The following is a 138744-nucleotide window of genomic DNA, read 5'->3' on the forward strand; positions in this document are numbered from 1 at the left end:
AATTTTGGGTGAATTTTAAATAAGTGGACTTTTTCTAAGTAAAAAAATGAAATAAAAGTTATAAACTATAAGCAAGTTCTTTTGAAAATAAGTAGAAATCATACAACAAAAGTTAATATTTTTAACTTTTTATAAATATTTGTCGATTTATTAAACAATAAATACATAAGTGATGGTAACTTATAAACCCAAAGCCGGGCTTACAAGCCCTTCCCAAACACCACTCTGTATCTACACACAAACAATACATAAGTGATGGTAATTTATAAACCCAAAGCCGGGCTTACAAGCCCTTCCCAAACACCCCTCTGTATCTACACGGTTTGTACCATATTCCTGTCATTTTTTAAGTTGTACAAACTCATCATTTCATCCAACTTGCCTTACCGTGACTTAGTTGGTGGGAGTCTAAGACGGCAGTCCAAGTCTTATACACAACGTCAGAAAACAAAACAAGAGCAACGAGAGTATAGAAAAACAAGAAAGCTCAGAATTTGGTGCTAAAGCTATTGTCTCAGGTACTTGCTTAGTTGCTCTAATATTGCAGCTTTAATTTTACTCTCGTACATAAGCATAATTCTTTAGTTGCAAACAGAGCATATACAGGGTGTTAATTGCAAAGCTTTTCGAGTATGCATTTGGAAATATGTTATGAGCTGTTGTGCAGTTTTTGTATCTTCATTACAGGATTATTCAGACCATTTGAGAAACATGAAATTTGTTTTGGGTTATGCAATAAGATATTTTAAGTTGTACATATAAATCTTGAATTTTTGGTCAGGATTTAGGTAAGTAATTATAATCTGATGGTATTAAAAGTATCTTGTGACATCTAGTAGTACTCGAAGCATTATTGATCTTGAAGTATTTTATGAATGGGTGGAATTTGTTACTGTCAACACTCAACACTCTGTATTTGAAATCAGCCATGAATCGGAGATTTTTTTTTTAAATGTAAGGCAACAATCGTCACCCCAACTCTATGTAAAATCCCAATCGGTTACATTTTACTGGAAATTCATAAATTGCTAATGGTCTATGTAAAGCTTTAGAAATCTTGATTGATTAGGAGATGTTATTGGGCTGAATTCATTTTGAAAGAGTTGTTCTTGGTACTGGCATGAACTTCTAAATTTAAGTTCTGCCTTTGATGGTTATAAATATATTATTCAGACTTGTGAGTGTGAGAACGATATGAATCAAGTAGATTAGCTCGTTGTCTCAATAATATGTCCATGGAATCCAATGAACTATAATACTATATGTTAAGATATGAGCAATTGACTGGGATATGTGTCAGTATTACTGTCCTGTGCTGAATAGAGGGGTAACTTTAAATAGACACCATAATTCTGCAGGCCTAATTTTGAGGTAAATTTTTTATACTATATTATAACCGTCAACCATAAATGTCTAGATAACTCAAGGAAAGAAAATTACTTGAACTGGAAAAATATATAAGAAGTTACACAAAATAAGGTATAAGAAAAGCAGGGCATACATACATTCACTGAATTAGTTATTTGTCTTTTATAATATTAAACTAATAGAACTTGAAACTGCACCATAAGTGTAAAGTTAAAGGATTAAATTAGTGTACCGTCATACTGAAACGACATTGTAGCATCGAACATTTTCCTGCGACTGCAGAATTTGTCACTGCATTTTATTTTCTTGGAACTTTAATATTGCTGTGAAAAGATGCCAAAGTTTCTTCCAGATCTCCCATTTTCTGAGACTCTTACTGCTGTGCAGTAATTTGGACGCAACAATATGGCAATCAAGTCTGAGATCGCAGAGGATGTGACTCAAGTAACTTCTAAATCCAAACCTTATCACAATTAATTTGAGTTATTAAAGTTAATGTTACTTCTTCGCATTGTACAGCTAATAGGAAACACTCCTATGGTATATCTTAACAAAGTCGTAGATGGCTGTGTAGCCCGTGTTGCTGCTAAGTTAGAGATGATGGAACCATGTTCTAGTGTAAAAGACAGGTCTGTATTTTGTTTCTTTTGTGAAAAATATTGTTTCGCATTGTGTGATATGGATTTAGAGGTTCCTTTCTGTGTTATATGGTGTTCTTTGAGAAAGTAATGTCACTTTTCATATATTGAACTTGCAGGATTGGGTATAGCATGATTAAGGATGCAGAGGACAAAGGCCTGATCATCCCTGGAAAGGTGTGTTAAGAAATAAGAAACATATGGCTAACATCAGTTATCACAACTTGGAGTTTGTTATCGCAAATAATGCTTTACCTATACTGAAGCAGTACCGTGATTGGGTCAAGTATTGGGACCATTCCACGTGATAAAAAAAAAGTTGTTAATGTTAAACGATAGTATATATTTTGCAGTAATATAAAGTTTTCTCTTTTTTTTTATTGTTGATTTATTGTCTTAATTTTCTCCGATTATTTGCTGCTAAAGACGGTGCTCATCGAGGTCACCAGCGGTAACACTGGTATAGGATTAGCATTCATTGCGGCCTCAAAGGGTTACAAACTTATTCTGGTTATGCCAGAAAGTTATAGCCTTGAGAGAAGAATTATTTTATTAGCTTTAGGAGCAGAGCTGTACCTGACTGATAAAACCAAGGGTGTTGCTGGGGTTTTAGAAAAAGCCGAAGAGATACTTGAAAGGACGCCAAATGGTCACTTTCTAAAGCAATTTGCGAATCCTGCAAACCCAAAGGTTCGCTCTAGACCAATATATTGTGAAGTGACATTACCAGGCCACTAGGGTTAAATTTTTCTATATACAGATTCACTATGAGACTACTGGTCCAGAGATATGGACTGGATCTGAAGGTAAAGTTGATGCTTTTCTTGCCGGAATAGGCACCGGAGGAACTGTAACTGGTGTTGGGAAATTCTTAAAGGAGAAGAATCCAAACATAAAGGTGAGCTTTCCGAAGTATTTTACAGATAAGCAAATGAATAGAAGAAAGGTCTTTTTTGTGCATGTTATATATCTTTCATCCATTTTTGTAGGTGTATGGTATTGAACCAACTGAAAGTGCTATCCTCAATGGAGGACAGCCTGGTATGTTCAGTGTCTTCCATAAGTCTATGTAATTCTTATACGCTTGAAGAAATCTGGGCTAAACTTCTATCGCTCATTCAATTGAGTAAATTGCTATTTTATCAAATATCTTGATTGTCATTCTAGTTATCTTACTCCTCTTCTCATCTGGCAATTTTTTTTGTGTTTGGTTTGATGCACTTGGAAAAATTAGGCAATAATGGGTGAACTCCTTCATGACAGAAGGATGCATTCAGATTAACATGTGATTTCCCTTGCTATAATGATTCACAGATGCCCATATTAATGACTTAATGTCTCCACTTACTTCTATGCAGATTTAAAAAATTGGAAAATATCATTATTTTACATTCATGTGGGATGATTTCAGGTCTTATGAAGCTTGTCTGAGGCTCATGAAGTTTACATCCACAAAAGCTCCTCTTGTGATTTTAAATGGCCGATTCACATGGCTCAGTCACATATTAAATATTCTGTTCAATTTTCTTGTTTATCATGTAAACAAACTGTGTTTTGGCAGTAATATGTGGAGTAAACTACCAAAATATATTTTTACATCTGGAAAGCGCTAACTAATTATGGTAAAGTAAGAAGTTAAATCACTTATACATTATTTTCTTAAGCTTAAACTGAGTATGTTTCTGTGTGTGATTCATGATGGTTTTCTGTTTGATTTTAACCCACTTGTGCTAGTTCCTGGTAACGTTTCTGTTGTGTATTACTACTGCGTTCATCCCATACCATAAAGGCATAAACTTGTTTCTGTTGGTGGTGGTTACTGGAGGTTATACACACACTAGCACAACAGTTCATTGTCTTACATTCACTTGTCAGACAAAGTGTTTACTGTATTTATTCATGCATGCATGATGAAGGGCCACATGGAATTCAAGGTATTGGTGCTGGTTTCATCCCTGATGTTTTGGACAGGAACATTCTTGATGAAGTGATTCAAGTAAGCCTCTTCTTGGCAATATTCATTTTTCAAGACTTGCAGTTATAATTTATGCTGCTGATAACTTTTTTTTGAAATTTAGACCCAAAAAGATGTGTGTAACATAGGTATTGCCGTATTCCTATATCTTTTCTTGTTTTCTCATATGCCAAGGCATGTACTTGTTTTCATTGCAAATTTAAAAGTTAATCCTTACTTTGAATTGTTGATTATGACTAGCTAGTTTAGAGGACAAGGAATTAGTTACATTATGGGCCTTCTTGCCTTGCTACCATGTAAATGAAAGGCCATAAAGTTCAAGATATTGCTACTGTGTTTAATTTAGCTTAATTTCTTAGTGTGATAATGTTTTTAAAATTGATATATTGATAACATTTCATTTGGTTTATTCTTAAATCCACTTTAAATATCTGCAAACACATATTCTCAACATTTTATCATTGAGCTACATATGAATAAAGAATTATTGTTGTTGTTAGGTTCTCTTGTAATACAGTTTAACAGAATGTAATCCAGTGAAGTATACAATTATATATGGCTCTTTTTGTTGTTGATATAGTGACTACTGACTGTCTGCATTGTATGAGTGTTCAGATATCGACTGAAGAAGCAATTGAAACTGCTAGACTTCTTGCACTGAAAGAAGGTTTACTGGTATGTTCCAAATCAGTGTTTGCTTATGCTGTCCATCTGACACTTCAGGAACAATATAGGCTTCTAGTACTAATATATGACCTGTATGTACATTATATTCCTAGGTGGGCATTTCATCTGGGGCCGCAGCAGCTGCTGCAATAAAATTAGCAAAGCTGCCAGAATATGCTGGAAAACTCATTGTTGTAAGATTTAATTTTTATGTCCTGTTAGAGATTTTATACCCGTGAAGTCATATTTTCTTTTTTCATGTGTTTTTCACAATTCAGCCAACCTAAACTTCTACATATTTGACATGAAGTGACTAGATATGGCCACTTTATGTTTTCAGATATTATCTATATAAAGTGACCTAGTCAATACACTTGAAGAATTTAATCGGTAGAGAAAATTCTGAGAGCTTAAGCTTCAATTGTTCCTTGCAAATTAGAATATGTAAGGGATTTATATATACAGTAATATAGAGACTTCCTTAAACATACAAGAAAGGCAATCTATAGTGAAGATTTACAAACAATTAGTGCGAGTAATGCTTCGTAAACAAAGGTTGTTGCTTTCTTATCAGTTTCTTTTACTAGTCTACTCTAATTTGTCTTGCAACTTTTGTATGATGATGTCAAATAATTGTCTTTCTCAGGTTATTTTCCCCAGTTTTGGAGAACGTTATCTATCTACTGCAATGTTTGATTCTGTGAGGCAAGAAGTAGAAAACATGACAGTTGAATGATTAAGGGTATCTAGATATTGATTCGTACCTGCATTTTATTTTCATTATGTGTAATCTGTGATATCTCTTCCAACACTTGACAGTGGGATCTCATAGAAAACAATGCAGGTATCGAAAAAACTTATTAGAAGTGTAGACTATATATAAACCTTTAGTTATGTCGTCATATTTTAAACACCTGTCCGGAAATAGGTGTGATTGTTGACTAGAAATGTCTGTTGTTTTCCGTAATGCATTCCAGTATTGACCTTTAAGCTATTTTGTAAACTAGAAAAAGGGTTCAAATGTTCTCTCAGTTGTGTAAACAAACAAAAGCTGTGTCTTGGTTGTCTGCAGATTTGTGCTGTGTGTTTCTGCTCTAGAATTAAGAAAGCCAAGTCCGGTACTTCTGTAACATCCTTGATGGCTCGTTTTAGGTATGGCTCGTTTTAGGTCTGCCAATACGGATTAACAATCTTGTACTCAGATGACTGATAAAAAGGCATTAAAAGAAAAATGATTGAATTAATGAACACATAACGAAAATTGACTTGTAGCAACTCCAAGGACTCGGTTAACCAGATATTGTTGCTTGGTTGATTTCAGATATCTAGAAATTTGGTTTAAATTAGCAAAAACCTTTTATTAATAATATAGAGAATAACTACTCCCTTTGTCCGTGAATTGTTTACAACTATACATTGACGGACGGGACGAGACAAACACTTTAATTCTGTAGTTTTATAACTTTTTTTCAAGATTTTTTTTGAACAACAATTTTCTTTTGATCAAAAAAAGACAATTTTAAAAATAAATTATAAACTATATTTAATATAAGTATTTAAGTAAGTGCCGAGTAAAGTAGATATCCAAAAAATATTTATATATTGACATGGTATTTCTATTTCTACATTGACACATCATATTTGTGAGAATATTTTGGGAAATAACTTGAGGCTCTCTTATATAATATAGTAGGGTACGATTTTTTGTTTTTTTTTTTGTTGAATAAGGGTACAATTTTTTGTCAAGTGCTCCAATAGATAAACATATACTATGTTGTTTATGTTTTTGAAAAAAAAATCGTTAGTATAAACTTCGGTAGCCCATATTTAATCATGACTTGAAGATGATGTGGGGGAGTTGTCACTGTCAGGACAAGTCGTTTTCTTTTTTCCTTATCCAGTCTCTGGCCATATCATCTCCGCTCTCCTATCCTTATCGCGGTCGCGCCCATTTCTTTGGAATTGAATTTGCATGGATGGACCTCCTGGTTTTACTTGTCATGTCAATAGAAAATTTATCTGGGTGAAATAATCTTTGGTTGGGGTGGTGGTTTGGAAATTGGAAATGATAGGTTGATCTATCGAAAATAGAAATATTTTTTGATACATTGATATTTTGCAAGTCAAAAGTCGATAATTTGGTGAAATCATTTAATAAAAAGTAATCGAAGATTATTTGAAAAATTTTCAATAAATGAAAATTTTCATAACATTGGCCGAAGTTGTTAACTTTCCTTTTAACCGTATCAATTTTTCTTAACAACTTTCAACTATATTTATTAGTGGGATGACAATTCAATAAAATACAAAAATTATGAATCAATCTTAAATTTTCATGAAAAATAAATATATTTAAATAAAATATATACATATATGTATTATAATTATTTATGTTCAAATATATTTCACTGAATTAGTGTTTAGTTTCATATTTATATGATTTCATATTTTGAATTAAATATAAATATTAAAATTGTGTGTCATATATTTATATTTTCATATATAAATTGACAGATGCGAGATGTACTGATATCTTATAGTTTTTGAAGTTGATGAGATTGTTCAATAACAAACCTGTATTTCAAAGATGATGAATTGTTGAACTATGTGTGCTTTTTTTTTTTTGTTAACAATAGAAAAGAATTTAATTATTCTGTCAAAATAACTAGTATTAGCAATATTATCTTTCTAATAAGTCTTTAAAAGGAGGCATTTCCATCAAATAAAAAATTAAATAATATAAAAACAGAATTGCTTGCTCTAGTATAAGAACGAGATATGTACGATGTATCACAGCATCTCCGATGAAATCTTCAAACAAATTCCAACTTTATATTTAAAAAACATGTGAAGAAATAGTGTTTCAATGGACCCTCTTTTTTGAAAAAAAAATAAATATTTTTAATTTAATATTATTAAATATAATATACACTTTCTTTCCATTTTATTCACTCTCCCCGCCAAACTTTCTTTCAAACAATAATAAAATATAATCAGAAAGGAAATTTTAAAAATAAAATTAGTATTATCGTGATATTTTCAATATATTAAATTATTGAAAATTAAATTTATATTATTTTTTAAAAAATGATTTAGGAACATCTCACCATGCTCTCTTGGATCCTTACCACGGTGGTCGCAACTCGCAGCACCTTCCGCAGTGGTCCGAACAATTACAAACGACTTAAAGCAGCCAATGAAAGTAAATAGATTTGCCAAGTAAGATAAGATAATATGACAAGTGGCAAGTCGTATGTAAAATCGGCCACATATGTAACATGTACTGCCAAAAATGCAACACACTTGCGTGTCTAATTTTACATTAATCATCATCAGTATATTAAATACCTCTCAGATCTCAGGTATCTTTCCCAATTGCCGTTGGATGAGGATGGCTGATAGTGCACTATGATTTTTTTTTATTTAAATGACATCTTTAATTAAGACTTATAATCTACAGCCACGTGATTTTATAACCACATTTCAAGTTACAACAACCAACGTGGTTTTATTTTGAAATAATTTCAGTCATACAACTAAATGTTTCAAGATACATAATCATATAAGTAGGAAAACTTTTAGCAAAATATAGTCTACATATTCACATGAAAAATTCAAGAAACACCCGCAAGAATTAGTTCAACCGGTTAAAAAAGGGACTTGTATCCTCTTGGTCATAGATTTGACTTCCGAAGGTGCGGATGTATATCAATTTGCTAATAGATATAAAATATTTTTCTATAAAACAAATTTAATATAAATATATTCTATCCGAATTTGAAATTCAATTTCACTTCTAAAAGCATAAGCAATAAAATCTTAATTCCAGTTAAGTTCCTTTCTCTTTTTTTTGAATGGAAAATTACATTAAAATACTGAAATTCAGCCGGAACAAAACCCCAAACTATCAACTACAACCTGATTATGAAATAAAAAATAAATCTTTGTTTTCACAAGTTTGGTAAGTTAAAAGGCAACTTTAACAAAAACATGTCATCATTGTTCACCGGTTTTGATAAAACATCATCCATCAATAATATGTACCCTACCACCTTTTCCTAAATATAGAAACCCAAAAATATTAAATTAGTAATCCCACTTTATTATCCTCATATACTATAGTATCACAAATTCAAAATTTCAAAGTAACAAAACATTTTACATCTAATTTTCTGGTAAGATCCAAACTGCTCCACGTGGCGACATTGGATCTAACCGGTAAGAGTGTTGGGTCAGTGTGTGGCGTAGAACCGGTCTCTTAGGCAGTTTATATCACCGCCTCTAGCCAGTCACCTAGTGGGCCTTACCGATACAGCCGGTTGCAAAAGGGTCAAAAAGTGAAAAATATAAGAACTGGGGTTTAAGCATTCTTTTTATTCCATGGTTTTTCACAGGGTTTTTCTACCATTCTAACAACTATTATATATATATTGGTGGTTTAGCGTGTGATATAATTTTGGAATCTGTTTAAAGATTAAGAAAAGGGTATCATGGGTTGAGTTTTTTTAAGAATTTGAGACGTTTACTTTGAAATTCTCCGATCTTGCATTTGATTTTGCCGCTGAATTTTGCATAATTTTGCTCAAATTTGGTTAAAGATTGCATCTTTGGAGGAGGCTTGTGAAAAGTTTGTTCTTATAAGGTGAGATGCATCTGATTTCTCGTTTCTCGTTTCTTGTTTGTAAATCTTTTCGTGGGTGCGAAACAAATATAATTTTATATGATGGGTTGTCATGATTTTGTAATTGTTCTTTAAATTTTCAATCTTTTTGGTGAACAATATAGTGATGTTTGGCAACCCTTCTGCCTTCGATCTGTGGTTTGGGTGGAAATTGTGTTAAGTTGGTTTAAATTTTGTTATTTAGAAACCGGATAGATCCGCTTTGATGGCCCTATTTCTCTATATATGTGATTTTTCTTTCTTGATTTGGTTTGTTTATGAGTTTAAGATCATTTGATATGTATGCAATGTTTAACTATTAATTATATTATATTTGAGTGTCTTTTGTTTCTTTGGAAAATGTTGTCGTTAATTCTTAAGGTAAGGATTTTGTGAGGGTTTTTCTGTTTTTTACTGTCTAACACTTTCATTTGGGTGCTTGCAATTTGTTTTATATACAAAAAATTGTGTGCGTTGGTGTTTTTTTTTTTTTTTTGGCAATTACATATATAAGCATTTGTTTGTTTGACTACATTTCTCGAATCATTGCTGTATGTGAATTTATTTGGTTGTATTTCTTCTAGACATGCACTCTATAGATTTCAATGATTTTTTTTTCCATCTCTTGTTGAAATTTATTGTTCAGATCATACTGATCTTTAAGGATCAGGAAACTTCTCTGACTGAATCTTGCGAATGATGTGTTCAGTGTTACTTTTTAGTTTGGTGATGAGAATCTTTGGAAGTTCAGTGTCCTCTTCATTTGAATTTTTGGAAGTTCGCTGTTAGATTCGCCCTCATATAAATACAAGTTAACACTTGATCCAGAACAAAAAATAGCTTTATTATTGACAGTTGTAAGCTTTGTTATGTTACTTTTTTTATTTAACAACTTAAGCTGGGTTGTCCGTCACAAGAATTTACATTTTAGTACTATTAAAATCTATAAGTGGGCTAATAGATAGTATTGGGTAGTCATTGAAGCAAAAGGTGTTTGGTTAATCTCAAGGTGAAATTTGTTTGTCAAAAGTATCCTACAGAATAAACTCTTTTTAAACTGTGCAGTAATTTCTTGATGTAGTTCGGTTTGTGTTGTGCTGCAATTATACTCTCTAATGAGCAGCATCACAGAAGCTCTTTATTAGCATTTTGGTAACAAAATATGATGAAATTAGTTAATTTGATTTTGATGCCTGTGTTGGTTATATCATAGTCTGCTGAACTATGATTTGCTCGGACTTTTTGCTTCTTTTTTTTTTTGTTCTGTTATAACTATGCTTCATCAGGCCTCAACTAAACCCCCTTTAGTAGCATTTCCTCATTACTGTTTCATTCTTGCAGACGGGATTGCTCGGGTTATTCTCATTGATGGTCTAGGATTTTTTTGCTTTTAAAAGTATGAAGGGTTGCTAATAACTTTGTTAGATAAGTACTGATATGAAAACGAAGATATGTTGCAGAAGAGGTTAAACATTGTATTTAATGGTCATGAGGTGCCTCCAGTTCCCCGAGCTGCCAGATCACCCAGGGTAAGTGTCTCTAGCTTTTTGGGATGGCTCATCTTATTTAACTTTTCCTTTCAAATCTTAAAATTTTTTATTTTCTAACTTGTCCCTTGTTTTAGAGGAGGTTACCTTGTAGGAAGAAAATTGGTGACCATCAAATGTGTGCATTCGACTTGTTGGCAACAGTTGCTGGCAAATTGCTAGAGGGAGAAAGTACTCCTAGCGCGACTGAGTTATTAATTGGAGAAGATGAAAGTTCCCTCGGAAAAGATTTTCTCAAGACGGAAAAAGTGGCTGAAGAGAACCCTGAGCAAGTAAACCCGTCTCATAAAGAAGACCGTGGCAGAATATTGTTTGTTTCTGATACTAATCCACAAGCACCTGAGGAAAGACATGATATTAAGGGAGTGCCAAATGTGCAGAATGATGCTTGTTCAGCATTTGCATCTGCCGTAACTACTCGTGATGGCCCAGAGATGTTTGGATCTGCTTCCAAGTTGGTCAATGATGAAAGCAGGATTAAATATGGGAACCTTTCTAAAGTAGACGTTGGTCAATATCATAGTGCTACCTCTCTTTATAGTTTAGATGTTAAAAGTAAGAACTGTATGAAAATAGAACCACAAATGATTGGGAAAGATCCCAGTAGTGCCGGGGATGTTATATGTTTAGAAGATTTGATTGTCCAGAACGTGAAACCTCCTGTACAAGATAAATCTGACAATATTGACCAGCCAGCAGTCAAGCCTTCTGTTCTGCATAGAAGTTCACAGAAAGCTCTGTTCAGGGATCAAACTTCATGTGGTTTCTTCCCTGGGTGTAGAAATAATGTAAATTTAGTAGTTAGAGATGATGACGAAAACTCTTCTTGGTGCACTCCACCTAGAAAAATAAACAAGGTCTTCTGGCCTCCAGCTCGAAATGGTGACAGAAGAATAAAAAGGTTACTAGCTTCCAGATATTGGAAAGCAACTTTAAAATCGAGCAAACGCGATTGCTATATTACTGGTTAGTGATTAGTTCTTGTTTGAATCTTCATGTTTATATTATATATTTGGTATTCTGTGGGTGATGTCACAAAGAACTTTAATGACTATGATCCAGGGCTGGATACAAGATATGCCTATCACAACAGGGTTAAGGATTATAAACGCCAAAGGTCTTTGAGGGACCATCCTATCAAAAAGAGGAAACTCTATGATCATACCTTCACAACAAATGCCTATGAAAGGGTCAATAAAAATAATGCATCTTTTTCATCTGGAAAGAGTTATGGTGGTAATGCTAGTTCTGTTGCAACCATGCATGAAGGTTAATTCCAAGTTAATAGTCTCCAATTCTTTTCTCTTCCTTCATCACCTTCTAGACTGATAATATACTAAAACCCTCTTGCAGCAACTGGAACTTCAAGTTTTGCTGCAAGCCCACAGAAGTGTGCACAGACAAATGATTCTCACGGTATGTGGGTCTTTGGTGGAGTTATTCATTTTTATTTGTTTTACTTTGACCAGGGAAGGAAATATAAAAAGGTTCTTATATGAATATGTTTACTATTTCATTCAGTGAAGCTAAAGATCAAGTCTTTCAGGGTTCCCGAACTATTTTTTGAGATTCCGGAGACCGCGACAGTTGGCTCTCTGAAGGTGAGTTCATTTAGTATGATACTTCATTTTAATTGTAATCCTTACAGTCAAGTGAAGATCTAACCGTTATGATCAGTATATAAGATTTATCTAAACAGTTTAGAGTTATGTATTCCTAGTGTCCTAATATCACTTCTATTGTGGGATTCTCAGACCTTTAAACTGGCCCCATGTGGGAGTTAATTGCTTTCCTTTCAGCTCATTCATGTACTCATATTATCTTTGTTTAGCCAGTTAATATTTTCAATTTCAATTATTTGCCGGTGTGGTGAAAATTCTGCAGAGAACAGTCATGGAAACAGTGACCTCTATACTTGGTGGTGGACTTTGTGTTGGTGTTCTTGTAAAAGGGAAGAAGATTAGAGATGATAACAAAACCCTAGTGCAGACTGGAATATATAACGATGACAGAGCTGATGCTCTAGGTTTTACTCTGGAGCCCTTGTCTTCACAAGTACCTTCAGCTCAGTGTCTTGAAGATCACACATTTATACCACCCGAAGAGTTAACTAGGCAAGCCTGATAAAGTGTTTACTATTCAATTTACTTATCCTTGTTTTTTGGCCTAGTTGACCTTTCATCTTTCCGCATTACTTATGTTGGTTTCATGTACTAGCCAGAACATATGATAACTGGTGAAACCGGAAAGTCAGTAGCGTCTCTCTCTGTTTTTTTTCTTTTAGTTAGTAGCACCAGTAGTAACCTAATGTAATGGGCTTCTCATTAGGTGTCCTCATGCATCAACTATAGTCAAACAGGGGGATTCTGATGTTTTACCTGAAGTTTGCGCAACAAAAATTTTCAATTGTCTTGAGAGTGATCATGATTCAGCACCCTCTCCTCCAGACATGTCAAGAGACAAATGCCAGATAGATTCAAGAGATTTAATTGCGAGTCCACAAATTAGTGCGGAGGTACTATCTGCTGTCCCCATACAGAGTTCCAAGAAGTTAGACATTGGTCAACGCAGAACTCGCAGACCATTCTCTGTTTCTGAAGTGGAAGCATTGGTACATGCTGTTGAGAGGCTAGGAACCGGAAGGTATGTTGCCGACATCATTATGCATGTCTCATTGTCAACTTGCACTTTTATAACAAACAACCAAATCGCAATCATGGTATTAGATATCTTGTGTTTCGGCTCCAGACTGACCACATAAATATATCATCTGAATGATATTAACTTCCCAAAGAAAAAATGGGGAGAGATAGTGTGAAATGTTTATGTCTTAATTGTTGGTGCACTTGGTAGAAGTTATGGTCCATCTTGTTGTATGATATTGTATGCTTTTATGTGGTGTTGGTTGCATCGTTTTTTATATCAGTTTTGTTTTTATTAACGTATATTGAGTTAAGGTTGCGCTTGTGTTCATGTTTAGCTTTTCGCTTGTCTCCTATATTCACTCTAATGATACTATCTTGTAGATGGCGTGATGTCAAAATGAGAGCTTTTGACAATGCCAAGCACAGAACATATGTGGATTTGAAGGTAAGGCAGTCTAGTTTTGTGTGCATACATATATTACCGTATAATCTTAGATAAGAAATTTATGTTGCTCCAGCCAATTACATGATATTTACTTCTGCCTCCACATTTGGTAGATTCAGTTAGTTTGTTGAGTTAGTTATTTCGTTACTCTCCGGCCTATAGGCAAGCCCTCTGCTTAACATTTTATATCCTAAAAAGTTTACTAGAGTGAGGCCTCCTGTTACTTTTATGTTCTGGAATTTTTATTATTTATTTTTACTAAATTAACTGCAACCAACTTAAAGCTCTCGCTCGAGTTACAGGCTCACGCTACTAAGCCCAGCTGAATTAAGGTATTATTAGTTGATTCTTTGTGGATAAATCATTTAAGTAGCTATATTCTAGAAAGCAGTCATATCTAGTAATCACTTAATTAGTCTTGCTTAGATTTTGGCCGTCATATTTTATCCCCCTTTGAAGTTTAGAGTCTAAATTATCATGCCCATCTCAAAACAACAAATCATTCACTTGTTATATTGTCTTTAGAAATTTTTTTTTCCTGGGAAATGAGTTGTTTGAGGAACGGTGACTGCTGTGTATCTGAGTGTGGAATCAAATTAACTGCCTCTGAAGTTTGTTACCCCTGATTAATTAGTTTGATATATTGTCCTTGGAAAGAATTTTTTCTGTCAAATGAGTTGTTTGAGGAACATTGACTTTTGACTCTTGTATCTGTTAGTGACTTAGCGTGGAAGAATACAGTGTATCTTAAGCTTGTTACCCTGATTAATCAGTTGACGGCCAGTTTTGTTGGGCTTATGCAGGACAAGTGGAAAACATTGGTACACACAGCAAGAATATCTCCTCAGCAGAGGAGAGGAGAGCCTGTGCCTCAGGAACTCCTTGACAGAGTCATGGCAGCTCATGCCTTCTGGTCACAGCAGCAAACCAAGCAGCACTCTGAGGCCTCTCTCCTCTTTTGACATCCTTTGCATACTCAGCAACCTAACCAGGATTCTAATCTTAAAGACGAGTTGACAATGTTCTTATTCATTTTATGTAAAATTCTTGACAAGGTATCGGTACATTATTCAGTCTCTCTCGTGGGTAGAGGTCACTGCTTATGAATTCTTTTGTATGACAAAGTTTGTCTTGCTTAACTTTGGGTTTCCCAATTGTGGATATAATTCCGAGGAGCTTTTGTTTATTTTCTTGTACCTATCTTTGATAGTGTTTGCAATCAGATGTACAATGTGATTTTATATCAAGTGTTTTGGAGCTCGGAAAATTAGATTCAGTTAAGCAACTAAGAATGAGAGCAGGAGCCAAAAAGATTTTAAGCAACTTACAATGAGCAGGAGCCAAAAAGATTTTGGGGGTCTGTCAGACAACTGCTAGACCACCCCAGCCAGGAAACCAGGCTGAGAACGATCCTCTACGGCTCATGATGGTGCAGAGATCAAGAAGAGCTGTTAATCACGCTCTGGTCTAGCAGTCTTTTGTCATCCACCAGACTTGGTGACCTGCCTCCTTAGAAATCAAGGATACAGAGGTACGATCCTATAGAACAGATCCTGTTCAAGTAAGGTCGTGAGAAATGAACCAATACAACTTATTTAAAAACAAAGCGAGTTTCTCATTGTATCTCGAGGTGGGTGTGACTTTGATTCAACTTCAACTCACCATTCGCGCACCGTATCTAAATATGCACTCGACAAATGTACATTTTAAGGTGCCTGCACCAATTCATATACATCTAAAAGCAAGGTTGGGGTTTTTATTTATCACAAGCTGTAATACAGCACATAATAATTATATAGGACCATGGGTTACAAGAGTCTATCTACAAAATCAATCACTTCTCTTTGTTACAACTAAATACAATAGCATAAATTGTATGGAATTGAATAAAGAGATTCGTCCAAAGTAAATACAATATCATGTAATTAAGATTGTGTTCACTTTATATGGATTAGAATAAGAGGAGAATGTAATGAAAATAATTTTTTTATATAATGAGGGATGGTAGGAAAAATAAAGCATTTTTTTGCAGTAACGCCGGATCAGATTTCTATTCATACAGTTTGAAATGCAAGGATTAAAGGAATGATATTATTATAACTCGTTAACCCATAATTAGAATACAAATTTTATTTTATTCTCTCATGTTTCATTCTATATAATTAAACACAACATAAATTCAATAAAATGTTGTTTCGCGTTAGATTGGGACCAATAAATTTCATTCACACTTGAAAAAAAGAAAATTTCTTGAAACCAATCAAATGTTATAGAAATAACATGTTTGACATCAGATTCGGGGAAACGAATTTCACTTTAAATTTCTTGAACCGGAACCAAGTATTCAAGATACAGATATGTTATCACAAAATATTGTAATTCTCAAAATAATGCCAGCCATGCAGCAAGGCAAAACGTCAAAGATCCTAAGGGGCGAAATTTAAAGACTAGATTTGTAAGGCTTTACCCTGGGTTAGAGGGAGCCCCAAAAAAGTGTGAGATCATTCTCAAATGAAGAATCAAAAAAAAAGATTAAGGTCTGTCAACTGCATGACCACCCCAGCCAGGAAACCAAGCTGAGAACGATCCTCTACGGCCCTTAATGGTGCACAGACCAGGAAGGGCTGTTAATTACGCTCTGAGGCCTGTCTCCTCTTTTGACATCCTTTGCATACTGAGCAACGTAATCAAGATTCTAATCTTAAAGGATGAGTTGACAATGTTCTTATTTATTGTATAAAAAATTCTCTACAAGGAATCGGTCCATTATTCAGTCTCTGTGGGTAGATTTCGGTGCCTCTTGAACAGGTTTTTGATAGAATAAGAGGCCCTGCTAATGAATTCTTTTTGTATGACACTGTTTATTTGTCTTGCTTAACAATGGGTTTTCTTGTTGTGCCTATTAATTTCAAGGAGCTGTTGTTTATTTGTTGTTCCCATCTTTGATGGTGTTTGTAATCAGATGTACAATGTGATTTTATATTTCCCATTCAAGTGATTTGGAGGTCAGAAAATTTGATTTAGTTTTGTGGTTTGTGAATGAGGAAGCAGCAGCTCAAGTTTTGTGAATGAGGAAGCAGCAGCTCAAATTTTCATAATTTGAATCTATTAGATGTTTAGCTCAGCTCCAGGTTTCTAACAAGATGTAGGACAGGAGCAAAAAAGGTTTTAAGCAACGAGCAAAAAAAATTATGAGGTCTGTCAGACAACTGCTTGACCACCCCAGCCAGGAGGAACCCAGGCTGAGAACGATCATCTACTGCTCTTGATGGTGCACAGAGACCAGAAAGAGCTGTTAATCACGCTCTGGTCAAGCAGTCCTTTTGTCATCCACCAGACTTGGTGACCTGCCTCCTTATTTTGTCATCCACCAGACTTGGTGACCTGCCTCCTTAGGAATCAAGGATGCATAGCAGGTAGATTTTCCAACTTATTAAGAATTTGGCAGAATAAACATAATGAAGAGGAATAACTTGAACTAGAATTGTCGGGGTGTATCCAAAAGGACAAACCCTCCAAAAATAGGCGTTGTGCTCATCACATGGCTGCGTGGTCTAAACACAAGACATACAGTTGGTTTTTATGAAAATTTCGTAGTCATGCTCTCTTTGTGTACTCGGTGTGGGATAAGAAACCTGTCTAGTGGCAACCTATGTGAAGGTATTAACAGTTCGCAGTTGTCTGTGTTCCCTTTAATATGTTAAACAATGGCAAGCAGTCCTATTCTCCTCACTATAACAAATTCTTAAATTTGTTCCGGCTTATATTATGAGTTGTTTTCAGGTACAGTAGAATGTATTATCAGTTTCAGATAGAGTAGAATTTATTTTTACATTCTTAGCCTTTCTTTTCATAGCCAAATTTATGGGTAAAAACATCTGGTGGTGGTGCCTGGGCACATGTGCTTAGTCTAAGTTCTTATTTTTATTTTGAAACAAAGGAACTAGACCGCTTTAAATTAAGTGTGAAAAAAATTTAAAGGAACAAAAATTCGACCATTTCCTCTGTGGCCCTAGATGGTGCACGTACCAGGGATTGCTTCAAGCAGTGTTTTTTTTCATCCACAAAACAAAGTGTCCTGCCTCCTTTGAGATCAAGAATGCAGAAATAGTTAACGCTGTATAATTCTCTCTGTTCTCCCGACCAAGATTTGAGATGCTAAATCACAGGTCAGGGAGGACATACATTTACCAATTATTCGACATTCAAGGCTTAATACCCGCAAGAAAAAAATACCAATAATTTCCCATTAGATTTTTCAAGTGAATGCATGCAGAATCCAGTTTGAAGCATACATGACACATTGACACCGTGCCCTAGAACTATGCTTTTTTATTTCAAACTACAACAATTAACACCATTGCTTTCTTAAACCTTGTAGAACACCCCCAATTCTTCACTATAGACAGGTTAAAGTTTGAACTAGAACTGTTCGGGACGGTCCAGAAGGACAAAAGTCCAAAAAGACCGACCCTCCAAAAATTTGCCATAAGTGACGATGCACAAATTTTTCTTAAGCAAAAGGAAAGGTGAACGAATAGTTCACATGGCACAAATTATTCTTTAAGCAAAAGAGAGAGGCGAACGATTGTTCGCTTTGTGCTGTGTATTCCTTAAGCAAAAGTAAGAGTCTATGCTCATCACAAGGCTGAATGAGTTTAAAAGGCAGGGGCAGTTAAGATATATGGTCTTTCTAGATAATGTTCTTCTCGTTTTTCTCGGTGTGGGAAATTGTGATATGTTCATATGATTTTTGGGACGTATGATACAGAATCTTACTTTGAATAGTTAGCTCTGTTCTAACGAACCTAGATGGCCGCTTCTCCATTTTTCCCACAAGACTAAAAAACCGTGCGTCCGGATCTAGATTTTTTCCAACTTTGACTCTCAAAAACTATTATAGGGTTCTCGTTTAAATATTTCATGACTAAATTTTGTAGGGCTTTACCCTGGGTTAGAGGGAGCCCTTCCAGAAATTCTCGATGGCACAAGGCAGAACCAAGGCCAAGGAGGGGGTTTGGAAATAGTTTTCAACCAGCAATTGACGCGCCTCGGTTAGTACCTCACTAGCTGCGTCATTGCCCCAAGCGCAAAGATACGTTCTTCAAAGGCCTTGTTCCTCTTTTAAACTGATGTCTTTCACACGTTCCGGACAACAACCCGATGTGGTACATATGACTGTCTCATTTAAATTCAGAAGACTTCAGGTATTTTCTTGAGTGATAGATGCGAAATGGATATTGCTCTCAAGAGTCCAACAGGAAAGAATACTGTGATAATTTTTTGATTGTTTTCGTCATGTCAAAGTGGTTTAAAATAAACTTCAAAAAAAATCGATATCGCAAATCAAGCAAAACATGAATTTTTCAACAATTTCAAATATTAAAAACACTTGGCAAGACAAAAACTTTATTATTATCCTTCCAAATATAATTCATAAAAATAAAAAGTAAAATTATTATCATTAACATATATTAATATTAAAAGAGTACTTAAAATAAAATTTTAAACTTATAAAGATATATCGAAATTTGAAAGTCTAATAAAAAATTTATATAAATAAGCATGGTTCTTCTTAACAATAATGTCTTTTAGTCCAAAATAGATATGATATTATCATGCAACTGATAAAAAACAAATAAATTCTTTTTCTTGTAAACTTATTCTTCTACGATGCGACACTTGCTCTTCGCAGCATTCTATTGTTTGCCTATGCGTACATTCTAAGGTTCATCTGTGTTGATGATATTCTATTGGCAATCAGTATAAACTTAAAAGCAAATAAATATCATGCTTCTCCAGGAATAATATAAAACACATTTTTATGATGAAAAATTCTATAAACCAATACTTCATTTGTTTTAGTTGTAAATGAACCCTTTGAGACAGTAGTTGATATTACACTCAGGCCTTAGTCAGTTGAAACACAGCTATTTTAGTTTCACGAATAAATCTAATGATTGAAACACACTTCAAAAACGAAAACTATAAAATTTATATTCATATTGTACATTTGATATTGTCACGACAAAATTCCACAGAACTTTTTTTTTTTTCTGCTTTTGCCACGTCTCGAAATTATCTTGGGATGAAATTGCTACAAAGATAAGCAGAATAAAAGAACAATTCCTCGTAGAAGAATTCATCTGCAATGCTTTTGTCGTTAAATTATTTTTCCTTTTCAGAGGTGTCCAGTTCCTGGCCTAATTCCTTATAATTGTTTTCTGTTTGCTATGCTTTTTGGTATCATATATTGATACAAGTTACCAAGATATCTCATGAGAAACCATTAGTTTGATTCATATTTCATGTTCGATTTAGAGCATCTCCAAGAGACTTTTCATTTAGGCTCCTAACTTGAGATTTGAGGAGGGAGAAGAAAAATGTCTCTCCAAAAGACTCTTAAGTGGCTCTTAAATCACTAAGGTTGTGTTCACTTCGCATGAATGGAATGGTGCCGGAATGGAATGAGAAGAGGAATGGAATGGGAAAGGAATGGTCATTCCATTCCCTTGTTCACTTGTCCAATTATGTAGGATGGAATGGAATGAAATTAGCCAAATTTTTTAATTTAATTATAATGGAAGTCATATTTAATTTAATCATTATAAAACCCGATTGTCAGTTTTAATTTGAAAAAAAATATTTCGATCGACAAAATAAATATAATTAACTAGAGGTAATATAATACAAATTTTAAAATGAACTTCATCAAAATAAGTATAAAATAAAAGCCGACAAGTCTCGTACAAGCACCCATCAAGTTTACGATACTAATACACGACACCTATTTTAACAACTGTACACCGAAGTTTCGCTACATGACCATGTAAAAACTTCATGTCTTTGGTTCTGGAGGACCATGCTCGTCGTGGAACCATGCTCATTACTCCAAATATAATAACAAAATGAGAGAGCGCATACTTCCATTTGGGCGAGCCATCAAATATATATACTGAAATAAATGTAGATACAAGTTCACAAGTCAAAAAAATATAAAGAGCTTAATAAAATATCTTGTAAGCTAGTGATTTACAGTGTGTTGTACTTATGTTTTACCTCCAGGAGTTGTTCACTTTCTGATTAAACCTACAAACACCATAAATTGAAGTAAAGCATGGTTAGAAACTTCAGCAAAGTGATTTAAACATAAAGATGGCAGCACAAAAAAAGACAAATAACCACCGATAGCATAGTTTTATACACTAATTAGGAAGATTATAGAAAAATCTAATGATTCCAACATTTTAGCACTTTTTATGACGAACTAGTGCAATGAAATTTTAACACTATAGAAAATCATCAAGCATTATCAGTGATAAGTGATTAATTACCAGGAACATCGTGATTTTGGTTCTTCCTAAGAAGGTTCTTCTTGGGACGACAATGTCGGTGAGCAAAAAAGCCTTTCAATTTCCACTCGCAGCCCACCTGAACCATCTCTGTTACCACCACATGTTCCCTTCTCTTCTGCATGACAATAATGCTCAATAGCCTTCTCGGCACAAGAATTAGTCCATAATTCAGGGGTTCTGTAAATGCCTTTTCGATACGTCTATGCATCAAGCTGAAGACCCGGTTTATAAACCAATCAATCTTTTAAATTCTAAAAATAAAAAACTAATGTGTTCCTTGATTTTTAAAGATCCTTGCAGTAAAATCTACTGCAGTGTTACTAGACCATCAGATATATTAAGCAACCTGATATAAGATTCATATATGATATCTAAAATAGACTAAAGCAATTAAACCCTGATCATACGTGACAGTAATGTTACAATTCTTTTTTATGAAATTCGCTAAACGCCATGATTAGTTGCTTGAATTCGTTCTCTCTTACTATGAAGATACTGAAACTGGGGAAAAGAGAAAGAAATCTTAAAATACCGAAAGAGACAGAGTCATACATAGGACAATTAGTATCGCTATAAAACCTTTTCTTAACACCTTGATATTTTAGAAGACCTAATAACGTAACATAATAACAGAGTTCCTATGGAGTGAGGTATCACGTTCATTAGATTTTTCTACCTCTCAATACATATGAGGTTTTAGGAGTGGAAGGCATTTCTCCAAACACCTCTCTGTTACAAACTTGAAAAAGCAAATAGAAAAGTAATTGCTATAATACAGAAAGGGTACATTGGTGCATGTCAAGAGCATATAGTTAATGATAAAACAATTCAGACCTTCATTAAAATAACTCAGCAAGTATGAAGTAACCTGACCTGCCCTTTTGTGCTTGGTTTTAGTTAGGCTTTAGTCTAGGATTGACAAAGATCTTTAGCCAATCATTACCCTCGCTCTCTTGCTCTTTCTAAATATCCCTTGCAGACTCTGTTGCAGCATCACTACATCCAATTAACTCAATCCACTCAAGTGTGCATATATTACCAAAGTCATCCGGAATTTCCAGCAGATATGGGCATCGGTACACCTGTAAGCGCTTCTGGACTTGTTTCTTCAGATACAGACAATACTCCAAAAATACTCAGATAATAAAATATGATTAAGCTGTTAATAAAGTAAGTTTTTGACTATGTTTCAGAAGATAAAGGATGCAACAAAAAGAACTAAAGCATACATAATTTGAGTAGTTAATATGATACTAGCAGACTGGATTGTCAAGGACTAAAGCAGAACTAGCAACCATGTGATCAGATAGAATATTAACAAAAATTATTTCAAAATTAATCATAAAGGTACCTTTCAAAATTATAGAAAAATCTAATGATTCCAACTATTAAACATCGAGTCAGCTAGGTTGTTTCTAAATGTCGTCCATGCATCTGAAGTGCCAATAGTTGTGATGTGATCTTCGTCCGCCTCATGCTCATTTTGCTCATGATGGTCTTCTGGCCCATGCTGATCAAACTCAATTTCAGCTTGATCAAATTCTGATTCAGTCCGAATGTAATTGTGAAGAATACAAGAAGCTAAGACGATCCTATTTTGTGTCTTCACGGGATAAAATGATGGGCTTCTAAGGATCGCCCATCTCTTCTTTAGGATGCCAAAACATCTCTCAATTACATTCCTAGCTGACGAGTGCATCATATTGTAATATTCACGAGCAGATGTGGGCTGATTATCGTCATCCCAATCATTCAAATGATATCTTTCTCCTCTAAATGGTGCCAAAAAACCTTCCCCATTAGTATAACCAGCATCAACTAGATAATAAGTACCTTCATTACAAAATAAAGTATGTCATATATGGTTGTATTCTATTTCACCGAATATTTAACAATGGAAATATAGTAAATTACCGGTTGTGACAATCAATCTATGTCTATATATAGCATCTCTTAAGACTCTTCCATCTGCGGCTGATCCTTCCCAACCCGTCAATACGTACTGAAATTGCAAATTAGGTGAACAAGCTCCAAGAACATTTGTCGTAATTTCACCTCTCCTATTTCTGTACTTTGGCCTATCTTCTACGGGTATGGTCATCTTAATGTGTGTCCCATCCAAAGCTCCCAAACAGTTCTATAAGAAAATATACATTATTATCTTAATGGCATACAAGTTATGTAAATAATGTAGAATATAGTGTATTTGGTATACCTTAAAATGCTTCCACGTTTTATCTGTTGAGTTGCTTTAAATTGGTTCGGGTTTTTTAAAATAATCTCCTTGTAACCTCAAAACCCCATTTAGTACCGCATGAAAATACCTAGTAATTGATTGCTTTGATCTTTGAAAATCTGTGTGAACAATTCGCATTTTTGTGTGGTGTCCTAGGATATAAAGAAACATAGCAACTTTTTCTACCACGTTAACATGCCTACTTTGTTGCACATAACCCCTCGACTCCAACAAGAAACACAACTTATAAAACGATCTTTTATCCATTCGAAGATTTTCAACACAGCTAGCAGGGCCTTCATGAATCAGCCTATGTATATATTGATTTCGCTCTATCTTAAAAATCGTGTATCGCTCTCTCAAAGTTTTTCTCGTCAATTGAGAGAGAAACATTAGATGAAAAACAGCATTGAATGATAAAATCATTCGCATCCATAGTGTATATACTAAGATAGCTTTCTTCTTCCGAATATGTTGAATCATAGTCAACGGAAGTCGGGCCATGGCTACATTAAAATATAACAGCAGAAACAATTATAAATAGATTGCTCAATACAAACAACTAGCCTATATAATGGACCAGAATAACTATACCATTTAGCCTAAAGAACAGGGAGCAAGTACAGAACCAAGGTAGCATATTCTTGAGCCTAAAGATAAGAATTTATCTGTGTGTACCAAGATTAGCAGTGCCATTGTTGTGCTGAAAAACAGCAGAACTCATTCAACCTTATATTCTTGAGCTTATGCAGACACAGACCAACCTAAACACATAATACTAATTCCCAGTACTCACACGTAAATAGACTGCACCTCAATACATACAAATGGTCTATAAAATCAACTCGGGAAAATATTCTCAAACATATAAATCAAACATTTCATAATATCGACAATGCATACATAATCAAAATCAACAATTCAAGCTATAAACATGATCAAATGTTAACTTTAATTAAAAATCAATCATTTTGAACAAATTATAACTTCCACATGAAAAAAAATGAGGTTCAATATCTGGTCCAGTATGAATTATACACCAAAGCAGGGTGATACATAGAATTCCAACATCAAACACATCGACACAACCAATCTAACGCTATAATCAGCAACATATATAGGGAGAGAGGGAGGGGAGAGAGAGAGCTAACCGAGAGAGGGGGGAGGGAGAGAGAGAGCTAACAGAGAGAGAGAGAGAGAGGGAGAGAGAACGCGAGCTAACCGAGAGAGAGAGGGGGGGGAGAGAGAGAGCTAACCGAGAGAGAGACTGCTGGAGCTCTAATTGGGAGAGAGAGCGCTATTCGGAGAGAGAGAAGCACACGGAGAGAACAATCGTAAGCTAGGTCAGAGAGTATCCATGGCCCGACATTTTAATTTGAAATGGGAATGAATCTGTCCTGCGTGTTTGAAAAGGAATGGGTTTGTTATTATTTTAGCCCAGACGGAATGGACTTGGAAAAGCCATTCCATTCTGTTGGCCCAACCAAACAACATAATTATTCATTCAGCCCAGAATGGTCATTCCATTCAGCCCAAAAGCATTCCATTCAGGTGAAGTGAACAGAGCCTAAAGCCTCTTGTTTCTCTCTCCTCTCTCCTCAAAGTTAAGAGCCACCACATTGCTCCTAACTTATTTTTTCACAATAAAAAAATCATTCCCTCCAATTCATCTCTATCTTTCCAACTCTTTTGTTATAGTGGAGCTCAATATATGAATAAAATATGAAATAGAGAAGAGATGTAGAGAGTATTGTTGGAGTTTACACTCTTAACTTTGTCCTAAATTGCTAAGAGCCACATTTTTTATATTATATTTAGGAGCCAACAAGGAGGCTCTAGTAGATGCTCTTATATACATAGGCAATTATCAAAATTGTACAGTCATCATGATGTAATCTTCTAAAAGTTTTGCGGAGAAACAAACACAACCACAAGGCACAAACAAATAACGTAAGATTGCTTTACACAACCACAAGGCACAAACAAATAACTTAAAATTGCTCGTTTTGGTGGGGTGGGCCAGGCCAAACTATAGTGCAAATGTGCTTTGTTGACCCTCAGCCTTTTTAACTACACATGGTTTAACATCAAGTATCACTTCACAACATAAAAGCTTATTATACAAGCACAGAGACGAGATCTTTCTAAAAGTTTTGGGAATTTTGAAACAATTTAGCGTATAATGTAAAAAAAATTGCTCGTTCTGGTGGAGGGAGGCTCGCTGTCTTGAATTAGATCAAAAGGCCTTCAATATTTCAAACATTTGTCTGGGCTAAATTCATATAAAAATATGCAACCCAGGAGAACATAATATTAAGAACTAGATTTGGTGGGGTGAGCCACTCAGGCCAAAGCTGTCGTGCAACGCATAGGCGACTCGCGAAGCCCCCAATAGCAAGCTATTGTGACGGGACTTCCCTCTCAAAACATAAATTTAATATCGTGTGAACCAATGGCCCACATATCAGATATTAAACTGATAAGAACAGATACTACACTTGATCTTAGCCAAAAGGCCGAGAAAGGTATGCTTCTATCCAAAGACCAGCGTCGTTTATATATACGACTCAAGTCAGGAATGTTTCTATGGTTTCGGTGTGGGACAAAAACAACTTAGAAAACAAATCACACATCTTCCATACGTTTTGCTGTTGCAGGGTCAAGTGGGTCAAGTGCATCATAAAACTAACCTAATAGCATAATTAATATGCTGTACGACCTTCATTTGCTCTTCTAATACTCCTTGCTATTTTCTCCTCCTCCTTTTGTGTGTGTGAATATTGCCTGTATTATTCTCAAGAGTCCAAAATAATGGAGTCATCTTGAATTTGTGATGGTCGTTCTTCATTGTACTATATGGTTGATCAAATTATTTAAAACTACTCATGCTTTGAGCGTTTTAAGCTTTTTTATGTTTAAATTTTAATGTTTATATATAAATAAAAAAATTAAAAATATATCCATCTACTATAATATCTCGTAAATTAACTCCAAAAATAGATAATAGCTAAAGAAAGGAAATATATTAGGAATAGTTACACTCAAATTCATTGTAAATACAAGAAACTAATTAATATTCAATGTATAAAGTACACTAGAGTCTGTCAGACTCCTGCAAAACCATCTACAGTCCAAAAATCAGGCTGGCCCGGTCTTCGGCCGGCACGAAACATTGCTAAAACAATTTGGCCCGGTCTTCGGCCGGCCGATAGTCGTGCGCTGTTCTTCGTATCATTTCATGACAATTTGGCCGATCAACATGCTGCTCTTCTTTATGTAGTATCAATTCTATCAGATGTCCCATAGAGACGACCAAACAGAAAGGAGCTCAAGTATTTATTACACTATATGTCATTTAATTTACGCCATGTGGGATTTTGAACAAGTCCTCAAAGAAGAATTCTCAATGCATCCTGTTCTATAAAATATCCTTTCACGAGGCACACCCTCTCCGCCCACGGAAAAAAAAACTTTGATGACCTGGAAAATGAGATCAGAACCTTGGTGACCAGTGAGTATGCATATGCCCTCAGCAGTTTTGCTTGGCTTTTTGCTGGGGTGACATTTGGGTAACACAAACTATGGCCTATCGTCCTCGGGATGGCACAAATGTCATTTAAATGTCTTTCCCCTGTAATTAAACATCATGTTACTCTAATAAATACATCTACGATGGTCGTTTGACTGAATGGGTCATGTGTTTGTTATGTTGGAAGCTGATACTAGTAATAAAGTTGCTGCTAGTTAAATATCCAACAGAATTTTTCAGCAAATGTAAGTCTCCTCATTTTAAATACTCATAGCTTTAGACATAGCAAGCTATTGTGACTGGGACCTCCCCCTCAAAAAATAAATTTAATATCGTGTGAGCCAATGGCCCACATATCAGATATTAAACTGATAAGAACAGATACTACACTTGATCTTAGCCAAAAGGCCGAGAAAGGTATGCTTTTACCCAAGGGCCACAATTGCCTTATATATACAATTGACATCTGGAAGTTCGCTATGCCTTCGATGTGGGATTAAAACAGATTACAAAACACACACCTTCCCAGTTCCCATTGGCTTTGCTGCTGCTGTCCATTTGATATCCATAAACAAGTGTCTACGACAAAGTTGATCCGTCGCTAGGAATCTATCAAACAAGCTTCATTGTTATGTTTCTTCCTTGCCATTTTCTTTGACATATTTTTAATCTAACCGTTGTCTAATCCTCTATGCCTCTTCAACTTTTTCTGGTAACTGAGTTGTGGCGGATTTGGTATATTTTGATTTTTTTTTTTTTGAATTGTTGTGGTCATATTAGTTGTTTACTGATGAGCTAAATCTTTGTGCGGAACGATTATATATATTGTACTCCCTCTATTTTGAAACATGGGTCGTTCGACTTTCGCACACACTTTTAAATCTTTTTATTGTATAGTCAAACTATTATTTTTAAAATATTTTTTTCCTGATTAAAAGTATATGATTGATATTATAATTTATAAAAAAAAACAACTTAAAAATAACAATTTTAACTAAACGGTCAATGACGTAGAAGAAATGTGTGACAAAAAGTCAAACAAACTAGTGCTTGTTTGGTTACAATAGGAAGTTAAATCTTATGTAATTTGAGATTACTATGAAATTATAATAAATGGGAAGTTAAAATTTGTGTTTGGTTGAAAAATATGTTTTAACTTCTTATAGGAAGGGCAAGTTATCAAGGGGGTCTAAGTCAATAACTTCCTATGTTTTGTAGGCATTTAAAATTCCAAGGAACTTACACTTCCTGATTAATGTCAACCAAACAGTTTCATCAAATACTACTTCCTAATCTACTTCCCACATATCTAGATGTCAACCAAACAAGCACCTAGTACTTGTTTGATTACATCCGGGAATTATTATGAGAAGTAGTAATTTCTTGGTAATTAAGATTTCTAGGAATCGGAAAAAATTGTTTGATTGTTATATAAAAATTTAAAATTATAGGGATTTTCAATAAGTAAGAGTGGAATGGGTTAATAACTTTTTTCAAATCATATGTATTCATATGTAAAAGTTGCTTTTCTCTTATTTTCGTTGTATGAATTTCTAATACTATTAATTTGTGTGTATTGCTTATAAAATGTTGATTGCCTTGAATAAATTTATAGTTTAGGTACAGGCATTCCAAGTCCTTAGGATGACTCCTCAAAACGGGTTTCTTGCGCTCTCTTCCCGTATATCTTTTCAATTTATCTTTATTTTTTTTAATCGGGCTCGTTTTTCTAACTTTAGAATTTTGATTTATGATATAACCTAATTTAATATAATAAAATGAAAGTTTAAGTATCTATTTAGATAATTTTGATTTATGAATTATTTTTTGAAGAAAATGATTTATGGGTTAATTAAAAGATATAATAATAATAATAATAAAAGAATTTATTGATAACTTATGAGTTATAATTACATTTATTTGAAAAAAGGCCTGAAAAATCGAGTCACTGAAAAAATTATCTCAAACTAATTTTGATCTTAATTCAGTTTTAAATTTATTTTTAATTTTAGACTGATTCCTAATTTATTATGCAAACAGTTATATTTTTAGTTTTATACTAAAATTAAATTTAAATTCGAATTTTAGACTCAGACTGACAAACAAGTTCATAATACCATAATGACGGAACTAAATCAATTTAGGAGTCGTTTGGTTCAGGGAAATAAAATGAAATCTAGAAATGGAAATGCGAAGAAAGGAAGGAATAATGTTGAATTCTTTTATCTGTTTGGTTTTGATTCGAAAACGGAATGAAAATTCATGTGATTAATATTATATTTTTTTAATATTATATAATATATTAAGTTAGTTAATATAATTCAATTAAATTTCAATTTATTAATTTTATAATAATTTCGTAAAATTAATTAATAAAATGATGTTAAAAAGTAATTTATAGATAATAAATTTGGAAATAGTATATATTTAAAGAAAGGAGGGAGTATAATTATAAAAGAAAATGATGAATGTGGACGAAAATTCTAAATTTGTGTTGATAAAAGTAGTATCTGTGTTAATTAATCGCGTATACAAGAAGCTGCAACTAACAGGCAACAGCAAAGGAGTATACAAGCAATGAACTACATATCCAGCTCCACCCTCTTCCTCCTCGTAATCTCCCAGAATATATTATTTTATCAGATTGCAGATGCGGGAAAGCGGCGTGTTCACATCACAAACGATCTAGACGACGTCGTCGACAATGAAGAAGACGAAGCCTGGAAAGAATGGGGCAAAAAGAAATCGTCCCCCGACGCCGATTTGCCGGACATTGATTTCTCCCAACAAACTGATTTTACAAAGATGCAAACGGAAATGATGAAGTACCAAACCGGCCCGGCTTTTGGCTTTGTTAAGCTCCGGTTAGGTCAGCGGAGAAAACCGGTACGTATGTATGTGGCCCCTCTTTAGTCATTGTTTGCATATTTATGTTGTGTACGATTACTGATAGTTGTTTAGAACTGTGTTGATGCCTATTTAGAATTTTCTTGGGGAAAAGGGTGTTAACTCTGAGTTTCGAGTTCGTATTCGTAAACATGTCAATTTCGGTATGATCATTAAAATTTCATAGTGACGAAGATAAATATAAAACCTAAATTTTAGGCATTGCAACCCCTAGGTAAACCTGTGATTGTGCTTCATAAACAAGAGATCTATGCGGCAATGCAAGTATTAATTATGCTAAACTCCCAAAGAGTGTAGAATTTATAGCGCTATGTCAGTAGTTATGCCTAACTCGTTAGATGATAAATTTATCGTTTATTTGAACCCAAATTTCTACATATTTAGTGGTAAAATGGTAATCATATTTTTTGACAATCACAGAATCCGTACAGACTTCACAGGGGTTTCTAAATGTATTGAGATCTGGATAATATAGGATCAAAATATTTTACAATAACTGTGTTAAAGATTTGTACAATTACAAGCGGAAACCTAATATATTGTATCTCTATTGGGGCTTTTCTCTTTGGGGAGCCGTTATAAGTTGAAGATGTCAATAATTTGTTGCAGACCGTACTTGACACACATATATTAGATGAATCGATGCTTGCACACTAGTAGCTGATCTAACCTTGTATTGTGTCTGAAGGATATGGTATCAGAGATTGCATTGAAGTGGACCAAACTTTCAAAAACTGGGACTCTTGATGTAAAGTTCATGGGAGTTGATTTGAGCACAATTATGTTCACATTGGAGAAAGGTCAAGACTCTTTTGAGGTAAGGTTTACTTATCCGAGTACACATTTTTGCATGAAGCTAGTGCTCTCATGCATAACTGGTACAGCTGAACAAGTGCTGTATTGACACAATTTTTTTTACTTACCCAGTTGAAAGATTTCATACTGAACCAACCAGATGCATATGAGGTTAAGATAGGAGACCAGATTTTTCGAAGACCTGGTGATGCTCCGTTTGATGTTGAATTTCAAAAACATCACGGGGATGAAGACAAGGTAGACTATACCAGATCGGCCGAGACTGACGAATAGCAGACAGATGAGTTATAGTAGCCTAATAATAGTTATACCCCTGAGCAGACCATCTTATATCAGGAAAAGCAAGGGATGTTGTTTTGGCAATGTGCAGACTAGTTTAGTGGTTTCCTCAGCCGCAACAGCGTCTTTGCTGTCTGATTGATAGTATTTTCCGTTATCTTTAAATAATGACTAACGAGCACCTATTTATATTAATAGATGATTTTCTATCTCACATAAACGCATCTGTGGCAACTTTTTGAGTACCGTGGAAAATGTTGGATTACTCCATATATGCGCTTAGCATGTCTATATACACCAGCATACTCTTTTTAGTCATATGTTGGAAATGTCAGTGAGAAGCTGCTTACTTTAACTTCTCTTTGAAGTTGGACCAACTGAACAGACAGTGGTGTTTGAACTGCTTGCAGCTTCATCTTTCTCCGAGGGTGTTGCAAGTTGTAGGTTGTACCCTACCCCCGGTGTAAAAAACAAAACCATAAATCAAAACCCAGAAATTTATCTGCTTGTTGGACAGGGATCATCGAGGGGAAAGCAAATTGAATCATTTTGATCACAAAATATATTGTAAATACCTAGTGCCGACTGGGGCTCCTTTATAAGCAAACTAAAATTGAAACAAGATGAAGAATTTTTGTTGTGGAGGTACTGAACTACTGATAGCTAAAGAATTATGTCGAACCCGATATAAAGTAGTGGCAGCATCCTAGCTGGAACCAATATTGCTTTCAGCATAAATGTATTTGCTTGGTTGATGCCATCGTTTCTGGAACATTTTCTCATTGCTGTGGCATCGGAAGGTTTCAACACTGTTTCGGTAAGCATTTTTTTAGTTGACTATGTTTCTAGTTCTGATGGTTGCTCTTAAGCACGTGGTAGCAATTCAATCCCCGATTTTAGATACACACCTACGAAATTATAGCACGGATATAAGAAAAGGTTGTTATAATTTATTCACTTCAACATTTTACAAGTTTTGTTAAATTTTAAAACCTAAATGGATATTAGGAACAAATTTCATGAACAATACTACTGAACTCCCTCTGAGAGCGTTCTGACTTGTACTATTAGTCATGATATGAAGTTCTAGAGTACTTGATTAGATTCAGCAAAAAGCTTTTCTATTGCCTCAATAGTCAAGGTATCACTTAGGTCTATCTTATAGAAGCACGCGTAATGTCGATATTGGTTTTCGAATTGCAATTGCTCTAATGAAACTGGACATATAGTTTGATGCAGGGTTAAATTATATTGGAGCGTTATTGTTGATTGTAATGAATGTGAAGAGGATGCTTTATGGATGCTAGCTGTCCTCTTGGAGAATGTTTGAGCTAGTGATTGTTACACGACAAGCTTACCAGGATGCCTTGATGAACAAAGGGTGTTTAAGGATATACGGTTTAAAATGTCCAAGGTAATACAATATCTCTAAGTTCTTTGACTAGTCTTCTAATATGTTGGATTCTGGTGGGGTTTAAAGCTTCGAGAAGGAATGCAGAATAGCCACTCATCTGGAAGCTCTGGGATTTGATGTTCTCCTAGTTGCTAACGAGTGGTTTTTGGGCGCCTTTTCAAAGAGCTTGCCCTTAGAGGTTGATCAGAGGGTAAGAGCTAAATTTGATTTGGGTGCTTATGCTTTCAATTATAGTTGTAATCAATAATTCAATATCAATATCCTTCCATGTCATGTGTGTCTGGGTACATGCACAGTAAGTTGTCACACGACACGCGTTACTGCAGTCTCCTTCTCAAACTGTAAGCTCTCCAGCATTATCCAGAGTGGAATCTCTGACTTCACGCTCAGGCACTGAACAGAAAGCGGGATTAAGTTGTAAACATCCCAAGGTAGGAGTTTATCTCTTGGTTGAAGAACATTATTCTACTACAGGCATCTGCTGTATATGATTCAATTTATTTGCTTTTTTTTTATATTGACATTATTCTCACTTGCATGGACTGGTTGACACTTGTTATCTCTTCCTGCATAAAGTTTTAATAATGATTAATTGTATATTTCTAGTTAAAGAAAAAAATACAGGAAGGTGCCTTAACAAGACATAGACACAGTTACTTTTTCCCATCTCTTTGATTAAAATTGATTACTTCTGAGTTTTTCTAGTATCTCTAGACCTGTAATGGTTCCTAGACCTCCACGATTGGAGAGGGATTATTAGATCCCGTTAAACTTTCTTTCAGATGATAGTCTAACAAATCTCGGCACAATGACTGGCATATCTGCACAAGGAAATTATTTGATTGCCATAGCAGCTAGGTTTTTATATAATTACAATCCACTTGTTACATTTATTTCGTTTTCAGGATAGAAAGATGATTGCTTTCCAAGTTTCTGTGCATTGGAATGGATGGGAGCTGAAGCAATATAATATATATGAAGCCATTTCCAGGTTCCATAAATTATAATGGACTCCAGTGACATATTTTTGTGTCCCTAAATAACTCCAGTAAAATGTCTCTATTATATAGTTACTAAGTTATGTAAACTTCATATAGATCATTCAGTGTGTAAAAACAAAGAGAAGGGTCATCAAAATATTCTTTCGGAAGTGTTGGACATGGCTCAAGTAATTTATTTCGTAAGCTCAGTCGAGTGTTTTAGTTGTATCTGTTTAAGAACTGCTTTATAAGCAACTTTATACAACAGGCTTTAAAAATAGGAATTTATATGTGTAGATGCTGCCAGTGTTTTTGCTTGTGATCGAGTTAGTATACTATGCAACCTTTCCTTTGGCCTACAACTACTCAGTTCGCTGTGAGATTTCTTGAGGTTAATTATAAATAGGAAGTGACTTTGCCCTGAAAGTTTAAGTACCCAAACAAGTTGGAGTATTGATTGGCTGGCTCACAGAATAAGTAACTCATACTAGCATGCGTTCAAATACAATGAGCAGCTGCAAATTACTCATATTAGCAACTAACATTGTGGTTTTGTCAGCGTACATCATGTAATGTTCAAAAACTGTTCATCTTTGCTGCTTCATCTTTCAGGTATTTCTTAGAGGCAAACGAGAGGAAAGTACTTGCTTAATTCTGCAACAAATTCTTGATTTAAAAAGGCTTCAGTGCAGTGATGGAAGCAACTGTTCATCTTTCATGCGTTGCCAAGAAAAGCCTGACGCGTCCTTACCTGAAGATAATGAAAACTGGAAGCTTCATAACAAGCTTAATCAACAATTCCAGGTTTTCCCCCGGTCTTGCCTCCGAACTGCAGCAGATAGGCAGTCCTGACGACGACCTTCATATATGTTCCGCTTTACACACTATTGTGGTCTTTGCTGCTATGTCTTCTCTGCAACTCTCTAACGAAATAAATTGATCCTGATACTGGTTGAAATTTGAGGACTTCTCATCCAGTTCAACAATCTTTTACTGAGCATTTTATATTCATTTTCTTAGTTCAAAATATGAATAGCCACTCGTCTGGAAGCTCTGGGATTTGATGTCCTCTATTTGCTCTTGAGTGGTTTTTGTGTGTCTTTTCAAAGAGCTTGCCCTTTGATCAGATGGTGAGAGCTAAATTCGATGACCGTATCAGACTGTAAGAAATCTTGTAGCAGATCAAACTGTGATCATATGAGGGAGTTGCTGCAACTTTGCCTTTAGATTACTGTAGTATGCTACGATGTAAATTTAAAATGGGGTTAAATGGCGTTTTGGTCACTGAACTGATCTATAACTTTCACTTGGGTCATCGTACTCAAAAAACTGTCAGTCAGGCCATTTAACTAGTAAAAATTTTCAAATGAATCATCAATCACAATAAAATTTTCACAGCCGTTAAATACCTTTGACTTTAAACGATATTCCGTTAAAATGTTACACATGGGCTGCCACATCAGCTCGTTAACCCGCCCACTAATAAAACCACCCAACTTTTGACCCGACCCAAGCAATAAAACCCCCGATCTATCTACTCAGTTCATATCATTTCACTCTAACCTAAATTAACCCCAAATTAACTCATCTAAACTCTAATTGCAACCATGGTGCGGACTCGATCGGGTATTGAAGTTCGTGTTACTCGACCAAACGATGTTGAAGACGAAGTCAATAAAGAAGGTGCAACTAATGATGCTGTGGATGGTGAATCGGAGAGTTGTGGTGAAGAATCGAATGGCGAAGATGGGAATCGGGCAACTGGAGATGAAACAACGTAAGTATACATTCCTCTTATCATCTTGTGTTTGAATGTACCTGCTTTTAACTAGGATGAAGATGGAGAGGAGATAAGAAGATGAAGATACAGGAAGAGTAGAGAAAAGATATGGGTGTTTGGGTTTTAAATGGGTGGGTGCAAGTGTGCAACGGTTATATGACCCGATTGCCACGTTTCAAACTGCCACGTTGGTGAAAAACAAGCCACATCAGCTGCTGATTCATCTTTCCGTCCATGTTTTAACGTTGCTAACGGGTAGTGACCTGTTTGAAATTTTTTATCAGTGTAATCAGTTGACTGACAGCTTTTTGAGTACGATGATCCAAGTGAAAGTTATAGGTCAGTTCAATGACCAAAACGTCATTTAACCCATTTAAAATGTTAGAACTTTGGGATCCCACGGCAAATGAATTAAAACAGGGTCCTCTTATATTATTATCTGACTTGGTTGGTACGGAATCTATATTTTTACTGTAAATTATTATTTTAAGGTAATAAGATATTTGGCTTACAAGAATGACATGTTTAAGAAATTCATTTTATTTGAAAACATTACATTCAACCACCTTCTATTGTGATAATCTTTGTTTAAATTAGCAATCATTGAAAATTGAGGAGGTTGGTTCTTAACTAATTAAGTGTGTGTTTTTATTTTTTATTTTTTTATTAATTTTTTTTACAGGGTCTACATACTCGTAGATGAGTTGTATCTCGAGATACCATGATCGCTTCAAAAGATTTCATTCATTCAAAAAAGATTATCATCTAACCGAAAGACGTGCAAGATATTTCCGGACGTTTAGATAATAATACTTCAATGTCTGAGAAGAAAAATCCATATAAATTTCTACCAACGATCCTGCAAAAAACACACGAAATAAGAAGAATATGAGTACATATAAAAATTATATACATTACATTAATATAAAGGATAATATATCCAAAAATAAATTATTTCTAAAAGTGTGTTTATATATATTTTTTAAAGTAAAAAAATAAAATAAAGCGTCAACCAAATAAAGATCTTTGGGTAGACACTAAAGTAACTAAAATTAGTAAATTGCTTCTTACAAGCAGAAATATATGCATGGCCACCCACGAATGGTACAAATCCGCCTCAACAAGGCACAATTAACATTTAAATCATTTATAAAAACATTCATGACATCAATCAATCAATTCAATTTAAAAGAGTCAATCACTGTTAAATATAATATATCATCATAATATAAATTTATTATGACCAAACAAACTTAATGAATTTAAATGTAGCAATTAAAATCGAAACAAAGCCGTTTCAATCTAAAAAAAGTTTGATGAAATCTAATTAGAAATTTCAAGATCAAAAACGATTTTCATATTAAGAAATGAAACTTCTGATTAACTCCAAATGAATAACAATACAAGTTAGATTTTAAAAACAGACATGTACTATCCCAATGAATATATTTATATATAATAAATATATTTGATTGATATTTTTAATATAAAAAGAATCTTCTTTTAAAAATAAAAAATTATTAATTAATAAATCAATGCTAAACATTCTCATGTGATCACAAATATAATAACTAAGATTACGATAATTTATGCTACTGAAGGTATTTATGTATCTAATTAAATGGAATTTTTTGGTTAGATAGCGGTATCAAGACCTCAAATAGAAATCGAAGTTTTAGGATATATCATCATCGTGCCGTATTTTTTTCTTATTCATTAAACTTTTAATGTCTAGATACTGAAGAACATATTTACATGATTTTCATTTAGATGACAATTTTTTATATATCTCATAGTCCATTATTTTTAAATTACAAAATATTACTAAGAATCATATTTTATTCCACAAGATGGTGCAAAACTGTATTCTACTCCCTCTGTTTTGAAATATAAGTCGTTTGATTTTTCGGTACTCATTTCTAAGAGCTTTGACTGTGTTTTACTCCCTCTGTTTTGAAATATAAGTCGTTTGATTTTTCGGTACTCATTTCTAAGAGCTTTGACTGCACAGTTAAAATCATTATTTCTAAAAAAAATTTGAATAAATGTACATGATTAATATTATAATTAAAAAAAGTAAATTTAAATAAAAAACAATTTTAACTAAGCGGTCAAAATATTTAAAAATGTGTGCCAAAAAATCAAACGACGCATATTTTAAAATGGAGGTTGTATTTGCAAAATTACACCACTTTCTTTGAAGTCGTTGGTTAATGATAGTTGTGTGCATAATAATTGTATAAAAAATGACAAGATTCACATCCTTGATTGCACGCAACATAGATTACCGGGAATTACCAAAGCCAACTCCACTAAACGACGTAATTAACCTCTAATAGCAGGTCAAATACAGCGGTTAACACTAAAAACATTACCTGCATTCCCGGTCTCCTATATCCCCTCTACTTCAAAATCTACATGTAAATACACACTACTTGAATATAATACTCCTTTTTCTTCTCTACACTTCCCGAGGCACTTTCGTTTCTCCTCAATCATTTATCCACACCTCCTATTTCTCTGTAAGTAATCTACCTCTAATCACGTTTATTCGTTGAATTAATTGCTCAGTTTTGTTCTGTATGTAGATCCGATCGCGTGATTTCTTGTATTAATTGATTTATTTTCGATTTTGTTGGATTTATCATGTGTTTTTATAATATTTGGTTGAGTTCATGTTTTGATTGGCTGTTTGTTGGTTGTTTATCGTGACTCCTGGTAAGGAGTTCAATTCGTGTGATTAGAGTTGTGAATTTAGTTGAATTGAAGTATTAATTGTTTAAATTGATCATTTATCGTTGTATGAAATCACGGTGATGTAAACTAGTTTGCGTGATTCGCGTAGTTACTAGTATATGTTAATGATAGATCATGAGAGGTGAAGCTGTCGGTTTAAAGATTGAGATAAACAGTGATCAATTTTTGGATAGAGGAGTTATATGTATATGTGTAGATTGGTTTGGTTTTATTTGACTTGGATAATTTAGTTAAATCGTTTCTTCAATTATTTTTCTGTGTAAAATTACGTTTATACTTTTGGATTAGGTAGATGATAGTTTGTCTGTTTGTGTATAATAGTGATAGATTTAAGTAGGTGGAGTTGTAAGTGTAAGAATGTTATTAATGAATGGAAGATGAACATGCTAGTTCCTGAAAATACGGTGCTGTAAGACAGTTTTGAATAATTTGAAAGGCATTAATTATATTAATGATTGTTTTGGAGAGGTCAAACTTTCAGTGAAACTGTGTAACAATAGACTACGTGTTGGATAATTTGAAGGCTATTTTGGATATATTAAGGATTTGATTGGGACAAGACGAGAGGTGTAGTTGTCAATAACGAAATTGTGTAAAAAGCGATGGACGATGTTAATTTGTAAAGTTGTGCTTGTCAATCCAGTTCTAGATAATTTTATTGCTAAATAGTTGTAGATATTCTTACTGTAGATACTTGAATTTTACAAATATATATAGTTCCTTTTGCGAGATTGGTTAACTTCATAAGAACTTTGTAACTTTATTTTCATCTTGGATTGGTACTCAAATAAGGCCCTTTGACTTCATTTGAATTATCAGTTATAAGCTGCCAACTGTTGGCCGTCTAATTAAATTTTGATTAAATACTAAAAATGATGTATGCGTCAAGTTTTAATGCGTAAGGCTAATCTTGTCCCCTAAGATGAGTCTCCATGCTCATTCATGTTCACTGCACACTGACAGCTATCAGTGTTATTTTCTACTCTGTCCTGATTATAATCATCATTGGCTGATGATTAATTGGTAAACAAAGTGTACATGTCCTTGTTGGTTAATAGCTCTGTTGTATATTTGGATTTTGTCGAAATCAATTCTTATGTTGTTTTAGATAGTAATTCATTATCTTTAATAATATGACCATAATTACTTCCAGGAGTTATTGATATCAATAGATTGTTCTTACTTCTTTTTACTGTTATTTTCGTATCAGCCTTTTATAATTAAAGGTCTCTGGTTCTTTTGAGTTCTAAATTCTTAAGCCATGGCCGACATTGGAGTTACGTGAGGTACAAAGTCCAAGGTTTTGAGAAATTGTCAAAATTATCATATAGGAGTAAAAAATTTACAGATATTTAGAGTTATCATCACATGGTTCAAATTTAGACGACATCATATTTTGATAGGCAGTTTGATGCTTAAGTTTTAAGCTCAAGATCAGTTTTCTTGAGGTTGTTTGTTCCTCTATTGCTCTGATATTGACTTTGTATGTCGTAGTAATTTATTTTACAAGTACGTGTAGACCTAATATATTACTGTTCTTGCTGTGTTCATAAGAATCTAACCATATTCTTTGTCTACATTTGTTGCTCATGCAAAGTGTGAATACTATACCCTTTGTTGGATGGCAAAAAACGAGGAAAATCGAGAAGTTCCTACACATGGGAATGAGTGGGAAGTTGTATCTCTCAGTGCTTCAGCATATGCTGCTTCTCCTGGTGCAGAGCAAGATAAATTGAATGATGATGACCAAGGACACCCAGTTGGCGAGGAAAAAGAGGGTACTTCTGAAGCAATGTTTATGTCTCGTCACTTCGTCTTCCCACCAAGTGAACATGAGAACTTGCCTTTGGTCCCAGAAAAGATTGAAATCCCTGATGGACATGCCGATCAGGTTAATGATGATGCCCCTGATCTTGTGGCAGAGGAAGGGGGTATATCTAGTACTAAAGATGGAGAAAATTGGGATGTCAAAACTTTGCATATGACAGATGAAATTCCTGGGATGCAGTTTGTTGATGAGAAGGGTAAAAGTTTGTCCATGAGTGGTACAGAATTTGAAGAAGGCATGGCACACCACAGCTTAACTTCGGTGGATAAAGAACAGAGTATATACAGTGCTACTAAACTTACATGTGTCCATGGTGAAGCAACTATTGGTGGATCTGCCCTAGTTGGGGAGAGCAAAATATTAGCTGAACCAATTGATGCATCTGAAGAAGGATTAGATATAAACATTTCTCGATCACCAAAGCATATGGATGGAGATAAAGACGATGGTTCTGACCTTCCCTGTGAAGCTTGGTGGAAGAGGGGAGCTATTTCTCTATATGCTCATGCAAAAGAAGCAAATGCTGTCTGGTCTATTTTCATTGCTGCAGCAGTCATGGGCCTTGTAGTGATTGGTCAGAGATGGCAGGTGCTGCAACACAAGTGGCCCTATGGTGATGAGGTATGGTTTTAAAGTTGCTGCTTAATAAAAACCGAAAACAACTAAACTCCAATAGCTGGGTAATATGGCTCTTGGGTTATAACATGTTAATCAAATGATAGAGTTTTATATGTTGCAATGCAAGCTAATAAGTAAAGCATGAGTCGTATAGGATTAAGATAGAGGTTATAGACGAGATTGGAGCGAGATACAGATAGATATAGGAGAGAAACAGTAGAGATGTTTTCAAATTCCTTATCCTAAAGTTTAAATGTTCCTTTCCAGACCTTGATTAATTAGATTTATCATAAAGAATGCCAGTGTAAATTTTTTTGAGTGTCCAAAAACTTTATTAGTTAACCTTCTTAAAGTTGTAAATTTGTAGGAGCATTTGTTCATAGTGCACCCCATGTGTTCTACAAGCAGTTCTCTCATTGTCTGTGTCCTTCATTCTCACCTAATAAAAACTTCCTTGAGGTCCAAGTGTCAAACTTTTGGGGAAGAGAAAGCATGACATAGTTCAGTTTCTTATGTACATCAGTTGTTTTGATTTGTATTGAAATGCTCCATTACTTTGCCTCCATATATGTCCATGAACTGCACTTACTTTTTCAGTAAATACCATGGTTACTCACTGGCCTTTGAATGCCATGAATTAGAGCTTATGAGGTCTATATATTACAGTATGTAGTTATTGAATTGTACCCGCATTATTAAAAAGTATTCCGTGATGTTTTTTAGTGTCTAATATGATTGATGTTTTAAATTATATAGTAATACAGCATGAGCTTGGTGATGCAGTTTATTTGGATTTTAGTACACAAGTACAATTATCACCTGCATTATGTCGATCAATTTTTTCTATAGTTATTATCTCAAATATATACTGATATGCTTCTAAAGTAGATGTATCAGTGTTGCTAATTTAAATAATATGTTTACTTTCTACTCCCTCCGTCCCCCTCAATTGTTTACATTGGAGGGGGACACGGAGACCAAGACAATGTATGAAAAATGAGTAAAGTTAGATGAAAAGTGGGTAAAGTGGTGGGACCTATCAATATTTAATAATAGATTTGAGATAGTGGAGGAAAGTAGTGGGTGTAATAGTAGTTTTTATTGTTAAATATGAGATAGTGGGGGAAGATAGTGGGTGTAATGATGAGAAAAACTTACTATTTATGGTAATGTAAAGAAATGAGAGGGACATCCCAAAATAGTAACTGTAAACAAATGAGAGGGACAGAGGGAGTAATTGATTGCATTGTAATATAATAACACGTGTTAAGTGTTGAGGCAAGAGTTTCCTTGCTGTAAAATTGAAGTTATATTTTAAATGTATCTGGGTTTAAGTATGAGAAATAATGTAAATGTACACACATTAATGGTTAATTGAACAGTTCAACACTTTTTCAATTAAATTAATTTATAATAATAATACGCATTAAGTTTTAAGGCAAGAGTTTTCTTGCTGTAAAATTGAGGTTATATTTAAATGAATCTGGGAACAAGTGTGATAGAGAAATTTTGTACTCGGATTAAATATTATTAGAACAAATCATCAATTTTTATATGATTAAATTAAATTATAGCAACATGTGTTGAGTTGTAAGGCAAGAGTATTTTTGCTTTAAAATTAAGGTTATGTTTTAATGAATCTGGTATAAGGTGATAGAAAATTATGTATAAAAATTAACAAATATTATAAAAGCCCTAATTATTGCTTAAGAGTCTTAATTACTACTCCCTCCGTCCCATTTTAACTGCTTTTGACTTTTTTACACGTATTTTAAGGTGTTAAAAAAATCACATCTAAACATAATTATTTTTTGTAAAATTCATATCAAATAAAAGTTTAGAATCTAAATTTTTATTTGAGATAAGAATTGAAATTTTTTATTGAGTGCAGATGTTATTTTTTTACACCTCAATATACGTGTTAAAAAGTCAAACATCAGTTAAAATGGGACAGAGGGAGTATATTTTTGTGTTAAACACTCGATAAATATGTGTCATATCTGCATAATATTATTACTGCCAATTTTTTCAACAACGTACTCTACATTACCTTGTGCCTAGTGGGTTTCTTAAGTATGATTTATTTGTAAATTCAGAGCACTTAAAAGGTCATATAACTTGATTTTTGTATGTTTATATAGTTTATGTAGTTGTTGGTGTTGTGTAGAAGGTTATCGAATTAGTTATTAGCTTACGTGTGAATTAACAGTGTTATCCGAAATTTATACAAATGTTGCACGAGGATCAACTTTAAACGAGCAAAGTCATTGCAGTCACAAAATAGTACGTTACATTCAGTTGTTACATCCATCCAACAGCAAATTGGAAAACCGTTCATATATGCTCACAGCTGTCTTTCTTATTTGGTTTGTCTAGATCCTTCCCTTTCTCTTTATGCTGTATGCACATGAGATTAGGACATGTTTGCAAGTCCTTCACATTTACTAGAGTTGTGGAGTATAATATACTTTGAATTGTATTCCAGTACAATTAAAATGGAATGAGGGTGTTACTTGATTCTTTATTGTACATGGTCTTTTTGTTATTTTGGTTGCAACCCTGGTTTTATTAGCAATTAAGTCATTATTTAGTAATTCAATTTCTCTTTGCAATGTTCCAGAAGATGAGCAAGATGTTGGGCCCCTTGTCCCGATTAAAAGATGTTATAGTGGGTGGGCACCGGAGTGGTTCAGTTATTAGAGGCAGCACCACATCCCAGCGTTAAGATGATGACGAAAAAGATTATAACAAACACAAAGAGCCGAGGATATGAGATGTTTTAGGTTGTGGTTTCTAGAATTTGTGGAGTAAACCTAACATCTATCCTTTGAAGACGGAAAAGAGCTACTTGTTTATATTTTGCTTTAATCGACAATTACCTTCGTTTGGGTTTGGCGCCCTTTACAGAAGTTGTTAATACCAGCGATGTATATTGGATCAAAACTTTTACGTATCAATACTGTATATTGCTTGGTAACTAAATGCTTTGTACTGGGCCTGGGGATGAATTGTGATACTAATATTTGTAGTCTTTTTTGTTGTTCTCAAACTATCTATGGCTTGTGTGTGTTTTCTCTCTAATGCACAGAGGTGACAGAACACTGAATGTGGCAAATAAGCTTGTTTACTTTGAAAGGCATTGTATATTTGTACGTGGCAAATAAGCATTGAATGGTGACTATAGGGTCGGCTTAGACTCTAAGTATGGGTTTAAGCCATGTCTGATTTGAAATTAAAAATGTTTGTTTGCCAGAAAATGAAATTTGAACTATATTAAAAATAATTGTTCAAAAATTTCATTTTTTTCCCCATTCCACTCTTTATATCCTAAACTAGAGTTCACATCCCAATTTTGAAAAGGAATGGTCCATTCTCATCTATAATAATTTTGCTTTTTTTTTTCTTCAAAACTTCCTCTTACCTCTTATATTTTCTTTTGTGTTTGCTCATTTCATTCTATTTACATCAATCAACCAAAAACGACATTAGAATTTAAAAAAAACGGTTTAAAAATAGAAGTTAAATCACAACATTAAAATAAAAAAACAGTTTAAAAACAGAAGTCACGTTACTTTTTTCAACAATTTATAGATTTTGATAATTTTTATAATATCATTATCTGAATAGATAATTTATAAAAGTTAGTTTTGTTATAATAATAGGAGTAACTCATAAATTATTCACTATACTTGATTATTATCAAATTCTAGTTTTACAAAAATTATAGTTGCTGATTCGTCAAATAATATAAGTGCCAGATATTCCTTTCACCACTCCAACTGGAACAGCTAGCACTTTCCAACACACTCTTCTTATATAAAATCCGAAGCCTAGATAAATCAAGTATTTTTAAACAGTTTCATTTTTTGAATTAGCAAAAAAAAAAAGATATTATTTTATATAGAGTTGTGTTTATTTTTACTTTTTATGTAAACTAGTGTAACGGAGCACTACCTTTGTCTCCTCGTCAGGAATAATAATATTTTGTTAATCATGATGATTAATATATAAGATAAAAAATTGTTATAAATTTAATTGATTCTTATATGTGAAATAGTGTAAAGAATTGTTAATAAGAAAGCGGGGACAATTTTCTTGTTGTTGTAAAAACTGTAAAATCCGTAGTGGTTTGGCGGGAAATAAATTGTATTCTCCCTCGCTCCTCCGTCTCTCTCTAAAATTCTATTACCTCTCTCTAGTTTCTAATACTAATACCATCCAATCTAACACCCTCTCACACTGCAAAACTAGGGTTTACAATTCAAGATCCTCTTACCTGATATATATCCCTCACCAATTGAACTTTTCAACCAGGTTAATTGAACTTCTCAACCAGGTTAGCTCTCTCTCTCTCTCTCCCCCCCCCCCCCCCCTCTCTCCCTCCCTCCCCCCTCTCTCTGCCTCTCCCGTGAGAGTTTTGTCTACTCATTTTTAGACCTTTATTGCTGTGTATCTTCATGCGTATCTGTAAACATACTAGTTGAACATCTTTTAGTAGCATTTTGTTTGATTATGATTTATGCCATTTTGACTGGTTATGCTTATAATTCTCGTCAATAAGTGCTTTTGATGATTTAATTATGAGTTAATTGATTATTATTGACCAGGAATTGTGCATTTTCAATTCTAATTTGCGAAGAAATGAGTAAAGACAAAACTCCGCAAACTACTAGAAGAACTACTAGATTATCCGCTTCGTCTCCTAGTTTGACCAATGCTGTTAGTACTACTTCTCATTCTCTTACTCTTCGGGACCTGGTGTTCGGGGGTGAAATCTTAAATGCGGATGATCTGTTTTCTAGTCTTCCCGGGAGGCGTGGAGTGATTCTTGAATTGATACGCCTTTTAGGTCCTTTGAATAGTAAAATGATTCCATTATTCTTGTATGGAGGTATTTCAACTGGAAAGACAACTACAGTTTTGCAGATATTTCGACACCTCAAACGCCCTTTTGTTTATGTGAGTTGTCGTACTTGTTACAGTCCTCGGATATTGTTTGAAACTATTCTTAATCAGCTTCTTCTGCATAGAAAGAATGAAGGCAACGGTTATTCGAGTGCAAAGCGCTGTGAGAAACCAGCTGATTTTGTTAATCATTTGAGAGATGCTCTTGTTAATGTTATAAATGGTTTGAAGGAAAAGACTGAGAGATCAAGCTCCAAGAAGTCTGTAAAATGGGTAAAGGGGAACATGATTTACTTGATAATTGATAATTTAGAGTTTGTTCGAGACTGGGACAAGAGCTTAAGCATATTGCCTTTTCTGTACAAGCTTTATGATCTCCTGAAGATGCCTGAATTGGGTCTTATTTTTATCAGTAGTGCCTCGCCTGATACTTACTACTCGGATACTGGTTACGAAGAGCCTATTCCTTTGTATTTTTCTGATTATACAGAGGAAGATCTTCGTCAGATCTTCTTGAGAAATCAGTTGAATCCAAAGCTCTATGCATCGTTTCTTGAGTAAGCACATGCGAGTGTTCTGATTATCAATTTGTTTTGTATGAGTATGATATCACATTTTTTTTGTTTCCTGCAGTGTGGTGCTAAAGCCTTTTTCTCGTGTTACAAGGCGGGTTGATGAGATATCTACGGCTTTTTCTCAGTTGTTTAAGATATATTGTGAACCTTTACAAGATCAGACAGTTGTGCCTAATGAAGAAATGAAAAGACGATTATTCAGTCATCTTCAGCCACATATAGCGCCTTCTCTGAATGAGACATTCAGGGTGCCTTCTCTGTGCAGTGAAAACACAGCCAACAAGGACACGTTTAAGCGGAAAGTGAGTGGAAATAAATTGGGAGTTCCTGACATTTCTGAAGAGATAGACTTTCATATGTCTGTCTGTGCAAAGTACCTGCTTATTTCTGCTTTCCTAGCTTCTAGAAATCCAGCTACCCTTGATGCTTCGCTGTTTGATTCAACTGGAGGCGCTGCTACCAGGAAACGAAAGAGGAAGTTAGTAAATATTGTTGAATTATTAATGCACCTACCCCATTGTTTAACTTTTCAATCTGAAATTTTGTTATTGCAATGCATTGCAAATATGCCTATTTCATGTTCTGTTTGATATTTTTAACTTGTTCTTGAATTTCCATGCTCTACAATTTTCAAGGATAAGTTATTTATTTCATCTTTCATCTGTTTCTAACATGTAGTCTTGGTAACTTGAAATAGAATAAACTGATAACTTCTCTTACAAATTATATTACTACCTCTGACTAGTGTGCAATAAACCTTCTCAGGGCCTCCGAAAAATCTATGGAGCAGAAAGATATTGCAGATCAGGAGTTGCTCATGAAAGGGCCTGGAACTTTTCCTTTAGAAAGGCTGTTGGCTATATTTCAGTGCATCACCTCGGTTGCAGAATATTCCCTCGAGGAAGAAGAACTAGGTAATGGAGGATCAGGAGGTGGAGCTGGGGATGTAGGATTGATGTCTGATGTACTTCTGCAACTATCCAGTCTTTGCAGTGCAAACTTCATAAGCAAAGGCAGCAGCTGTCCCTTGGAAGGTTCAACTCGGTACAGATGTACAGTGGATGAAAATATGGTTTTAAAGGTAATCTTTCAACTTCTCAATTTTTGCTAATGATTTCTTGTTTATTAGTAAATCAATCAATCGGTTTTCTTTAATCAGTGATCGTTCTTACAGTCTTTTTTAAAATGAATGCTAATAGGTTGCAAGGAGCATGAAGTTTCCTCTTTCCAAGTACTTGTACAGAAACTAATTTACAACGTGCAAAGCTTCTTGATATATTACACATGTAATCCAGTGTTACAATGCGATATTTATCTGCAGAGGAAAGGGGACATTCCACAACTGTCTATTATGGTTGTTATAACTTTGAACATTTTGAATAGCTATGACGAAGTTGCCAGAGTCAAGTGTAACTGGAGTTGTAATAGAAAAGTTAAGTTAATGATGAAGTTGCCAGAGTCAATTGTAACTGGAGTTGTAAATTGTAACATAATATTTAAGTTTATGATGAAGTTGCAGAGTCAATTTCATGATTTGCTGAAAATGGAGGTGAATTGCAAAATATGGTTAAATGTTCCTCTTTTTTTTTTTCAGGATTGTTAAATGTTCTTTAATTATCTGGCTGATGTTTAAAAATCTACACTAGTAGCAATTCCTGTTTTAATTCGCATCATATATTGTTTTTGCTATTAAATCATGTATTTGATCACAACTCCCACATATGACATAACTGAGCCAAACTTGGGAACATTCTGAGGTTGAATTTGAAGTATCTTGAAAATGCAAATGGTGACTGGTTGACTAATGAATAAGATTATACCTTCTTTTCCCGTAAAGTCATGGCCAAAACTTCCCCTTTTCTTTTGAACATCTATAAATTTTGAACAAACACATTATCTGACCACCTTTCTAGATACTGTGTCACTATGATTTATATTTTACAAAAATAAAAATAATCAAATGAAGGTATTAATATTTTTATTCATCTCCGAATAAAATCGACTATTATTTTAGGACGGGAGCGTCACACATTTCAAACATGCGCATTCATTATTTGAAATTGCATTGTATAATATCGATATATAAATTCGTGCTCTCCGTGATGCTTGTGCTGTTAGTATATGTTAAAAAGAATCTCGATCTGCAGATTACTCGTCCCTTAAATTAATAAAACTGAAAAAACATATCGACATGATCTTATTTATTTAAAAGAAAAAAGAGAGCGCCATAAAATTCATAAATATGAATCCATATAACTTTAAAATACACAATTGAGAGCACAGTAAATTCCATTTCTCTGATACAGTAAAAAAACAAAACATGTCAATTACACCTGACAAAAAAAAAAACATGTCAATTACACCTGACAAAAAAAAAACATGTCAATTACAATTCCATTCAAAAAATGCAGCAGAAAGACGCCTGAGCCGACGAAGTGACCGAAGTTCCTGTTAGAAACGACAGCGTTGACAGCCATACTTTCCGGCGAGTGTTCAACAGAAACGAACATAAGCCTCGTTTGTATCACTACTTCCCCACTTCGACTTACATGTGTGTTATTACGCACAAACCTTTTGAATTTTCTGCAAGTTAAACTTATTTGTTTATGTATTAAAAATTGTTACATCCATATAAAAAGAGGATTAATATTTCTGTGGAGCGAATTAAAAGCAACAGGTGCGCTATGATGTTTAAAAAGAAAACAGGTGCGCTATGAAATTGACACCTGGAATATTTCTAATGTTGTCTTACGTGGACCTCAATAATATGAATTAATTTTTTATGACCAATTTAAAGTTTAATATTGGACTAATTAAAAAAAAGTTTTTGTCAAAAAAAAAAGAAAAAAAAAGAGAGAGTTCAGTAGTTAAGAGCAAAGATCAAAGTAAAATCATGAAGTATTTCAATACATATAAACTGGACTGACTAAAACAATGGCCAGCCTGGTTAATGAACTATATGAGTACACAGTAGATTATGAAATCATAAATTTCTTATACCAGAACAATATTATCAATGTCACATAAACGCTGGAACAATAGATATCAGATCATCCATTAACAGTACACAATTAATAAAGTTGGAAGCTGTTGTTGCATCACAAAATTATCTATCTCACTTCTTGGAGTACATTGATTCCACCTTACCATCATTTCCACCAAGCAGCAAATATTTATCCTTCCTTGTCAACTGAGTGCACTCAAACCCGAGTACGCCGGCCAAAACCTTCTGGACATGATTAGCTACCTCGATCGAAGATTTCCCACCAGCCTTGCATGTCATTTCCTCAGGCAATCGCTCCAGGAATGTTAGTTCATAGGTTGGCCTTGGGTTCATGAAGTAAAAGTAAGGGTCCCAGAATTTCACACCGCGGACACATGTACCGTGGAACATATTTTGCTTGAGGTTCATTGCGACTGGCACGATCCTGTCACTTAATTCTGCAAACAAGGCACTGAAACGTAGCAGGTAAGGCTCACGACATGTAGTTCCCTCTGGGCAGACCACTAGATCACCCTTCTCAAGTAGTGCCTTGATCATGGCTGCATCAGCTTCACGGTCACGAGTCAAAGCAACAGCTGGGATCGGCGATAGCAGCCTTGAAAGGCGACTGACACTATATGTAACGCACGAGACTTTGCGTCGCAGTGCAATTGCAATGATGATGGGATCAAGGGCTGTGCGGTGGTTACACACATAGAGGTTCCCTTTAGAACCAGGTCCAGGGGCAGGAGGCGGAGTGCCGCGAATTACTAGCTTGATTCCCAGCATTGCATACGTGTAACGTACAATTCGTTCCGGAAGGGGGAGATTAATGTAGACACGGAGGAGGGACAGGATGAATCCAAATGGCAGCCAAATGAAGGTGATCAGGGCATTAAATGGGGTCGGGGCTTGAACTAATCGGCCATCATGGAAGATCAAACGACTCTTAAGTCGATCAAGGGGAAGAGGTGTAGAAGATTTGCTACGGGGCACCATGTAGCCCTCCTGCAATCATTCAATATCATTAAGCACAGTAAAATCAACAAGTACATCGACAACCACTCAGTGTAACACGGAGTAATAGATACCAACAACTCCATAAACGGGCCTACCAGCACAAAACAGTTAAAAAGTTATAAACACAAATGACTCCAAAAATGGGGGATTATTCATTGCCATTTGCCCATATGAGAAACCACACCCACTTGTTACTACAACAGGGAGGTAGTTGTGATGAAACAAATGCAAAGCAGGGGACCCTTGATCCAATGGATGTGCCATGTACCTAATAATTCTTAACATTTATACAGCAGATAAAAAAAAGTCTGCCAGTTGTAAGCATTAAAAGCTTTTGCCTTCTCACACATCTAGTACAAAAATGAGAAACTCTCTCAGGCTTTCAGCATCTTCCACTAACATTTATTTCTGTCCTGGTTTATGGAAATGGGAAGGAAATAAAAGAAACATAATGCTCTGCTCCTTTCCTGATAAAGAAAGGCAATCTAACAACCTACACAGTTGCTTCCTTCAAGTAATTTACTCTTGTGTAATTATGTATAAACCCGTGTTAACAAAGGGATTAAACAGAAAATAACTTCGATTAAGAAATTTTTTGTACAAAATAACACAATTTAGAAATTGCGTCCAATAAACCACACGCATCAAGACTGGTTACCTAGCTGACTCTCTTGGTGTATCACCGCCTCACCCATGCTAGGTCCTGGTAGATAGTGATATTTTGCTCTATACTTCCATGTATTGGCCTTACGAAAAGCCTTTTTCTATTAACGAAACAATTCAGTATCAACAACACTACAACTTTTTAGGCAGCTAATGTTGGACCTCAACACACACACACCATTTAGTACAGGACTCCAATAAGATCGATTATTGGAAACTATCCTTAACTATATCTTCCACGTTTCTCCAAGAACATCTATGAATTGAATTAAATCAGCTCTAACAAATTCAACCTGTAGATCAGATACGTTGAAGATAAGAGCATCATTTACAATTCTAATTACACAGTATGAAGTTAAGATATTAGCAGACGCGGGGAAGATAAGATGCACGCAGACGTATGTCATAATAACAATTCTAGTTCTAATTAATACATGAAGAAGCATAATTAACGACTCTAATTCTGATTAACTAAACAAATAAAAAATAGGAAGTAATAGCGAGCGATGAATACCTTGCAAACAGACATGAAATCATGATCAGACTCACGATCACCAATTCCGATATCCGGAACCTCATCGCCGAACTCCTTAACAACCGCAATCTTCTTCCACTTGCCAACCAGCACTCCCGGCTTCTTCACAAACCCTGTCGCCTTCTTCGTCTTCAAATTCACCTCAATCTCCGTCCCCAGCACCTTCTCCGCTCCCAAATAATCCTTACAGAACGTCTCCACCATCACCGTCGGGTTCGCCGTCACCACCACTCTCCTCCCGCACTTCTCGAACACCTCATAGCTCTCGCGCCTCACATCGTTCGCGTAGAACCTCGGCAGCACCGCGCGTGCAGCCAGCTCGATATCGCGCACCTTGAGGCCGGCGAAAGAGATGTAGATGAGCATCTGAATGGCGAGAGCTTCGGAGACGAAGATGTAAGCGACGGCGATGATCGGGAAGGAGAGGAGGAGAACGAGGCCGCGGAGGAAGCTGCCGGCTTCAATGGCGACGAGCATGTAGTAAGGGAAGGCGGAGGAGGAGATGAGAAGCGTGCCGTCCAAGTCAGCGGCGATGGAGTTGTGAGAGATGGCGGAGACGTCGCAGGAGGTGACGGAGGGGAATGATTTTCCGGCGGAGGTTAACGGCGGGGGCTTTGGGAGTGACATTGTGAAGATAACTGAAATTTGGTTGTGTGTATAGGTGTATGTATAGGGGAGGGAAGGAGGTGGGTTTTAAATGGGGTAGTTTGGGTGGTGAATTACTGGTTTGACCTTCTTGCTGGATTGTTGAATTTGGTTGGGAATTTTGGACGGTATGTTAAAATCACGATTCTGCCCTTATTTTGACTTTTTGGGACCTGCCTGCTGGTGCTGGCTCAGTGTGTGTGACTAGGTATGCAAGAGTGGGGTGAAAATGCTCAAAATACTAGTTTCAAAATAATTTTATTTTGATAAAAAATACAGTAATCTTTACTGTATTTTTCAAACTTAAAAAATAATCTACGTGATCTTTCAAACTTTGACTTACAAATACTATTTGCTTAAGCAATAAAAACTGGATTATAAATTTGTAACATTAATTTTTAACGTAAAAGTAGAAGAAGAATAATGCAAGGTTTCATCCGACGGTTGTTGTATTTACTCTTTACCAAATAAAAACACTGTTCTAACATTTATAAGGGGTTATCCTAATTAGTTATCCAGATATTTGTATGACTAAATTGACTATTAGACACCCAAATATTGATATGTTTAATTGAGAAAATAAAGAGATTATATTAGTAACAAATATATGATGAGCAGCCAACAAGATGTTGATGTGGTGGTTGAGCTCTTGTACTCGTTTCAGGAGGTCAGATATATGATGAGGAGCAGTTTTGTAATTTCAACATTATATATATATTTAAGTATTTAAATAAGATAACTTATGATCATACAAGTTATTAATCATTAAAATAAACTCTCACCGCTTTTGAAATTTATATTTAATTAAAATATTTTTTTCATGACTACACTATTCATTAACTTCTCGGCGTTGTTTCTGAGCCAGAAATTCTAAATAAATCACAAGTTGTTGCTCGTTAAAAAACAAGGTGCCCAAGGAGCCTTCACGTATCATCAAAAAAAAAAAAAAGAGTAGAAATCGTAAACCAAATACTATGATATTAATATGAGTGAACGAATGATTCAGATGAAAAATTGGCTATACAGAGAGTAACAGCACAGAGACTCGATACTGTATTGTTTTATTTAATTTTGACTGCAGCACAAATAGGAGTATCGTCCAGCATTAGCCAAAAACGAAAGCAACATGTGCAAGCAATTTATAACGGTGAATAATCCTTCACCTAACTGTAGAAAAGATGGTCCGTTCATTCAATATACCTACAGCCTCGCAAACTATCTGAAGGCGCTAATTAAACACCCACGTGTTGGTTAGGACTATTATTACCCTCTCTTTATTTTGATTATTATTACCCTCTCTTTATTTCTATTAAAGCGCCGTGCTGAAATTGTTTTGTTTTCCAACAGCATTATTTTTTTCCGGTATTTTATGAGGTTTCTTTTATTCTTCTTTTTATATATATAATATAAAAAGAAGAACAAATGCTATAAAATTGCTGAGAGAGATATAAATATTTATGTTGTTTGTAGCATACGGATGTTCTAAATTCGAACAACCAAGGGTGATTAATGTTGGTGAAGGTTGGTGATCCTTAATAAGTAGCACATGTCATGTAGTTGTATACTTCATGTGCATCATCTTCTTCTTGTCCATCTGTAAGCCAACAGTAGTAACATATTCCCCCTATTTATTTCTTTTCATTTTATAGAAAATTATAACAACCTGAATACCTGTACAGCGACGAGTACTACTCCATAAGTTAGTTGACTTCGAGTATCGTAACTTAAAGTTCATTAACCGTCGAGTTTTGAAATTTTTTTTAAACTTTTTTATAAATAAAAATTTTATATTTTAATTTTTATTTAAAAAAATAGAATTTTAACAATGAACCTTAAATTGGGAGACTCATCATCGGTAAGCAAAGGCAAAGTTGGAGTTCTTGGATTGCTCCTTGGATTGCTCACATTACAGATAGTCAACTGTTTATCCCCCGTATCCCGTAATTTTTTTTCTTTTCACTTCTGTATATAATTTAAAGTATAGTATAAAAGATTTTTGTTTAATATTTATGCAATTTTTTTTGTATAAAGAGTTCATGATTCATATTTTTATTTGGAAAAATAAATTAAAATGAAAAATTGAAAATATTTTTTTTATATATATCTTAAATTATAAAAAATGGTTAAAAAAAATTAGTGGCAGAAGGAATAGTTTATTAACGGTGTGATGAACATGTCAGTAAAGCTCTGCGCAAAACAACAATCTTAATACTCTCTATGTCCCATTTGACAATTAACACGTAAATTAAGAATATATAAAATAAATATTATATTTTTTGAATAAAAATATAATCATAGTTTTTTATTCATAAAAAGAAAATTGAATGCGTAAAATATTAAATGAAAACTTGCAATGGGACTAAAGGCAGTACTTTCACCGTCATGGTCAAAGATAGATTCAGACTTGATCTAAATATATCTTCACTGATTAACCAAAATTATATGGTCTAAAGGCAACAATCATCATCAATACGTACTTCTTTGGTTCCCTCTTCGAATTCTGCAAATCTTTGCCACGGTGTAGAAGGATGGAAGAAGAATTCTGGAACATATGAAAATCGAAGGTGGTTGAAAATGGTTGCATCTTCCCACCAAAATACTCTCAACTGTTTATGCAGCTTCATTTAATTTTAAATCTATTTTAGCACGACGTATACGTTGACTAATTTTAAGTATTAGTTTCATCGTCTTCACACACTAGACTCCCACAGATTGCCATTTCGGTCGAGAGCATAAAATCAACTTTAATAAATTATGGGGTCTAAATGTCTGATAATTCAATCTCATACGGCACCTGCCCACATTCATTACTTCAGACCTGAAGCTGCCACCACATGCATTGCTATCAAAAGCCCTTGTATTTTCACTTGTTTTATGAACAGACAAAGAAGGGGGGAATTGGAACATGGAAATTAGAATGACCATATTGGTTACCGTCTACTGTTTGATCCTGCTCTTCCATTTGATTGTTCCCCTACTTTAACCAAATACTCAAAGAATGTTGGGCTCAAATTCCCCACAAGTTCCGAGAAACTGAACAAGAACAAAATCCCAACTACTTTCAAGAAACTGACAAACACGGTGGATTGAACGTTGTATCACATAATTGCGGTACTTGTCAAATGTAGAGAAGAGAAGAAATGAATTAAAGAAACTACATGACTAGTTTACAACACCGCCAACAACTCTTTACAGTTGGAAGCATTCGTCCAGAAGCCATTCCAAAGCAGCTGCGACGTATACAGATTACTCAATTTCATCTGCAAGTGCAAACATCAGAGTGTGAACAAAAGCAGAGTTACGAGACTTGGTTTGAATTATTAAAAGTACTCAAGTCCATAATGACCCGTAGAACAAAGATCAAAAACTGTATTGCAGCAAATGAGCAAATGAGATGCAGTCAGCTAAAATAACGAAATGTAATTGTCGAAAAGAAAAAAGAAAAAGGAAAACTAATATAGTAAATACATTACAATAAAGTTATGTCATTGCAAGCATCAAAGGATAGAAAGGGTCTTAAAATCGCAAGACCGGATTGAAAGAAAATAGTTACAAATAGAAAAGTTTTTGCTGGAAATCGTAAGTAATATATTGAGCAATCACAAAAATAAAATAAAAGGTATGGGATGATAATTTGAGGTTCTTAGATATTATCTAAACATTTGTAGCACCAAGTTAAAAAAAAAAAAAAAAAAGAATATATATTATATCACCTTTCGTTCTAGATCCATTTCCTTCTATGGGAACTGTAGCTAGCCTACTTTCGAGACTCGAATATATCTCCTGCTTTCTGTCGGGCAAACTTAAATTTATTACTCGAGCAAAATCCTCTACTTCCCTGTGCAAAGAGAAAACAACAATGGAATGCCAAGTTAAAAGAAAAAGAAAAAAAACATATATCACACCAATACAGTAAGGATCATTTGTACAGTTTTACTTGGCAAAAAAAAAACTACGGTATGGGTTGGTTCTCCACTTCCCTGAATCCAAGGGACTAACAAACACAAGAATGTATTGAAATAGCAGAAATCAAATATCATTTAAAAGTTGATAAATTCAGTTAGAAATGAAGTCAGTCCTAAAGGCCTTCGTCACATTTATTAGTTTAGTGTTACAATCTTAAAATTTATAAAACACAAGCACATATCACACACAGTTACTACACTAGTATGATATTTATAAAATATACTGTCTCTCAAATGTAGCCCTAAATGCATAGTTATAGTGATACACAATACGCAAATACCTGAAATTCTTGCCTGAGCAAAGAAACTACACTTAAGAAATGAAAACACAATATTGCAGCCGGAGACAGCCAAGTACAATGGGATCTCATACATCTATGGGTATACCTAACTGCATGTTTAAAGAAACTAGAAGATTAAGAGGCGAACCTATCAATCATTTCCTTCCAAGCAGGATCTATATCATCATCGTCATCAAACTCATCCTCAAAATTGTCGTCGCGCATGTTCAGTAAATTTAATGTATCATGGAGAGGGGATGATAAATCACCAGTACTCTGAACACTATGGTATGATGCCTCAGAAGCATTTGAATCCTGAAAATTTTTATGAGAAAATGATTTTAATGTACCTGAAATGTGGCCTGAGGTAAACACTGCGGTATCTATTTGGAAAAAAAAGAAAGAAGAAAAGAACGATTGAGAAGACATGATGAAGAAGGTGCGGGTAGACCTTATCATGGTTTTCAAGGATATCCTTGGAATGGGAGGCTTCATTAGAAGAACCACAACCGGAAGGAGCATTCTTCTGTCCCTCCCTTCTATTACGGAGCTTCTTCTTTTTTTTGGAAGTTCGAACTCCCTTATTATCTGCAAAAGATAGTAATCATAGTTACTTTTTCTTTTAATGTCTAGATAATGGCAACAAAAGAACTGAGAATAAACTCTACAAGATATGCAAATTTGAGACAGTTAAAAAGCTTAACTAGAATGCAAAAAGCAAAGCCGTGACTTTTTGCAAAATATATTATCACAAGCTACAAAGAGACAATATGAGATGATTAGACAAAAGTCAACCAGATTTAAAGGTCTTCACTGCAAATGTGATCATTGATCCAATTGTTTGTAGTCTAACTTTTTTTCACACCACATGTTACAATAAATGTGCCAGTCTATTCTGAAAATCTTTAAAGAGGTTGGGATTTACTTGTGATGAGGTACTCATACCACACAGACAATAATTGACAATGCCTAAAAATAAATGGATCAGTAAAATGTAAGCTAGAGAAAAAGATATAGGAAAAAAAGAGGTCACATAGCTACATAACAGAGAAAAAGTTAGAGTGTATTGCAACAACAAAATAGGGACCAAATTGTATGGAAAAGTAAGAGAGAACATTCTTGGAGTAAAACTGTAAAGAACTGTAGGATTACAATTAGTAAAATCCTTTTACATATAAAGAACTAGGGTCATGTTCCACATAGAACCATTAGTCATAGAACCCTTAGAACCATTAGCTTATTTCTAGTATTAGTTAGGCATCTGCAACAAAACTGCACATGAAAAAAATGTCTTATTGATGTATTATATTTTGAAATTACTTTTGAACACACACAACGATGCAAAAAAAACATGTATTAGATCCTGAAAATCTATGTAAAAAATAGGGTTCTGCAGCAGAACCTTAGTGGTTCTATGGTTCTATTTTAAGCATTGGTTCCTTGTTGAGCACGACCCTAAAGAACCACTTCCGATCTCACTACATCAGAATTATGGGATGCAAGGATTATTCTGTGACTAAAGGCTTACAACAAAACTCCACACAAGATCATGTGGACTGGTGTTTTTCTCACTCATAAACTGTGGATTTCAATCACACTCACAAGGGTTAATTCCCTACTAACAACATGCAGTAACCCTACAAAAGTATATTTCTCTTGAACTTAAAAGGGTGACCATATAGTAATCAAAAGTTATATCGCACTGAAATTTTTAGTTTACCTAGTCTGTACAAGCTTCTGTATTTACATCAACAAATAGAGCTCATTAAGTACCAGTAAAAAATAATTATTTTTCTAAAGATTTCATCAATAGTTCAATACTTAAAGTTTTTCTACAACAAAGTTGAGAATCGAAGCTTGAGTCTTATTTTACAGAATTTTCTTCTCGTTTAGACAATGAAGTCAGCAATGATGCATTTCTTATTGAAGTTCTCAGGAAGCATCCAACTGTCAATTGTGTCAACATATTGGTTTCTCTTTAGAATTTCTAAGAAACGTCTAGCCATCTTCAAGCTTCAAAATAATCTTACAGGCCCATACTTCCGTTCAGTGTCTTGCATAAAGAAATAAATTCACACAAACTAGAAGTCTCCCAAAGGGAATGGCATCCTCCCCTTGTGAAAAAAAAGGTGGCAGAAGTTGCAAACTTGATTGATAATGTGGAAGCATGTAAAGGAGTGTAACTCTTCATTTTGCCTCGGGCACCCATGTCGTACACTCGACACTTGGACATTGTATTGACACCCCGACACTTATTTTACGCTAAAAATATGGAATTTTTTTAAAATATTGCCGAGTCCGACACTCAGCTTCGTATCCATGTTGGACACTTTTAGTCGAGTCCGGGTGACATAGATTGTACATACATGTTGCTCTGAGGCCTGAGCCAATATATAAATATATATAAGAAGAGAAAAGAGAGTAAGAAAAGTGAAGATACCTCCATGTCCTCCATTAATAAATGAGACAAGGTCATCGACTGAACGGTCATCTTTATGCTCGTGAACCTCTACTTCAGCCTCTACTTTCTATTAATGAAGAAATTCAGCGAACAAAGAACAGCATTTTATAGCACGAAATCATCAACTTTTAGGTTAGAAAAATGAAATGATAAAAATAGCATGGGAATTTCAAGAAACCACACCTTCACGTTTTCCACCTCTTCGAGTTCTTTCTTCTTTTTTGCATACAGTCTATTCAAAAGCCTAATCCGAGAATCATCAGGTGCGTTCTTCCACGGCTCCAACTTTTCAGCCTGTGCCAATCAAATTAGTAAACCTAAGCGAGGGGTATAGAGACTAAGCATGCTGGCTGAAAAATTTAAAAAAAAAATACCTCTGTCAGATCATCGGGAAAATTAAATAAACGGCGTATCTCCTCAGGAGATTCATCCTCAATCTTTCGCGCTATAGCTGAACAGGTTTTTTCATACAATGGTCTCAACTGCAAGTAGTGTGCAGCATTAACTAACTCGCAAAGACTTGATGTGTCCTTTCTGAGAAAGTTCTCGTCAAAAGTCTTGCGTTCCTATCCAAAGAATAAAAATGATGTTAATTATATAATAAGTTCGTTAGCTGTATTACGCTAAGGTTAATTTCAGGGTAATGCAAATGAATTATAGAATACAATAAAATGCAAATACGATTACACATGGAAGAAATAAATGTAAAAGGTGCAAGTAAAAAGTTTAGAGGGAGGTTAGCATTAAAAAGAAAAAATTCTGTGAGACTACCATCTTCCAACGATGAGAATTGATTTGAGCATGTTAGAATAATGAGAATTGAGATTGATATCTAGTTCATATATGTGCAGTAGAATGGAGGAAGGAATCAATATCATGCTTAAATCTCCACATTTGTACTAATATTCATATTAAGTTCTATACCCCTTTCCTCCCAAAATTTGATTCCTTGCAACTGAATACAAGATAACATACTTGGTTCCTCACGTCTCAGAAAATGCTTTTGAATCAACCTGTAACTCGTATTAAGCCTTTCTATTCATCTTTTAGCAATTTAGAGACTGAGTAAATTACACTCTAGTGTGTAATTAGAGCCTCTCTTCAAGTGGCAGTATTATATACATACACATAGGGCTTAACATAAGACTTAAAAGCAGGGAAATGGCATAAATACTGACATCAAGTAGAAGTTATATGTCTAACCTTGTTAGAGCGTCCAGGTAATCCATGAAAGCGGCAGTAATCAAAAATTAAACTCAATGAGTTAGGCTTAACTCTGGAAGACAGGGAAATGGGGCTGGTCTTTGATGATCCAAGCCCCGCACTCATTTCATGAGCTATGTACGGGCATAACATTGCAATTCCTTGTTCTACTTCTTGTACAGTACCATCCGAAGTTTGTATCCATATGTAAGACTTCATAGTCTAAAATGCAGAACAATATAAAAAAGCACAGAAAACCAAAAAAATCATAACTTTAATAACAAAATAAATTATAAATAAAACAACCAGACCCGTAAAACCGAAAAACAGACTGAACTCAAGCCAAGTACAATATACAAACCCGAAAACGCAACAGATAATTACTCACAATTTAAACACGCATTAACATAGATATATCCACATACACAAACCCCATTAACTAAAAATCACCAAAACCAAAGCTAAACAGCAATGTAAAACCCCTTAATCACAATCAAAACAAAAACCCCAAATCCAGCAAAATCAGACCCCATGAGTGAATTCCAATCAATACACAAGAACACATATACACGCAGTAAACCATAAGCAGCTCACAAGAAGACCCAGATTACCAGAAATGAGAACAAGCAAACAAAAACACACACACACTGGTCCACACAAAACTGATGAATTACAACAATCAATACACACAGCTATAGATACAAGAGGGGAGTGAGAGTGCTTACTAAGTGGGGCATAACTGAGACCAATGGAGATAACAGAAAAGTGAGAAATGGATTTTAATTGAACAAGACGAGTTTATGAAATCAGCTGCTGTTGTTGCTGCCGCTCTCTGTTTCTTGAATTTCATTTCCCTTTTTTATTATCATTTTTCTCTCTTTCTTCGTTTTATTATTCTGGATAATCCTCCCTAATCCCTAACACGCCCTTTTTGTATTTTTCTTTTCGTTATTTCATTCATTTCTATGGATATTTTTAAGATTTATGACACACTTAACTATATCAATTAATCTCTTGTATTTTGTATTGTGGATAGCTAGTATATGTAAAATGATTTTTATGAAATAATATAAATTATTTCTACGTGTTGACCCCGTATACAAGATTTAACCAGAGATATTAACAAAAGGAATGTCAAAAAAAAAACAAATTATTGTCTTGGTTTAGTTAGTACTACTAAAAAATTTAGAAAAAAATAATATATTTGATATTTATGGTAATTTTAAAGTTTTGCCTAAATTAATTCTTACAATTTTATCAAATTATTTATATTTGAAAAACACTAGATATATATATATTTTAAAAAATAATTTAAAATTAAAATTTACATTTCTTAAATTTATATTTCTTCAATCTCATACAATTATTTAAATTTGAAACAAAAACGCGATACACATTTAAAAAGTCATATAAATACATTATACGAGTCTTAATATTAATATATGATTTTTCAGCTCCAACGTCAAAAAATTGAATATAATAGTGGGAGTATTTTTTGCAAGTATCTATTTTATGATTAAATATTTATCTACAATATGTGATTGAATTTAAAATAAAATAAATAAATTATAGAATATAACTTAAACATGTCTTTATAAAAATTGACTTATGTTTTTCCATAAAGAGTAATATTTGAGTTCATAACATATATTTTAAAATTAGAAATACTAGTTAAATAAAAATACTTGCATCAAAAAAATATTAAAATATTTTATATTTACTCTACTTTCCACAAATTATATTATATGTGTCAAATTATTAATTTCTCACCGTTTTAGTAAATTTTCTATTAGTTTTTTCACCAATAAAAACATTATTGCTTTTTGCAGGAAATTCGAAAAAAACAATATTTTCCATTTAAAAATTTCATTGATTGGTTTCTCATTTTTTAAACAATATTTATAAATTATTTCGAACAACTGGTTCTAAAAATATCAATTATGGTATGAATTAAAAAAAATAGAGTAGAAAAGTTTTCTATGGATATGGATGGCATCGGTCTGACTACAGTAAAAACTCTATAAATTAATAATGTTGGGACCGGAGAAATTTTTTTAATTTAGAGAGTTATTAATTTATCGATTAATTAATAATTATTAATTTATAAGAGTTTTTATCCGATTATAGTGTACATACCAAACAAAAAAAGCATATTGTATATAAGTTAATATATCAAACAAAAAGACAAAATAGTTTATGTCTCTTAAAATTACATTGCAGAGAACTTTGGAACTCAATCTAAATAATTAACTACCGTGTTCATATGTATGGAAATCAATAACCACTATTAAAGTACTAACAAATGTAAAAAGAGAAATAAATGTGTTCAATATATTCTTAAACAAGTTTGGCATATATAAATTAGATGAATATGTTAGAGTATTCAAACCACATCTCACATGATGGCTTCTCTAAGCATGGCAATAGGTCGGTATAGTTCGGTTTTAAGAAAAACTGAAACCGAACCGAATACTGTTTTTCAAAACCAAACCCGAACCGAACCGAATCGAAACCCGGATTTCAAAAACCAAACTCGAACCACCGGTTTTCGGTTCGGTTCGGTTTTAACCGAAACCGAAAATTATATAAAAAATTCTAAAAAAATATATCTAAAATATAGGTTCATAAACAAGTTTTTTATTCAAAAATTAACATATCCTCAATTTATTACAAAACATTCATGATTAAATTAGCAATTACAATAATTCCTAATTAAAAAGAAGCTTCATTTTTTAAGTACTAGTAAAGTATTATTAATTCAGCTTTTTAAAATCCTTTTATTAATTCAGCTTATTAAAAATAAATGTAAGTTAATTGCTATACACAGGAAAATAAAACATTATATTCTAATATAAGATTGTATGGATTTTGTTTTATTTATGTAGCTGAACAAAATTTTTGATGATACTTTTCTTTTGTTCAAATATTATTTAATACTATATTTTGTTTATTTTATTATAAGAATATGTATTTAATATTTATAAATAAATTTGTATCATATTCAATATTTGAATAAGTGATGAAAAATTGTTTAAAAAAAAAGGTAACAATATAATTATTCTTTTTTACAAATATCTTTTCATCTTCTGATAATGACTATTTTTATATAAATATGAAATACACACACACACACACACACACACACACACATTGTATATCGGGTTCGGTCGGGTTTCGGTTTGGTTCGGATTCGAATCGGGTTTCGTATATTCGGATCGGTATCGGTTCGGCTGGCCTAAAAACCAAACCCGTACCAAATTCAATCGGTTTTTAAAAATAAAAACCAAACCATAAAAATCGGGTTCGATAAAAACCATTCGAGTCGGTTCGGTCGGATATCTGTCGGTTCGGAAAATTTTGCCATCCCTAGGCTTCTCATCCAAAGGGTGTCGCGAAATCTAAAAGGAAAACAGACAACTATTGAATCATATTTCAATAGAGTGTAATATATATTTTTCAGTTTCTATAAATTATTAATTTATGATTTTCTTGGGACTGAAAATTATAAAGGGATCTCCCAAAAAATTATTATCTTATTATTTTATCGAGTTTTTCAATTTTTTACATTGGCCCAAGTCGGGACCGAACAGATTTATTATTTTAGAGAGTTTATTAATTTACCGAGTATTAATTTAAAGAGTTTCTACTGTATCTCAAATTTAAACTCATCTCCTTCCCCGGTCTGATCCTAAATTCGGGACTATCTTTGATCCCCCCATATTCAACCTAATCGGGATTCGGTCCCCGGGAAGTCAGGCATTGTAATCTCACTAAATTTTATGCTCGGATAAATTTAAAAACGCTTAAGTGTTTTATCTTTCAGAAAAAATAAAAAACATAAAATAACATAAAATAGTAAACACCAAATAATCCTCAAATCACGGCAAAAACCAACACACATGTTTGTAGTCCTAATATCGACGCCCCTCATCAATTATTTTAAAAAGTCTTAAACATGTTGTCGAAGTTATTTGCAACACATAAAAATATAATAAAATTACATAAAAAGCCAACAAATTCGTAAATAACACACACTTATATGTGTATATATAATATATATGAGTATATAAATGTGAGTTCACGGGTAATCGGATCAGGCCAAGGACATAAGAAAAATCTTACCCGGCCTCATCCCCGATCATTTTTCAAAGTATTCTCATCCTCGTACCCAAAAACATTGTCAAATCCCTAAAACCTTCGGTGTGGGAATCGGATCGGATCGGGATCAGACGGGTCGGTGTGAACTTCCTTCCCCGTATTTGGAACTGGGGTTCTTCGTTTACTTTAATGTGTAAACTTAAAAAGATTCATAAGAATTTTGAAGATCATATTATAATTTAATTATATTTCTCGATGACTTATATTTTTAGTTAGTTATAAATAATCTAATTTTACTTTTCGCCAGTTAAATTTCACTTTAAATTGAAAATCATGTATATGTACTAACTAATAATTATTATATAATTAATTAACTAGATTTAATAATAAATTGAGTCGTTTAACAAATATATTTATTCTGGATTTATTTCGATGTAGACTTATACACCATAATTGTTGTAATCTAAAAATAGAACAATTACTTTATAAACAGGAGACTATTGTGCTATACGATGTAATTTAAAAGCAAAACAACCTTCTTAATAATTGTTAATGTTCAAATGTGTTAACAGTTAATTGATATTTATTTTTGGTTTTGTCCGGTGTGTGCCCATTGGCACACACTAACTACCAAAATGTGTGAATAAATGATTTTGATTGGTGTGATGGTAAATGAAGATGGGTCCACCATTACATGGATAATCAAAAAATATTACTCCCACCATTCCAAATTAGATGAGCTATTTGATTTTGGGCACACAACTTAAGGTGCATTGATCGTCTAGTTCCGAAATTTATTTTTTTAATTTTTTTTGTAAGTGAAAATTTCATATTTAAATTTTTATTTGGGAAAATAAAATTTTAAAAATAAGTAATATAGCTATGCGGTCAATGAATTTTAAAGTGCGTGCCCGAAATCAACGAGCTCATATAATTTGGGATGAAGGGAGTATTTATAATCAAACTAAATATTTATGATTGATGAATGATGATCACTCCATGGAATCCAGCTCATATTACTGATTATTGATAAATAATGCAAAATCAATTCTCATAAATATATGCAAAATATCTTTATATTTTTTTTATCATCGTATCCGGGGAAAATATTTTGATACCTTTTCAATTATTTTTATTACACTCTCGGTCTTTTAAATAGATCTCGGTGTTTCTGAGATCTCCGCGGAACACAAAGTACGATCTTATTTTTTGTTGGTTTTGTATTACTCGCAGAGTCGTCATCGTAAGTGCATAACATCATGTTATAATCTTATTATTTGTTAGTTTCATTTGCATCGAGATGTATTTGTCAATGATTATTGTCATCGGGATCGTCGTCATTTACAAACAGTATATAAATTTAATTGACTAGAATGTTTGCCAACTTCATGATTTGATAGTTTAATTTTGGTATCCGAATAAACGGAATCGTCGTTTTTGGTAAATCTTTTTGATCTTCGTGTTTGGTAAATCTAAGATCCTAAATCTTCACGTTTTTTTAGGAAAATGTTAAAAACATTTCCAAAATCTATTGTCATATTGTATGATTGATTTTACTCACGCTAAAAAGTGATGTGCCTATTATATTTGTTGGAAAAAAAATTGAGATTGAATCTGAATATGTATCATTACTCATTTTACATCAAGTCTTTTGTAGAAAAAAGTTCAATACACGCATGTATGTTTGACGCACCCGAAGAAAATAAGAATTTAAAAATTCGTATTTAGATAATATTTTTAGTTTATATGTGTAATTGGTTGTTTATTTTTTTGTTTGCAGAATTTTTTATTTAAAAACTAAGTTACTTGTTTTAAGAAAAATTACATATTTACGTCTTTTTTTGGAAATAGATAATTTATTTATGTATTTGTTTTTAGAGTGGAGTTATATTTTATTTTATTGAAATTATAATATAATTTTTAATGAATATAACATGCCCAATAAATATTTAAAATAACATTTCAGTGAAAATCTAAATAAAATAGTACATATATTTGACAACTGAATTTGGTTTGTTGAATGCACGCAGGTCAAGCATGTCCATCCCTGTTACCAAATCCTTGTTGTCACGAATGGAAAGAGAATCGAGAAGCAATGAGGTAATTAATTAATTTTGATAATATCCTTTAATTGTTAAATATTTCTAGAAAATTATTCAAAATCTGTTTATGTCCATTTATCTTGTCAATATTTTTTTTGTGCTTTTCGTTCCTTTAATATTTTCAAAAAAATATTTAAAATCTGTTTATTTCCATTTATCTTGTTAATATATTTTTCCGTACCTTTTATTTTTTTACAGTTTTTTATAAGATGCATATAAATATAATTTAATAACTTTTTTTTATTATCTTTTTGTAAATATTTAAATATTAAAATTTTAACAAAATTTTTCTAAAATAATTTAGGAATTTACATTTCATAAGAGTCTTAAAGCGAGGGCCAAGCCCCCGCCTCAAAAGATAAGGATAAAGTAATAAACAATAGAGTGACGAAGAAAGTATATAATTATTTTTTTAAATGATTAATTTTTGAGCCCGAATAAAAAAAATTTATAATCCACTTTAAATTTTATACATATTCATGTATGTTTTATTTAATTACTTATCCAAAAAAATTGAATTTTGCATATTTTGGTGTTCACATTTATGATTATTATACACACTTAATATAATTTATTCAATTTTTAATTAAATATATTTTTATTTTGATTTTTTAAAATTGGAAAATATTTATTTAAAACTCAGAGTGAAAAAAATTGAACTTGACAATATCTAAGTTCTAGTTGGGTCAAAAGTTAGTCAAGTACTGACCCAAAAATAAATGGGCCGACTCACCGAACGTCCTGACTCAATCTTTGGACTATATACGGGTCGGGTTAATATACATTGACCCGCTTCACTTGCTTACTGTTCTCGTAAAACTAAAGAAGAAGAGAGTTTTGAATTTCTCAACCATGTTTATGCTCTGTAAGTTACTAAGTTCTACTGTATTCTTCTGATTCGTGTTCTTTTTGTTTATATAAACCATACAAAATGATGATCAATAGTTTATCTATGTTTACGATGATGCTCTAGTTAGAGTCCGGAAAATCCGATTTATTTAAAAATCCCGGATCAGTTTTAAGAAATTATTTTAGCGATTAACTGATTAGTTTGAATAAAAATTCTCGATTTATTGGAAAAATCTCTGATAAATCCTGAATCTGTTAGTTAATTGATTTGTTCATATTTCCGATTTTGACATGTGTATTGCCTTAATTTTGTGGATTGTGATGAACTACGTGCATTGTTTTGTTTCTCAAGCTATATGATCAATTTTGGGTTTATTAGCCAATTAGTATACTAGTTTGTTCGTCTTGTTACGTATCTTTCAGGCTACGGAGTCCTCTATATGGCTTCAAACTACCAGCGGTGACATTGTAGAATTTGAATATGACCTTGCCTGGTACTCCCCTATGATATGTCTCAAATTGAATGCTGGAATTGGGTATTCAAGGGGCAACCCCATTTGTGTACCTCCCAAGGTTGCGTCGTTTGCATTAGAGTTGATACATGATTACCTGCGATATTACGAGGATCCTGATCGCTCCGAGGAGGTTAGATGCTTGTTTGCTTGTTTGTTCTTCTTATCATGGGCTTCGGGGATGGACTAAGACTCCTTTTCATTTTAAGGAATTAAATGTGACAATTATTGCGGGGAATTTGTTCAACTTTGTGCTCAGTAATTCACTATTAACATTCCTTTTCTATTTTATGAACACAAATCATTTATAGAGCTTGCTTCAAATTCTTATCATAGAAAATTTGTCTTTCCACATTTTTTCAAAAGGTTGACAAATCAAGTCTAAGCTTCAGATTGTCAGTAAATTATTTTGGATTTAGGATAGCAGCAATTAAACTGAGGTTTATGTGCTGGGATTTGGGGAAGCGTTGCCTTGTTGAGTTATTTTACCAAAGACTCGCAATTTAAAATTTATTTGTGTTGGTTCTTTGAACAGGAGTTCGACTTGTTTGTTGATGAATTTATTAAAAAGGACACACCCACTCTTTGCAAGTTGGGTCATGCTGCAAAGTGTCTCCAAGTGGAAGAGCTAGTTGATTTGATCTGTGATGGTCTTGCTGAAAACATTGATAAGAATTCTCCAAAAGTAAAGCAAGATTTCTTGAACTATTTCGAGAAGTGTGCAGAGGTTTGTTTTTTTACTTGCAGCCACCATGTTCAGTGCCTCTTTCTTGGTGGTAGTCTGATGTTGCCCCCTTCTTTTTATATGTTTGACTTTGTCAACTGATACAGGGAGAAGAGCTGGAGCCTCACAAGAATCAAACCGGTGGCATACGTATCAGGCTTTCAAAGAAATTGCTGGCTAAACGGACGAAAGAGCTTGAAGAGGTGCATAACGTTAAGGTAAAACTTTGCATCATCTTCTCCATGTAATTACCATATTCATTTTATTAACAACTTGAATAAATATTCTAATATCTATTTTGGACCATACTTTATTATTATATATACATTATTTATTTATTTTTGATAGAAAGCGGAGGCAGAAGTGGAGGCTCAGAAACACGAAGATCGTTCAATTGATGACCTTATTTCTTTTATCAATGGGGAAGATAAAGGTATCATCATCTTTTCGCTCCCTCATTTATGTATGTGTGCCTTATACTGGCTTAAATATACATGATTTCAGAATCGTTCACGTATTTTACATTAGCTATTCTTCTGCTCCTTTTTCTATTTCAAGAAGGGGACGAAGAATTTGCGTTTTGGAGGACTCTAAGTACTCTATCTCTGTTATTTGTGCACCCTCTTCTTCTTGCCATAAGAAAACACAAAACGTAATGGCAGATAAGTTCATGTAAAAAACCATTGGTGCCATGTAATTGTTCAGATGGTGAGACATGAGTAAATGACATCCTATCGGAAAAGTAATGTATCACAACCAGGATTACTAATTAGCTCAATTTTAATATATTAGTCATGTCTCCTCTATATGTTAAAGTTTGTTTTACACACTTTAAAATGCCTACAGTTTTAATATATTACTACGTCTTCTCTTCTGTAGTCGGGAACTAAAAAACTTTCATGTCTAAGTCATGTTCTTTAAATGGGTAGGACGGCACGTTCAACTTTCTGGACACATTTCCTAGCTTGTAGCTGCCTTGTCAATCTTAAGTAACGAAAAAGCTGAAACGTTTCTACCTTGTTAAAGTACTTAACACATTGTAAAATGATATGGAATATATACAAGCGTGTTCTTTCTTTGTAACATAAACTAATGGGACATTCTTATAGTGCTTTATGGTGTGGTTGTCTAATGGGTATCTTTCTAATGATACTTAAGTGAAACATTTTATAAGGTTTGATGGCAGTTTTCAGTTTCTTTATAGTTGCTCCATACCCTGCAGTTGCTCATTGTAGTTTTAAAGATGTAAGGTGCTTTTCCTTTTCATGATTCAAACATCAACATTTAGTTCCATTAAAATGGCAGGTTCCAAGGGTTTGAAGAAGAAGAGGAATGGTTACAAGGGGAAGGAGAAAAAGAAAACTGCTTCAAGTAGTGCTATTTCTTCATCTGAAGCATCTGGTTCAAAAAAAGTCATTGAGAACCATGAGGAGGTCAGCCACCTGATGCTAGTTTGATATTGTTGGTTATTTCTTGCACTTCTTCCCAGTAGTGTATTATGTAGTTTGTTACTGGATAGATTTCATGCATAATTCGAAGTCTCTAAGAATTGTTGATTGACATTTTCTTAGGCGATGCATGCTTCTGATGTTGCAAACCATGGCGGTTCAACTGCAGATTCATTGAAGCTATTCGGCAGTGAAGATGAGAGCTTCAAAGTTAAGGGTGACGCTGCTGATAGTGATCTGGATCTGGTGAAGATGAAAGAGATTGATAGGTTCGGCTGTTAACTTTATAGGTCTTCTAAACAAGAAATCATTCATACCCAAAAGTACTGTGTTGCTTTATTTTTATCTGACTACAGTATTATATACTTCTTTTTTACACCGTGTTGATGGTGTTTTTATCATTTTCAATTTATTCGTGGGACAATACTGTAGAAACTTCTGTTGGGAGCTGAATGGCAATATCTCAGTACCCGTGATTGACAGGGGTCCTTATGAGTGGTTTAGTCTTTAATAATTAGTATATCATTCAGGTATGGAAACTAATATACGATACATATATATACGTGTGTGTACACACACACACAATGTATGCAAGTATGATTTTGTGCATGTCTAACTTTTGAAATCCTAGATCTAACGTCAAACCAAAGACAAATCACCAAGCCTTTGGGAATAACTTTGGTTTTCTTTTGATGGAATGTTCAACAAATTCACTCTTATAAGGACGAGATGGTTTGAAAACTTTATTTACTTGTGAGTGAAACATAAGAGTAGTTTGCCAAAAAAGAAAGAAAGTGACAACCGGCGTTACCGAAGGCGCTTTTAATCGGAGGGCGAGGCAATGTCTCCTCCTTTGGACGAGGCGATTGCCTTTGTCTCATGTCCTCAATTAGGCAAGATTGAGGTGATCGAATAATGGGGCCTTCCTAATTTTTATCTAATTGTATGGAAAATATTATGATAATAATAATAATGTAAATCTTATATTTAAGTAAAACATAAAATATGTGTTTTTTGTATATACGGTTAGTACTAAAACAGAAAAAGTATTGCCAAAATATTTATTTGCACATAAAATGCCCAACATGTTTTGTAGAGAGTAAATGCAAAACATTGCAGAAAGTCATATTTTGTTTAGGTGGCTCTTTGTATCACATTCGTAGTGCAGGTGAATCATGCCTTGTTAGTTGTTACTTAATTAGTAATGCATACAACAAATGTGTTGCCTGAAAAGCTAAGGAAACAAATATTAGACATGTTGTTTAGATGCATCAAAGGTAAAACAAATAGTACTAAGAATTTAAAGATGCGTGGATTAGATGAGTTATAGAGTAAAAAAACAAGAATAAAATCTTCTGCAAGTGTTGTCTGTAGTTTAAATGTGTTAACTGTGGTTTGGAGATAAGTTTCCATTCTTCATATGTTTCATGGAGATAATTTAACACCAGTTGTCATGCTTGTTTAAATTGTATTTTATATTCATTTCTCTACTATTATCTCCCTCACTCCATTTATGGGAGGTTAAATCTCTAGTTTAGATGTGTTAATTGCGGTTTGGAGATAAGTTTCCATTCTTCATATGTTTCATGGAGATATTTTAACACCAGTTGTCATGCTTGTTTAAATTGTAATTTATATTCATTGCTCTACTGTTATCTCCCTCACTCCATTTACGGGAGGTCAAAAGTTTTAAGCCTTGTTTAGGGGAAAAAAATGGATGTGTGTGATTTAAATTACTATAATAATAGATAATGATTCTACGGATGAGCACAAATTTCATTGTGTGTACGCTTGTAATTTTTATTTGGATGGATTTTGAAGTGAAACTATTGGCATTCTTGAGAGAACTGTGCTTATGTATGAAGTTCACCCATAAAAACTATGTGCAAGTACGTGCCTTTCTGTTTTGTGTGAAACTGTATGTGCATTGCGCAGTAAAGTTAAGTTGAGCTTTCACGCAGTTGCGTCTCTTTATTTACTCACTTCCCACATTTATCTAAACTATCCTGACCGTGTCATTGTCGCACGCATGGCGCTGACCCTGCGGCCTGAACGCAAGAACAAACAAGTTCACCTCCACTATTTTGTTCTCTGAAGTGTTTCTAGGTTTTGCTCTTTTAAAGAATCGCAATATGGCATCTTCTTAGATAAATTGACATATACTGAAACAACTAATATGTTGAAATGTTTTTGATGATGTTCTGGTGTTTCGTTTTTGTGTGCCATGTAAGTAACCAATACTAAAATGCTACATGCTCTGAACAGTATGTTACTGTTTTGCTCTCTGCTTTAAGTTTTGTTCCCAACATGTCAATTTTATTCGGATGGGTTTGGTCAACAAGGATGAATTGTTCAATGCTTAATGCTACGGCTACAAAGTGATAGTATAATTAGCACATCAGTAGCAATTTTTTTTTTCGTAATTTAGTATATTTGATAGTTCACTTTAGTATCTATTTTATACATCATCGTGGGAGATTTCTGCATCTATTGCTTTGCATGCTCATTGGAGTGGCTTCAGTATTGATCTGTATCTTATCAACTTCAAATGTTATGTAATATCTTCTTTTATATAGCTTGCTCTTTTCTCTGTTGTCCAGAACCTGGAAAGGGTAAAAGCGGCCCTCCTTCTCAACAGTCATGAAAGCTAGCATAATATATACCATTGTTCCTTATTTGTTCTCTCCTTGTGCATAGAAGTAGAGGAATTCGCTCGGTTACTATATTTAGATCCGGCCAGACTTCTTCCAGGAGAATTATGTCAATCATAAGGTACAAATTTGTATTCTCCCTCTTAGGTTGTGCAATATTGTTTACAAAATCAGCTAAACTTAATCTGTCCTACTTTCCAGAGATTGCTGCAAATTTAAAACTGATGCATCAGATACCTGTTATATGTTTTGTTAAATTGTATGTAGACATGTGATGGAGTTAACCTACTCCTAATTGGTTTTATAGTTTAATAATGCATGCTTTGTTGAACCATATTTAAATGTGACGGAGTTAACCTACTCATAATTGGTTTTAGTTTAACAACAAAAGAAACGCGACACATTATCCACCTATTAACCTTAATGAATAGTGACTTGTGGCTCTCTTGTTATTATACAGCAATTAGCTTGGTTTAGTTGGTTTTGTCTACACATATACATACAATTATGTGAATAAACTGTGAGTATAAGACACAACCCATGGGGTTCTCTTGTTATTACACAGCCATGTTTTCTCCATTGCAGCACACCTCTAGTTTTTGCAATTAACTTGAGGTATGTGTTGATAACATATTTTCTATTTTTCTCTTTTTGGGCCCAGCCTAATTGAAGATAACTTGTGGCAAGTGTTTAAAATATTCTCTACTTTGGGCCAGGCCCAATCAAAAATAACCTAAATAAACCCTATAAATACAACTTAAAATATTTACTTAGCGCCCTCAAGCAGTCTCCTCTCGGCTACCAAGGGAGGCCAGCCTCCATTCCCCTGTAATATACTACCAAGGAGACAATCCTCGTATGGGTGTGAAATACAGATCTCGTCCCTGGTAAGAGAGGTATCTGAGTCTGTTCATTAGATTAGTGGAAATTTCATTCAAGATTTATTTCTATGCTATAAGAAGGACCGCATATATCAAAGCTATTCTAAAATTATAGAATATATAAATAATCTAAATACTTGTGAAAACATAAACTTTGTTAATATATCATTTCTAGGCAATTATCTATTTCATTTTCTATTTATATTTTATATTTTATGCCTTTTGCTCTTCAGAAATATTAAACAACAAATTTTGGTTCTGATTAATGTTCGTGGTTCGTAAACTCATATTCAATGTTCAAATGTTGAAATTAATCATACATTTAGAAGTCTATGGAATTATTCGTTTTTCTTGCAGTGGGAGCCTATTAATATGACACAATTTTCTTATTCTATTTGAGAAGTTTATTTTAGTGGTAGAACTTTTTATTGTTTTTAATATTGCATTCTAAGTAATTTAATTTTATAGTGTTTCCATTTGATCTTATATGTAATAATAAATTATATCACCATTTTACTTGTGCAAGTGTGATGATGCTATTGGAAACTTGGTAAACAATGAAGATTATGCTCCAACGCTTTCCCGGGTATGGATATGAGAGTATAGAATTTTTGTACAATAGTTTTGTTCGGTAAAATGCTTTTATTTGGTTTATCATCTATGACTATGTAAACCGAGTTGAATGAATATTGATAAACTAACACCGTAAATCGTAAAATATTACCTGAACATGTATTTAAAAATCAAAATCATTAAAGATTACGATCCATATATGAATACTCATTCTCCAAGTAATTTTATTATATTTATTGATATCCATACACTTTAAAATTATTACAACAAATCCTTCAACTATCTGTCACTACTAGCAAGCTCTATGTCAATCTCCCCTGCAACTTTTTGGTCATGGGTATATATATATTTGGTCAATTTAAAAATTCTCGCAATGCAGGTCACATCTGAATAGTAAAATTAAAGAAAAACGGTTTCAATGTCCGATAACCTTGTTGCCAATACCATGTCGGAAGCTGAAATAAACGTGAAGATATCAGGGGTGGCATTGTATTACGATCTCTACGTGTTCTTGTTTTGTTCTATTTTATATGTTATGTATGTGTTTCCTCTCTTAATATAATTACTAAAAAGTAATAGAATGACTTTCTTTGATATCAAAGATTTCCTGTTTCCTTTATTACGCCTCCCTTAATATAATTACTAAAAAGTAATAGAATGACTTTCTAGTTTTGCTCTCTATAAAGACTCATTATAATGCATCTTTGGATAAATTATTGTATACCGAATGATTAATATTGTGATATGGTCCTGGCGATGTTTTGGTGTTTTACTTTGTGTGACATATAAGTAACCAATACAAATATATGTTACGCTTACTGTTCAGCTCTCTCAGTTTTGTTATAATCACATTCCCAACATGTCAGTTTTTAGTCAGATTAGTTTGGTCTTTACAAGGATATATTGCTGTTCAATGCTGAATGATAGGGCTACAAGGTGCCAAGTAATTCTGCACTTTAGTAGCATTCTTTACATAATTTAGTACATTAGAGAGTGGATCTTCTGCAGTTATGGTTTTGCATGCTCATTGGATTGGCTTCGATATGAATATGTATATTATCAGCGTCAAATCTTCTATAAAATATTCTTTTATCGTGTTCTTTTGTTGGTCGTCCAGAATCTTGGAAGGGTAGTTCGGCCCTCTTTCACAACACCCATGAAAGCTTGCCTAAAAATACCTTTTACCTTCTTATATATATATATATGGAGACCACGGAGACCTCTTATGTTCTGCAAGTAAAATATTGCATAAAAATATTGCAAAACGTATAATTTTTCAAGTCATGTTAGAACATAGATCATTATTTCATTTAAAATCTTGAATATCATATAATTTTTGCATGTTTATTACAAAATGTTTTATTCTATGAAATATGTTTAGTTTGCAGAACATTTGTTTAACTTGCAGAACATACACATTCTACTTACTAAACATAGATGTTCTTCAACAGTTTTAACGAATATATATATATATATATATTAATGGTTCCTTATTTTTTCTCGTCTTGTGCAGGGAAGTATTTAAATTCGCATGGATACTAAATTTGGATCCGGCTTCTATTTATTGATTTACAAGAGCAGGCCTTCCTGATACAGATGAAATTATATCAAATGATAAGGTGCAAATTTGTATTCCCCTTTTTAGGATGTGCATTATTGTTTACACTTCACAAAAACAGCCAAGTAAAATTAGTCCTACTTGGCTACTTTCCAGAGATTGCTTCAAATTTAGAACCAATGCATCATAGAAAAATATGCATGTATTTATGTTATGTTAAAATTTTATTTAGACTTGCGATGAATTAAATCTTACTCATAATTGGTTTTATAGTTTAACAATGCTTGCATAATTACATATGTTTTAAATTATAGCACATGTTAAAGAAAGAAGGTGGACTATATGACTAGTTCAGAATCTGTTTTTGATATATGTACCTCGTCTTTAATGCACTACTGGTTTTCTTTCAATCAGAAATCAGGTCTTGGTTGGGGCACAAGTATAGCGCTGTTGCTGCTTATGATCTCACTCATTGGTCTCGCTTGTTTCTAACTCAACTCAGTGGTCCAGGAGCAATCTATCTTTTTCTTAATTCGAGAACATCGATGGGTGCAAAGAAGACATCAGGCAGCCAGAGAAAAAGTAAGGAAAAGAATGATCTGAAAAAGTGCTTCCCGGTGCAACTTTTATATGATACTTGCAAGGAGGTGTTTGAGAATGACGGCCCTGGGATTATTCCCTCCCCAGAGAACGTCCAAAGGCTTAAGGATGTTATGAGCTCCATATGAATACAACTGACTCAAAATATGACGATGTAGTCGTGTGCAGAGGATAAGGAAGCGGTGGTGGCCGCAGTGGATGGCGGTGACGGCAGCTATTCCGGATTAGAATGGGATCTGTGGTTTCAGAAAGGAAGCGCTAATTGTGCCTTAATTGAAGGTGTTAATTGCACTCTACAGAATTTTGGAGATAGCAGATGGAAAGAGGACATGAGTGTATAAGTCATTGTAGCTATAAAGATCGATGATAGCAGGGGTTTCGCATAATTATCAGAAGATACAAGTTTTTCTTGTAATTTCTTTGTTAAAAATGTAATTTTGTTTTGTAGAGCAATTTTTTTTCCCTTGAGTTCTTTTTCCCATAGAGTTTTACTCTTGCTGGTTTTAACGAGGTCCAATTGATGGGTTATTTTTTCTGATATTAAAGGTCATATCATTTAAACGTAAGGGGTAGTTCTTCGGTTAAGTATACTTTTGTTGGTGAAGGTAACTCTGTTCCGTCGGATATTATCTTTTCGATACTTAGCATCAGTAGAAATTAAAATTAAAATTGTTTAAATTAAAATATAATATATTACTTGTAGGAATCCAATCGTAAATATTCATATAATCTTTTTTAGTATTATATCTAGTGATGCTTGTTCTATTTTTTGTCTGCCGATAATTATGAATTAATTTGAAATGACTCATAACAATATTTGATTATTAAAAATTTCTACTTTTATAATTTCTTAGAATTATATATAATATAATTATCAAGATTTCATAGATTTTAAAATTACTATTATTTTAATCACTTAGGAATACAATTTTAGATATTTGTATGATCTTTTCTATTATATCCATATTATTCTATTTCGATTGTTATAGATTTATAACTTAATACAAATGTTGAGGTCAAAATATAATTTTAAAAATTTGTTCAGATTATTATTATTTTATACTATGCACACATAAAAATTTTAAATACGTGTTTAGAAGTATTTTTATAATAAAATAATGTTTTAATTAATTCAGTAAATTGATGAAGTTATAACGGACACCTTATTTTAAAAAAAATAAAAAATTAGCTATACGAAAAATCAATTACCCATGTGGCCATGTCTATTTTAGCACGGCATCCCAGTTGCTCTCACAAAAGCATAATAATAATTGAACGATCCACAAGTGGAAACAAATTCTGTTTGAAACTTGCTCTGTCTGTAAAAATGGCTCCGGTGGTAGAGATTATGAGTCCGTCACACTCTGGCTTATCTCCTAACTCCTGTGCATACAAAACATCTGTATGTAATCTCCCCTTTCGAACTTTACTTGTATTTGCTCTGCTCTGACCTAATTTTGTTTCATACTTTATCATTTTTTAATGCTCATATTGCTTAAGTATTAATTAATTCATTCTTTTAGGAGTTTAGCTCAGTGATTGAATTGAGAAACCCACTAGTTGTTACGTACACCTTAAACGAAGTTACAGAAGTGACTGAATTTGTTACCGCCTTACCGGAACAGCGCTTATCATATATATTTGACAATGTGCAAGCAAATTAAATCCGGAGACATGTCAGTTTGTTGTTAGTGCTTTGGTTGACAAGATTCACTTGACTTAACTCAAAGAGGATCAACAATTCTGGGCATATTATGCCCAACAGCACTGAAATTGTATGTAACACTTGCTAAAATGACCGAGTTTTTGTACCAGTGTCAGATTTTTTTTACTGTCAATAATCGGTCTGGCAGTCAACCTAAAATGACAGGAACCAAATTCCCCTGTGGTAACTTTTTAACCGATATATGTGCCAGAAACGTCTTCAGCATGCAACATTGGTTTTCCAGATGCCTTGTTGACTGTTTGTAATTGCATTTACATTGACATCTTTCTTTCTTTTGGTTTTCTTGTGTATGTAATGATACCAGGATCATTATTATTTTCTAAATTTCTTACACTTGTTTTTTTTGATGTCAATAAAGGTGGGCAAGCAGATGTATGTTCAAAATAGGAATTATTGGCCTATCTTTATTGGTCCACCATCCTATCACTTCCAAGTGGTATTGTGCTTCATTAACCTCCTTATAGTCACTGGCATCTTCATCTTCGTTGGTGTAGTTTGCAATTAAAAACCATATCTCTTATGGATGCTTTCATGTATGCTTCACTCTCACTTCTGCCTGCATTCACTTGGAAGATCTTATCAGCAACTATTGGTAATATTATCCTCTGTGAATCATTCTTTGATTGTTCATTAAATTGGTTGGATCACAGATTAAAGGGGCACGAATCATGAGAGCTTTAAATGTATGTCATCCTATACACGATTATAGGTTGTAATTCATGAAGACCTTAATGACTTCATGGTACTTGACACATGATACAACCATACTGTTCTTTCCTTGTTTTTCAGGATATTAATGGATATATATGGCTTGGAAATATGCAAGGCATCCGATCCAGGTGCAACATATACAATACATGGTTGGATTTTGTAAAATAAGGGGGTGTGTCCAATTGGGATTCTTAATGATTTTTTTGCATTCATGAAATCTAGATGTATTCATATTTTAAAAAATGCATTAGAACCTTTGGTTAGTCAATTAGGATTTTAAATCATCTGAAAAAAAATATGGTGGTACTCAATCAGGATTTTAAATTTGCTTATTCATAATCTGGTGGTGTTCAATTTAGATTATTTAAAATCCATTAAAATTTTATGGTATTCAAAACTCAATGGATTTTTTTGGACTTTATAAAATGATGTATTTTTTGGGATTGTTTCGTGTAAGTAATGTTCTTAAAAATCTCTCCATAGTCCATGAGATTTTAAAGGACTATGCTCAGAGGTGTCAATTTTGAGTAATAGGTCAGGTTCGAGTCGGGTTGTCTTACCCAATTCTATTTTTGGTCAACCTGAACCGAAATGGGTTGAAAATTTTAACTCGAACCCGACCTGTTCGGAACCCAATCAACCCGGAAATGACCCAAAATTTAATTAATTTTAATTATTTTTATTGTATAAAATTATATTTATTACAAGATATTATAATAATATAAATAATAATTTAATGAGAATATTAGTGGATAAATTCTTTTTAATGATTTATAAATATAGCACAAATGTATGTAATTGTGTAATGTAGATTTATATACTATGCATTATGTATTATATATAAAAAAATTCGGATCAGGTTTGGGTACACTGGGTCAACCCGAACCCGACCCGAGTTTTTCGGGTAAAAAATTAGCTAATTTGAACCTGGCCGGAAATATAGAATTCCAACCCTAATTCGTATTTTTTTGAGTCGGGTTCGTGTCAGGTTTTGGGACTTGTCGGATTTAGAATTTGTCAAACTTTTAGCTTTGTGATGATTGTTAGTATAAATTAACTGTTGATGGTGTAACACCCCACTTAGATATAGCAGAGGTTACAAAAACTAAACAAGTTTATCTTTTTGTTAAGTTTGACTGGTCAAAAAATAATGCAAACTATTATTATCTAAGAAGGGCTAGAGTCTGCAAAATATATTTATCAACAAATCTAAATAAAATTGAATAAAATATGTCCTCAAATATATTTAAGCAAATATATAATTAAGTAGCACCCGTTATATCCCTGCTTTATGCCTAGCTACGCAGGGAAACAAAGAATTAAGAGTGAGTTAAATGGCCGATATGAATATAATATACAAAATTTAATAATAAAAAATAAATATGTAAATTAATATAATTTATCAAGTATCAAGTATTTTTGAACAAGTGACTAACAAGGATCAATATAACAATGAACATGTGATGTATGTAAGGAAGCAAAATTAATCAAATGAATCAAATCCAAGGCTGAATCAAGGTAGGTACAAATAAGACCTTTTATACAAACCAAAACAATTGTTGGCTGATAAGTTATATCAAGCAAAGTATAGTGCAAACAGTTACTTCGTTAGTTGGCCTAATCCACATAAATGATGTATTAAAATGTTCTATACATTCTCACAAAGAAACAAAATTATCATCGTTAATTCACGTTTTATATGCCGGAAAAGCACTCGCATACTCACAACTTACTGTGGTCCTACTAAATTTTTACTTGATGAATAATGCTTATGGGAGTTATTTTAATAAATAATTGTATTCAATTCGAATTTTAATGTATTAATAATTATTTATGAATTTTAGTGGATCGTATATGAATTATATGATGAGTCTAGCAGAGTTGAGGTAAAATATCATAGAATTGATGTAGGGTCCCTTGGATTTAAGCAAAATTTATTAAATCTCGTGGATTATGGAGAGATTTCTAAAAACATAAAATATACAAAACAATCCCACAAAATCCATCATTCTAAAATGTCCAAAAAATCCATTAGCTCTTGAATACCATCAGATTTTAATGGATTTTAAATATTCCCAGCTGGATACCACTAGATTTTTAAGCATAATTTAGAATCTTGATTGAATACCATCAGATTTATTGAATAATTTAAAATCCTGTAGAATAATTTAAAATCATATTGAATAACCCAAGATTCTCATAAATTTTTTAAAATCCAAATTGAATACACTTGAATTTCATGAATGAAAAAAAATCCTTAGAAATCCCAATTAAAGTCAACCCCTCGTATATCCCGCTAAACAGACAGAAGCTTAAAATTTTACAAGAATGATATGGAATTCGGTATCAACGCAAATACCATAAAATGATAGTAAAATGTGTGAAGTTTTGAAATAGTTAATATATCTTGTAGAAAGCACAAAATTTGAAGAGGCCTACAATTTAAGAAAAGTAACAGAAGGCATAAAACAATTCTGGTGTGCCCTGTATGTAGAATATCACATTGATAGGGCCACTCTCTAGATAAGTGTTTTTCGTCATATATTACTTTTTACCAAAAAATTAAGGAACCACACTTTTCATTATATTACTTTTTATTTAGCTGGAGATACCTTTATTTCACATTTCTCGCAACTCTTAGACTTGTTTAATTGGTGGGACCCATTATTTTGAAATCCCCTTATGCCTTTTCTACAATTTTAATATAAAAATATTATGTAGTATTATACTCTCGGCATGAATCTTATCCAAAAAAGTTGATACACACACACACAAGCACCAACCACGTGACTAATTTTGTGCTTATACACACACACAAACATATTCATATGCAGAGACAGAGAGAGATAGAGAGGGGTAAAGAGGTTCCACCGCAAATACATATTCTGGTCATCTATCTCAGGTCTGATAGAAACACCTAGTTCGTATATTGAAAAACTTCCGGTTTATGTGTTTGTATATCCATTATCACTTTTTCTTCTTCTTCTTCTTCTTCTTCTCTCTCTCTGTCTTTTTTTTTTTGCTGCAACTCTGTTTCATTTGCAGGTTCTGTACTGCCTCCTAGATTAATTTACATCAATTTACTCTGATCGTACAGGAATACATATTTCTAAGTAGTATTTGTTAATGATTGATATATCATGTTAGGTGTTAATATTTTTCTGACATCTGGTTAGCTTTATTCATTCACCCATTTTTATGTTTAGTATGATGTTAATGCATTTAGTTTCAATTACTTATGATTAATATACTGAAATAGTGTATAAAAATATTTATCCTTTTTATTCAATTTTTTCTTTGCTCTTCAAATTTTCCTCTTCTTTTACTTCTTAAACATACAATTTCTTGCCACCATTGTTGCAGTAGTGTGTTTGATTTTTGTAAATAAAAAAAACTCCCTCTAATTCATTTTAATTTCAATTGATGTTTGACTTTTTTCACACATGTTATGATGCGAAGATGTAAAAAGCCATTCCCTCCGTCCCCTTTTAGTTGTTCCTTTGACCTGTTGCAAGTATTTTAAGGTCTAAAAACGATTATTCTAAAACTTGATTTTAAAATTTTCTTTTTCTAAATAAAAATATAAGTAATATATGTTGGATAAACTTCCACCTAAACTCATGAAATTATATCTGGATGTGCATCTGAAAGTAATAGATTTTCGTTTTCAATAAATTTATTAAATATTGAGCTATCCATATGCTATAAATTCATTAAAAGTCCATCAATTATCTTTCGCATCTGGTAGTCTCGATGTCAAACTCCACTGCAATTTTGTTCATTATCTATAGTTGTATAATCATTTGTTACTTCTTGCAATATAGGTCAAATTTAGTCAAGTAAAGAAAACAGAATCTATGTCGAACAACCTTCTTGCCAGTGCCTCTTCGGGAGCTGAAAGAGAAGCAAAGAATGCAGAGGTAGTGTTATACCATGATACCTATGCATTCTTGTGTTGCGTATATTTTGTTATCTATTTATATATTCTCTTCGAATAATTTTCTAGAGAAGTATAGAATGACTTCTTTGATATCACAGATTTCCTGTTTTTGTAATATCTCCTCCCTTTTGTTTGTTACTTGCTTGAATCTCTTTCACTGTGTAAGTTGTGACAACTGGAAACCTTAGAGCTGAATAGTGGTAGAAGATTTTCATCTCGTATTGCTCAGTTGAGGTTATAAAGGTAAAATGGTGATTTTTGAAACCTTTTAAACCAATTACCTAGAGTATCACATATTGTAATTGAAATTTGGAGTGTCGTAGAACTGTTTTAATTTTTAACTCATTTGTTCAAATGTTGTTAATTTGTGCGTCTAATTCATAGAAACTTTGGAGAAGCTGTTTATGATTTATCTATTATGTATTAAAAAAATTATCAAAGTAACTGGTTTGTTTTGTTTTTGTGTTATTCCAATGGTACTCTGTTAACAATCTTTTGGACTTTTTTTCATGCACACTTTGTTATCCAAAACAAAATTGGAAGGAGATGTTTAAAGAATTTAATATTGTAATATAAGTTTCAAACATTTATGGACACCACAAGATGAACATGTTTTTGATGAGGATACATATATAGCTGGATAACATAAGCATAATAAGAATTGTCAATATGTGACAGATTCGTGACAACGTAATTAGGTAAAGTAGAGTTGGCTGTTCTATGCTTGTGGTACTCCACAGTTGAAAAATGCCATATGCGTTATGTGTTCGACGACAGAAGTCATAACAAGCTTGGTCTTGTGCCAAATACTAACATTAGGTCCTGTTTTTAAACAACAAACATTATTGATTATGCATCTGATTCCATTCAGGCTGAAATTTATATTAGCTCAACACGTGGCAGCTGACAACTACCTTTCCGTGCTTGAGCCGCTCTATGCAGCTTAAAAAAAAAAGATGAACGATCAACTAAAATTATTAGGTGTCAAAAATTAATTTTGACCGCTTATTTGTACGACACTGGTGTTTCTATACAATTTTTCTGATTAAAATTTACCGAAGCTTTATGTTGTATCTTACATGCCTGAAGTATTCGTATTGGAAATGAGATTTCATGCAGCACTACATAATATATTTACACTTCCACATAGTTTGTAAGCTTTGTACCTTGAATCTGTATGGTTTTTTTTAATATGTATTTACTATTTTGTGGATTCAGATAATGAAATCCTATGCATGGATTCAAACTGCTGACGGTTCCATCCAAGAAGTGGAACGAGAGGTTGTAACGTTATGGCCCACGATTGATCCTGAAATGAAAAAAGGACTTGGATCTTCACAGAACAGTCCTATAATACTACATCCAAGAGTCGCACCTACTACTTTGAGTTTGGTGATTGATTACTGCAGATTTCATCTAGCACACAAGTCTTTTCAGGTTAGATATTATTGCTTGAACCTTATGGTCGGAATGCCCTTCCTTTTTCTTGACTGAGATTGTTGTATAGTCTTCTGTACATCTCCATCTGTAAGATGTCTCGATTGAATACATCAAAAATTCTAAATCTCATGTTTGATTTCTCTTTGTATAGGAACACGAGACTTTTGTTGAGAAGTTTCTCCAAATGGATGCTAGACGTCTTGCTGATTTGCTTAATGTTGCAGTTTACCTGCGTCTGGGACCACTGCTTAATAGCACTAAAAAAGCTTTGGGCCAAAAGATTGGTGATAAATCCAAAGAAGAGATATGGGATATGCTGCACCTATATGATGATCTTCCAGAGGTTCTTCTTGTATCTAGCATACTTAGTTATAAAATCCCAGGGTGAAGCATATAATATTGTCTTTCTTTTGTTGAATTGATGTTTATTAAGCAACTGGGCAGGAAGGGAAGATGAAACTAAGTACGTACTCTGACGGTGATTCACGAAGGAGGCTTTTGAAAAAATGTTATGCAAAACATAAAAAGTCAATTCAAGAGAATTTAGAGATTCTGAAGGTTAATATTTCTTCTGATAACTATTTAGCTGAAGATTATTAAAATTTTTATAATTCTTTACAAAATCTGGCTGTTGAATATTTTCTCAACCTGTAGGACTTCGTGACCGGAGTGGAGCCTATGCAACATGAAGATACACGTGAAGTTGATGATCTCGTATCATATATCAATGGAGGTATCTTCATTTAAGTTTCCCTTCATTTTTAGTATGCATACCTTTTTACTGGCGTAAATAACCATGTATACATGAAGCCCGCCATATGCTACCTGGGTGCACACATCGCAATGTTCGGAGGAATTGTGCTTTTTAGATTTTAACCCAAAGGGATACGGACATTGGCATTTTTGGCTCTTTGATGGGGCTGTCTTTTTTGGGCTTTCGTTGGTTTTCTTGTTTTTTTGTCTTTATTCCTGTTTTTCCTCAGGTATAAGTGAACGTTCTTAATTTTTTGAGATGCCGTCTGTACCCTGTCACCTTTTCAAATGATACGCTTTTTTAAATCTCAATAATGGAACTCATGTTGGACATTTGTACATAGTTATGATAGTTTTCCTTGGGAGAGGAAGATCAGCATTGCGAGAACTTCACATCTTACATATGCATTGTGTGACTTTACTTTGTTTCATGCGAAGGCAAAGGTGAAAAGTAGTGGTCTGTAGCCTTAAATAGAAACTAATATTCTGGTTTTTCTTGTAGCAATCTTAAAAGGGAACTTGTCATTTCTGAGTATTCTGACTTGTTTAGATGTTGTTGAGTGTGTACAATTCAGATTAAATGTTAAAAATTAGCAGAAAAATAAAAGTATTAGTTGATATTGAATATGGATTGTGTTGTCTATATATTATCTTACTAGTTAATACTTTGTGGAGATAACATGAGTTGGGCAGATACTCCTCTAGTTTATAAAGATCTCTTAGGAAGATAATTCATCATCTTACACCACTCTAGATAGCTTATCAAGAAGTCAGAGATATTCAATGCTCTGTTGGAGAACCAAGTTAACCTTCATGTCCAACCGAAAAGATATTTCTTGTAAATGAATCAAATTAATTAAATCTGTAGGAAATTGCTGTGTGGTTCTCGTTCAGTGAAATTTTGATGCTCTGTTCTCTTAGATATCTTTTAATTTGTTCTACATACTCGAAAATGACATGTTAGCTCAGTTCTTGTATATCAGTCACGTCTCTTCTTCTGCTCTCTGTAACTGAAAAACTTGTCTCATTTCAGTTCTCCAGGCCAAGTAAATTGAACTTTCAGGACACATGTTCTGCCCTATAGGTCTTTTTTCAAACTTTGGTAATATAAACGGTGACGTGACATGTTCACCTCATTAGAGTGATCTGCACATCCTCAAATGATATGAAAAATATACAAGCAAATGGTTTTGGTAGTAAAAAATTGGTGTGGTTATCTTATTATTTGTTTTGTCAGATACTTTTGGCACTCTGTATAGGTCTGGATGGTAGTTTAAAAGGTGACGCAAGGATTTCCCTTGCTTTATCTTTGCTTAATGCCGTACGGTTGCACATGGTAGTTTGCAGGATGCAAAGGTGCTTTTGCTATTCATTATGCAGACATCAAAATTAATTAGTTCTATTGCTTTAGCAGATACCAAGGGGGTCAAAACTTCTAAAAAGAAAAAGAACCGTAAAAAGCGGAAGGAGCACAAGATAACTTCTTCCAATAGTACTTCTTCAGAAGCTTCCGCTTCTCAGGAAGTCATCGAGAAGCATGATGAGGTCAGCCACATGATATCTATTTTGATATTGTTGGTTATTTCCTGGACCTCTTCACAAAATTGTACTGTGTAATTTGTGCGGTATATTTTAGGAATAATTTTGAATACCTAAGATGATGTGTGTAAACATTTTCTAGGGAATAAATGCTTCTGATTCTGCAAATGATTCGGTCGCTGATATGTTAGATCCATTGGGCACTCAAGACGAGAGCATCAATGTTGCTGAAGATGCTTCTGATGATGATTTGGTTCCTGCTCATGATGAAAAGACTGATAGGTTAGCTTGTTAATCTTTCAGGTCCTCTGAACATGAAATTAAATTAGTTATACCCGGAGTCAACATGTTGCTTTAGTTTTACCTGACTGCAGTACTTTATACCTTTTCTAATGAATCAGTTAGTGTGCCAATTGTGAGAATTTCAGATTAAGTAATGTTGGCAGCACTTTTTTATTTACAATCTACTTGGTTCCTTTTTTAAACTTCTGTTGGAAGCTGAATGACATTATGCCAATACATATGATAGATAGGGCTACTTTTGAGTTTTGAGTGGCTGTGTCTTTACACTGCTGAACTATATATGGTGGGTCCCGAACAAAATTATCGTAATTCCATCATTTAATTAGTTTTATTTGTTAATAATAATTTCCAGCTCACTTTTGCTATGAGAAAATATATACTTCTGTGGACATGCTGTGGCATCTCTTGATCTATATATCATTTTTATTGCTTTAAAAAAAAAAAAATGGAATATCAAATGCTTACGTGGGAGTCTTGACCCTTCTCTCATCTTCCTTGATACTGAATTTAAATTAGACTAATCTCTCCAACCATTTAACCAGAATAGCTTTACGAATTGCAAGTATTATCATTATCTGTCAACGAATCAACTACCTATATTTAACTAATCAATCGCAGAATTTGGAATCACCCAAAATATTGGATCTTGTTATATGAACCCCAGCAGAAATAGCCTATTTAAAATATTTAACGGTGAATATACAGTATTCATCCATTGTCCGGCAGATATATTAATATGAATCTAAATTTGGTGGTTGTGATAATAATGAGTTGGAGGTGTCCAGAATTACGTGGGTGAACAGGAGATATTACGCTCAAAATTATGGGTTATCATGGCAAGTAAATAAAGGTGAAATAATGATTCCTTTTTCAAGCCAATTTCATATGAACCATTTTAAAGGTTTAAAGTAAGTGGGCAACACTGGATATTATTGTTATCTATAGTTCTCAAAGCTTGTAAACAGAAAAGGGTTACTCTATGAAAGTTTGTAGAGATTGAATAAAATAAAATAAAATTAGGGACCTTGCTCTCCAGGCCCTAAAAGACCGGGTCTTCAGGTATATTACTTTCTACCTTTTATAAGTATTAATGACCTATGTGTTGTGTTCACTTGTATATAGAGTTTTAATATTATGCTTTTAAAATTTAAAATAAAATATAATTATATATCCTCCTAATTCAGGTAAACATATTGTCCTTTTAAGGCAACAAATTTTGGTTAGGTGTACATTTGCTCGGGAATTCCATCCCACTATATTTTCCAATTTTTAGTATTTAAATTAAATTATTGTCAAGTGTTCATTATACTGATACAGGCTTGAATCTAGTTGAATCTTGCTTGTAGAGAAGCTACAAAATCGAAAAAATACCCGGTAAAAAGCTAGAGCACTTGGAATGAAGGCGACATCACATTGTATATATCTGGAATCTCGAAAGCTCCAAGCTAGCTAATCATATGTTGGTTCAATGTTAGACAAGATGATATACGTATTTGATTCACTTGTTATCGACTTTATATAATAAACTTGTGAAGCCGTAAAATATTAATTGATTTCCGTAATTTTTTATAGTATTGTTGGTAAGGAATATATATATAATTGAATAAAATCGTGTCAAGAATTTAGTAATTTAGTAAACTTGTTTGACTTGTGTTTATGAAGTTATGAAAGTCATGCAATATCTGAGTTTTGGAGATAATAAATGCAAAACAGGCCCAAAATTTAGTGCTACCGGCCCGAAAAATCATATTTTGTTTAGGCAGTTATAGCACATTCTTCATGCAGGGGAATCATGCCTTGTTACTAATCGCTGAGAGTGAATAGCTAAATTGAAGGAAAAAATGTTGCGATTTTTTCTATTGTGCAAAGTGTCGTCTATAGTTTAATGTGTTAATTGTGGTTTGGGAATAAGTTTCCATTCATATTGTATGTTTCATCGAGATAATATAACAACGACTGTCATGCATGCCTGGATTTGTTTTGATTTCATTGCTCTAGAAGTATCTCCCTCACTCCCTTCATGATAAATCGAGAGTTCGAGCCTTGTAATTGTTGAAGGCAAAATTTGATGTGCGACTGAGTTAAGTTAATAAATAATTATATATATGTGTGTGTGTGTGTGAATGTGTGAATGTGTGTGTGTGTGTGTGTGTGTAGGTGTGCACAAAATTTAAAGCAAAGCATGTAAACATGGAATCCCTAGTTGGCTGAATTTTGAAATGAAACTATTGGCATGCTTACTAGATATGTATGATCTACTATATCTAGTGATTTCCCTTGAACGATGTGAACCCATAAATACATGTGCAAGTATGTGGCTTTTTTTTCTTCTTGTTTTTTTTTTTTGGTTGTGAAACTGTCTGCGCATTGCGCGAAAAAGTTAAGTTTACCTTTCACATCTCTTTATTTACTCGCTCCTCAATTATAAAACAATCCTGCTTGTGTAATTTTCACGTGTCGTGCTGACCCTTGCACGCAAGGAAAAACAAGCTAACATTTACAAACTTGTTTGTAAGAGTTTTCTAGTTTTGCTCTGTATAAAGACTCACTATATTGCATCTTTGGATAAATTGTTGTATATCGAAGTGATTAATAATTTGATATGTTCCTGGCGATGTTCTGGTGTTTCACTTTGTGTGACGTATATGTAACCAATACAAATATATGTCACGGTACTGTTCAGCTCCCAATTTTGTTATGATCACATTCCCAACATGTCAGTTTTTAGTCAGATTAGTTTGGTCTACAAGGATATATTGCTGTTCAATGCTGAATGATAGGGCTATAAGGTGACAAGTAATTCTGCACTTTGTTAGCATTCTTTACATAATTTAGTATATTAGAGAGTGGATTTTCTGCAGTTATGGTTTTGCATGCTCATTGGATTGGCTTCAATATATATATATGTATATTATAAGCTTCAGATGTTCTATAAAATATCCTTTTATCGTGTTCTTTTGTCGGTCGTCCAGAATCTTGGAAGGGTAGTTCAGCCCTCTTTCACAACACCCATGAAAGCTAGCCTAAAAATACCTTTTACCTTCTTTTTTATATATATATATTAATGGTTCCTTATTTTTCTCGTCGTGTGCAGGGAAGTATTTGAATTCGCTTGGATACTAAATTTGGATCCGGCTTCTATTTCTTGATTCACAAGAGCAGGCTTCTTCCGGATACAGATGAAATTATATCAAATGATAAGGTGCAAATATGTATTCCCCTTTTTAGAATGTGCATTATTGTTTACACTTTGCAAAAACAGCCAAGTAAAATTAGTCCTACTTTCCAGAGATTGCTTCAAATCTAAAACCGATGCGGTATATTAAAATATGCATGTATCTATGTTTTGTTGAAATTTTATTTAGACATGTGGTAAATTAACCTTACTCATTATTGGTTTCATAGTTTAGCAATGCATGCATAATTACATATGTTTTGTAATATAACACCTGATTAAAGAAATATGGTGAACTGCATGAATAGTGTTGAGAATCTGTTTTTGATATATATATACCTCTCTTTAATGCACCACTGATTTTCTTTCAATCAGGAATCAGGTCTTGGTTTGCAAATATTTCCATTCTTTTATCATTGGTCACTTGCCAATGACGAAATGATTATATATTATAGTAGTTATGCTTGTTATATAACAGTAATCGGTATTTATTTTTGTAGCAATAATCATGTAATAATGAATTTTCTACTGCATATATCCTTAGCAATGGCACAATCTTTATTTCTTCACCTAACTGTTGTCTTTGGTTTGAGTTATTATATAGACTTAAATGCAATTTGCACCCCCTTTACTTTAGGGTAGGGTAAATGCACTTTACACCCAATATTTCCACAACAAACACTTTGCATTAAGATCCAGCCTACTACACTTTGAACCCTCGCCATGTTCGACCGTTAACGTCAAAGTTGACAGGGGTAAAACTGTCCATTCCAATTCTATCTGCATTATTTTTGATTTGCACTCCTTTGGTTTAGGATTATTACATCCAATAATTTCTTTGTCTAAATAATTATATGAAAGTTCTTTATCTAAATAATAATTATATTATTTCACAAACACACACACGCACACATATATATATATATATATATATATATATATATATATATATATATATATATATATAGGCAAGTGATCAAATAGAAACTAATGTTATTCTAGAAACTAGAAACCACTCCCATGATCACTATTTATAACTACTAATATCACTCGTTTATACGCTATTTATCACTATTTTATGCAGTTAAATTAGCAATTTTTATTATTGATAATTGAGAAAATTTACTTATGTTTGCTAGTGGTTATCGATTATTGATGATCAATTATAGTTGTAGGAGGTCTATGATGGTAAAAAAATGATGAGATGAGGTGTGTGGTGGTGGTAAATAATCACTAGTAATGGCAAGTTATGGTGACAAGCGGTGGTAGGTCAATCGTGGGTATAGGTGACCGCGGTAGCAGTGGAATGGGTTGATAATGATGCCCGGAGGTTCATTAATGTGGTATGAGTGAAGATGATGATGACATATGTTGCATATATGTATATTTATATATCTATATTTCTGAGATTCTTGTATAGGAAATAGTGATTTGTGATGTACAAACGAGTGATATTTGCAGTCAAAAATAGTGATAAAAAATTGGTCAGATATTAGTTTCTAGTTTCTAGGCTAATTTAGTTTCTATTGGAGTAAGCCCCTATATATATATATGTATGTATGTGTGTGTGTGTGTGTGTGTGTGTGTGTGTGTAGAGAGAGAGAGACCAATACTTACTTTTAGCAAGTTATCAAAAGTCTATGTTTCAACCATTATATCTTTCACCTCTCCCACGAGCCACAGATACATTCAAGTTGGTCTCCCAGTTCTTTAGATTAGCCAGGATCAGATCTGGTACGAGAAACATTATGACATCTTTCTTTAGTGGTGATAGAAATGAGGAAGTTAAAAGAGGACTTGTCACTTAAGACATTGAAGTTAAAACTCAAATATTAAATGCAATATGATAAGCATGCATGATGCCTCCATTCCGTTTCCTTGGTCGAACCAAACGACCCTTAATTTTTTATGTGTTTGTATATAAATGTAGTATGTTTTCAGAATTTTTTTTATAGTTTTTTGTAAAAATATTATATGTATTAAATATTACATGTTCACTGTAACAGTAAAATTTACTCCCTCCGTCCCAGTCATTTGTATACAAATGGCTAGGGCACGGAGACCAAGAAACTGAGTAAGAAAAGAGTAAAGTTGGATGAAAAGTGGGTATAGTGGTGGGACCCATTTATATTTAATAATAAATTTGAGATGGTGGAGGAAAGTAGTGGGTGTAATAGTGTTTATATTATTATAGAATGGAGATAGTGGAAGAAAGTAGTTGGAGTAATGATGTTTTATATTATAAAAGTTTACTACTTTTGGAATGTATACAATTGATGGAACGTCCTAAAAAGGAAACTGTATACAATTCACTGGGACGGAGGGAGTATGTAAATGGGTTTTGTGAAAAAGGAACCTAGGTTGCATAAAAAAAAGGTTGTGTAATAATTCTTTTAAAAACGAATATTTCTTCTTCTTTTTTATGTGTTGTGTAAAAATATAGTATGGCTTATGTATTTTCTTTATAGGTTTTCTGTAAAATTATTATATGTATTAAATATTACATGTTCACTATAACAGTGAAATTTATTTAAATGGGTTTTGTGAAAAAGGAACCCAGGTTTAATAAAAAAAAAAGGTTGTGTGATTAATCTCTTAAATACGGATGTTTATTTTTGTTTTTTATGTGTTGTGTAAAAATATAGTATGTGTCATGTATTTTCTTTTTAGTTTTTTGTAAAAAGATTGTATGTATTAAATATTACATGTTTACTATAACAGTCAAATTTATGCAAATGGGTTTTGTGAGAAAGGAACCGATAGAAAAAAGGTTGTGTAATGAAAATAATGATTGGACCTAGCTGAAAAGGAGAATAATGGGTTAATCAGTTACATATTGGTGTGATCATGTACACAAGTATATCATAAACCTCACCTACACGTAAGTATATCATAAACCTAATCTGTTACATGTGATCTGACTGTCTAGTGTTTAGTTACCCAGTTACTCAAGAAATTGAGTTCCTGTTTGATTCCCTATTTTTCAGCTGTAACCTTGTAGTCTCTAGCAAGATGAACATGTCTCCTTTACATATTTCGATATAGTATTACACTTTCATCGTATATTTTTATACTTGCTTGCTCCTTGAAAACTTTTGGATGTCTACACCCTTGCACATTTCTCTAATTGATAAACGTTATGTTTGGATGGACAGGAGATCAGAAGTAATCTGCATTTGTCATGAACACCTGGAAAGGGCTTTGATGTATTGAGTAAACGCGTTAGAATGTGGAATTAGTATCTTAGGTTGGGAATAGCATATGGCTAATGATTTTTGACTTTAAGATGCTGGGGATTGGTTATCATATAGTCGTATAGTTTCTTGTTTCCATGTGCCAAGTTATATTTGCCTATGTCTGGATTATGAAGGTTACCATTACCGTCCAAATGATTAACGAATTCATTTTGCTCAAACCCGGATGTACCTGTAGGGTAATGTAAACGAGTAGCTTTTTAAATATAACTCATATTTATTTTATTGTTGTGTTACATTGTTCGCATATCTCAAACTTATGTCCAGTTATTCCTATGCTGTGAGCATTTAGAATGCTGTTTTCTCTACGCATCAATTAATGTAAATATTATTTCAAACTTCTTTTTGGGGATAAAGATGCTTGTTTGCATTGTTTTTCCGGACCCAAACGAAGATCAGTTACTGAACTTATTTTGTCCAAAATAAGGTTTAGTAACATACCAAACCCAAACCACTTTTTCACAAGGTGGAGAAGTTTTATATGAAAAATCATATACTTGTCGGGGAAAGGAAGTAATTTCGAAAGGAAAAACACCTGATATTAGCATGTAATTGTTGCGTCACATAAAATATTGTTTACGTTCAGTGAGGATGTTCATATCTTTTCCTGAGTATGTAGTTCCAAGGCAAAGCATGTATTGAAGATCAATGGGATGATCCCTGGACCAAATTAGTAGTAGTTTATTTTTATCTTATCTAGTTGAATTGATCAAATTTTGACTGAAATTTATATATATTATGCAATTAAAAGAATATTATAAAATTTTATATATTCCCCTTCGAAGCTTATTAAAATTATCAAAAATAATTTATAATTTTTGATCTTTTATCGATTAATTTGATCACAAAAAACATAATAGTATGTTATACACGTACGCCAGTGCAGGAGACTCCCGGTTATCGATATTCATCAACAAAGCAAGCAGCATAGACAATTGTCACTTTTTTGCCTGGGCTTCTTCTCGTTGGTCTTATATAGGGGTGTGCACGGGTCGGTTCGGCTCGGTTTCTACCTAAAACCGTTACCGAACCGTGTATTTCGGTTCGGTTCGGTTTTTAGGTAGAAACCGTAACCGAACCGTTTCAAACGGTTTTTTTCGGTTCGGTTAACCGTTGGTCGGTTTCGGTTTTTTTCCGGTTTTTATATGATTAGAAACTACTATACAAATTTAATACTTTTATTAATTTTTGAAAAATATTTATATACTTATTATATCAATTTCTCTTACTAAAATATATAATTAATATATTGTTGCACATATATATATATATAATATGTTATATATAATAATATATAATAAATGTTGTATTTTTATTATATATTATATAAACGGTTTGGTCTTTTGGTTCAAACTACTATACAAATTTAATACTTTATTAATTTTTGAAAAATATTTATCTACTTATTATATCAATTTCTCTTACTAAAATATATAATTAATATATTGTTGCACATATATATATATATAATATGTTATATATAATAATATATAATAAATTTTATATTTTTATTATATATTATATAAACGGTTCGGTCTTTCGGTTCGGTTTTAGGGGTAAAACCGTAACCGTTACCAAACCGTTATATCGGTTCGGTTTGGTTACGGTTTTTTTCGGTTTTTGTCGGTTACGGTTTTTTTCGGTTTGGTTTTTCGGTTTTTCGGCTCGGTTTCGGTTTTCCGGTTTTTTTTCTCACCCCTAGTCTTATATTCCTCCAACTAGTTGTACCAGTCTTTTAAGACAAGACTACACTATTGCAGTTGTTATCCACTCATAGTATAATCTGAATAGAACTAGGGACCATCCTTTATTAATCATTTTACTTGTAATCAAATTTCACATGGCCGAATAAGAAAAAACTGCAAATCACACTGACACACAGTTGGTCATGGAAGATTAGATGTTAAGCTAATGATCTTTCCTAGGATAATTAAGTTAAGAAAAACATATCCCTTGTGAGTGTTTAAAGTAATCGTAGACATTATGAGTTGTCCTGACTACACATATGGCCTTAAAGTTTAGCTAAAGTCTTGGACTTTCAAGCAAGTGGATTTATTCATTCCACCTAAATGTCAATACATTTGCAATCCACCTTTTAAGTATTTGCGGTTTATACATTTTTTTTACTTAGATGGCTTATCAGTAATCCACTCACGGAAAAGTCGATGTCAGAAGTCATAAGCTTGACGGAGTTGGAAAATTTTCACAAGTTATGTTACATACACTAATATGTTCTTATAATATTTTTGTCTTGGAGGCTTTTTTTAAAAAAAAATTAGGGAGGTTATATAACCCGTCACCCTTCCTTAAAATTAAGGAGGTTATAATTGGGTGGACCATCTTCGAAAAAAATACGATTCCAAATAATATTATCGTTGGAACGTGTAGCATTTATCTATTTTTTACTTCAATGTTAGATTAGTATTTCAAAACCTTAAACGCTATTTCATATTGTATCTTCCTGCAAAATGCCAGTTATGTTATGTTTTGTTGGGAGTTTTAAATCTAAATGTAACACAATATAATATTTTTTTTCAAAACTCAAAACGCTAAATTATTCGGTGTTAATAAGTGATATTTCATACCATTTCTCCGACTCTGATATTTTGGATGATATTCGTGAAAATTAAGATACTTGGAACTTTTCCTCACTCACACTCATATACCAACTAATTAAAAAAAAAGAATCAAATATGCTCTCTATGTTGGAATTGAGTCACTCCTGCAAGTTTTCAACCAAACCTATTTGATTGTTAAATGTACTAGTACTAATTATTTGTCTCTAAACTCAGATCAAAATCAGAGCTGGACCAGCTATACAACTGCAATCTCAGATTATTCTGGGAGTACACACCACCCTAGATTCCCCCTCCTACCCTCCTCATTACTAATACTGTACTTTATTTAACAATTTAAAAGAAGGCCCAAAAGATTAAAATCTAGCAGTATTCTACCATCTGACCTATACAGTAATCTATAAAAAGAAAATTCATCAAGACCTACATTGGGAAATGAAAACTGTATCTTTTGAATTTTTAAGTTTTGACTGGTCACCTTTAAACCCTCAAGTCATGTGCTGTCATGCTCCCAATGACCCTTTCAATATGTATTGTGCATGAGCCTACACTCCAAATCTGGTGAAGATGACTTCTCTGCTTTTTAACCCAACCATAAAATCAACTATTTTAACCCTAACAGAATCAAACTTGCCTAGGATTCAAAAAAGCTGTCTTCTTTAAACAATACAATTATACAGATGAGAAATTGAGGAGGTACTTAAAAATTGTGGTGTCCTGAGATTTAAATATAAAAGGGTAGTCAGTAGTTCTTCATTCACTCACATTCATATCCCATCTAAATGCCAGTTTGAAACCATTTTTTAATGTTTGTGTATTCATTAATGATGCCAAGAAACACCTCTGGCAGCATCTGTTATTCATGACAGACACCTAGTGACTAAGATCTCTAAATTTCCCATTCTTTGCCCATGCTAATACACTAACAGTCCAATATATTCATCTGGCTAAGTTGGCTAAGTAGCTCAATTTTTTTTTTTTTTTCAAGATGATGCAGGATCCTATTGGAATTCCAGCTTGCTTCTCATCAGGGGATAAGGCAATGGATGATTCTGCTGCAGTAACAAGGTCAGGCCAGAGTGTGTTCATGTCAGCCTACCGGACTAAAATTGCGGATCAATGTCGATTAATAACAGTTACATGGTGCAAGAATTTGCTACTACATGGCCTCTCGGTATCGATAGAAGGGCCCGAAGGAGATAGCCATTATACATGTAAGGTTGAGCTGAAGCCTTGGTACTTTTGGAGGAAGCAAGGGTCTAAGCGCATTGTGGTGGATGGTAAGCCTGTGGAGATCTTCTGGGACCTCAAGGCCGCCAAATTTAATGGCGAAACAGAGCCAAGCTCAGAGTACTATGTTGCAGTTGTGTCTGATGAAGAGGTTGTGTTACAGCTGGGGGATTTGAAGAAAGATGCTTACAGGAAAACAGGATGCAGGCCGGCTCTGATTGATCCCATTCTGGTTTCCAGAAAGGAACATGTATTCGGAAAGAAGAAGTTCTTGACAAGAGTTAAGTTTCATGACAAGGGTCGATTTCATTTGATATCAATAGAATGCAAAATGAGGAGTACTCAAACTAGTGGAAGCATCAATTCTTCAAATGGGATTGATCCAGAAATGGAGATTAGAATAGATGGGCATTTAGTGATTCATGTGAGTCATCTGCAGTGGAAGTTCAGAGGTAATGAGACAATTCATCTCAACAAGGTAAGAATAGAAGTGTACTGGGATGTTCATGACTGGCTCTTTAGTCCTGGTTTAAGGCATGCATTGTTTATTTTTAAACCTACATTACTATCCTCCTCTCCATCCTCATTATCAGTCTCATCCTCACCGCAATTCTCATCGTCTCTGACATCGACGCCATTGTCGTCCAAGACGGGGAGTTCGGGTTCAGTAGAAGGCATTCAGGGAGGAGGGTCATCAGAGTTTTGCCTGTTTCTTTATGCCTGGAAAGTTGAATAGAAAAATAATTCAGGCCCGTCTGAGATTCCGATTCCTTATAAGTAACTTATAAGTCGAAAAAATGAATTAAAGCCCGGAATGATGTGAGGGTGGAGATGGGGAGAAAGCACATGGGATGAGAGAAGTGGGACCTAGAAAGAGGTTGGAGTTAGTTACAGCTAGGTTGAACAAGTTGGCAAATGCATAAATGGACAGGACAGATTGGATCATCTTACACATGCCCAATAATTCCTTATCTAGAGGCATATTCATCTTTTGTTCAAACCATAATAGCTCTCCTCTGTTTCCTACCCTTTGATCTCATCTTGATAAATGAGCATTTATATTATATATGTATGCTTTCTTTTTCTATATTAATCTACACGAAGTGTTGCCAATATTTTTCTAGTTCACTGAATGTTCTGCAGCTCTTGTAACAATGCTGATGCACATAGTGCTGGAAGTCGAAGACTAGAATTCTGAAATGCAGAAAAAATTAAATGTCGATGAGTTCTTTCATCACCTCTGTATACAGCATCAACTATTAAATATGAAACTAAATAACAAGATGATTTTAAGTATGAATTGGTGGAGCTGGACCATGTGAAGCAGTTAAAAGCCGACCGATATGTTTGATACCGCTGGTTTCAGATTTTGAATTGTGGTTCGAAAACTATAATTTTAGAGCTATGAGATCAATCAAAAATTTATATGCAAATATTACAAAAATTTTAATAAAAATATCGTTTCAGGTTTTGTATGGAAATATTAAGAGATTTTTCATTTGTGTCTTTTTTGTGAAAAAAATATAAATGAGATTGCCCTTCTGTATTTATGTTAATCAAACCAATGAAATTTATCATTTTATCGTTCATTCGGATTATTTTGGTATATTCTGTATAGTACACTTGTGTAACTGATTTTTTCGATAGTACCATCACATTTTGACCTACCTCTCTGATAACCTTCTACTTATGATTTTCCACATATAATACTCTCATTTTATATAAAACGTAATAGAATTGGTTTTAAATTATAAAATAAATTGTATATTTGAAATCCTTATTAAAAAAAATACATGAAATAGACTTTTAAATCATATAAACTCGAGTCAACGAGTTTATATGATTTAAAAGTCTATTTCATGTATTTTTTTTATATAAATTTCAAATATATAATTTATTTTAAAATCCGAAATCAATTCTATTACATATTACATAACATGAGGATATTATATGTGAAAAACCTTAAATACAGGATTAGCGAAGATAAAAGTAAAAAAAATGTAATGATACCATCAGAACAAGCCAATTTCACGAGTCTATGTTGAGAATATCCAGATTATTTTTATACTCAATTCGGGATCAGCAGTGTCCTTTCAATTCTTAGAGGAGTTGTAAGTTATTGGATCATGTTCATTTCTACCCCCAATCACTCCAATAAACGTGGCAGATTAATATGATTAAGGACAAACAATCTACTTTTGATCCTGTGCAGCTACAGGTAATCATGCCTTCTGGCAGAATTTTAGGAGATAATTTCAAAATATCTTGATCACTTCTAAGTGCAACCACCCTTGCTTCCCCTTCCCAAGTCAAATCCTAATTTGACTTTTTCTTGGTAGTTTATAGCATGTTGAAGCATTATGGATTAAACTGATACCAGAGCCTGGTATCAATCATCAATCATACACCTAATATGTGTTGATTAGTACCAGCATTATTGTCGATTTGTCATATTCTCTATCTCCACTCTCTTCTCATTATAGAGGAAGAGAGAAGTTGCTTGGCCAAATATGCTATAGTGAGGTCAATTCCAAATGAGAAACACCTTCCACTATTTGGTCACCCATGGAATCATTAGAATACTTTGCCTAATATATGAGGGCCATAAATACAACTTTTTCTAATGGAGTTTGCTATAATCATGTAGACATGATGTGATTATTCAACGGAAGCTGTAGCCGAGTAAAGTTAATAATTCCGAAGCAGGTACAGGAAAAGTCCAAGAGGAAGTTGTAAATATACAGAATGATATGCTCTAGGTATTTATATGCACAGCAGAAATTCTTGATATTTTTGAAAGAGACCGAAGAGTTCTAAACTGAGATTTCAATATAACCTTACAGAACTTTTTTACATAATACCAGCTCCGCCTTCCACGCATTACTTTTATTTGATACAAAATATAATAATATACTTCGATTAATTATCATGTCCCTCTCAAAACATGCCTAGTAAAATTCCAAAGGCAAGACAAAGAAGATAACCTGGTCTACCAATTGTAGAGGCCCACAAGTGATCCAGGAAGAACCCCATAGGCCAACGAGTGATCAAGGAAGAACCCCATCTTAATAAATAATAAGTGATGAATCATGTAATAACTCAAAGAATTTAGAATCCCCACATCATATTACTATCGTCGATATCTTGTATACTATTTCCCGAAGCCAAACCATTTTCCTATGGAAAACTTATTCTTTGCACCAGAGGAATCAACTGCTTTGGTGGCAACTGGTTTAGGATTAGCTGCAGGAAGAAGGTAGGGTCAGAACTACAATTTGTACTGCCGCTTCAGAAAGTAAGACACTTCCAAGGGATGGCTCATGAACAGATTTTTAAATGACCATATTTCCAAGGAAAAGGAGATGAATTTATTAAAGACTATTTGCACGTCATTTTATTTGATGTCATGGCAAACAGCATTTTACATAAAGGGGATATCAATTAGTTCTTCACCTGTTTGGTAATAAAGTACTCATTTCGGTTAATGATTCCCCAAATGTAAGAGAAAATAACAGAAACATATATAAATTGTTCATTTGAAATAGATAAAAAAAACAAGAACTTGAAAAGGAATTTCTCTGTACTATGAGGATCCAATGTTTGCAAGGTCAATTGACTGTCTTTATTAATCAAGTTCTATACCTAACAGCAACTGCAGTTTTTTTTACTCGTAAATTATCTGGTGATTAATAAGTAGGATAGGGAGAAAGTAAAGAGGGATGCTAATATAAAACTTATTAGTTATTCTTTTTTCCTTAATTTTTGTGCAGCTTGAAGCAATCTGTAGCATGTACCATAAACTTATCTCTGACCTGGTGATCAGAAATATACTTTTAATAGAATACCTGAATTGGTAGTTGCATTGCTGGTTCTTTCATTTTTACCGTTCAAATTTTTATCTAAAGTTTGCACAGTTGCTTCAGGGTAAGAATTTCTTTCTGGAGTTCGCCGCTCCACAGGTACTCTGCTACCTGTAATAAGCAGAGAAAAGAATTGAAAGGTTGAATATAAATATAATAGATTTTTGATTATAATTGGTTCCTGGTTACACAGATCAAGGAGCATAGAATCTCTATCTAACAAAAAATTAAGGAATGCTAATCAGCCAAATTAAAGTATCAGATGAACATAGTGGTAGTCATCAGCAGGTCACAACAAGTTCCTAATATTTAGGTTATCTTTGCTATAGCATATTCAGAAATATGAGCTGCAAGAATTTCAGTTTGAAGACAAACAAAGGGGGAAATTCAATTAAGCAACAACTAAAGCAAGGGCAAAATTTCGACACAAAGGCTTATTATTTGTTTTTTCTTTTTTTATGAATTAAGATAGAAGACTTAATTGCACTCTCAAGATATTCAAAATTTGAAGACATTTAGAATGGAATTTCAGGTTTCGACTTCCAAGGCAGTTAAATAGATGAGAACTAACCAAAATGTATGTACTACAGGAAGCAAAATGATTCACTGAACTCTAGATAGAATAATAGCTTACTCTCACTAGGAGGCTTTCCGTAGTTGTGTCGCAGAGCTTCCAAAAAATTACCATCTCTTTGATCCTGCATTACTGAGAGGAGATAAAATAAATTAGATGGGGTCTTCTATGGTACTCGCATAAGGCATATGAATAGTTTTTCTAATCATTCATACGTTGGTCATATAAAGCATTCCCATAATTGGGGGCACAACCAACTGATAGCAACTGGACGGCCTCCGCATCTCTCGTCATCGACAATTTTGTTGACGTGTTCAAATTTTGTGTGTCTAATAAAATACCTGCAAGCTAAATTAAGGAATAGCTAATCAGCGTATTTAAATAAAATTGAACTTATCATCCACAAGAACTATTGCATGGAAGACTTATGAACTGTGAAAGATGTTAAAGTAGTTAACTTGTATTAGGCTAGCATGAATAAAGTTGGAAGGAATGGAATGAGAATTAAACTATATATGAGTAAATGTTCTAGATTTTCATTTTTTTTTTAACTCATTCCTAACCCAAACTAAAGCTCACAGAACACCCCCCCCCCCCCCCCCCCCCCCCCCCCCCCGCGGCCCCCACAAAACAAAAAAAAAAAGAAGGAATGCTCCATTCTCCCTCATACTCATTTTCTTCCCAAATTTCATCAGAGAAATTTTGCACTCACTAATATTTTTTTCCCATATCTTCCCTCCCAACTCCATTGTTTTCCTTTATTTTACTCATTCCATTCTCCCCAACAAAACACAACATTAATGTCAGTACCAGAAGTTTCTTCAGAATAGGGGTATCAAGTAGTTCATAGGCATCCTCACAGTAATTATCCGTAAGAATGGTGCACTGAGATCCAACCTGTTGACAAGAAGAATATACATATAACCAACATAAACCAATAAGATCATGTGTGCAAGTAATTTTCCAAAGAAAAATGAAGAATTCCAAACATCATCATCTGGCATGTGGTTAATTAATACAAACCTCACTGTTACTTATAAGGACATCCTGACCGACCACAAGTATACTCAACTTTTTAGCCATCATTAGTGCTTCCAAGTCTACCTGATATCACATAACACAGTAAAGGTAAGAAAAAAATCTTTACAATCACTTATGATCGCCACACCAATAAAGATGAAATAGAGGAAGATACTGTAACTCTAGTGATCAATTAATAACAGCTCTATTACTCGGACTCAGGTATGTCGTGTAGGGCTAGACACAGTCTGGAAAAATCAGGGAAACAGAGATGCTGTCCTATTTTTGGACATGTATATGGACACAGGATATTTTATTGATGAACAGGTACATGATAAAATTTCAAAGCAAAAATCATCAATAAAATCCTCCAATAAGATATGCTTTCATAAGAACTTTATGAATTAGACTTTTCTAACACTGTGCATGTATCCATTAACTCCCTCCATCCCTCATGTTGTTACACTTCAACAATTTATTATAATGCCTATAATAATGCAGCTCTGGTTTAAGAATATATCACACCAAAATAGCATCATCTTGACCTTCACACTTTCAAATTTTACTACTTAAAAACAAGCATATGACGTGCATGAATACTAATACTGAAGTTCAATGCACATAGCACTCCAGTAGCACAAATAAATATTTTAATGAAGATAAAAGAGCATGTAACCTCTTCAGAAAAAAGCAGAGCTTTGGCATTAACCCCAACATGGTGAAACAGCCATGCTGCTTGCCGTTGCTTCCACATCTTCCCCCTCCTCACATTTATCACAGGCAACACCACCACTGAACTGCCATCTCCCTCAACTCCCTCCTTGTTATTTCTCATTTTAGTCCCCAGCAACCAGGCATAGCATATCGCTGACAACATAGAACTTGTACCTGCAAATATTTTCAAATTTAGACAAACTACTTAAAGTTATGCGCAGCCTGTTTTCCGGAAAACTCTCTCTGACTATCACTTAAATTCATACCAGTCACAGTGTCACACTCTTATATTAGACATAATGACACCTAACAAAAACACAATCTTTAAATTCATAGCTCAAGGCTGAAGGATTCTCGCATTTCCCCTTCTTTAATAATTAATCAAACCTTGAAGATACAATCTATAACATTACAAAACAGAGCCCGATTGACATATAATACAAAACTTTGAATCTTTTAGCCAGGAATCAACTAAATTTGACTTCAAAAGGCAGAAATACAATAATATGGACCAGAAAAACAGTTCTTGCAATATGATCATAAGCAAACCAATTCATTATATACAGTGAAAGCGAGAGAGAAAGCACTTACTGTTAGAAGGGCCAGAGAGTACAATCTTGGCCGTGCCATCAATCTCCCCACTTATAAGCTTCTTTATTTTCACTCTTTGCTCCTTCAAAAAGCCATTTATGTCTTTCAACAATTCACCAGAGTTCTGATCCGAATACGATGAAATGGATCTCCGGTGACCCGACTCCACCGCCGGCGGCTGGGCTTGTTTTTCCGGCAAAACGCAGGTGGAAGACGAAATTGATCTCCGGTGAGAAGACTCGGTCAGGTGCTTTGGAGGCGAGAGTAACCGGGTCGGATCCGGAGCCGGGCTGAAGACCCGTTTCGTGGGTGGTTGAGGGGGTATACCCAGTGGCTGGGTCACAGCCGGGTCGGATTGAAATCGGGTTTTACGGTGAAAAGATGTTCGGGGCGGGAGGAACTGGGCATTCGGGTCGGGTTGAGATGGTGAGGGCGACGGTGGGGCTTCGAATCTGGAGCGACGGTGGGTTGAGATGCGTGGAGGGAGAGGAGGGCTCGGGTCGGGTACGGGTTGTGGAGCCGGGTCTGATGGTTTGAGAATGTTGGAGAACCATTTTTGAACGGCGTTAGTAGGAGAGTTGTCGTTGACGCTTTGGTTGGTGACGTTCTTGTTTTTGACTGTTTTTGTCACTATTTCTTCTCCAAACCCATCCACAGGTCTCTGTCTGTTATTTTCAAACACAAAATAATTTTATAATAATTATTAAATTAAAAAACTATAAATAAATTTCATATTATGCATTGTATATGCTGTGTACAAAGATCACCGGTTTGTTAATAGATGCTGATTAATTTTTAAAAATATTTCACTGAATTATTAATTATACTCCGATTTCACTAAAAATCTCCGATTGATCGAAAAAGTGTACCGACCTTCGAGCAGACCTGTTGTGAGGGTCTCTTCTATCGAACGTAGACAGTGACAGTCTGGGTGCCTGGTACTGCGCCTGTGGCCTTGCATATTTTGGTGATCCTCCAAAGCGAGAAGGCGATTCGGAGCGAGTAGGAGAAGAAGCCACCATTCTCTTGGCTTCTTCAAGCCACTCTTGAGTTAACCTACTGTTATTACTTCTTGTGCTCGAATCATAATCATATTCCGAACTTCCATCCTCCTTATCGCTGCCTGTCAGGTTGTACACTTTCTTTTCCTTAGGTGCTGTGCCGAAAAACATGTCATTCATGAAATCAGTCAGGTCAGGCGCTTGTTTTTCCGCCACAGATCGCCTGTTTCCGGTTATTTTCTTCTGTTGCAGGCCATTTGGTGAGCCTGCAGCAACTTTAGCTTCATTGGCAAAACTGTTTCGGTTGAATCTAGTTCTCTCCATGGCTTCGAGTTTCGTTGTGATTTCGGTTCTGCGTTTATAGCGGCATTGTGCCTATATAAACACAGGAAGAAACAGATGTTGCATAGGTAGATTGTAGAATAAAATATGAGATCACAGCAGTAAGGTTATTTGTTCTGACATGAACATTTGGAGGCATTGGTAAAAATGAATATTTGGCCGGCATTTTGAGGACGGTAGTTGTCTTTTTGTGTGTCTACATATCCGCCATAAGGAATATTACAATTTAATTCAAGCAATGTATTATAATTTGAATATTGTTGTGTGCATTTATATGTGCTTGACGCGACTGTGATTGTCAAAATCAGGACTCAGCGTCGTTAAATATAGGAGGACCTTCAAATACGCAATTGCATCACAGTCAAGATGTTTCCGTTATGCAAAATTATTTTACACTAGCTACAAACTTGCAGAAAACCAGTTTTGGATCGACGTGATTGAATCAGTCAACAAGCGTTTTTGATGTATATTTTTTCGGATGGTTGTGGCATAGGGAGAATCATTGATGAGGCCATCACCAGCAGTATGTTTCTGCTGGTGTCTTTGCTGCAGATAACTAGAGCTTTTAATATTTAACATGACTATAAGTCCATTTGAATTGTTATGGGGTGAACAAAAGGGAGATCCTAGTGATTAGATGGTTAGACAAAAAACATCCTAAGAAATCGCTCACCTGCTGTACATTATTATATTATATGCTGATCAACAAGAATCATTGTGAATTGCCAACATTTTGTCTTGATGAGTTTGTGCGAGTTGTGTTCATTGTGTAGTTTACGGCCGAAGATGCTAATTTGACTTTTGACTGGTAAGGACATAGGCCAAGTTTAGAACAGGTCCAATGATCATTTTGTGAAAGTTAAGAGAGAACCTGAACTAGCCAGAAACTTCAGATGCAGAGTTTTTCCTTTTCTGAAGTCGAATTACCAAACTGTGAAGAACTCCAATATCAGTATCAGTCTCTAGTGTAGCAAAGAAGAGAGATCCGAGGCAATATCATTCCCACTCAAGCACTGTCCGAAACATGAATCTTCACATCGTGTTTATGAAGACAAGCTATACAACATGAGCTTCGACATCATCTATTTGCAGAGCGTTAAAAAAATGAACCTTCATATAATGTAATAACCGACAAGCTATACAACATGAGCTTCAACATCATGTATCTGCAGAGCGTTAAAAAAATGAACCTTCATATAATGTAATAACCTTCAAAATCAGCTTTTAGTAATCGTAGGCAAGAAACACTTCCACCACACTTGAACCTATTCCAACAATTTTAATCTCAACATTCACAAGTTCAAGCGACAGTAGACACAGGACCTGGAGAGGTCATTTTATTGATGGCGTTCATAATATTTGTACATGCAATACTAAAAAGACAACAGGACATACTCTATTTAAAGGAAGATATCTCCAAAATCGAGCAGTACTTTCTCAAGGAGCTAGCACTTGATGAGTATAGTCTGCCCAGGAGACATAGATATTCCCATAAGTAAACAATATGAATATCCCATGTACATAATATTTTGTTATATCTACAAAAAATTGATGGTAAATTCTACAGGCCAATATACCTAGGTAAACTCAAGGGGTGAACACCATGTCAGTGCTGTCCATACGATCCGTACCAAAAAGTGATAACCTATTGTCAAAGACATCTATATATCCGAAAGCATCCGTGCCTGGGGGACATTCAAGGGCTGCTTCTAGCACACGATGATGTACCCCATGGGAGTCGATCGAGTGTCCTCCTTTATGATCATGTCCACCTAGGCAAACCTTGACACAGTTGTACCGGTGTATCACATTCATTACTTCGTCATAGTTCCACAAGAGAGCTTCTTTGGATGATGATCCTGGATCCAGAGGCAGATGACAGCAGACCACTACCTTCTGATTTAAATTTGTTGCATCCTGTAAGACACGGTCCAACCATTCCAACTGTCCTTCCCCGACTGCCCCGTTGAACTTGAGGAACCTTCTGTCAAGATTAACCAATCCCTCTGGACTATTCTTTTCTGAATTTGGATTCTTCTCACTGAGAAATTTTAAGGCCTTTTCAGTGTTTGGATGATCTTCAGGCCAGCCTATAGCGCTGATATCATAGCCATCAAGTACTACAAATCTGTATTCCGGGATTGGTGAAAAATCATAGTAAGCATGTCTGTCAGGAGCAGGAATTTTCAACAAAGGAAGCAACTTATGGCGAGGGAGATTGTAAAGGCAGTGATTGCCAATCATGTGGTAGACATGGCCACTAAATTTATCAAATTCATTTACAACTTTTTGAACAGCATTATAAGACTGGTCTTTTGGGCAGAAACCATCAACTATATCTCCAAAATTTATAACAAACTTAAGCTTCTGACACTTGTTCCAGTTCTGGACTGCCCTCTGTAGAACAAGAATGCTGTGTCTATAATATCGTGGAACCCCGCGAAAGGAGTGACCATCAGGAATGTCAGCATACTGAACATCAGTTATCACCCCAAATGAAAGAAGAGGGTTCCTTTCTGCGTTCACAAATGTATTTTGAGAGCCCATGGCCAACTAGAATGAAAAAATGTTGTCAGTAATTATAATATAACATGGAATACAGATTATACCAATTAAAAATAGGGTACAATGTGCAAATTTTTAGAATTAACAAATGCTAATTGACAATACAAGTAACAAACTACAAAGGAGAAGGATTAAAGTCAAGCAATGTATGAGCTCCTTGAGGCTGAAACTCGAATTCAGCTCGAATTTCAAGCTAATTTTATCGAGCCAAGCTCTAGTATCAGACTATTAGTTAGTTCCATGAGGGAAACGAGTCTAAACAAAAATTTTATTTTTCAATTAAATTACAAACATAATATTACATATATTTGGAATTGGTTGTTTAAAACATGTTGAACTGAGTCGACTTCAGGTTGAGCTTAAGGGATTAAAGCTTGACTCAAATGTAAAATATCTAATACAGTCGGTTCGAATCTCTGAGCCACCTCAAGGAGTCAAGTCAAGGGTGTTGAGCTTCAGTGAAGTCGAATTTCAAGCATAAAATCAATAGCTTGATTGAACTTTTAGGCAAGCCAAGCTCAGCTGATTACACCCCCGAACAAGGAGAATGCAAGTCTTTGTGTTGCAAGCGTATTGGAGGTTTAGCTATAGTTTGTCATGAGACCAGAAACATGTGCTATCATAACTTCCACACTTCATAGACTAATTATGGGTATAAGAAGGTTGATCACTTCATCTTGTTCGGTTAAGACTAAATATTCATTTACATAATTCTATTCAGGAAAAAAATTCTCTATACTGGAAGGAGAAAAACAGGGGATCTCAAAAATAACGAAGCCATATCCTATAGCTATAAGTAGAAGGTTGAATCTATGCATTTTGTGTAGAAACTAGAAAGAGTGCCATATTTTGGTTGGTCAAGCAATCATATACCTAACTCGCTAAGCACATTCACCTTTGCTGATCAATAACTGCATTAAGATCTATCGATAAACAATTACACATTCATCTAGCTAAAGAGATGTTCCTAATGTGTAAAACAATATTCCGAGCTTAACAATACAACCACACACTAAACACAAGTCACAAAAGTATCATAATCTATTGAAAAAAGAGGTGGACCTGTAATTTCAAAGTACGAGTCATGCTGCACTATGAATTACAAACCATATCAATCCTGAAATCATCATACGAAGAAGAACAAAGCACTAGTCTTAACAGACAAATCAGCGGTAGAATTCACCAAAACCACAAGATTGTTAGATAATATGATTTGAACATGGCACTAATTGGGAATAAGGATATGAATCAACATTGCAAGCTTATATTACACATATTATTGGAACAAATCAGATATATAGTCTGTAATTGAGAAGAAAAGAATGGTAAATTATAATGTAGATTAAAAATCAATAGAAAAGATAAAGATGGATGTGTATAGTTGTACCTGAGGCGGTAAATCTGGATATCTTCTCTGATCGCAAAGACAAGGATAGAATAAGGGAGGGACAGAGAATTGAGAAACTACGGACTCAAAGGATGTCGTGTTCTATTTATATACCTCAAGAAGGGGTGAAGAAGTGGCTTCAGTATAAATATCCAAATAATTGTCCTGAAAATAAAACTTTTTTTTTTTTGAAACACCTTTAATTAAATTTATTTTTCAGAAATAAGAAATTTTATAAAAATATATTAAAAAAATTTGGAATAAGTTATTAAATAGTAACAAATGTACAACACGTTCTGAATATTTATATATAAAAAAGTATTAAAAAATATATATTTTTATAAAAAAGTAAATGATTAAATTTTGAAAAAGAACTTGTCCAAACAGGATCTTAATAATTGCGCATATATGAATTTTCGAAATGACATTAAAAACTATTATTTCACTACAGCCTACAATGTGTGAATCTGTACACAATTAAGATAAATGGGCAATGGCAGTTTCAATTTGAACATCTGTCCACAATTTGAAATGTATACCAAAATGATGGAAACAGAGAGAACATTGAACAAATTAACATAAATGTCTTTTGAAAGCTTATCTATTGTCCAATCTTAGCTTTAATTTCTCTAATTCAAAAGTTACTTAAAGAAGTTTTAACTTATTAAAACTAAATCAAAATACATATTATGATATTTAAATAACTATATATCTTCATTTTAGTTCATAATTTCATATATTTATCTTCCTTTATCAAAATTTTAATGATCACAACATCTACTTCAATACCCATACTTCCTTGATATTCTTGTCTGCACGTCGCCTAATATTTTTACCAATTTTGTTACGCATTACCAACATTTTATTATTATTATGCCGGTATTGACATTCAGTGCATAACGCCATAATGTGAAGCACAACTTCCAATAAATTTTCATTCCATACCCAAAACGCTTAAAAGTCAAGTGCCAACAAATACAATACTACTAAAAATAAATAAAGAATCGAAACTGTATATCGTACTTCCATGACCTTCAGATTTTGTTGATTGTCTTAGACTCTGTGTAACAATGATAGAAGACATTTCTTCCCAGCTGCCTTCACTTGCACTTCTATTAAATAGCAATACAACAATTCCAATTCTTCTATGATTGTACATTGATCAGCAAAATTTAAAAAACAAAAGGTGCAAAACATTTATATATTGGAATTCTTCCTGCTAAGCAAAAATCACTATAATTATATATCCCCTGTATGCAAAAATGGCATTGGCCTGCACAATACAGAGCCGAGAGAAATTCTGCAATTTCATGCATCACAGCATCACATTACTAGCCACGAGACGAGCTCCAATTTGTGTTAGCTAGATGATGCTGGATTTCCGTCATTTGAACAGTTATGTATTTGACTAATGAGCTTCTCTGGTAGTTTTTTCGATGCCTGAAAAGACAAAAAGGATAGCTGAATAATTAATTTACATTAAAACGTATAATTAGTCAAATGTGTGTCGAGTTAAGAGAATGCTGACCTGAAAATGTCTCATATGCAGTATCGGCTCACAACCAACATCTGAAATTAATTTCCCATTAGGGGTGCACAGACTAAACCGTCTAGCCTCATAAGCTGAAAGTCTATCACTGTCATTTGGCAGGTGCTGGCAAACTTTAAGTAGTGACGCTAGAGAATTCATCTGGTAGATCAAAGGACTATCCAGAGTGAATTATGTACTTTAATATATGATAAATATATAAACCAAGGTAAAAGGCAAAGTTTGATATTAAGTATGTGTATGTCAACAGTTGATCCTCACTGAAAAAAAAGTTTCTAAATCCATTATATATGGATTAAATAAGGCATCAGAAAATGATTTGAGGCTACTAAAAAAAACCTTTTATATCTCTGTTGGTGCACACAAGTGATATAAAGATACATTCACATCCCACACTAGGTCTCAGCAACAGAGTGATAGTTATTATCTAATTCAGTGAATCAATAAGAACCAAGTTTTCTCCTTAAAAAAAATTAAATGAAGAACTAAGTTTTCTGCAATCAAGTACACTTAATAACACCAGGGCCATGTTTGTTTGGAGGGATTATAATCCCCGGATTATTACTCTATTTATGTCAATTACAAAGGATTTTAATCTCATGAATTCATATCCGAGTCACTGTTTTAGTCAATTTCTATGGTATTATTATACCTTGTTAGAGAAGGTATTATAATCCGATGGAAATGAATCAAAAAGGTGATTGCAATACAATCCCATAGGATTATGATTCCTTAAATTTAAAGAAAATAATGTAGCTATCCCGAAATTATAATCCTTCAAACAAACATGACCCAAGTACTTAAGTTTTCCATACTAAATGCAAATATTGCCACCCACCAGTCACTAATCTCAGTAATAAAAATGAAAAGAATATGCATCCTTAGTAATGCATAGTGTTCAGATGAGAAGATTATGAATCCTTAGTATTGCATAATACTCAAATAGTACTGCATAATGTTCAAATGAGAATTCCCTTTGTGAAGTAAATGAAGTGGTACTATTAGAAAAGAAAATACAGACCTTCATGTAAGGGCAGGATGCACATCCTCCATTTATTGAACAACCTTCCCCACTTGCTACTCCGGGTATAACTGGAACTTTCATAAAATCTCCAACTTCAGTCAAACTTATACCCTGAGGTGAACTGCATGATGTTCTAGTAACAGAATCTGACGAGACAGGAAATACGATTTCAACGCTAACTTTGTTTTCCCTAGAGGAATTAACGGACAACATCTTGCGAACTAATGCAACAATTGCAGTTATCATTCCCGACTCTGTTCCCAGTACGAACTGAAGATGGTCGCTGACATTTCTATCTAAAGCCTCTTGTAACTTCTGCTTGATAAAATCTAATATGTTTTGGGTCGAACCCACCACCCCCATTCCTCTTCTCTTTGCTTCCATAGCAAGAGAAAACATTTCACCAGGAACTTCAAAATGAGCCGTTAAGAATGCATCACAATACATATCCTTTATCCTCTCCACTACTTCAGAGCCAAAAATATCATGTACGATGCAAGTTCCATCCTGGCATGTAGAAATTTAGTCAGCACAATTAAAAAATGGATTTGTCACATTTCATATCTTACAACACAGAGTCAGGCAAGGGAGGGGGATCCAAGAATCTAATGTTTCTGATTGCGATTTCTACGCACACATGCAACAACTCTTTACTTAGCCCTCAATATATTATGTGACGAAATCTGCAAGATGATCATAATCACCCAAATTTGTAAGTTCTCTCTCTGTCACATCAATTATAAGGTGGCAATACTTAAATTTGAGATAAAGGACCCAGATGGCGCATAAGTGGGAGTCATACTGATGCAATTGACGAAATATGAAATGGACCTGAGAAAAAAACCTATAATGCAACCCAGAGAAAGGCATGGCCATGTAGCAAATAGGTAGAGTCAATATATGGAGAAGATATGTGTAACAAAGTACCCCCAACCCACATATTATGACTTTAATTGGGACTTGCAAAAGTTTGTTCCATGGATGGCATGGTATTCCACTCAAGTAAATATGTGATAACAGATACCATGAAACAATAACAGAGAGCTGATGTGGCCCCTCATGGATCTAAGTTGGCATTTTATTTTAAAAACGAGATAATGAACAGCCTCGTGAGCACAACTAAACTCATTGACAGGCTCTAATTAGCATTTAAGAATAAAAGATTATAATTTTTGTTTTAGGGTGGGAGGAAATGAAGGGTAGATAGTATCACTACACAATTGTGGCCAACTGTATTGCAAATCCTTCCTTTGTTTTTTAATCAGATGAAAAAATTACTCCATTTATATCAGCAAAAACAGAAACCTGAAAATAATGAAGACGAGGAAGTAATGACTTCAGAGAATTCCTATTGTGTTTAGGATGTATCTCGGCAATTTCTTCATCAGTCATCATAGTCATCTGTCTAAACAGCTCAGCAATATTTGCACCCATGTAGGAATCAGGACCATACAGTACAGTTAAGTTTGGTACTTCCGCAAAAGCCTGAAAATAAAGTTCAAATCAGATTTTCATGAATAGAAACATAACCTGCAAAATAGACATTTATGGATGTGGTAGAAACATAACCTGCAAAATGGTTGGCACAACATTTGAAGAAGTACATGTTATGGTTGGCACTAATTCATGAGCATGAGCTTTTGTCTCCAGTGATGTGTTTATATAGACAACATGCAAAGAGGGAGATGACACTGGAGCGGTTGCAAGATAATCCATATACGCAGGACTGGCAGCAGCGTCAGCCAAAGAACAACTAATTTTTTCTTCGGACATCCTGTACACGCCAACCTACAAAAAATGTGTCAAACCCAGGTCACCATTAGCACTGGCAGCACAAATAACATACCTGTAAGATCTCAAACAACATAAAGTGAGGAATGGAACAGACAAATACTGTATATATGCATTCACAAAAAATTTTAGTTCTGACATTCGAGCAATACGATAATAAAATTGTCTTTATGATTGGAAATTAGAAAGAAGATAGAAACTTCATAACTGCAGCAGCATTGTATCATCAAGTACATAAGTAGAATAATGAGTGGGATTGGGAAATTATCTTACATCTGGAAATCCAGCCTGATCGAGGATCGCACGCACATTTTCTGACATAAAATCTACACCTAAAACAGTTATATACTGGCATCCTTCTTTTGCCATTTTCACAGCCATATCAGCCATAACCAACGAGTCGGATATATAAATGTGAGGCCATAGACTCTGAGCAGCAGTCAGAACACCTTGGACTTCAGGGTCCATGTAAAAGTGTGCAACAACACCAATTTTTCTCTCCTTGAGCAAATTGGCCAGTTCTTGAACTTGTGAGTTCTCTGGGAAGAGAAATTTCGCCTGCAATTTTGCTATAATGAACTTAGGATGTTTATAAAACTGCACTTCGCACAAGAGATGGCATTTCATGAAAAAAACTTAATATGATTATATATACATTACCAAAAATAGTACAGTAGATATGGTAAAACAAAAACTGTCTGTTAAACATGCCATGCAGAGCTTATTATAGTCCCATATAATTATCCTAATCCAGATCACTGTGTGCTCTTATTCATCCTTTACATTTATTTGCTAGTGCCGCATGTCACTTATTTATGATTCATCCTTTACATTTATTTGCTAGTATTTGGAAGTTCTTAACAGTATTGTTCTCAGCAGAAGGGGGAAAAACGATATTCCAATTAAACACTACTACTACGGAATCCTAGCCAACATAACAACTAAAAAAGCTAACAACCAGTAGATAAGCATACATGAAACATTATACGATACACGAAAGCTGTTACAAAATCAAACCTGGGCTTCAGCATAGCTCCCTTTAGCTTGCACACCATCGTCCGTAACAATGAGAGACGGAAACAATTCCCCAAACTTCTTCCCCTGTCTCTCAGCAACCAAAGCCTTAGTCCTCTTCTGCATACTAATCAACACATTATGCCAAGTATTAACCCTAGAATTCTGCAAAGAAGCCAGACTCAACGGCGCCAAATCATCGGTCTTGAAACTCAAAACCTCCTCCGGATCAGCCCCGTCGAGAATCGAAACCAAACACGAACAAAACCCTCGGCTAATCTCCGAATCACTATCCGCCTTGAATCTCATTTTTCCAGCCTCATCTAATTCAGCCACCAGCCAAACCTGTGACGTGCATCCCATGACTCGATTCGAAACGACTTTCGACGATTCATCCAACGGCTGTAACAACGCGGAGTATTGTAACAGCAATTTGACCCGATCAATCGGCTCGAGCGACTCGAATTCCGATGCGAGACGGTGGAGCTTGTCGATTGCGAGATCGGTGAGCGGCGGCGGAGATGACGTGACGGCGGAGCACGACAACGACGTCGTTTTGAACGGGAATTTAGAGGCAGCTGTTGTGTGTATAGGTGTGTGTATAGATTTGATGAGGACAGGTTTATAGAAGGAGGGATGAGAGGGGAGTAAGCGGTTAGGGTTTAAGGAGGGGAGTCTGGAGAGGAGAGACGAGGGATTGAAGGCTACGGCGGCGTCCATTGCCGGAGATATTTTCGGCGGCGGCGGCGAATGAGAATAGTGGGAGAGGAGGTGCCTCGAATTGTGAGCCCTTGGCGGTAAAAGAGGAGAATATGTGAGGATAGGGAAAAAGCGGGGAATAATATTATAAACATTTTAGTGGAGAGGAGAGGAATAGAAAATGCCACGTAGGTTCACGCGCGAAAAGGAGTTGCGTTAATCAGGTGACAACTTTGAAAATTGAATGGCTGACTGACTTGTGTTTTCCAGTGGGATTTCTCTGTTTCTTACGGTTGATTAATTAAAAGATTCTCGATAATTTTTATTCGATAATGATATTTGTTGGTAATTGTTGCATGTATATGCGAAGAGTCCGTCTCTGATATGTAAGTCTATGTCTAACGAGAAAAATTGTTGGATAGTATAATTTTAAATTTTTTATATTATATAGAAATTGTTTATAATATCGTCCAAAAAGGAAAATTATTTAAAATTTTATTATATTTTCTTCTGCTGAATGTATATACACCTATTTGCTTTCCGTACCACTGTCATTCGTAAATCAGTTGAATTTGAGAGAACAAGCTCAAATTCGAGCTTACAAAAGAAATGGAAGTCTCCTTAATTATTTATTTAGCCTACATAGACCAGGTAAAGTCATTGGAATTATTAGTCATTCTATTTTGTTGGATTTATTGATAAAATAGTACATTTGTATTGTTTCATATTAGTACAAATGTAATATATATTTAAATTCTTTATTGAATTCGTTGATAATTCTCTTCTCGAGTTAAGTTCTATGGAGTACAAAAAAAATTGGAGTATTGGAGTACAAAATTTGATAAAATGTAATCTAGTCATCTAAATTTCAAATTTTTTTTTCAATAATATTTGTAAATATTTGACAACCTGCACATTATGTTCTGCAACATAAACATCGTGATCAAATGGTAGAATAATTACTTTCATAAATCATAGGACTCTTTTCTGCAATATAACTAATAAGCAGAACAATAATCTTAATACTTGTTAAAGTTGAAAGATATTAATGATTAATTGACAATTATGTGCAAGACAACTTATAAATGATAGATTATATCAAAATTTAGATAATCAAAGATATTATATAGGATCAAACTAAAAAATTATGATTTGTACTCCAATACTCCAATGTTTTTATGTATTCCATAGAACTTAACTCTTCTCTGTAATACATTTTCAAATTGGTACAAAATAATAAATTATTCAAATATAATAGAAAATAGCAAATGTTTAGATTCGACAAATACATAAATAAGTTAATCAAAAATTAAATTTCTAAATAAATAATACTGTTTTCATATATTGAAGAGAAAATTTTAATAGTCCCATATCAATGTTACCTTTATCCATTTCTAAATAAAGTTGGGAGCTTTTCATAATTACAGAACAAATTACATTTCTCTGCCTTCGTCTAAATAACTTCTAAGAATTGAATTAGGACGAGTTTTAGAGGAGTGTATTGGATTAGGATTTTAAAGCATTTTTTTACATTCATGAAATCCATGAATTCCGAGGGTATTCGATTGGGATTGTTTGAAATCTATTAAAATCATGAGGTATTCAATTGAGATTTCAAATTATACTACAAAATCTGGTGGTATTCAATTGGAATTTTAAATTATGCTTTAAAATCCGATGGTATTCAATTGAGATTGTTTAAAATCCATTAAAATCTGATGGTATTCAAATACTGATTGATTTTTTTGCATTTCATAAAATGATGGATTTTGTGGTATTCTTCAGTGTATTTTAAGTTTTTTAAAATCCCATCAAAATCAATGGGATTTTGAAGCATTGTGCTTAAATCTATCACTCTGCGATATTTTATCAAAATCAGACACAATCCATTAAAATTCATAGACTAAAAACAATTCATTAAAATCTCAATCGAATACACCCCTTTTCAACTTTCGGAACAAGAATTTCTTTGCCCCTATTCCCGTTCCTGAACTAAATTACTATAATTTCCTTACCGAACATTGGGAATAAATTAGGGTATGACGTATGAGTATGGTCTCACAGTCTGGAATAATCTTTTATATAAAACTAGACCGAAGTTGAAGCTAATACTTCATTAAGTAATTTTACATATTTACAAAGACTGAAGAGTGAACACAGCTTCCTTCGTTACAAGGAAACAGACTATTTTCTTTTGGTACAGAGATACAGGCTAGTTCTTCATTTCACTACATGCCCAATCAAGCGAACCCTTAAAATAACAAAATCTTCATTACATGCACCATTCAATTACACTGTAGAAAAGCGCAAGCTCCTACCTTATGCTCTAGGTTAAGATCTCCTGACACTGTCTTTAGTGAAGAATGAATGTTTCAATGCTTCGTGAGCTGTCAACCTCTCTGAAGGATCATACCTTAACAGTCCTTGCAGGAGATGTATCAGGTCACCAGCAGAATGATCAACATGTTGCATGATTAGGTTCTAAAATAAGAGAGATAAACCTGGTTACTATGTGTTACTGCAAGCAATATGAATAACAGAAAATATATGATAGATTTAAAACCTGAAGGCGAGGCAACTTGTGAACTGCTTTGATGCTGTCTCTGGAGGCAGCTCCTTCAGGCCAGTCCAACCTCCCCCTTCTAATATACTTCTCAGCATGCCGGCTAAACATTAATGTATAAAATAACCATAAATTTTCACATCTTGCAAAACATTTCGGGAAAGGACACGTATCATCTAGAGTTAAGCAACCTACTCTACTCTCTTCAACATGTGATGTGGAATTGGTCCCAGGACCCTCTCCATCATTGCAAGGTGCTCCAAATTCTCATGTGTTTGGAACAAAGCATCCCCCTAACAAAGTGTTCAAACTCCATCAATGATTCAGGTAGACAGAGATGATTGATCATCAGCAGAAGACAGAAATATATAAGTTGGCTCACCGAACACAGTTCAACCAAGATACAGCCAACACTCCAAATATCACAAGGGTAACTCCACCCAAGTCCTATAGTGAGACAAGATCATTTAAACAATCCATCTAATGGCACTAGGCTATACCAGGGACGAACATAACCTTAAAAACGTCGGATATACAACCAACCTAAAATGACTTCTGGTGCACGGTAATGCCTTGTTGATACAATGTAAGTTTGATCCTGACGATCATATGTTGTGCTGCCAAAATCAATAACTTTGATGGCACTTGATTTTGGAATCCTCTTACTGTATGAACTATCCTTTGGAGATCTTGAAGAACCCTGCAGATGATTTATAAGTTATCCACACAGAATTGACACAAGTTTCGAATAAAGAGATTAACAATTAAATACGAGGCGAATCAAACAATTTTTCCCCATATTATACCCTGTAGTATGGAATTCTACTGTACTCGGAAGATGTAAGAAGTATGTTCTCAGGCTTTAAGTCTGTGTGTATAAGGCGCAATTCATGCATGACTGCACATTTATAAGCATAACAGTATTATTATCACATATAAATTGGTAAATTGACAACAACCAAACCAGAGCAATATAGCTGCAATCGTCATGATCTTTCTCAAAGCTATGATCTTAAAAAGACAACACAAGATAATAGAAAAGCTGACATAAGTAATTACTACACACATGCTACACTGTCCAGCAGTTGTCTGCCAATCTCGCGTACAATATCAATGGGAAAGGATTGATAATTGTTTTTCCGTAGAAAATCGTATAAGCTTGGTCCAAGCTTCTCAAAGACCTGTTAACACCATTTAAAATTCATCCAAAGATCTTTAACCCCCGTTACCATATTACCCAGTTGAGATTCATTAATCCACCAAATTATCATTACATATACTTACAATACAGACATGGTTACGATAGTCAAACCAGTTCCTTAATTGCACACAGCTGCACGGAATAAACCAATTTAACACCAAATACAATTTATAAATGGCGCAAATTACAATCAGCAGCTCTAGAATGTGTAAAAATCAATAAGATGGAACTTACCAGTTACTCCCTTTGTCATTTTTACCAAGTTGTTGCAGCACATCAACTTCAATCATAGCCGCTTCCCGATATTTTTCAACACCCCGAACAATTTTAATTGCTACCATTTCTTTCTCCTCCTTGTCCCAGCATTCTAAAACTTGACCAAAGGTGCCTGAATAAAAAGAGATGAAACCATTAAGAGATATATAAGAGAGAAGTAACACCAGAAATCAGCAATGGATTATCCAAACGCACCTTCACCCATCTTGCTGTGAATCTTATCTGCAATTTCATGTTAAGAAGAAAAAAGAATATAATCAAAAACAAGTCTGATATAAGAAAATGGGCTCCAGAAAAGACAAAGAAAACCCATTCATTAGCAAAAATGACGTTCTCCATTTGTAAATATGAGATAAGGAAGCAATTGTTTAAACCTTCATTCTCTTTAAGTATATACAAATCAAATTACTCAAAAACCACAGATGTATCTAATTTGAAAAGACCAAACAGTAAATGTAAAAATCAAATTAATAATCCCAAATTACTTTTTGCAAAAAAGAAAAAGCTGTATATTCTAGAATCAATGAACACAATATTAGTATGGTGGAAAAGATAATTACAGCGGGATGTTAGATTATCCCCAACAGCAAACACATAATGTCCATCTTTGTCATCTTCACGCCATGGGGGAGAGCCATTTCGAGCCGCTCCCTTCGAAGACAAAGAATTGGTATTTTCTGTAGGTGCTCCCGATGAAAGGCTTGTGAAATTTGCAACTTCTTGCGCACAAAAAAATTCTAGCTCAGCCTGCAACCATACACATATTCCTCAACACCAAATTATATTTCCTAAAATCTCGAGACATCGTAAATACACTTCAGCACCAATCATCTATACTATTAACAATTCACTAAAAAACCCCCCCAAATCATACCGATCTTCTTTTCTTTAGTAATATAATTGATTGAGACGATTCTTGAATATACATACAAACAAACGTACGATTTTATATCCAGATAATATGAAAATCAACAACCCTAACAGAATCAATATATACAAACAAATAATTTCACAAAAAGGAAGAACAAGAATCAAGATCTCTTCGAAGAATTACACACGGCGATTCATAAATAGAAATCGTAAAAATCAAGAATCGGCGAGAAAAAAATAAATTGAACCAGATTTAACACAATACAGAAGAAACAGAAAAGCTTACCATAGAGGGAGGGGGAGGAGGGAGGGGAGCGACGTCCCAGCCCAAACGCTGTCGTTTTCGGGGACGGCGATCCATGTTTATGTTGGTGTGGGGAAAGTCGATCATGCGCTCCGTCTCCATTGTAGATCGGATCGGATAATGATGATAATATTCAACGAGGATAGATTAGAAACCACGAGTAGATTAGGGGAGAATAATATATAGGCAGCACACACCAAGGAATATCTTATGATAAATTGGATTGGAGTCTCGTGTCTCAACCCTAATTTATAGGCTTCAGATATGACATGGGCTTTCTTTTGGTTTTCTGCTGGGCTTCTTTATTTGTAAATCTGAACCATGGTAGACGGCCCATGACTTATCTGTCTTGCAAAATATGCAGGTGAAAAGATGGTTTGATCTAAAAAATTAATTTCTCGTCGATATTTATCCAAACCTTTCATGCTTAAAGTAAATAGGCTTTTTATCTAAATTTATGATGTTTGCTACAAATTTGTTCTATTTCTCATCTTTAAAATCAGGCAGTATATTTTAAAATACTTCAAACTGTCCTAAGAACTTAATTCTATACTATATTAATATTAAACTATAATAATAATAATTAGATATATACTATATTAGTACCAAAATATCATAAAAGCATGTAAATATAGTTTGTAATTTGGTATATGTCATTATCCTTCCGACCTCTTCTTATTAAAATTTTCAAGTCAGTCATATTTGTGTGAATTTTCGTGTGATCCGTTTTCACAAAAAATTTTAAATCTAATTGTCGTGATAGTGATAGTAATTTTAAATACATTATACAAATTCTAAATTATTACTAAATACAAAAAATAATAATTAAAAATTGTTGAAAAGTTTAATTTGGAAAAATATGAACCATCTCTTAGACATTTCTGAAGTGTTTAATTTGGAAAAATATGAACCTATTCTCTTAGACATTTAAAAGTGAAAATGCATAATATTGCAAACTACAACTCCAGTTGGGTTTCATTGGTTTGCAACATTCTGTAATATAACCAGGAAGTGGTGGGCTAGAGCTCGCCATTACATCTTCTGCATCTTGCAATGATGTACATTTTCTGATTCTGGAAAGAAGGTGCTAATCTTGTCAAAATATACAAACTAAAGAAGGCAGAAAATAAAACGAACACGTTATTGCAGAAAATAGTTAAGTTCAATGCCGAGTACCAACACTCAGGCGGATACGTTTTATTTGTGTTGGAAGACATTTTAGCTATTTTTATGATGCACATGCATTGTGCATGACTACAGAGGTGGTGGACAAGGAACAAGGCAGAGAGGAGTTTTTTTGTGGACAGCAAATCCGACAGCCTCTTCCATGTCGATGTCTTCAGCATTCATTCCATCAGGCACTCTCCAATCAAAGCTGAACAACAGATTAGCAAGCGCAAGCTCTATAACTAGCACCGCAAAATTGGTTCCAGGGCAACCCCTCAAACCTGCCCCAAACGGTATCAACTCAAAGTGCTGGCCTCTGAAATCAATACAACTATTCAAGAATCTCTCTGGCTTAAACTCTTCTGGATCCTCCCAATGTTCGGGATCCATTGATATTGCAGCAGCGTTAATCAACACCCTTGTTTTGGCTGGAATCACATAACCTCCAATAATGCGTGCTTCAGTAGTTTCTCGAGGAAGGAGTAGTGGGAGTGGCGGGTGGAGTCTTGAGGCCTCTTTTGTAATCATCTTTAGATACTTGAGTTTTGGAAGATCGCTTTCCTGTACGAATGCCCCTGGTCCCTTGACAAGGCCTCTCACTTCTTCTTGTGCTTTTCTCATTACTGATGGATTTCTTATGAGTTCCGACATTATCCATACTAGTGTTGCTGAAGAAGTATATGTTCCAGCTATAAACATGTCCTGTATTGCAGACACCAAAATCTTTTATAGTCTTCGCAAATTGGAAAAATACTGTAAATTCAACTTAATTGGCTTGAATTTAGTTTTAGTGATTCAAGTCATTTGTGTGAAACAATTTCCTCGGACAGTTTATCTCTAGAGTCCGGACGATAAAAATTAGATCAAAACATTACAAAACAAGATCATTAGAAAATATAAATAGTCCATCTCTAGAAGTGAGTATGATGACTTTTATCTTAAATTCTGTAGATAAATAGAGATAAACAGTACTAAGCCGGATAGATTAGAAAATTACCGTCAAAACAGCTTTGATCTGATCATCAGTGAGTGCAATATCTTGATTTGGATCAGTCTGAACTCGAAGCAGTACATCATCTGCTTTTGTCGTAAGGCATTCCCGGTGCTCTTGAATCGCCTTGTCATAAAAGCTATCCAATTGTCGAAAGTTCTTATTTAATCTTGCTTCAACTCCATTCAACTTGTTAAACCACCGCCCGATCCAGGGAAGATAGTCAGCGATATTAACCATGCCTAATAAATTTTGTGTTTCGCGAAGAATTCCATCAAACTCACTCTTCACATTCTTATCAACGTAATTATTCCCTTTAATACTAAATACAACTCTAAGTACAATATTATTAGCTAGTAAGAGCATTAAGTCTGACAAATTGATCTGACGAGATAAAGAACTTGCTACGGTTTCAATCATAAGCGCAACTTCTTGTTCCCGAATAGCCTCAAATGATTGAACTCTACTCACACTTAGTAGCTCTACAAGTGCAATCTTTCGTATTTGCCTCCAGTACTCTCCATAGGGAGCAAAAGTAATAGTTGAGCTCTTGTAACCCAACTTATTTACGGCACACAAACTAGGACGGCTAGAGAAAACTAAGTCATGTGTCTTGCAAACTTCTTTGGCCATTGATGCTGATGAGACTACAAGGGTTTGAACAGAGCCGAGCTGAAGGAACATGAGGGAGCCATGTTTGCGCGAAAGACATTGAAGTGTTCGATGAGGAAATTGACCTAGCTGGTGAAGATTTCCAATGAATGGAAGCCTCTTAGGCCCGGGAGGAAGTCTGTTTTGTTCATGTCTTCGGTTCCTGATAATAGTCAGGAACATAGGCATGACAATGATAATGAGGATTGCCAAAAAAATCGGAGAACTCATCGTAGGGGTATTTGGTAGTCGATTTTAGTATATTCCAGTGCAATATTGCTCTAGGGATCCCAGTTTGCTGCTGCAACAAAAAACTCCTGGAAGACCAGATACTTTTTTTCTTATTTATTATCAGTAGTATTTATGTGTATATTTTGGTCGATTGTGAAAATGATTGGTAACATACTTCAAGAGTGGGGACTTGAGACAGTCAGGAACTTCATTTCGCGTTCTTGTCCACATGAATTTAGCATAGGTTCTTGAATCCTTGAACCCGTAATCAATAAAAATGCAGAGGACAGACATGACGCGATCTGCTAGCAAGAAACATAATTGCCTATGCATGAAAATATTCTACTGATAGTTCTTCAGTTACTCTTGCATTACTGAAATTTATAAAAACCAATATGGTCGTCCAGGTAAAGATTATAATCTGAATTTCAAATCATAAACCCGAGAGAGTTTGTCAAGGGCTTTTAACAGGGAAAATGCAGCTGATCACATGACTGAAATAGGAATCAGAAATTTACTTTGTTTCCTCAATTGATCATCGATGTTCATTGTTTCTGTTGGCAAATCCTTGACCGAAGAAATTCTAAAGAGATCTGCAGGCCAGAACCTTAATTGTGACCGCACAATGTTTATGAGAGGCCATCCTTTAGAATCAAGATTCAGACCAACGCTAAGCAGAAAAATGTAAATGTTGAAAACGCTTGATGAGTTTCAGAATCATTGTATAACCTACAGGTATGCAAGTAATAGATGAATAATGCAGTAGAAAACGGCTAAACAGTAGGTATGAAACATTATCATCTAATCAAGAATGTAAATTAGAAATTCTGCTTATCACATGTCAAGTGCCATTCTTCACCTGCTCGCTGTTCAATTATGAAATTTTGATTGTTTGAAGATTTTTGTGAGTGAAAAAAACCATAATTATTAATAAAATTGAAGTCAATAAAATTATTTGGGGGTGATTTTCAAACAGACACGAACTATGATCACCTGATTAGAATTCGTTGCTATTCGTGAACTAATTAACTGTGCTCTTCTTCTGGTAGAAAGCTACACTTGTACTTATCACAACTTTGTCAGAATACTAGGATTAAATTTCTTGTAATCACGTCAAACATGTGCATAATGCTGTCACACAATGTCCTGTTAATTATCAAACTCATCGCTGAAGTGGACAAATGGTATCAAACTCGTCACTGATCTCCACGGGGTCTCAAGTGGCTCATTAAAGTCGCTTAATGGTATCAAACTCATCACTGCCGTTAAAAAACTAACGGAACTTTAGACGGAATGACACATTGGTTGTAGTGTTTGACATGTGGCATGCCACATAAGTTTACATGGAAATAAAGTATGCAATATTTCTATTAAATTACTTTTAGGATATAATTATCTAAATAAATGTATGGAACTAAATTTTAATATATAATTAACTAAACAACTAAGATTAACTTTTATGTTTTTTATTAGATTATAATTATTTTTGAATAACACTGAAATGTTTTCTCTTTTAATAATTATAATTATTATTGTTGGCAAAAAAATATTTTTAAATTTTCTTTTGGAGTTTCTTGTACCAAACAAAAATATGAAAATAAAAATATATGTAAATTTAACATATGAAGCAGCATACATTGTTCGAATTTCCAAAAACAACACATAATGTTTTGAGGTAAATGAAAGATGGATCCAAAAACAAACATTGTTCAAGCTTAATTAATTAAAATGTTAACCGAATGAACACAAGTCTAAGAAATATCAGTGAACCTAGAATCAAAATGTTAAACTTGTCCAGCAGTTTTATAAACGCGCCACGTCAACCGCCAATGTGTCATTCCGTCAAAACCACCGTTAGGTTTTTAACGGCAGTGATGAGTTTGATACCATTAAGCGACTTTAGTGAGCCACTTGAGACCCCGTGGAGATCAGTGATGAGTTTGATACTATTTGTCTATTTCAGTGATGAGTTTGATAATTAACCTCACAAATATCTAACATCAGTAGAGTCGAAAAATATTTAATTGGAGAGTGTTTGGATTTTTTATTCTTTTAATTGAATCAAGTTGTTGTAGAATATTACACAAGTTCAAATGTTAGGTTAAAATCACTTTGAAGTTTGAACTCCTCTGATAAACAAAGAAAAACCTAGGACTCATATAACCATTAACCATCTATCAGTTTGTTAATCTCATGCTTAAAATGCTTCTTATATTTATTATGCGAAAGATTTTTCTGAAAAAACAATCTATTGTACCTCACCTCACATTATAATCCTGTTGATCAAGAATTTCGGATATCTATGTAATATGTGTGACTTTGAGCGGTTAAAGTTTGTTTTAAATCATTCTTCATTTTAAACTAAAAAAATACATATTTGCGTAGTAAATCAGTAGAAATTGACTTAAAATTAGAATTTAGTATGATATTTTTTAATAGAATGTACTTTTTTGATTAACTTATTTTATTTTTATGATGTTTAATAAAATTTAATTTTAACATAGAATAAATATTATTAAAACTATTTTTATTACTACCCTCTCATTTCATTACAGTTTTTTTTTTCACTATTTGACACGCATTTTAAAACTTTTATAAAACATATTTCCATGACTTATTTTTGAGATTTTTTTTGTGTATAAAAATTCAAACATCAAACTTTTATTCAAACGAAAAAAAATAAAAAATAAGTTACGAAATTTTGTTTTCAAAAAGTATTAGAACGCGTGGCAAACTCTCGTTCTTTAAGTAAACTATCCCGGGGACAGAGAGAGTATATTTTTATAAATAATCTAAATTATTAGATTTAAACTAGACATTTGTCCTATAAAATTAACCGGCGCAGAGAATACAAAACTGGCGTAAATGTGCAAGTAGAAAATATGTTTTGCAATTCAATTATTTGCATATTTTAAAATATAATAAATTTACAGGATTTTAGAGAAGTCGGGCATGTTTGCAAATAAATATCCAATATTAGTATATTTGTCAAATTTTTAATATAAAATTACCGAAACATACAATATAAGTTGGACACTTATGACATTAATACGGTGTTTTGTTTATAAGTCCTCATTTCTGGAAAGAAGTAAGCAAAATATTACTTTTTTTATGAAAATAAATCCTTCTTTTTATTAAATAACGAATATAAACAACCCTCTTAATATGCATTTCATAAAAATAATGTAAATAAAAAAAATCAATTAAAAGTAAACTCTCATTGTGAGAATGACTTGGTTATGTGACAACACCTAAATCACTATAAATCATAAGTCCTAAGTTTAGGGTTCAAAAGAGTGTAAATTTGTAAACAAATATGTGAAAATTAGTTTATTAGTGTTATTGAAAAACATGTACAAAATAGAGGTAATTGCATATCGCACCCCCTAACTATCGTTCAAAAACGATATTGTACCCATACTTTGAGAAACTCAACTCGCACCCCTTATCTTTACAGTTCAAGCCCGAGATGCACCCCTCTGCCGTTAACTCCGTTAAGTCATTATACAAGTAATTGCAAATCGGACCCCCTAACTTACGTTCAAAAACGATATTGTGCACATACTTTTGGAAACTCAAATCGCACCACCTATTTTTACATTTGAAAAACGATACGCGCCCCCCCCCGGGGTTAACTTCCATTAAAATACTTCATCCGTCTCAATTTACATGTCCCTTTTGCTTTTCGAGGAGTCAATTTGACTAATTTTTGACCAACTATTAGAAAATATTTATTTATTATTTTAGGAAATAAAAAGTTATATATTAAAATAGACTAAATTTACCTAAAATATACACTTACACTATTTTAAATATAAACAATAAATATTATGTGATATTAATTATAAATAATACTTAAATTTATATAAATTTATATATTTTAGGGGGTGCGATATGCAATTACCTCTATATTTTATTCAATATATAAATTTATGTATTATTTATAATAAATATCACATAATATTTATTTATATATATATATAAAATAGTGTGTATTTTAAGTACTTAATATCACATAATATTTATCTATATCTATTTTAAAATCATTTGATATGTAAAATCATTTTGACTTGGGGATAGCTTAATTAAACAAAAATTGAAAACAAATATCATCAAAAAGTAAATCCAGTCTATTTTAATATGTAACATTCTATTTTCTAAAATAATAAATAAATATTTTCTCATAGTTGGTCAAAAATTAGTCAATTTGACTTCTCGAACAGCAAAAAGGACATGTAAATTGAGACGGAGGGAGTATTTTAACGGAATTTAACGGAAGTTAACGGAATTTAACGGAGGGGGTGCATATCGTTATTGAAATGTAAAGATAAGGGGTGCGAGTTGAGTTTCTCAAAGTATAGGTACAATATCGTTTTTGAACGATAGTTAGGGGGTGCGATATGCAATTACCTCTACAAAATAATGCATAAATGATAAATGTGTAAGAATTTAGTTTATTTGTGTTGCAGAAAAACATACACGTAGTTGTTCTTCTGTTCTTATCCAGAAATCGTAATCAAATGGGCTGGCTGACTGGCTGTGCAGTAAGATTATAAACCTACCAAGTTGCAATAGCTCGGCCATCCTTGTAGCATCGCCAGATTGTATGCATGCCGACGTGAAATTGTGAATGTTAAGACTTAAGTGGCCAACAACTTGCTATGCAGTTTGTTCTTATCTAACACCCAATTATTTTCGTTTTTCAATAGTAGGCCGCATGCTTTGAATGATTTATGTTAACTGGCACGTTTTTTGGGTGATATCAATATATTATAGCATTGTTATCTAGATTTTTATAAATTCTGAAATTGTACACCTACATTTATGGAATCACAAAATAAAATTGGAGACAAATTTCCCAGCTTAGATTTCGTTTCGCATAAGAACAGGATGCTGCAAAACCATGTGCAGTACTGGAGCACAATCCTTGGCAGAACGATAGATAAATAATAAGACGACAAGCTTTAACCTTAAGTAAATTTATTCGACTTGTCAATCAATATAAAATATAATTTTATTTGCCTCGAAAAATTTTCCGTAAATTTGCAGAATATTTAATAATTATTTGGTGTAAACGAACATATTTCTGGTGCCCACACATAGATCTAGAAATCAGGAAAAAGATGAATTCAGCGCGTATGCACCGAGAGAGTACTGTGTCGCAAAGACTAAAGACTTGCAACTTAAAGACGGAAAAAAAAAAAAAAACCAAATCGCCGCCCGTTTGTCAACGTACACACGATAACAACTCGATATTCTAACTGTACGAGATCACACGCAGTGCATCCATGCGTTACCGCCTGTTTACCTGTATAAATGAGGAACAAATCTGCTGGACACTGACAACACAAACGCGCGCACACAATGGTTTTCTCAAATCTCTTCACAGCCCTTTTTATCATTGCCATGCCTCTATTAATTTTACTCATTATTTTCATCACAAACAATAAGCATCAACAGAACAGACTTCCCCCGGGGCCTAAGAAGCTGCCACTCATTGGAAATCTTCATCAGCTTGGTCGGCTTCCTCCTCATCGATCATTTCATCACCTTTCGAAAAAATACGGCTCCCTCATGTTTCTCCAGCTCGGCTCTGTTCCAACTCTTGTCGTCTCATCAGCCGCGATGGCCAGAGAGATTTTCAAGAAGCATGACTCAGTTTTTTCTAGCCGGCCTGTCCTGTGTGTCCCGGAAAAGATAGCCTACAAGAGCTCAACTATTTCGTTTGCTCCCTATGGAGAGTACTGGAGGCAAATACGAAAGATTGCACTGGCGGAGCTATTAAGTGCAAAGAGAGTTCAGTCTTTTAAAGGTGTTCGAGGACAAGAAGTTGCTAGTATGATTAAAACAGTCGCGGATTCTTCACCTAATCAGATTAATTTGAGCGAGCTGATGCTTTTGCTGGCTAATAATATTGTGCTCAGGGTGGTTTTTAGTATGAAGGGCAATGGTTATGGTGAAGAGAACGCGAAGAGTGAGTTTGATGAAATACTTCATGAAACGCAACATTTGTTAGGCATGGTGAATATAGCAGACTATTTTCCCTGGATGGGTTGGCTTAACAAGTTTAACGGTGTTGAAGCAAGATTAAACAAGAATTTTAGAGATCTGGACAGGTTTTATGACAGGGCAATCCAGGAGCACCGTGAATGCCCACACAGGCCCGGACCTGAAGAGCATGAAGATCTTGTTGATGTATTGCTCCGAATTCAGGCTGATCCAAATCAAGATATTGGACTCACTGATGACCAGATGAAAGCTATATTGACGGTAATTTTCCTTGCTCATCTGAATCAGTTTTTAAATATTTGTAAATGAAATGAACGGTGAATGATCCTGAAATGACTCATACTATCTCTGCCTTTAAATCAAGTTTGTAGCTTCTTAAATTTTTTTAGAACTTCAGGGAATTCCAACATCTCTTAAAACTTTTCATGTTTTCTTCAAACAACAAATTAAGTTTTAAAGTGTTTATAAATGATTTACGGTTGGACTTTACAATACAGGACATGTTTGTAGCTGGAACAGACACTTCTTCAGCAACATTAGTATGGATAATGACACAACTCATCAAAAATCCATCAGTAATGAGTAAAGCACAAGAAGAAGTAAGGCGTGTAGTCCAGGGAAAAGGGACGGTAGAAGAAAGCGATCTTCCAAAACTTGACTACTTAAAGATGATTATAAAAGAGACATTTAGACTTCACTTGCCAGTCCCATTACTAATCCCACGAGAAACTACAGAAACACGCACTGTTGGAGGCTATGAAATTCCAGCCAAAACAAGGGTGTTTATTAATGCTACTGCAATATCTATGGATCTCCAAGTGTGGGAAGACCCGGAAGAGTTTAAACCAGAGAGATTCTTGAATAGTTCCATTGATTTCAGAGGCCAACACTTTGAGTTATTACCATTTGGGGCAGGCCGGAGGGGTTGTCCAGGAACCAATTTCGGGGTGCTAATAATAGAGCTTGCGCTTGCTAATCTGTTGTTTAGCTTTAACTGGAGACTGCCTGATGGAATGAAGGCTGAAGATATTGATATGGAAGAGGCTATCGGCATTACTGTCCATAAGAAGACTCCTCTTTGCCTTGTTGCTTCGCCGTATGTGTATATAGTTAATTAGTTCTTACACCGAGAGGAGAGGCTTAGCATTTGATGCTGCTGTCAAATTATGATTGCATGATCTACTAGCCACCCAAGGTTAAAATCGAGAAGATGTTCTCTAATGTCAACTAAGATGGCTACCCGGCTTAGCCATTTAGCTAACGGTGTAATCGCATCAAACTGAATCAAACACCATCACGCTCAAACCTAATCTCAAAATATAAAAACAAACAAATCATAATTTTTAGCCTCAAAATGTGGCTCGATATGTCCAGACTCCGGCTTACAACACGTGACACCATATTGCTATTATAAACAAGCAATACAAGCAAGAAACATGTTGGCAGTAGTAATTAGAAGTTTTGTCTAAGTTGTATATATTTCAGCACTCCGAAACTATGAGATTTTGTTTCATTATTTTGTGTCTAACATATGAGATAGACACTCATTCTAGTCCTATAAATATAGTTCCAATCATCTGGGAGAAAAGGGGCACCTTATTGAGAATATTTACCTCCTTTATAGAGAGGGAAAGAAAGTTACTTGTATGATATTATTCATAATCTTTTGTACTCATTATCAATAAAATTATTCATCAATCACTTCGATGTCTTTCAAGAAGACATGGCCCTCTCATGTTTCTACAGCTCGGCTCTATTCCAATTCTTGTAGTCTCATTAGCAGCAAAAGCCAAAGAAATTTTCAAGACGAGTGACCTGGTTTTCTCTAGCCGCCCGGCTATGTTTGCTGCAAATAAGTTAGGCCACAAGGGCTCAACTATAACTTTTGCTCCCTATGGAGAGTACTGGAGGAAAATTAAGAAATAGCACTTGTAGAGCTTTTGAGTGCAAAGAGAGTTCAATCTTTTGAAGCTGTCCGGGAACAAGAAGTTGCTCTTATGATTAAAGCCGTCGCAGAATCTTCTAATCAGGTTAATCTGAGTCCTGATGCTTTTGCTAGCTACTAATGTTATTCTTAGAGTTGTATTTAGTATGAAGGGGAATAGTTATGGCAAAGAGAAAGTGAAGAGTGAGTCTGGGGAAATTCTTCATGAAACACAGGATCTATTAGGTATGGTAAATATTGCCGATTATCTTCCATGGATGGGTTGGTATAACAAGCTGAACAGTATTGAGGCAAGAGGAGAAAAGAATTCCAGGTGCTCTTAGACATAAAAAAGAACATGTAAATAAATGATTGAAACGGAAATGATATAAAATAAAATTACTCTGAACGTCAAGGCACTAGAAATCTTAACCCTCTATTCAAAATCTATCCAAGCGGGTTCAAAGAGTGCCCAATTGTGTGTAAATGTGTAAGAATCTAGTTTGTTTCTGTTATTACAGAAAACATAAACGTTGCACAATATAGTAATCCAAAAATTGCGATCAAATGGGCTGGTTGTGTAGTAAACTTATACTCCCTCCGTCCCGGTCAATAGCATACATTGGGGGACGGGGGCGCGGCACGGACTTTAATGTTTCAATATAATATAGTTCTGTAAATTATTTTTAAGATTTTCTTTTTTTGTATAAAAGTATAACATTTATACTTTTATACAAAAAAAGAAAATTTCAAAAATAAGTTGTAGAACTATGTTTTATAAGAGCCTTAAAAAACGTGTCGAGCAGTGAAAAAGAAACGTATACAATTAACTGGGACAGAGGGAGTAAACCTACCAAGTTGCAATAGCTCGGTCGTCCGTGTTGCATCACCAGATTGTAGGCAGATTGCCGATGTGACTGTAAGTGGCCAACAACTAGCTACTCCCTCCGTCCCGGTCAATAGCATACATTGGGGGACGGGGGCGCGGCACGGACTTTAATGCTTCAATATAATATAGTTCTGTAAATTATTTTTAAGATTTTCTTTTTTTGTATAAAAGTATAACATTTATACTTTTATACAAAAAAAGAAAATTTCAAAAATAAGTTGTAGAACTATGTTTTATAAGAGCCTTAAAAAACGTGTCGAGCAGTGAAAAAGAAACGTATACAATTAACTGGGACAGAGGGAGTATAAACTTTGTGCTTATCTGACACCCAATTATTTTCGGTTTTGAATAATAGGCCGCATGCTGTGAATGAGTTATCTTTTTTGGGTGATTTCCATTTATGTTAACTGCCACGTTTTTTTTGGGTGATTTCTACGTATGTTAACTTTCATGTTTTTGTTGTGTGACTTCCATGCCGGATTTGCATTGTTATCGAGAATATTATACTCCCTCCATTTCGAAATGTAAGACGCTTTGACTTTTTGCACGTAGTTTAAAATTCTTTGACCATGTATTTATATTTATTATTTTTAAAATTTTATTTTTTAAAACAAAAGTATATAGTCAAAATTTTAAAGTATATTTTTTTTTTAAAAATGATGATTCTAGATGCTTGGTCAAACCACTTTGAAATGTGTGTAAAAAGTCAAAGCTCTTGAAACGGAAGGAGTAATGTATAGGAGGATGAGCTATAAAACACATTTTAAAATTCTAATAAAACATATTCCCTCCGACCTCCGTCCCCTTACATGTCTATATTGATTTTTGACCAGCCAAATTGACTATATTTTGACTGAACTTTACATATAACAGATAATTGAAAATAATAATAAAATTATATCATTAAAAAGTACATCTAGTCTATTTTAATATGCAACTTTTAGATTTTAGAAATAATGAGCAGATAATTTCTACTGTTTAGTCAAAAATTGGTTAATTTAACTTCTCGAAAAGCAAAATGGACATGTAAAAGGGGACGGGGAGTACATGATTGGACACTCTAAGTGGTGAGTTTATACTACATTATCTCGGATACCGGGTTCGACCCGACATATAAGCCTAAATTATTAAAAATAAAATTCAATTAATAAATTATTTTAATTTTTTATTTTGGATAAAAGCTCAATATCTAAATTTTTAGAAATAACGAGAAATTTTTTAAAAATTTGTGTACCTATATTTTATATAAATCTTAAAATATCTATTGAACAGTTAAAAAAATGTAAAAGGATTATTGAGAACGAATACAATATCCCCCCGTCCCGCCAAGAAGCTTACGTACACTGTTTGCACGCATTTTGAGACTCTCGTAAAATATAGTTCTATAATGTATTTTTGATTTTTTTTTTTGAATAAAAGTTTAAATTTCAAACTTTTTTTAGTAATTTTAAAAAATATATATATATAATATAAGTATATTTTATAGGAGTCTTAAAATGCGTATATTAAAAAATAAGAACCTGGTGGGACAGAGAGAATATACAAGTAGTATTCAACTAGAGAGAGATAGAGAGAAAGTAAGATATCTAAACTTTCTTCTTCTCATTCTTTCTGGCGTCAAAAGTAATACTTATTTTAAGTTAACGGGATAAATATCAAATCGGTTTTTCTATGGTGTGCCCATGGGCACATGCTAAACGCGGAAAATTTTGTGCTTAGATCATTTTGATTGGCTCCTCTCTCTTGATAATGGTGGACCCCCCTGCAAATACACCAACCACACCAATCAAAATCTCCCAAATACAAAAATTTCCGCGCTTAGCATGTGCCCATGGGCACATACTAGACAAACCGATATCAAATAGTCACTCATTTCGTCCAAATGTATCAATTGAGTCATTGATTCTCAAAATGACTCAAATGAGACACTTATTAGAAAAATTTGTATTAAAAATATCACTCTATCTTTAGTCAGAATTTTGAAAGTATTATCTATTGAGTTTCGCACATTTTTTATGAATGGTATTACATCCAAATGAAAGATCCCGAGTTGTACTATTTTCGCTAATATTTTTAGATTTTTAAAAATTTATCTCCTATTTATTTTTATTTAAATCAAATAAAACAATCAAAAATTAAAAATAAATAGTTGATAAATTTTTTAAAATCTGAAAATATTAGCAAAAATAGTAGAACTCGGAATCTTTCATTTGGATGTAATACCGTTCATATAAAATGTGCGAAACTCAATATATAATACTTTCAAAATTTCTACTAACGTTAGAGTGATATTTTTGATACAAATTTTTCCAATGAGTGTCTCATTTGAGTCAATTTGAGAATCAGTTACTTAATTGATATATTTGGACGAAACGAGTGACCTTGATATTTATCCCTTAAATTAACTTAAACTGAATAGGAGCAAGCAAATCAAGCATCTCAACCAAACCTCTTGTAGTCTGAAGCAAAACAAATCAACATGAAACAAAATGATAAAAGTAATTAAAATCGAAGACAAATTGAAGCCTAAATCGACTGAATTCTAGTTAACAAAAAATCCACGAAAGAAACCTGGTTTCGATTGAATCCCAAAATGATAGAAGAATCTCCCACTTTCAAGAGCAACTCAAATGAACAGAAATTGAATCGAAGTTTTAAGCCGAAAGCGAGCAGAGAGAACATGAACAGACAAAAGAGAGCTTCAATTCCCTTTTCTTTTATAAAGAAAGAGGGAGTGAGGAGAGCAAAGCCAGAGCATCTCTGAGCTGCCCATGGCTAATTATAATATTTGCATGTTTGGCTGAGTTTAAAATAAGTGTTTGAAAATAAAAAAATATGCTTTAAAGTAAAAAAGTGAATAATAAATTAGAAGCAAATTAAACCTTACAAGGGGTCGTTTGGTTGGGGATTTTCTGGTATCAGGTATGAGTTTTTTTCATTCCAAACTCATATCTGGTGTTTGGTTGAAAATTTTCTTTTATCAACCCCATTCCTCAAACCCACAACGTAAGAGATTTTCATACCCAAGGGGAAGTGGGTATGAAACATGGATTTCTGGAATCAAATTCCTTTTCTTTTATTTCATTACTATTTATATCATTTCATATAAATTATTAATACAAAATGAAATTAATGACTCAAAAATGTATATAAATATTAATTTAATGATATTTTAAATTAATTACAACTAATAACTAATAAATATTATAATTCAATCATATTTATTCCACCACTCAACCAAACACCTGATATCAGAAATGATACCTCAAACCCATACCATCTCACCCCGATTCCTCATTCCAACCCCATACCCCTCTCCAACCAAACGACCTCTAAACGATTAAAGTGTTTGGAAATCAGAAAAGAAGTAAAACGAATAAAGGAAAAATTAGCATTCTCAATTTTTTATAAATATTTCGACGAATAAGTGTTTGTAACTTATAAACAGAGGCCAAACATCCCTTATATATTATACCTAAGAGATATAATATTGAAATAAATATAAAAATGTTATAATATATCATTAAATATCTTTATTTATATGTTATTTTGTTTTCTCTAATATAAAACAAAATTAGCAAATTTTGTTTAATTTTATATTTAAATAAATAAAAATTTAAATATGCATGATGATTATAGTTATCACCATTGCATCATTAATATTCAACAAAATTATAAGTCTTTAGCTAACAATTCTAAGTGTCTCTCTTGTATATGCTCTTAGAGTGGAAAAATTGACCCGTTTTATCTAAATATACTTGCATGCTTGTTCAAATAATTTAAATACCCGCCTTCTAGTTTTTGGATCCCGCATCTCTTGTTTAACAAATTGTTTATTACAAATTTCATAAAATATTATTTATTATTTATGAAAATATTAATTATTTGTTTATATATACAATATCATCCAATTTATTTATTTATTTATTTATTTTTCATTTAAAATAAAAATATTTATAATTACATTATATTTTTATAAAAAATATTTTCTCTTTTACATTTATTAAAATTATTTATTTTTAATTTTGAAATTTTCAAAACAAAGAAATACTTGCAGTCATACACATGATTCATTATACTCGTAAAATGTTTTTAAAATATAATATATTATTATATTTCAACATAAAAAATTAAATTTAAAGATTTATATTTTTTCAGAGTATCGGTAATTTTTATATATTTTTTAAAATGATTAAGTCTATTATTATGCTTTGGGGTGCTGTCTAATGCAATACTTTAAATCTTGCAAACATGTGTAATGCGACAGCGCACTCGGTCTAATTATAACGTTTGGCAGCCGACCCTCGATCAAGACCTGATATTTTAATTGCACGAGATCCACGCAGTGTCCCCATGCGTTACCGTATGTTTTCCTGTATAAATGAAGAGCAAAACTCTTGACACTGACGAGACAAAACACGCGCACACAATGATTTTCTCAAATCTCTTAATAGCCTTTCTTATCATTGCCATGCCACTGTTAATTATTCTTATCACAAACAAAAAACATCAACATAACAGACTGCCTCCGGGGCCTAAGAAGCTGCCACTCATTGGCAATCTTCATCAGCTTGGTGGACTTGCTCCTCATCGATCACTTCGACTTCTTTCAAGAGAACATGGCCCCCTCATGTTTCTACAGCTCGGCTCTGTTCCAACTCTTGTGGTCTCATCAGCCGCGATGGCCAGAGAAATTTTCAAGACCCATGACTCGGTTTTTTCTGGCCGGCCTGCCCTCTATGCCGCGAAAAAGATGGGTTACAAGTGCTCAACTATTTCTTTTGCTCCCTATGGAGACTACTGGAGGCAAGTACGAAAGATTGCACTTGTAGAGCTATTAAGTGCAAAGAGAGTTCAGTCTTTTAAAGCTCTTCGAGAACAAGAAGTGGCCAGTATGATTAAATCAGTCGCGGATTCTTCACCTAATCCTATTAATTTGAGCGAGCTGACGCTTTTGCAAGCGACTAATTTTGTGCTCAGGGTGGTATTTCGTATGAAGGGAAGTGATTATGGTGAAAACAACGCTAAGAGTGAGTTTGATGAAATATTTCATGAAACGCAACATTTATTAGGCATGGTGAATATTGCAGATTATTTTCCCTGGATGGGTTGGTTTAACAAGTTTAACGGTGTTGATGCAAGATTGGACAAGAATTTAAGAGATTTGGACAGGTTTTATGACAGGGCAATCCAGAAGCACCGCGAATGCCCACACAGGTCCGGACCTGATGAGCATGAAGATCTTGTTGATGTATTGCTCCGAATTCAGGCTGATCCAAAGCAAGATACTGGACTCACTGATGATCAGATCAAAGCTGTATTGACGGTAACTTTCCAACATCTCTTAAAACTTTTTATGTTTTCTTCCCTTAACAAATTAAGTTTTAAAGTGTTTATAAATGATTTACCGTTGGACTCTCCAATACAGGACATGTTTGTAGCTGGAACAGATACTTCTTCAGCAACATTAGTATGGATAATGACACTACTCATCAAAAATCCAACAGTAATGAGTAAAGCACAAGAAGAAGTGAGGCGTCTCGTCCAGGGAAAAGGGATGGTAGAAGAAAGCGATCTTCCAAAACTTGACTACTTAAAGATGATTATTAAAGAGACATTTAGACTCCAGCAGCCAGTCCCATTACTAATCCCACGAGAAACTACAGAAACATGCACTGTTGGAGGTTATGAAATTCCAGCCAAAACAAGGGTGTTTTTTAATGCTACCGCAATATCGATGGATCCCCAACTGTGGGAAGACCCGGAAGAGTTTAAACCAGAGAGATTCTTGAATAGCTCCATTGATTTCAGAGGCCAGCACTTTGAGTTAATACCATTTGGGGCAGGCCGGAGGAGTTGTCCAGGAACCAATTTTGCAGTGCTAATAATAGAGCTTGTGCTCGCTAATCTGTTGTTTAGCTTTAACTGGAGACTGCCTGATGGAATGAACGCTGAAGATATTGATATGGAAGAGACTATCGGCATTGCAGTCCATAAGAAGACTCCTCTTTGCCTTGTTGCTTCACCGTATGTGCATATATAGTTAACTAGTTCTTGTACTCAGAGGTGAGGCGTAGCATTTGACGCTGCTGGCAAATTATGATTGCATGATCTTACGTCCCCCCTACATGTATAAGGTTGTTTTTTCGTAATAAAGATTCAGTGAAAAGAACAGGTTTCATTTATATAAGAACAGGCTTAGCCGACCACCATGCGGTGTAATCGCATCAAACTGAATCAAACGCTATCAGGCTCAAACTCGAGCTCAAAATATAAAAACAAACAAATCATAATTTTTAGCCTCAAAATGTGGCTTGATATGTCCGGCCTACAACACATGACACCATATTGCTATTATAAACATGCAATACAAGCAAGAAACATGTTGGCAGTAGTGATGGGAAAAAGTGACCACAACGGCAACAACTAAGTGCGGAATTAATCTTCGTTGGACAATACTTATCCCTACTTGTATGAACCTTCGATGAAACACACAAGTAAAGCAACAATAAATAATAAACAAGACACCAAGAATTATACGTGGAAAACCCCCTCAATGAAAGGAGTAAAAACCACGGGACCGTAGTCCACCCAAACAATTCACTATGATAAATTATATGGGTAATACACCAAGTTCTTCTCTAGATAAAACTAGAGGAATACAATCACCTTCACACTCTTGGAATAACTCGTCAAGAAGTATGGAACCAAATAAGCAACAAAAGAACAAAGACCCACGGCTAGGTTCAGCCTCTCCACGGCTCTTTAGCTACTGCCCAGCCCCTCAAATACACCTCCGAATCCGATCTCCACCGTTCAGAATTTAGATATCGGTGTTAGGAAGATGCTGTCCGAAATTCAGGACGATCCGACCGTTGGAACTCCGGGAAACGCAAAAACAAGACAGGCAGCGCAACCAGAAAATTACCTACGAATTTTCACACAATATATCTCTTTTGCCTATTTTCTCTCTTGCTTATTTTCACAAATATCCTCCTATATTTATATATAGGGTTCCCTTTATTTTTATCTCCTTGTGGGCCAAAACAAGGGTAATCCTATTGGGCTTTTAATCTCATAGATAGAAACTAAAACCCAACAAATCTCCCCCTTTCTAACTATGAGAAAGAGTTCGCCATTCCGGCGATCGAACAACATACCTTTAGCTTCCCTTTAGCTAAAGACTTTGTCAACATATCAGAACCATTATCATCG

General features: G+C 34.0%; 18 protein-coding genes, 3 non-coding genes and 2 pseudogenes across 48 annotated transcripts; 10 read left to right on the plus strand and 13 right to left on the minus strand.

Annotated features, from left to right (window-relative positions):
- The first annotated feature begins 278 nt into the window (after nucleotides 1-278).
- Nucleotides 279-5637, plus strand: LOC108209277 (cysteine synthase-like). 2 transcript variants are annotated; one of them, XM_017380097.2, is made up of 11 exons: nucleotides 279-518; nucleotides 1756-1812; nucleotides 1888-1997; nucleotides 2126-2183; nucleotides 2433-2696; nucleotides 2767-2904; nucleotides 2996-3047; nucleotides 3923-4002; nucleotides 4597-4656; nucleotides 4761-4841; nucleotides 5294-5637. In XM_017380097.2, exons 2-11 carry the CDS (start codon nucleotides 1774-1776, stop codon nucleotides 5381-5383), a joined length of 972 nt encoding a protein of 323 aa, XP_017235586.1. In that variant the 5' UTR covers nucleotides 279-518; nucleotides 1756-1773; the 3' UTR covers nucleotides 5384-5637. The 2 variants fall into 2 exon arrangements, with proteins under 2 accessions (XP_017235586.1, XP_063944020.1); XM_064087950.1 differs by lacking the exons at nucleotides 1756-1812; nucleotides 1888-1997 and having other exon boundaries at nucleotides 349-518.
- A 3374-nt stretch (nucleotides 5638-9011) lies between these two features.
- Nucleotides 9012-15130, plus strand: LOC108208868 (telomere repeat-binding protein 5). Its single transcript, XM_017379447.2, has 10 exons — nucleotides 9012-9289; nucleotides 10649-10836; nucleotides 10932-11820; nucleotides 11917-12123; nucleotides 12208-12270; nucleotides 12376-12455; nucleotides 12739-12968; nucleotides 13183-13497; nucleotides 13881-13944; nucleotides 14748-15130. Exons 2-10 carry the CDS (start codon nucleotides 10759-10761, stop codon nucleotides 14904-14906), a joined length of 2085 nt encoding a protein of 694 aa, XP_017234936.1. The 5' UTR covers nucleotides 9012-9289; nucleotides 10649-10758; the 3' UTR covers nucleotides 14907-15130.
- Nucleotides 15131-15300: 170 nt separating this feature from the next.
- Nucleotides 15301-15515, minus strand: LOC135151003 (small nucleolar RNA U3). Its single transcript, XR_010289456.1, has one exon. It is a non-coding gene; the product is annotated as a small nucleolar RNA U3 (small nucleolar RNA).
- A 1624-nt stretch (nucleotides 15516-17139) lies between these two features.
- On the minus strand, nucleotides 17140-17369 carry LOC135151007 (small nucleolar RNA U3; annotated as a pseudogene).
- Nucleotides 17370-18884: 1515 nt separating this feature from the next.
- On the minus strand, nucleotides 18885-19041 carry LOC135151026 (U4 spliceosomal RNA). Its single transcript, XR_010289476.1, has one exon. It is a non-coding gene; the product is annotated as a U4 spliceosomal RNA (small nuclear RNA).
- A 1610-nt stretch (nucleotides 19042-20651) lies between these two features.
- On the minus strand, nucleotides 20652-26058 carry LOC108208870 (uncharacterized). Of its 11 annotated transcripts, none has more exons than XM_064087961.1 (7): nucleotides 24792-26058; nucleotides 24130-24238; nucleotides 23515-24041; nucleotides 23214-23436; nucleotides 21279-23132; nucleotides 21004-21033; nucleotides 20652-20899 (listed from the first exon to the last, which is right to left on the minus strand). In XM_064087961.1, exons 4-5 carry the CDS (start codon nucleotides 23398-23400, stop codon nucleotides 22672-22674), a joined length of 648 nt encoding a protein of 215 aa, XP_063944031.1. In that variant the 5' UTR covers nucleotides 23401-23436; nucleotides 23515-24041; nucleotides 24130-24238; nucleotides 24792-26058; the 3' UTR covers nucleotides 20652-20899; nucleotides 21004-21033; nucleotides 21279-22671. The 11 variants fall into 11 exon arrangements, with proteins under 11 accessions (XP_063944031.1, XP_063944037.1, XP_063944029.1 ...); XM_064087967.1 differs by lacking the exon at nucleotides 24792-26058 and having other exon boundaries at nucleotides 21279-22334; nucleotides 22392-22434; nucleotides 22651-23132; nucleotides 23515-24785; XM_064087959.1 differs by lacking the exon at nucleotides 24130-24238.
- Nucleotides 25865-26064, minus strand: LOC135151020 (U2 spliceosomal RNA). The gene has a single exon (XR_010289471.1). It is a non-coding gene; the product is annotated as a U2 spliceosomal RNA (small nuclear RNA).
- A 1240-nt stretch (nucleotides 26065-27304) lies between these two features.
- LOC135151021 (U2 spliceosomal RNA) lies at nucleotides 27305-27485 on the minus strand (annotated as a pseudogene).
- Nucleotides 27486-29584: 2099 nt separating this feature from the next.
- LOC108210278 (uncharacterized) lies at nucleotides 29585-35740 on the plus strand. Of its 9 annotated transcripts, none has more exons than XM_064087976.1 (6): nucleotides 29585-29950; nucleotides 30660-30788; nucleotides 30899-32480; nucleotides 32557-32670; nucleotides 32777-32911; nucleotides 33386-35740. In XM_064087976.1, exons 1-3 carry the CDS (start codon nucleotides 29642-29644, stop codon nucleotides 31058-31060), a joined length of 600 nt encoding a protein of 199 aa, XP_063944046.1. In that variant the 5' UTR covers nucleotides 29585-29641; the 3' UTR covers nucleotides 31061-32480; nucleotides 32557-32670; nucleotides 32777-32911; nucleotides 33386-35740. The 9 variants fall into 9 exon arrangements, with proteins under 9 accessions (XP_063944046.1, XP_063944044.1, XP_063944040.1 ...); XM_064087974.1 differs by having other exon boundaries at nucleotides 32565-32670; XM_064087970.1 differs by having other exon boundaries at nucleotides 30899-32911; nucleotides 33386-33471; nucleotides 34073-35740.
- A 1882-nt stretch (nucleotides 35741-37622) lies between these two features.
- LOC108209632 (ATG8-interacting protein 2) lies at nucleotides 37623-43486 on the plus strand. The gene is made up of 3 exons (XM_017380636.2): nucleotides 37623-37762; nucleotides 39595-40446; nucleotides 43064-43486. The coding sequence occupies exons 2-3, from the start codon at nucleotides 39619-39621 to the stop codon at nucleotides 43166-43168; spliced, it is 933 nt and encodes a 310-aa protein (XP_017236125.1). The 5' UTR covers nucleotides 37623-37762; nucleotides 39595-39618; the 3' UTR covers nucleotides 43169-43486.
- A 1104-nt stretch (nucleotides 43487-44590) lies between these two features.
- LOC108207025 (origin of replication complex subunit 5) lies at nucleotides 44591-47512 on the plus strand. The gene is made up of 5 exons (XM_017377491.2): nucleotides 44591-44779; nucleotides 45051-45905; nucleotides 45982-46401; nucleotides 46689-47004; nucleotides 47123-47512. The coding sequence occupies exons 2-5, from the start codon at nucleotides 45085-45087 to the stop codon at nucleotides 47171-47173; spliced, it is 1608 nt and encodes a 535-aa protein (XP_017232980.1). The 5' UTR covers nucleotides 44591-44779; nucleotides 45051-45084; the 3' UTR covers nucleotides 47174-47512.
- A 1291-nt stretch (nucleotides 47513-48803) lies between these two features.
- LOC108205659 (probable glycerol-3-phosphate acyltransferase 8) lies at nucleotides 48804-51799 on the minus strand. The gene is made up of 2 exons (XM_017375659.2): nucleotides 51104-51799; nucleotides 48804-49914 (listed from the first exon to the last, which is right to left on the minus strand). The coding sequence occupies exons 1-2, from the start codon at nucleotides 51749-51751 to the stop codon at nucleotides 49039-49041; spliced, it is 1524 nt and encodes a 507-aa protein (XP_017231148.1). The 5' UTR covers nucleotides 51752-51799; the 3' UTR covers nucleotides 48804-49038.
- Nucleotides 51800-54808: 3009 nt separating this feature from the next.
- On the minus strand, nucleotides 54809-60576 carry LOC108206155 (SKP1-like protein 21). Its single transcript, XM_017376362.2, has 9 exons — nucleotides 60405-60576; nucleotides 59680-59901; nucleotides 58851-59042; nucleotides 58660-58770; nucleotides 58456-58543; nucleotides 56467-56603; nucleotides 56164-56330; nucleotides 55483-55607; nucleotides 54809-55029 (listed from the first exon to the last, which is right to left on the minus strand). Exons 1-9 carry the CDS (start codon nucleotides 60414-60416, stop codon nucleotides 55016-55018), a joined length of 1068 nt encoding a protein of 355 aa, XP_017231851.1. The 5' UTR covers nucleotides 60417-60576; the 3' UTR covers nucleotides 54809-55015.
- A 6082-nt stretch (nucleotides 60577-66658) lies between these two features.
- LOC108205771 (SKP1-like protein 20) lies at nucleotides 66659-76241 on the plus strand. Of its 3 annotated transcripts, XM_017375835.2 has the most exons (11): nucleotides 66659-66744; nucleotides 67152-67373; nucleotides 67776-67967; nucleotides 68072-68182; nucleotides 68313-68397; nucleotides 69270-69397; nucleotides 69536-69681; nucleotides 72013-72184; nucleotides 73471-73530; nucleotides 75031-75136; nucleotides 75490-76241. In XM_017375835.2, exons 2-8 carry the CDS (start codon nucleotides 67233-67235, stop codon nucleotides 72026-72028), a joined length of 819 nt encoding a protein of 272 aa, XP_017231324.1. In that variant the 5' UTR covers nucleotides 66659-66744; nucleotides 67152-67232; the 3' UTR covers nucleotides 72029-72184; nucleotides 73471-73530; nucleotides 75031-75136; nucleotides 75490-76241. The 3 variants fall into 3 exon arrangements, with proteins under 3 accessions (XP_017231324.1, XP_017231325.1, XP_017231326.1); XM_017375836.2 differs by lacking the exon at nucleotides 73471-73530; XM_017375837.2 differs by lacking the exons at nucleotides 72013-72184; nucleotides 73471-73530; nucleotides 75031-75136; nucleotides 75490-76241 and having other exon boundaries at nucleotides 69582-69888.
- Nucleotides 76242-76921: 680 nt separating this feature from the next.
- LOC108209565 (SKP1-like protein 20) lies at nucleotides 76922-92741 on the plus strand. Of its 6 annotated transcripts, none has more exons than XM_017380536.2 (13): nucleotides 76922-77077; nucleotides 77760-78084; nucleotides 78191-78240; nucleotides 80947-81014; nucleotides 81937-82032; nucleotides 83271-83489; nucleotides 83644-83835; nucleotides 83937-84050; nucleotides 84147-84225; nucleotides 85660-85790; nucleotides 85927-86066; nucleotides 89182-89289; nucleotides 92418-92741. In XM_017380536.2, the coding sequence occupies exons 5-12, from the start codon at nucleotides 81970-81972 to the stop codon at nucleotides 89234-89236; spliced, it is 993 nt and encodes a 330-aa protein (XP_017236025.1). In that variant the 5' UTR covers nucleotides 76922-77077; nucleotides 77760-78084; nucleotides 78191-78240; nucleotides 80947-81014; nucleotides 81937-81969; the 3' UTR covers nucleotides 89237-89289; nucleotides 92418-92741. The 6 variants fall into 6 exon arrangements, with proteins under 6 accessions (XP_017236025.1, XP_063944048.1, XP_063944047.1 ...); XM_064087978.1 differs by having other exon boundaries at nucleotides 77760-77993; XM_064087977.1 differs by having other exon boundaries at nucleotides 78191-81014.
- A 2899-nt stretch (nucleotides 92742-95640) lies between these two features.
- On the plus strand, nucleotides 95641-97415 carry LOC108208083 (uncharacterized). Its single transcript, XM_017378564.2, has 2 exons — nucleotides 95641-95788; nucleotides 96081-97415. Exon 2 carries the CDS (start codon nucleotides 96081-96083, stop codon nucleotides 97056-97058), a length of 978 nt encoding a protein of 325 aa, XP_017234053.1. The 5' UTR covers nucleotides 95641-95788; the 3' UTR covers nucleotides 97059-97415.
- Nucleotides 97416-99132: 1717 nt separating this feature from the next.
- Nucleotides 99133-104557, minus strand: LOC108206643 (uncharacterized). Its single transcript, XM_017377014.2, has 9 exons — nucleotides 103955-104557; nucleotides 103082-103746; nucleotides 102453-102664; nucleotides 101780-101860; nucleotides 101567-101653; nucleotides 100972-101104; nucleotides 100817-100888; nucleotides 100168-100293; nucleotides 99133-99565 (listed from the first exon to the last, which is right to left on the minus strand). Exons 1-9 carry the CDS (start codon nucleotides 104404-104406, stop codon nucleotides 99474-99476), a joined length of 1920 nt encoding a protein of 639 aa, XP_017232503.1. The 5' UTR covers nucleotides 104407-104557; the 3' UTR covers nucleotides 99133-99473.
- Nucleotides 104558-105730: 1173 nt separating this feature from the next.
- LOC108206584 (manganese-dependent ADP-ribose/CDP-alcohol diphosphatase) lies at nucleotides 105731-108502 on the minus strand. 2 transcript variants are annotated; one of them, XM_017376930.2, is made up of 3 exons: nucleotides 108377-108465; nucleotides 108052-108106; nucleotides 105731-106977 (listed from the first exon to the last, which is right to left on the minus strand). In XM_017376930.2, exons 2-3 carry the CDS (start codon nucleotides 108073-108075, stop codon nucleotides 106012-106014), a joined length of 990 nt encoding a protein of 329 aa, XP_017232419.1. In that variant the 5' UTR covers nucleotides 108076-108106; nucleotides 108377-108465; the 3' UTR covers nucleotides 105731-106011. The 2 variants fall into 2 exon arrangements, with proteins under 2 accessions (XP_017232419.1, XP_017232421.1); XM_017376932.2 differs by lacking the exon at nucleotides 108052-108106 and having other exon boundaries at nucleotides 108377-108502.
- Nucleotides 108503-109286: 784 nt separating this feature from the next.
- Nucleotides 109287-114582, minus strand: LOC108209907 (quinolinate synthase, chloroplastic). The gene is made up of 7 exons (XM_017381116.2): nucleotides 113758-114582; nucleotides 113014-113298; nucleotides 112519-112737; nucleotides 112255-112434; nucleotides 110947-111456; nucleotides 109905-110066; nucleotides 109287-109816 (listed from the first exon to the last, which is right to left on the minus strand). The coding sequence occupies exons 1-7, from the start codon at nucleotides 114472-114474 to the stop codon at nucleotides 109736-109738; spliced, it is 2154 nt and encodes a 717-aa protein (XP_017236605.1). The 5' UTR covers nucleotides 114475-114582; the 3' UTR covers nucleotides 109287-109735.
- Nucleotides 114583-116519: 1937 nt separating this feature from the next.
- Nucleotides 116520-119897, minus strand: LOC108209583 (serine/threonine-protein kinase AFC2). The gene is made up of 12 exons (XM_017380567.2): nucleotides 119650-119897; nucleotides 119054-119240; nucleotides 118689-118715; nucleotides 118452-118605; nucleotides 118301-118349; nucleotides 118083-118197; nucleotides 117823-117914; nucleotides 117560-117716; nucleotides 117399-117463; nucleotides 117212-117309; nucleotides 117017-117119; nucleotides 116520-116934 (listed from the first exon to the last, which is right to left on the minus strand). Exons 1-12 carry the CDS (start codon nucleotides 119767-119769, stop codon nucleotides 116785-116787), a joined length of 1317 nt encoding a protein of 438 aa, XP_017236056.1. The 5' UTR covers nucleotides 119770-119897; the 3' UTR covers nucleotides 116520-116784.
- A 1024-nt stretch (nucleotides 119898-120921) lies between these two features.
- Nucleotides 120922-122707, minus strand: LOC108207705 (cytochrome P450 71A9-like). Its single transcript, XM_017378137.2, has 2 exons — nucleotides 121832-122707; nucleotides 120922-121536 (listed from the first exon to the last, which is right to left on the minus strand). Exons 1-2 carry the CDS (start codon nucleotides 122705-122707, stop codon nucleotides 120922-120924), a joined length of 1491 nt encoding a protein of 496 aa, XP_017233626.2.
- Nucleotides 122708-128038: 5331 nt separating this feature from the next.
- LOC108206627 (cytochrome P450 71A9) lies at nucleotides 128039-129894 on the plus strand. Its single transcript, XM_017376994.2, has 2 exons — nucleotides 128039-128977; nucleotides 129214-129894. Exons 1-2 carry the CDS (start codon nucleotides 128072-128074, stop codon nucleotides 129832-129834), a joined length of 1527 nt encoding a protein of 508 aa, XP_017232483.1. The 5' UTR covers nucleotides 128039-128071; the 3' UTR covers nucleotides 129835-129894.
- A 6001-nt stretch (nucleotides 129895-135895) lies between these two features.
- On the plus strand, nucleotides 135896-137733 carry LOC108206868 (cytochrome P450 71A9). The gene is made up of 2 exons (XM_017377294.2): nucleotides 135896-136855; nucleotides 136958-137733. Exons 1-2 carry the CDS (start codon nucleotides 135911-135913, stop codon nucleotides 137570-137572), a joined length of 1560 nt encoding a protein of 519 aa, XP_017232783.1. The 5' UTR covers nucleotides 135896-135910; the 3' UTR covers nucleotides 137573-137733.
- The last annotated feature ends 1011 nt before the right edge of the window (nucleotides 137734-138744 follow it).

This window comes from Daucus carota, chromosome 2, assembly GCF_001625215.2.
Source record: "Daucus carota subsp. sativus chromosome 2, DH1 v3.0, whole genome shotgun sequence".
Taxonomy (NCBI): Eukaryota; Viridiplantae; Streptophyta; class Magnoliopsida; order Apiales; family Apiaceae; genus Daucus; species Daucus carota.

Excerpts from the sequence above, each read along its gene's own strand:
- LOC108209277 (XM_017380097.2), top strand. The coding sequence starts at position 1,774 with ATGGCAATCAAGTCTGAGATCGCAGAGGATGTGACTCAA. Across the intron at positions 2,697-2,766 it reads CGAATCCTGCAAACCCAAAG|ATTCACTATGAGACTACTGG; the intron begins GTTCGCTCTAGA and ends TTCTATATACAG. Across the intron at positions 4,842-5,293 it reads ATGCTGGAAAACTCATTGTT|GTTATTTTCCCCAGTTTTGG; the intron begins GTAAGATTTAAT and ends TGTCTTTCTCAG.
- LOC108208868 (XM_017379447.2), top strand. The coding sequence starts at position 10,759 with ATGTTGCAGAAGAGGTTAAACATTGTATTTAATGGTCATGAGGTGCCT. Across the intron at positions 12,124-12,207 it reads TGTTGCAACCATGCATGAAG|CAACTGGAACTTCAAGTTTT; the intron begins GTTAATTCCAAG and ends ACCCTCTTGCAG. Across the intron at positions 13,498-13,880 it reads GAGAGGCTAGGAACCGGAAG|ATGGCGTGATGTCAAAATGA; the intron begins GTATGTTGCCGA and ends ACTATCTTGTAG.
- LOC108208870 (XM_064087965.1), bottom strand. The coding sequence starts at position 23,400 with ATGACCATACCCGTAGAAGATAGGCCAAAGTACAGAAATAGGAGAGGT. Across the intron at positions 23,133-23,213 it reads TAGATTGATTGTCACAACCG|GTACTTATTATCTAGTTGAT; the intron begins GTAATTTACTAT and ends TTTGTAATGAAG.
- LOC108210278 (XM_064087968.1), top strand. The coding sequence starts at position 29,642 with ATGAACTACATATCCAGCTCCACCCTCTTCCTCCTCGTAATCTCCCAG. Across the intron at positions 29,951-30,659 it reads TAGGTCAGCGGAGAAAACCG|GATATGGTATCAGAGATTGC; the intron begins GTACGTATGTAT and ends TTGTGTCTGAAG. Across the intron at positions 30,789-30,898 it reads AAGGTCAAGACTCTTTTGAG|TTGAAAGATTTCATACTGAA; the intron begins GTAAGGTTTACT and ends TTACTTACCCAG.
- LOC108209632 (XM_017380636.2), top strand. The coding sequence starts at position 39,619 with ATGGCAAAAAACGAGGAAAATCGAGAAGTTCCTACACATGGGAATGAG. Across the intron at positions 40,447-43,063 it reads AGTGGCCCTATGGTGATGAG|AAGATGAGCAAGATGTTGGG; the intron begins GTATGGTTTTAA and ends GCAATGTTCCAG.
- LOC108207025 (XM_017377491.2), top strand. The coding sequence starts at position 45,085 with ATGAGTAAAGACAAAACTCCGCAAACTACTAGAAGAACTACTAGATTA. Across the intron at positions 45,906-45,981 it reads CTCTATGCATCGTTTCTTGA|TGTGGTGCTAAAGCCTTTTT; the intron begins GTAAGCACATGC and ends TGTTTCCTGCAG. Across the intron at positions 47,005-47,122 it reads ATGAAAATATGGTTTTAAAG|GTTGCAAGGAGCATGAAGTT; the intron begins GTAATCTTTCAA and ends GAATGCTAATAG.
- LOC108205659 (XM_017375659.2), bottom strand. The coding sequence starts at position 51,751 with ATGTCACTCCCAAAGCCCCCGCCGTTAACCTCCGCCGGAAAATCATTC. Across the intron at positions 49,915-51,103 it reads ATTTCATGTCTGTTTGCAAG|GAGGGCTACATGGTGCCCCG; the intron begins GTATTCATCGCT and ends GAATGATTGCAG.
- LOC108206155 (XM_017376362.2), bottom strand. Across the intron at positions 59,043-59,679 it reads TACCTGGACGCTCTAACAAG|GAACGCAAGACTTTTGACGA; the intron begins GTTAGACATATA and ends TTCTTTGGATAG. Across the intron at positions 55,608-56,163 it reads TGGAAGGAAATGATTGATAG|GGAAGTAGAGGATTTTGCTC; the intron begins GTTCGCCTCTTA and ends CTCTTTGCACAG.
- LOC108205771 (XM_017375835.2), top strand. The coding sequence starts at position 67,233 with ATGATATGTCTCAAATTGAATGCTGGAATTGGGTATTCAAGGGGCAAC. Across the intron at positions 67,374-67,775 it reads ATCCTGATCGCTCCGAGGAG|GAGTTCGACTTGTTTGTTGA; the intron begins GTTAGATGCTTG and ends TTCTTTGAACAG. Across the intron at positions 69,398-69,535 it reads TCATTGAGAACCATGAGGAG|GCGATGCATGCTTCTGATGT; the intron begins GTCAGCCACCTG and ends ACATTTTCTTAG.
- LOC108209565 (XM_017380533.2), top strand. The coding sequence starts at position 78,208 with ATGGCTTGGAAATATGCAAGGCATCCGATCCAG. Across the intron at positions 83,836-83,936 it reads TATATGATGATCTTCCAGAG|GAAGGGAAGATGAAACTAAG; the intron begins GTTCTTCTTGTA and ends GCAACTGGGCAG. Across the intron at positions 86,067-89,181 it reads CATGATGAAAAGACTGATAG|GGAAGTATTTGAATTCGCTT; the intron begins GTTAGCTTGTTA and ends CGTCGTGTGCAG.
- LOC108208083 (XM_017378564.2), top strand. The coding sequence starts at position 96,081 with ATGATGCAGGATCCTATTGGAATTCCAGCTTGCTTCTCATCAGGGGAT.
- LOC108206643 (XM_017377014.2), bottom strand. The coding sequence starts at position 104,406 with ATGGAGAGAACTAGATTCAACCGAAACAGTTTTGCCAATGAAGCTAAA. Across the intron at positions 103,747-103,954 it reads CACAACAGGTCTGCTCGAAG|ACAGAGACCTGTGGATGGGT; the intron begins GTCGGTACACTT and ends TGAAAATAACAG. Across the intron at positions 100,889-100,971 it reads GAATGCTTTATATGACCAAC|TAATGCAGGATCAAAGAGAT; the intron begins GTATGAATGATT and ends ATCTCCTCTCAG.
- LOC108206584 (XM_017376930.2), bottom strand. The coding sequence starts at position 108,075 with ATGACTCGTACTTTGAAATTACAG. Across the intron at positions 106,978-108,051 it reads CTCGTACTTTGAAATTACAG|TTGGCCATGGGCTCTCAAAA; the intron begins GTCCACCTCTTT and ends TTTTCATTCTAG.
- LOC108209907 (XM_017381116.2), bottom strand. The coding sequence starts at position 114,474 with ATGGACGCCGCCGTAGCCTTCAATCCCTCGTCTCTCCTCTCCAGACTC. Across the intron at positions 112,435-112,518 it reads TTGTGCCAACCATTTTGCAG|GCTTTTGCGGAAGTACCAAA; the intron begins GTTATGTTTCTA and ends CTTTATTTTCAG. Across the intron at positions 109,817-109,904 it reads TGCATATGAGACATTTTCAG|GCATCGAAAAAACTACCAGA; the intron begins GTCAGCATTCTC and ends TTGTCTTTTCAG.
- LOC108209583 (XM_017380567.2), bottom strand. The coding sequence starts at position 119,769 with ATGGAGACGGAGCGCATGATCGACTTTCCCCACACCAACATAAACATG. Across the intron at positions 118,606-118,688 it reads TCACAGCAAGATGGGTGAAG|GCACCTTTGGTCAAGTTTTA; the intron begins GTGCGTTTGGAT and ends CTTTTTATTCAG. Across the intron at positions 118,198-118,300 it reads ATCGTAACCATGTCTGTATT|GTCTTTGAGAAGCTTGGACC; the intron begins GTAAGTATATGT and ends TGGTGTTAACAG.
- LOC108207705 (XM_017378137.2), bottom strand. The coding sequence starts at position 122,707 with ATGAGTTCTCCGATTTTTTTGGCAATCCTCATTATCATTGTCATGCCT. Across the intron at positions 121,537-121,831 it reads AGATCAAAGCTGTTTTGACG|GACATGTTTATAGCTGGAAC; the intron begins GTAATTTTCTAA and ends TCTGCAATACAG.
- LOC108206627 (XM_017376994.2), top strand. The coding sequence starts at position 128,072 with ATGGTTTTCTCAAATCTCTTCACAGCCCTTTTTATCATTGCCATGCCT. Across the intron at positions 128,978-129,213 it reads AGATGAAAGCTATATTGACG|GACATGTTTGTAGCTGGAAC; the intron begins GTAATTTTCCTT and ends TTTACAATACAG.
- LOC108206868 (XM_017377294.2), top strand. The coding sequence starts at position 135,911 with ATGAAGAGCAAAACTCTTGACACTGACGAGACAAAACACGCGCACACA. Across the intron at positions 136,856-136,957 it reads AGATCAAAGCTGTATTGACG|GACATGTTTGTAGCTGGAAC; the intron begins GTAACTTTCCAA and ends TCTCCAATACAG.